This window comes from Myotis nattereri (genome assembly GCF_964212035.1).
Source record: "Myotis nattereri genome assembly, chromosome: 5".
Taxonomy (NCBI): Eukaryota; Metazoa; Chordata; class Mammalia; order Chiroptera; family Vespertilionidae; genus Myotis; species Myotis nattereri.
This window is the reverse complement of record NC_138080.1, coordinates 10725974-10870152: the sequence shown is the minus strand read 5'-3', so window position 1 is coordinate 10870152 and position 144179 is coordinate 10725974. Positions and strand designations below refer to the sequence as shown.

At 47.3% G+C, this 144179-nt stretch overlaps 2 protein-coding genes, 1 long non-coding RNA gene and 2 pseudogenes across 5 annotated transcripts; 2 read left to right on the top strand and 3 right to left on the bottom strand.

Annotated features, from left to right (window-relative positions):
* Positions 1–33244: 33244 nt before the first annotated feature.
* CCL25 (C-C motif chemokine ligand 25) lies at positions 33245–36277 on the bottom strand (the record flags this gene model as incomplete). The annotated part of the gene is made up of 5 exons (XM_081093460.1): positions 33245–33273; positions 33390–33509; positions 33815–33939; positions 34037–34154; positions 36205–36277. The coding sequence occupies 5 exons, from the start codon at positions 36275–36277 to the stop codon at positions 33245–33247; spliced, it is 465 nt and encodes a 154-aa protein (XP_080949586.1).
* An 8850-nt stretch (positions 36278–45127) lies between these two features.
* LOC308519330 (small ribosomal subunit protein uS5-like) lies at positions 45128–48819 on the bottom strand (annotated as a pseudogene). Its single transcript has 2 exons — positions 48761–48819; positions 45128–45881 (listed from the first exon to the last, which is right to left on the bottom strand). The product of its transcript is annotated as a small ribosomal subunit protein uS5-like (transcript).
* A 10204-nt stretch (positions 48820–59023) lies between these two features.
* Positions 59024–60211, top strand: LOC308519949 (26S proteasome regulatory subunit 4-like; annotated as a pseudogene). The gene has a single exon. The product of its transcript is annotated as a 26S proteasome regulatory subunit 4-like (transcript).
* Positions 60212–74010: 13799 nt separating this feature from the next.
* On the bottom strand, positions 74011–75792 carry LOC308519687. The gene is made up of 2 exons (XR_013996026.1): positions 75620–75792; positions 74011–74140 (listed from the first exon to the last, which is right to left on the bottom strand). It is a non-coding gene; the product is annotated as an uncharacterized lncRNA (long non-coding RNA).
* A 142-nt stretch (positions 75793–75934) lies between these two features.
* ELAVL1 (ELAV like RNA binding protein 1) lies at positions 75935–116007 on the top strand. Its single transcript, XM_081093307.1, has 6 exons — positions 75935–76102; positions 90771–90958; positions 103747–103850; positions 105449–105602; positions 111430–111655; positions 114510–116007. Exons 2-6 carry the CDS (start codon positions 90787–90789, stop codon positions 114832–114834), a joined length of 981 nt encoding a protein of 326 aa, XP_080949433.1. The 5' UTR covers positions 75935–76102; positions 90771–90786; the 3' UTR covers positions 114835–116007.
* The last annotated feature ends 28172 nt before the right edge of the window (positions 116008–144179 follow it).

The window sequence follows — 144179 nt, the reverse complement described above, 5'->3', positions numbered from 1 at the left end:
ATCCTGCATATCAAATATTTACATTACGATTCATAACAGTAGCAAAATTACAGTTATGAAGTAGCAACGAAAATAATTTTATGGTTAGGGGTCACCACAACACGAGGAACTGTCTTAAAGGGTCGCGGCATTAGGAGGGTTGAGGACCACTGCCCTAGAGCGTGGCGCTTGGCAGATTTGCAGTTGCTGATCTGTCAGCTGACTGCCCCAGGTCCAGTTCTATGTCCTGCTGTGGTTACTCCAAGGGCACAGACCCTGGCATCACCTAGATCTCAATCACCCAAGTGGCTCTGTAGAGGTGATTCATACTTTAGGCCCTGTGTCCAGGGCCCATGATACTTTTAAGGACCCATAAAGATGTTGTGAATTTAATTTAAGGTCAGAAGAAAAAAGTGAATAAAAATGAGTGAATATGTAATCATGAATCCAGTCTGAATTGTATTCATTTTTATACCAGTGCAATTCAGAATAGAATTACTACTTTTGTTTAAATGGAAGAGGGGGCACAGTGCCAAGGGTCCACTCAAGCAGCCCTGATGCTCTCCCAGGAAAACCCAGCCCCACCTGTCACCCTCACCCTGTGAAAAAGATTGGGTCTCATACTGCCCCTGCTCAAAAACCTCCTGCAGCCTCCCAGCATAATAAAACACAACTGCAAAAATCGTTACCACAGCCAACGAGGCCCCATCATCGTCCTGCTACTCGCCCCTTTGCCCTCTCTCCTCCAACCTCACTGGCCTTCCTGCTATTCATTCCTACCTCAGGGCCTTTGCACTTGCAGTTTCTGCTGCCTGGGACACTGTCTCCTAGTTCTTATCATAGCTGACTCCTTCTTGTCCTTTAGGTCTCAGTTCAAATACCATCTCCAAGAGGCCTCTTTGATGTCCCCAACTAAAGCAACCCCCTTTAGACACATCACTCCACTTTTGTATTTCCATACCACTGATTGAAATTCTTTTGTTTGTTTACCTGATTCTGGTTATCTACTGCTGTGTAATGCCATCCTCCAAAACAGCTTTCACAGTTTTGGGGGTTACTGGACTTGGCTGGGTGGACCCTTGATCATGGTTTTTCATGTGGTTCCAGTCAGGCTGGAATGGGAGCTATTGCAGACTTCACGGCTCCCCTGTCTAGCGGCTGATGCTGGCTGCCCTCTAGAAGCTCAGCTGGGCTGTCAACTGCAACATCTATGTGTGGCCACTCCATGTGGTTTGGGCTTCCTCCCATCACGGTGGCTGGTTCCAAGGGGGAGTGATCCGAGAGAGCCAGGAAGGAGCCGCACACCATTTAGGACCTATGTGCATTATGTCACTTCCACCACACCATATTGGTTAGGAGGTAGACACAAAGGTCTGCCTGGTCTAGACCTCAGCTCTCGTGCAGGGGTATCAAGTTCACACTGAAGAAGAGACAGTGGGACAAGGGGTAGTATTTCAGCTGTTTTTGCAGAATTCAATTTGCTCCATCCCCACTGCAGGATTCTCATTCAGGTTGCTCACTGCTGTGTCCCCAACAGTGCCTGGCACAGAGTAGGTAACCAACATACCAGGTGCTTCTATAAAACATTCCTGAAAAATCCTGTATTCTGAAAACTCACACTCTAAAAATAACAGGATATTATTCATATACTGATACACATTATAATATAAACAAAACTTAAATTATAGCAGAATATTAATTATCTCTCTATTTTATATATAGGCAAAGTGTCCCCTTGGGAGTTCAACCAACCAGGAGTTTGATCACTCGTTATGATGTGTGCTGACCACCAGGTGGCCCCAGCCAGCAGCCGGCAGCCACTAGGGACCCTACCCATGCACAAATTTCATGCACTGGGCCTCTAGTAACAAATATAATTGGGGGGAAACAGGGTTGAGGGCAGAACAACAAAACCTACTGCATTTTTTACCCAAAGCACTAACAAAACCTGTTGGCCTCCTGGTCAAACCCCTACCCCAGATAACTTCTCCTGGTATCTGTGCCATTCCCTCTTCTCCAGGCTCAAACTCAGAGCACCTGCCTCCTTCTTTGAGGTGAAGGCATTCACTCTAAGAGAGGTCATTTTTAACCCAATTCAAATCAGATCTAGCATGTGGGTATTTTCATTAATTTATTGCTTCAAACTATGGCAAAATATCTTTGCAGTGTCTTTTCACCTGAACTAGAAACTTCCTTAACCAAGATAGCAGAAGGTGTAGAGGTTGTTGAACATAGCCACAAAACCTAACCATGGAATCCAACACAAAACTCAGCCACAGAATCCAGCTGTGGAATCCAGGCATAAACCCAACCATGAATCACAGCCAGAGAAACTAGTCATAAAACTCAGCCACAGAACCCAATATGAAATCCAATCACAGCACCCAAGCGTGAAACTCAGCCACAGGACCCAGCCATGGAACCCAGACACAGGACCCAACCATGGAACCCAACCACAGAACTCAACACAAAACCAACCATAGAATCCAACCATGGAACCTAGCCACTATTTATCCTAAAGGAAGGGGGTTTTTTGTGGCTCTTCCTGTTTTTTCTTCTTAAGTAAGTTTGTTCATATACCATTAAGGCTTTCTCTTTAGCCTGGCCGGTGTGGTTCAGTGGTTGAGCATTGACCTATGAACCAGGAGGTCATGGTTCGATTCCAGATGAGGGCACATGCCTGGGTTTGGGCTCCATTCCCAGTAAGGGGGGTGCAGGAGGCAGCGAATCAATGATTCTCATCATTGATGTATCTCTCTATCTCTCCCTCTCCCTTTCTCTCTGAAATCAATAAAAAAAATTTTTAAGGGAAAAGCTTTAAATTTCCTCCTCCTCCTCCTCCTCCTCCTCCTCCTCCTCCTCCTCCTCCTCCTCTTCCTCCTCCTTCTTCTTCTTCACCTTCTCCTTCTCCTTCTCCTCCTTCTTCTTCTCCTTCTTCAAGCAAGAGCCCCCGCAAATTATGCAGCTGTCCTATATGGCATTATAAATTTATAGCTTGATACAGAACAGGGTTTTGGTGAAGATTAGCTACCATGACCACTGCCACTGTCAACACCACCATCATCATCACCACCATCATTATCATCATCATCATTACCATCATGACCACTGTCATCACCATCACCACCATTAGCACCAGCACCACTATCACCATCAGTATGAGTACCATCATCATAATCATCATCACCTCTCTGTCCACAACCTTTGTGCTCTTAATCTCCCACCTCCAGCTCCCTGACTGCACTGATCTCTCCCCATTGGCCAGTTCAACCTCAGGGCCTTCCATAACCCCTCTTCCCCACCACCTTTGACCCCTCTGCCCACCCCTTCCAGCCACACCTTACCTGCATGCTGCCAATGGTGCCTCTGCTCCTGCATTCATTCAGTCAACAATCCTATGCCTGTTCCAAGGGGCACAGTGCAAGTCAGCTGAGCCCTCAGCCCTCTCCCTCATCAGCTCCTCTCCCCTTTGCTCACCCCAGTGTTCTCCCCAAAACTTACTATGCTCTCACAGTCCTTCACCATCTCTTCCACTGCCCCAAAGCAAAAATGCTTCTTTAAGCTCGTATCCCTTCAGCTGCCCACAGGCTTCTTCCATTTTGCAGTTAACCCTGCGCTCATTTCCCAGTCAGAGATGACATTCTGCCTCCACATGTCACTGCCAGTCCATCTGTCTCAGTGGGAACCCCTCAGCTCCTACAGTCACAAGCCACTCTCGGCTGCCCTGACCTCTTATGGCATCTCAACATTGTCCACCTGTGAGAATAAACAAGCAATCTTTTCTGTCAAAGAACAGTTTAGGCAGCCACCATTTTGGTCCCCATGACTCGCAGCTCCCCTGGGGGCCACCATCTTGAAATGGCAAAGTCAACCACTTCCTTTGAATTAGCCAATCTCGAAAGACTGTGTGTCTGAGCTCCAATCAAGAATGAGGAACAGGTCACGTGCATCAGGATAAAAAAGCCGAGCAGATCGCCTGCTCAGTGTGAGTGTGCTTCCAGACCATGTTTGTGTGCACCCTTCTGCAGAAGTAAAAATGTTTGCCTTGCTGCCTGGCTTCTGAGTGTGCTTTGTGTTCTACCAGGACCCCTGAATTTGGGGGCTTGCCTTATTTCTAATACACCCATCCACATATGAATTGAGTATCACCCCAGATGCCACCTTCCCCCTCATGCCCTGTATCCATGGAACCCAACCACAGGACCCCGCCATGGAACCTAGTCACAGGACCCAACCACAGAACCCCACCATGGAACCCAGACATAGGACCTAGCCATGGAAACCAGACACAGGTTTACTATCCAGCTCTGATGGCGTTACCTCAGTATTTCTCAAAATCCCCCTCTTTGGGCCACCCCTACTGTTGCATGTCTTCATTTCATCAACAAATGATTATCGGTCCCTCCATTCACCAGGCCTTAGGCCAGTGATGGCGAACCTATGACATGCATGTCAGAGGTGACACACGAACTCATATTTTTTGGTTGATTTTTCTTTGTTAAATGGCATTTAAATATATAAAATAAATATAAAAAATGTAAGTCTTTGTTTTACTATGGTTGCAAATATCAAAAAGTTTCTATATGTGACATGGCACCAGAGTTAAGTTAGGGTTTTTCAAAATGCTGATCCGCCGAGCTCAAAAGGTTCGCCATCACTGCCTTAGGCCATGTTCTTGGGGCCAATGCAGTGGCCAGGACATACACAGTCTCTATCCCAGAGCTCACAGTCCCTGGGATCCAGACACTTGACATCTGTTTCTAGTTTTGAATCAGTTCTCTACCTGGGCCTCTTGGTTCAGCCTACCTCGATTCCCACCTGCCACCAGCAGCCAGATAAATGGTTTTTCTTCTTTTTTCTTTTCTTTTTTTAAAATATATTTTATTGATTTTTTACAGAGAGGAAGGGAGAAGGATAGAGAGTTAGAAACATCGATGAGAGAGAAACATCGATCAGCTGCCTCCTGCACACCCCCTATTGGGGATGTACCCGCAACTAAGGTACATGCCCTTGACCGAAATCGAACCCGGGACCTTTCAGTCCGCAGGCTGACGCTCTATCCACTGAGCCAAACCACTTAGGGCAAGATAAATGGTTCTGAAACAGACAGGATGGCATTGCATATCCTTGCTCAGAATCCTGAAGCTTCCCTGCCTGGCTGGCATGGCTCAGTGGTTGAGCATCATCGACCTATAAAACAGGAGGTCATGGTTCGATTCCTGCTCAGGGCACCTGCCTGAGTTTCGGGCTTGATCCCTGTAGGGGGTGTGCAGGAGGCAGCAGATTAATGATCCTCATCATTGATGTTTCTATCTCTCTCCCTCTCCCTCCCCCTTCCTTTCTGAAATCAATAGGAAAAAAAAAAAACATTAAAAAAAAAAATCCTGGGGCTTCCTTGTTCCCCTTAAGAGAGTTCACACATCTTGGCTGGAGACACAAAGCCCTTTGGGCTCTCTGGCCTAATGATGATGATGGTGGTGGTCTTAAGCACCAAGTACCACGCATGTAGACCCCCTGCTTCCCTAGCCCACTGACCCTCACCTGTCCCCAGGCTGGTGCCTCTGCTTCTGAATACTTCAAGGTCATATCCCCTCTTTGTCTTCCTGGTATTAGATGGGCAAAGATCAAAGTTTGAGAGACACACAGTCATTGCAGGTGTATCCCAGCCTGGAAACAACCTCACAGGAGGCCAAGTGTCTAGTTGTGAAATGCGCACGTCCTTGGGGTTGGCCATTCCATTTGGGGAGATGTATTCTGCAGACAAACTTGCACATGCAAATAAATTCATGTGAGTTGATTCCGGGCTGCATCATTTGTATGTCCATTGTGGGCTAGTTAAAGAAAAACAGTGGCCCTTCCACAAAGTGTATGGCTGCCAAATGGAAGGAAGCAGGTTAGGATGCTCTCATAAAAGCACCAACTGTGGTAGTCTTTCTCCTTTATGTGGATTAAAACGCTCATCACATTTAGATCTAGGAAATAGGTGCTGCAATTCTCATTTTAGGATGAGTAAGAACCAAGTCTGCATTGAAGAGTTAAATGACCTGCCTGGAGCTGCTGCAGATGGAAATGGGGTCCTTTTGTTTTAGGCAGAAGGGTGTGGGGAGAGCAGGGGATGGGGGGAGGGGGGAGAGACACCAGGTGTCTGGACCGGTGAGGTCAGACCAGACCTGGGTTCAGCAACACTGGTATTTGAGTTCTGGCTAAGAAATAGTTCAGAAAGTCAAAGATATGAAATGCGAAGAAGCAAAAAACACCCAACCGGAAAAGCAAAATGAAAAAAGAATCGGAAAATACGAAGATAGTGTAAGGACCCTCTGGGACAGCTTCAAACATACCAACATCTGAATTATAGGGGTGCCAGAAGATGAGAGAGAGCAAGATATTGAAAACCTATTTGAAGAAATAATGACAGAAAACTTCCCCCACCTGGTGAAAGAAATAGACTTACAGGTCCAGGAAGTGCAGAGAACCCCAAACAAAAGGAATCCAAAGAGGACCACACCAAGACACATCATAATTAAAATGCCAAGAGCAAAAGACAAAGAGAGAATGTTAAAAGTAGCAAAAGAAAGAAACTCAGTTACCTACAAGGGAATACCCATACGACTGTCAGCTGATTTCTCAACAGAAACTTTGCAGGCCAGAAAGGAGTGGCAAGAAATATTCAAAGTGATGAAGACCAAGAACCTACAACCAAGATTACTTTATCCAGCAAAGCTATCATTCAGAATTAAAGTTCAGATAAAGAGCTTCACAGATAAGGAAAAGCTAAAGGAGTTCATCACCAGCAAACCAGTATTATATGAAATGCTGAAGGTATCCTTTAAGAAGAGGAAGAGGAAGAAAAAGGTAAAGATACAAATTATGAACAACAAATACACATCTATCGACAAGTGAATTTAAGAATCAAGTGAATAAATAATCTGATGAACAGAATGAACTGGTGATTATAATAGAATCAGGGACACAGAAAGGGAATGGACTGACTATTCTTGGGGGGAAAGGGGTGTGGGAGATGCAGGAAGAGACTGGACAAAAATCATGCACCTATGGATGAGGACAGTGGGTGGGGAGTGAGGGCGGAGGGTGGGGCGGGAACTGGGAGGAGAGGAGTTATGGGGGGAAAAAAAGAGGAACAAATGTAATAATCTGAACAATAAAGATTTAATAAAAAAAATCAAAAATATATGTATATTTAAAAAAAAAAGAAATAGTTCAGAGCCAAGACTCCAACTCATTAGAGAAGATTTATTGGGCAGACAAAGAGAAAGTACACTTGAAGAGAAATGTCTAGCAGGCGAGCTGCCCTGGGGTGTGGGCTAGGGCTCCTTTTAACACCTCAGAGGGGGAATCAATTACTTTCTTCTTCAAACTGATGTATCATATCAGGGCCACCCAGTCATCTTCTGTCCTTGTACGGAAATTAGATGGGGCTTCCTCCAGCCCCCTTGTGTTCCTCTTAGGGTGGCAGTCTATTCCATGGTTTCACCACATGCCGGAGAATACGGCCTGCAGGGCTGGGGGCTTTCTAGGATGGAGTGGGGGCCTTAGGGGCAAGGTCCTGATTAACAATACTTATCTCCAGTACTTGCTCTACCAGTTTTTTCCATTGCTAGGTGTCCAGGACGTTCTGCCCTGGTGACCTTCTGTAACTGGCCCATTGTCCTTGCTATATGTAGGAGAGCGACTAGACGGGCCTCACCTGGGTGAGAGCCAGGGCCTTCAGGTTTGGCTCTCCTCCAGGCCACCCCAAATCCGAGCCCAACCTCAGGGCCCCGTCCCACTCAACTTCTCTCTGAAGATGCTGTCCCCTCAGCGCCTCGCTCCAAGCGTCGGTAACCCCACCCCCCCCCAAGTCTCAGCCCCTGCCCTGGCTTTGTGCTCCCTCCCCTTTCTCCAGCCCCCCCCCCCCAGAGCCCCAGGCCCCCCCTAGCTCCAGTCCCTCTCCCAGCCGGGATAGGCCCCGGAAACTTGGAGGTGCAAACGTGCCCTCCCCCAACTCCTGCCGCCGAGCTCCCCCGAGTGGCAGCTCTGGGAACGCGGTGGGCTTGGCCTCTAGATTAGGTTCCAGCTCCAGTCCCTGGCGCCCGCTGGTAGGGCCCCTAGAGAAGCCTGGGGGAGCCGGACGGGGAGGAACAGAGGGTTGATTCCCTGGTTTGCAGCCCGCTGCTGGGGCCCAGCCCCTTCCCTCTCTGAGTTGGGCACAGGTCTTGGGACACGCGCTGGCGGGAGGAGCACAGCACGGGCTGCACGCCGGGCTCAGACCCTCTGGAGCGGACGGAGCCCAGCTTGGTGCTCGGCCCTGCCCACAGGAGTACGGGGCCCGCGGGCTCCGGGGCACCCACCCCTCCACGCTTCCCGCCTGGGCCGCCTGCGCCAACCCTGCTCATTTATTTGATGCGGGACCCTGTCAGACCAGGCCTGAAACACCCTGGAGAAGGCATCTTGGAGTGCAGATGGGCCTGGACACCTTGGGAGCAAGAGGGGGTGCTCGCCCCCCGCCCCCCGCAGCCAAAGCTGACAAGGCTCTCTCTCCCTCCTCTGAGAACCTTGGGACCACTGGTTGGGCTCTTGTGTCATCACGAGGCCCAGAAAGGAGCAGCCACTGACAGTGCACACAGCGCACTCCCCACCCATTCGCCACCAGGTCCCATTCCTCTGTTTCTGGTCCTGAAAGCGGGACCTGAAGGCCTCCTGCCCCCAGGGCCACTACATCTGGCTTCTTTCCCCTCAGTGTTCAGGCTCCATCCCCCAGCCTTTGCCTACTCATCCTCTCCACCAGGAGTAGCCCTGTCCTCCTGGCCTTCCCCTCCTTTCAGGACCTGGAGAGAGCCAGCCGCCTCCTGGGGGAGGGTGCCCCTGATCTGCTTCTCCCTCCCTTCTGCCTGAGTTTCAGCCCCTGCTTAGCGCCTCGCTAACTGTATGATGGCCTTAGTTTGCTCATCTGTGAAGTGGGCACAAAAGCTGACCCTTCCTGTTGTGTGGAGGGGTGGGCTCTTCACTGGGAAGTTCCCACCTCTGCCTGGTGCCCCTACCCAGAAGGTCCAGCTGCCGCCCATAGACTTACCATCCCCTTGGCCCTCCCAGCCAGAATTCTCCATCCAACACCCATGTCTGCCCTTGTTCCTCCCACTGAAAGCCCTTCAAGGGCTCTCCATGTTCTTACTCTACACGTGGAAGCTCCATCACACAGCTGTACACTCTTGTAACACTGGCCTGCTAATCCCTCTTTCCTACACTCAGTGCTCCATGCCCTTCTCGTCTCGGTTCTCACTGTGAACGCCCTGGCCCAGCACCTTTCTCTTGGCGAACTATCTCTGAGCCATCACACCTCCTCCATGAAGCCTCCTCGGACTGTTCACCTCCTGGCACAGGGTTGGATCCCAACCTGGGCTCCTACAGGCCCCAGGTAGCTGTCCCCACTGTTCCTGGTTCTCCTGGTGCCCCAGGCCAAGGGCTTCTACTGGGTTAACTCTGTTTCCTGTCTACGGCCTCTGACACGTCATGGTTCTGGAGTGTCTGTGCCTTGCAGGGAGAGGAGCCGGTGCCCTCATCATGGCCTGGGGCCCCCAGCTCTGCTCCTGCTGGTCTGGGTGGCCCTCTCATGCATGATGGGTGTCCAGGGCCACTGGGATGGGCCATAGCGCCTGCAGGTTCTGGCTGTGTGCGCAGGCGTGGCAGCCCAGGCATCTTGCATGATACCCAGGATGCTGGGAGGCCCCAGTGTGCGGGGGGTGGGTTGGGATGTCCTTGGGTGGAAGGGGACAAGGCCCGGGGGACATCCAGCTGAGCACAGACTCACCAGCCATGCCGTGTTCTCTCCAAGGCTGAATGTGGTGGCTCCCGCTTCAACGCCTACTGCTGTCCTGGCTGGAAGGCGCTGCCCAGCAGGAACCAGAGTGTCATGTGTGAGTGCTGCTGACCTGGGTAGGTGGTGGCACAGGCAGGGGACACTGGTGCAGCTCTCCTACCTGCTGGCAAGTCCAGTCCTCTGTACATGTGGTCTTGGCCAAGGGTGTACCCAAGAAATGGCCTTTGGCGATGTCCTCAGGCTCCCAGGCCACCCTCCCAAGGGTGATTTGCTTTGGTTTACAACCTCCTTGTGTCTGTCTGCCTGTCTGTCTCTCTCTGTCTCTTTCCTTCTCATTCTTTCTCTCCCAGTCTCACCTCTCTCTTTCTCTGTCTCTCTCATTTTCAATCTCTCTCTCTCTCTCTCTCTCTCTCTCTATCTTTCTACTTCCCTCTCTGTCTCTCTCAGCCTGTCCCAGTCTCTAGAATTTGACTCCACCTTCTGGGAGTGCCCTGCTCCCCGTGTCTCCCCTCCCCTCACACACATACCTCCACCTCTACCCCTTAGTGGTTCTGGCCCAAAGAGCACCTCTCCCAAAGGCTCCAGCAGAAACCCAGAGCCTCGGCCTGGCACCGATGGGGTGGGGATAGCACAGGATTTGGGTTCTGACTGCCGTCCTCTCTGCCCTGCCATCCGTCTGTAGGCACACCTGTGGTGAGGGCTTCTGCTCCTGACCCAGGCTGGGAAGCTGGCTCCCAGCTACCTGGTGAGCCGAGGATAGTGGTGTGAGCCAAGGTAAGCGAGCAGGGGTGGTCCCTAGGGGTGGGAGGAGAAGGTTTGAGGCTTCTGGATGCCTCTGGGAGCCCAGACTGGTTTTGCTGAAGGATCAGAGCCAGTTGGGTATGCTGAGCCTGCTGCCTTGCATGTGTGTCTTGGGGGTCTGCCACCAGCTTACTGTGTCCCTCCTCCTCATTCTTAGGGTCAGGGTCCAGTGTGAGCTGCGTGAATGGGAGCAGATGCTGAAAGTAGTCCTGCCTGTGCCAGAGGGGCCACACCCACTGTGTGTGGGCAGCAGAGCGCCTCATGCACATCTGGACCTGGGACCCCAGAGGGTGGGTCTCTGCTGTCACCTGCCCACTGCCCATGATTACTCTTCTGGGGCCAGGGATTGAAGGGGACACATTCATTGTCATAGTCTTACCATTTGGGTCTGGGCTAGATCATGGGAATTCTCGGGTCAAGATAGGCTTGCTGGGGGCCCAGCTCCTTCCACAGCTGGGGGACCTCAGGCCACTCCCCACTCTCCCTCTGTAGCCCTCTGCAATCCGGCTGTCACAATGGGTGCCACTGCATTGGACTGAACCGCTGCGCTGGTGTGTATGGCCTCATGGGGCCTCAGTGTGAGAGAGGTACCAAGCTAGGTGTGCAGAAGGGGGCTCAGCAGAAGAAACGGGGCTTACTGGCAGCTCCTGAGACATGGCTAGGGCCTGGAGGATCCAGCTGGCCTCCATCCTTCCTCCCATGCTGCTGTGAAGGACAGAGAAATCCTCTATTCCATGAAGGGGAATAAGGGAGGGCCTGGAGGAAAGGACAAGTTCATGAGATGGACAAGCCAATGGATCCCTCGGGCATCACCTGTTGGGAGGCTGTTGCCACAACTAAGACAGTGGAAGCAAGGATGTTTTGTTAAAAGTTGGACATGGGGGCTCTAGCTGGTTTGGCTCAATGGATAGAGCATTGGCCTGTGGACTGAAGGCTCCAGGGTTTGATTCCAGTCAAGGGCACATGCTCGGGTTGCAGGTTCAATCCCCAGTAGAGGGCGTGCAGGAGGCAGCCAATCAATGATTCTCTTCATCATTGATGTTTCTATCTCTCCCTCTTCTTTCCTCTCTGAAATCAATACAAATAGATCTTTTTAAAATAAAAAGTAAATAAAAGCAGTCTTAAAAAAAATAGTTGGCCATGGGGGCTGAGAAGGGGGCTGGAGGCAAACACGAATCCCATGTCTGATCTGAAAACTGCGGGGGGGTGGGGGGGAGTGGTGCAGCTGAGTGGACGGTGGAGGTCCTGGGGGGAGAGAAGGGAGGGCAATTTAGGGGCACAGATTAAAAACGGAGCCCACGGGAGGCTGAGAAGGGGTAAGTGAATAGGCGTGGGTTGCTTTGGGGGTGCCTAGGCTGTTTTTCAGCTGCAGGAGCCATCAGAGTGCCCGGCATGGCCAATGAGCCCAGGACAGTGAAGATGGGCAGGGCCCTGGGACTTAACCCAGTCTGGAGGGGTTGTTGCTGAAGGAGGAGGCACATCTGTGGCTGCAGCTGAGGTGGAGAGGGTGTAGTGATGATTGGGAAGCTGGAGGGGCTGGGGCAGTGATGGCGAACCTATGAGACACGTGTCAGAGGTGGCACGAGAACTCATTTTTTTGGTTGATTTTTCTTTGCTAAATGGCATTTAAATATATAAAATAAATATCAAAAATATAAATCTTTGTTTTACTATGGTTGCAAATATCAAAAAAAATTTCTATATGTGACACGGCACCAGAGTTAAGTTAGGGTTTTTCAAAATGCTGACACGCCGAGCTCAAAAGGTTCGCCATCACTGGGCTGGGGGGTTACCAGGGTTTGAGGGTGGGCTTTTGGGAACTGGATTTGATCAGAAATGGAATTGGAATTCAGTGGAGAGGAGAGAGAGGAGAGGTCTGGTGTGGGTAGTAGACACTGAAGGCCCCAGAGAGAGGCAGGGCTGTAGGCCTAGCAGGTACAAGCGGGGTTCCAAGCTTCTGGATGAATCAGACGAGATTTTGGGAACAGTGCATTGGCTTAGGGCAGTGATGGCGAACCTTTTGAGCTCGGTGTGTCAGCATTTTGAAAAACCCTAACTTAACTCTGGTGCCGTGTCACATATAGAATTTTTTTTTTTTTTTTTTTTTTTTTTTTGGTGTCCTTGACCAGAATCGAACCCGGGACCCTTCAGTCCGCAGGCCGGCGCTCTATCCACTGAGCCAAACTGGTCAGGGCTCATATAGAAATTTTTTGATATTTGCAACCATAGTAAAACAAAGATGTATATTTTTGATATTTATTTTATATATTTAAATGCCATTTAACAAAGAAAAATCAACCAAAAAACTGAGTTCACGTGTCACCTCTGACACGCATGTCATAGGTTCGCCATCACTGGCTTAGGGAGTCAGGACCATCAGGGGCCTCTGTGAAGCCCCTCCTGCATACAGGGCCTGAGAGGGAGCTGGCTTTGGCTTTTCCTCTGGGAGGGGCTTGAGCCAGTGACAGCCCCTTGACTGGAACCATATAGAGGATAGAGCCAGGAAGTCCCATCTGGACCTATGCATGGTGGTGGGGGCAGTGATGGGACCACCTTCACCTGGGTGCAGGGGTCAGGGATGTGGTATTGTGGGTCCGGAGCATTCGGACAGACTCTGGGTACCTCCCAAAGTCTGGGAGATTTAGCAGGACCAGCCATGTGCTCAGGGACAAGACAGGCACTCCAACTGGGCATCCATGGGTCCTTGCACAGGCCAGACATGCCCTGGCTTTGTGGGCTTGGAGGTCCAAGCCTCTTTCTTGGAAGTTGGTTGGGGGATGTTTTGGGAGAAAGGGTTTAGAAGGGTGAATAGTAGTTCATCAGGTAAGGAAAGGGAACAGTGTGATTAAAGACATGGTCAGGAAAAAGCTTGGTGTGTTGGTGTAGGGAGGCTGGGAAGGTGGCTGCAGCAGTGGTCCAGGTGAGAGGTAGAAGCCTGAGCTGGGGCTGCAGGGAGGGAGATGCAGAAGGTTGGGGGCAGCCTGAGGCCAGCTGCCCGCATCCTTGTCCCAGAGATACCAGATGGGGCTGTGCTTTGGCCAAGTGGTTTCCGAAGAGTGCCAGCATCAGCTGCCAGGTCTTGTCTGCACCAAGGCACTCTGCTGTGCCATTGTGGGCCGTGCCGGGGGCCTCTCATGTGAGCTCTGCCCCGCACAGCCACACTCCTGCCCCTGTGGCTTCAGTACCAATATCTGTAAGGGGTCCTGCCAAGGTGAGTAAGATTAGCAAGAGGGGAAGGAGATCTTGGGAGCCAGGGCTGAGTGTGCTGGGGTTCTTGTCCCAGCATCAAGAAGAGTTCAGGGATCTGGAGAAGGCTGTGTGTAGATGTTAAATAAGAGCCCAGAGACTATTAGATGAGATATAATTTTGAAAGGCATTTGGGGGTCAGAGGAGCTTAGCTAAAAGAGCTAAGTTCTAAGGTCTTAAGTCTAAGGCCTTACGTTCTCAGGTCTTAGGTTCTCCTCGTCCCCAGGACCCCATGCTTTTTATTAACACCACTTGTCCTGAGGCGAGGCAGAGATATATACATAAACGGGTCAGGGTTTGGTACAGAGTCCATTGTCAGAATGGGAATTTGCCTATGGTTGTTCAGGTGTCTGGCCAGTAGGAGGCAATCACATGTAGATTAAGATGCCTTTTAGCTGTCTGGCAGCCAAGCAATAAGCCCTTTTCCGGTTTGGGGAAATGCCCTCAGCCATTCCCAGATGCAACCCTGCTGTCATGCTGGAATTGGTCTCCGGCATGAGTGGGAGCCCTTGCAGCCTTGGTTCCTGCCTCTGCTGGATCTCTCATCCCTTACCAGTGTGGATGAGTGCCGTCTCTCCCAGGTCTGAGCCAGGGGCAGCTGCATCAACACTTGGGCTCCTTTGAGTATCATTGCCTGACTGGACGCCAGCTCAGTGAGAATAGTGCCATGTGTGAAGGTGGGATGCGGAGAAGGGGACCTCCACTGTGCTCTGAGCCACTCAGGCTCCCCTGTGGGGAGGTGGAGGGAGTGGCCTAGGGCTGCTGAGGGCCAGGTCTCACCGATGTTTGTCTACACAGGTATGAATGAGTGTCTTGGTGTGCCAGACCTCTGTTCCGGAGGCGAGTGCACCAGCACAGGCGGGAACTACGCATGCACCTGTCCCTATGGTTTTAGCAGCAGCCTGGATGGCACCCGCTACTTGGGTGAGCCGGGGCCTAAGGGGCTGGAGGGAACCAAGGCAGGTAGAGACAAGCCCCTTGCTCTCTGCAATCCTCTGGCCTTGGACTCCTCTACTCCTCCAATCTCTATGTCCTGTCTTTTTTGGACCCTGGATTCCATCCCCTCTGGCATTCTGGCTCCCTACCTATTAGGCTTTGTGCTCTTGGGCCTTAGTCAGCAACCCCCCTTGGCCCTCCATCTCTATGTCCTTTAGCTCTCTGGTCCCCTATCTGGTCCTCTTCCCTCCCCCCTCCCCAGTGCCGCTCTCTACTTTCATCTCTATGCCCCTCTGATCCTCCAGCCTCCAACTGCCCTTCTGTCCTTCAATCTCTCTGGCCTTCTGTCTCTATGTCCCTCTTTCCATTTTCAAAAACTTTTTAAGAGCACCCCATCTTCCCCCACACAATGTTTGAGGTAGGGAAACTGAGGTCCAGAGAGGGGTTTGCGTGAGTCAACTCAATAAATCCAGAGCAGTAGCCCACACCAGCTCTCAACCTCCCAGCCAGGGTGGGATCTGGGCTTTGCCTCCCCTGGATGCCCGTCTTCCTATGCTCCTCTACAGGCAGCCTGCTAGGCAGGGGGCCTTGGCCTCTCAGTCCGTCCTGCTGTTTTGATGAGCTGGTCAGCACACCTTAGAAGCTTCTGGTGGCCAACAGGGTGGGCCAGGACTATGGATACTTGTAGTGGGGGATGGGCAGAATCCTGATCTGGGGAGGGAGGCAGGGCTTGGCACTTCCCCAGCACCCGAGGCCCCTGCAGCCTGGAATATTGTTTGGAGTTCTGTCAGTGTGCTGTGGCCAACCTCAGATCTTCTATTCCTCCTCTGGGGACCATCATGGCTGGCATGCAGGATACATTGGATCACGTCCCCTGGACTTAGGGGCTATCCCAGCTACCAAATAGCAGAACCTAGATTTGAACCAAGGTCAGGTTTGCCTCTGAACATGGCTTGGGGTTCAGTTCTGGGTTCCAACTACCACCTGAGCTGCTCACAATTCTGTGACCTTGGGCAAGTGACTTAACCTCTGTGCCTCAACTTCCTCCTCTGTAAAATGGGAATAATGTCAGTATCTACCACATGGAGTCATTGAGAAGATGAAATATAATTTGTGGAGTGATTTGCCCAGGGATGGATATAGTGAACTCTCAGTACACGTTTACAGAGATGGGAAAGCAGTGATGTTGGGGTTGTGACCACTTATCAGAGCCTGATCACAGTGGGTGCTTAATAAGCAGCGGCAGCATCTTTTTCATTAAAATTCTTATGTTCTATCTGTCTTCCCTACTTGAGTGGCAGCTGCTTGGTCAGACCCCTTGGGGTTCAGGGATCTGGGTTCCCATTCCCCGCTTCCTCTTTAGCCACTGTGTGACCCTGAATGAGTGTTGACCTGCCCTGTCTGGGCAGGCCCAGCCCCCCTTGAGGACCTGGGATGGTGCTGGAAGTGCACAGCTCCCACTCCCACACTACCCCTGGGAGGGTCACCAGGTGTCTGGGGTATAGCAGGGGAGGTGGAAAGATTGCCTGTTTTCTCAGCCTGGCCCAGGTCAGGGGCCCTCCCAGCTGGTGGAACTACCTCCCAAGATTTGTGGGGTTTGTGGGGGGCTTTTTTGGCCAATCCTCACTGGAGGCTACTTTTCTATTGATTTTAGAGAGAGCCACATCAATTGGTTGCCTCCCACACATGTCCCAACCATTAGACTTGCAAAGGTAGGTGCCCTGGACCGAATCCAACCCGGGACGCTTGAGGTCGAGGGCTGATCTCTAACCATTGAGCACCGGCCAGGGCCATTTGTGTTTTTATAAATTTTAATTTTATTAATTAATTTATTTTTAATTTCAATTATTTATTGTTTAAAGTACTACATATGTCTCCTTTTCCCCCCATTGATCTCTCCCAGCCAGCTCCTGCCCCCCAGCACATGCCCCCACACCCCTATTGTCTGTGTCCATTGGTTATGCTCATATGCATGCATACAAGTCCATTGGTTGATCTCTTACCCCCCCTACCCCACCCTCCCCTGTCTTCCCTCTGAGGTTTGATGGTCTGTAGATCTATTTTTGTTCATCAGTTTATGTTGTTCATTATATTCCATAAATGAGTGAGATGATGTAATATTTATCTTTCTCCAACTGGCTTATGTTGCTTAGCATCTATACTAATAAAAGGCTAATATGCTAATTAGACTGGACATTTTCTGGACAAAGCCACAGTGGCGGGAGCTGAGGCAGAGGCAGTTAGGGGCAATCGGGCAGGCAGGGGAGAGCTTTAGGGGGTGATCAGGCCAGCAGGGGAAGACAGTTGGGAACAGTCAGTCCAGCAGGGGAGCAGTTAGGGGGTAATCAGGCCGGCAGGGGATGGGGCCTAAACTGGCAGTCAGGCATCCCCTGGGGGGTCCCAGATTGGAGAGGGTGCAGGTTGGACTGAGGGACACTGCCCTCCCCCCCTGCCCTGCATGAATTTCGTGCACCGGGCCTCTAGTAATAAAATAAACTGATGAACAGAGTGGGTCCAGAGACATGGAAGCATGGAACAGAGTGAGAAATCTCAGAGGGAAGGCAGGGGAGGTGGGTGGGTGGGATGTAATCAACCAAAGACCTTGTATGCATATATGCATAACCTATGGACACAGACAATAGGGTGGTGAAGGCCTGGGGCAGGGGGGGCAGGGTGGTGGTGAGGGCAGGCTGGAGAAGGTCAATGGGGGGAAAAGGGGACATATGCAATACTTTCAACAATAAAGAATTATTAAAAATAAATAAAAAATAAAATAAAATACTGTTGAGAGCCCAGTCGGCACCCCAGAGTGCCTATAGGATGTTATTTACCCTGGCAGGTCTAATGTTTGCTGCACTATTGGGTCAAGAAGAGTGAGGGCAGACGGATATCACGATTTAGCCCAGTCAAATAAAAAATCCAATTGGTGTTTCAGCCTCTGCCACAGATGCCCCACAATTACCCTGAGACTTTTGGCAGACACACAAATCTGAAAACCACTTCTCGATTCTGTTTCTTGGCCAGGTCACAATTTAACTCCCCAGTATAAAAGAAATAAAGAAACAAATTGGCACTGGCCAGTGTGGCTCAGTTGGTTGGGCATCAGTCCTGTGTACCAAAGAGTTGCCGATTAGATTCTCAATCAGGGTGCATGCCTGGGATTCTGGCCTGATCCCTCGTAGGAGGCATGCAGGAGGCAGCCAAACGGTGTTTCCCTCTCACATAGATAGCTTCTCTCAATCTCCTTCTCCCTTCCTCTCTCTCTAAAAATCAGGGGGAAAGGGAACAAATTGAAAAGCTAACATGAACCAGAGCTGCTAAAAAGCATGTGGTTGATTAATTATATAATTATTAAACAGGAATCCATAGCCACCATCCAATCAGTCCAACTTCTCTGTACATTGAATGTTTTTCAAGAACCTATAGAGCCCCTAGCTGGTTTGGCTCAGTGGATAGAGCATCAGTCTGCCAATTGAAGGAACCTGGGTTTGGTTACAGTCAAGGGCACTTACTTTGGTTGCAGGCTCCATCCCTGCCCCTGCCCAGGGAGGGTGCGGAATGCAACCAATCGTTGTCTCTCTCTCACACTGATGTTTCTTTCTGTCTCTCCCCCTCCTTTCCATTCTCTCTAAAAGTCAATGGAAAAATATCCTCAGGTGAGGGTTAACAACAACAACAACAATAAGAACCCACAGTGTACAGTATGCAACAACAACAAAAAGGACCTACAGAGTATGGCAAAGAACATCATGCTATAAGTGCAACATCATGCTATAGGTGCATGGGGGTAAGCAAAGCATGGTTTTTCCTTTAAGGTCCTCATAAAGCTAGAAGAAAAATGTCTGATTTACAACTCCCCAGAGCACCGGAAAGATTATGATTAATGTTAGAAGGAAGGGACCTGGGCAGGAATGTAACCTGGGTCCATGAGCCTCCCCCACAAAATCAACTACAGCAGCAGCAGCAACAACAATGAAGAAGAAGAAAGAAGAAGAAGAAGAAGAAGAAGAAGAAGAAGAAGAAGAAGAAAAGAAAAGAAAAGAAAAGAAAAGAAAAGAAAAGAAAAGAAAAGAAAAGAAAAGAAAAGAAAAGAAAAGAAAAGAATTTAGGAGATGGCCAAGCTTCCTTCCTTCCTTCCTTCCTTCCTTCCTTCCTTCCTTCCTTCCTTCCTTTCTTTTTTGTAAATATGTTTTCATTGATTTTTTTAGAGAGAGAGGAAGGGAGAGGGAGAGGGAGATAGAAACATCAATGATGAGAGAAAATCATTGATCAACATATGCCTTGACTAGGAATCGAACTGTGACCAATGAGTCATACCGGCTGGGCAGAGATGATTGAGTTTTCCATCCACTGTTGGGCCATTGGGGCTGAACAAATGTCCCACCCTACTTACCCCTCCCCGCCACTCCAGTTAAAGGCACAGATTATGGCACCAGATACCTGGGTACAAATCCTAGCACTACTATTTACTGATTGAATAACCCTGGGCAAACGACTTACCTCCTCTGTACCTCAGTTTCCTTTTCTGTAAAGTGGGGTTAATAATAGGACCCATTTTAGGGCTGTTGCAAGGATCAAATGAGTTACTATTCTTGACACAAACTAGTAAACACCCTATAATATTATGTTTCTGATCCTTTTGTGTGTGTGTGTGTGTGTGTGTTGCGGCTGTATAAAGTGTTCCATAGATTCCAAACTGCGGACAATTTATGCCCCCCAGAGGATATTTGGCAAAGTCTGGAGAAATACTGGGGAGGGAGCTACTGGCATCTCATCAACAGAGGCCAGGTCTGCTGCTCAGCATCCTATGATAATGCACAGGATGGCCTGCACAGCAAATGATCCACCATCCAATGTCTACAGTGCTGAGAAACCCTGGTTTTGAGGGCAGTGAGGCAGGGTGTGGGCTGGAGCTCTGGCCCTAGCTTTTGGATACCCTAGTGACCGGCTCCTCTTGTTGCGGACATCAACAAATATACCCTTGACCCTGACATCTGTGCCAATGATGTGTGTGAGAACCTGCCAGGCAGCTACTGGTGCATCTGCCACCTGGGCTATGAAGCAGGCACTGCCAGTGGGGAGTGCACCAGTGTGTGTGCCCATGATGCTGGGCAGGTGGTGGGTGGGCCTCCCCACTGCACAGCCCTCACCAAGCTCTCTCGTCCCACCCTGCAGATGTGGATGAGTGTGACCTCAACAGCCTCCTGTATGACAACAGGTGGTGCCAGAACAGCCCTGGCTACAGCTGCTTCTGCCCCCAGGGTTTCAGCTTCTGGCTGGGCACAGAGACTTGCGAAGGTACAGGATCCCAGGCATGCTGCACAGGGCATATACATGCACAGACACGCACATGCATGCTGTGTGTATACACACTCATGCTCAAAGGCACAAGCATACCCACAGTCACCCACACATTTACACACTCAAAGACATATAAATATATTTACACCCAGTCTCATATACACTCATGGACATACACTCAAACACATATATACCCACATCTACACACTCACTTATTCTCATACTTTACACATTTGTATTCACAGCCACACACAGTTACACCTTCAAAGGCTGCACTATGTATGCATTCAGACACTCATATAGTCACACACGTGTGCATATAATTAAAGACTCATTTATACGTGAGGACTCGCTCAAAACACAGGCACATATCCATATTCACACAGACACTCCCACAGCTACACCCATTCATGTGCACATACTCAAAGACAGATGTGTACGTACACTTGCTCACACGTTCACACATTTAGGTTCACAGTAACACACACGTGTATTTACACAACCCTCCTACCCCCCCCCCCCCCGCCAGGAATATGTGCCCATCCTCACTCACAGTCATACTCATACACGTTTAAGCATGCACACCCATTGTTGCCCCCACATGCTTTGTGGTGACGACCTTGCTTGCCTGTCCCACAGGCCCCCAATATTCACAGAAATGTGTATGTGTGTGCACTCACGCACACACACACACACACACACACGTGTGCGCCTTTCGCCTGCCCCCACCTCTCCCCAAACTCTGTGCCTTCTTCTGCCCTTACAAAAAAACTTCCCACAGTGCCCACCTCACTTCCACCTCACCTCACTCTTGTTTTCTCTTGTGCCATGACCCCCTTGAAGGTCACCATTCCCCACTCTGTCTCTGCACTTTTCACACATGCACACAATCAGGACCCTGCATGCCAGCAAGCTTGCCTGGGTGCACAAGATTCAGTGCAAATACATGACTGCACTCTGCCCACATGCATATGCCTTGTCTGTTCAGCCACATGCATGGACCTGGGTGTACCCCCTGCTGCTGGACTTTGGCAGCCCCTGGAGAGGAGGGTGCTCTGCCGAGGTGGGACTCTCCTTCCTACAGCTTAGGACCTGATGGGGGCTGTCCTCACAGACATCGACAAGTGCCTGTCCAACTCGTGTGTGAATGGTGCGTGCTGGAACCTGGCTGGCTCGTAAACCTGTGAATGTGCCCCTGGCAGCCTGCTAAGGCCCTTGGGCACTGTGTGCATAGGTGAGAGGCCACAGTCCCACGAGTTCCAGGAACCTTTCCTTCTGACCCTGTATCCTACCAGGGTTGGGGGGAGTTTGGGCCTCTGTGGTCAGTGTGCAGGTGTGGACTCGGCAGGTCAGACAGGTGACCCTTCTGCAGGCAGCACCAAAGGCACCTGCTGGCTGGAAGTCCAGGATAGCTGCTGCAAGGTGAACCTTCATGGAGCCACTCTGTGGTCTGAGCGCTGTGCCACTCCAGGGGATGCCTGCGGGGACCTCTGCAAACACTGCAAGATGGGTAACACCCTGGGAACAGCCCTAGGGTGGGTTTCTGGAGGCCTCCCAGGTGTGGCCACTGGGCCTGCCTGGGTGTCCATTGAGAGAACTGATGTAGAACAGATGACTCGAGTTTGGGTGGAAAGAGTAACCCTGTCCACACTCTGGTTCTCCCATCCACAGACCCTGCCTGTGCCCATGGCTTTCCCCACATGAAGGGGCTCACCTGCGAAGGTAACTAACTTCCTGCCCCTCTGGGGTCACCCCCACCCTAGCCGCACGCGGGCAGCTGCATGTTATGAGGGCTGAAGTGTTTGAGATCAAGACAGACACCTGCTCCTTGGCACCCAGATCTTCCCTTTGATGTCCCTTTAATGAAGCTCATGGCAAATAGTAAAACCTTGTGAAATGACATCTGTGGGTTTGTTTATTGTTTTTCTTGACCAGAGAAGACTGACTTGGAGAACTGAGTGTGAAGCGCCCTCAGCATCCAGGGTTCACACACTCACCCTAAATGGCTCCCCATCAGCTTCAAAGGCTCTGAGATACTTTCCCCCTGAATGAGGATTCCTTAACTTTGCCCCATAGCAACACCTTGAGCCAGGCATTTCTTGGCCTCAGGCATCTGCTGGCCAGCAGATAGGGTTCTGCGTTCTATAGTTTTTTTCTCCTGTAGTCCCATCAACCCATTAATAGCCTTCTCGTCGGCACCCTGGGGCCCGGTCAGCTGTAATGCAGATGGCCTGGTGACCCTTCTCAACTGTGATTTCCTTCTGATCTGAGTTTCAGGTGGCAGCAGGTCTTTTCATTGACACCCAAAATGTGCAAGGAAAGAAAGTAACTGAGTAAAGGGAAACAGGGGTACCCTGTGCTGAATTCAGGGCCAGGTGAAATGGAGACGTCTGGTCAGGCGTAACCAGTAGCCTTGGACCAAGGCACTTGGGTGCAGGAGAAGTTAAGGGGCTCTGTATTTGTTGCAGCACTTCAGGATGTTTTATAGAAATTCTACAGGGCTCATCCTCAAATTGGCTTAAACATATGTCCCTGTTGTCAATAGAGAAATGTTGTCTTGATGAGTAGTCAGCAAACGTTTTCTAAAAAGAGCCAGAGAAGGAACATATTCAACTTTGTGGGCTACACAGTCTCTGTTGCAACTATTTCAGCTCTGCCATGTAGCCCCAAAGCAGCCACAGACAGTATGGAAACAAAGGGATGTGAACTGTGTGTCAATAAAACTTTATTTACATAAACAGGTGGCTGGCTACCCCAGGGCCACAGTTAGCTGGCCCATGTCTTAGACATTCATGTAATATCTGGTGTTGAGGAAGGTGTCTGCTGTCAGATTGTTCTTGGAGTTTTACAGATTAAGCACTCAGCCTCTGGAGTCAGGTGGCCTAATTTGAATTTGGCTTTACCTTTTACTAACTACCTGGCCTCAGACAAGCTATTTATCCTTCGGTGCCTCAGTTTTCTTGCCTGTAAAATGGGAATGAGAAGATTTCATCGTGGTGCACCCCTTTGTGGGCTTTGTGTACAGTCTTGTTGTAGTTAAGCCTTGATTGTTGTTGGTACCACTGGGAGGAATTGACCTCCAGGCCAATTGGCTATGAGAATCAGCTGTGTCTACAGTGGGAGAACTTCTGTGCTGGAGACACCCTTATGGGGCAAGACTTGCTTCAGTGGGGCTTTGGTGCTCACTGAGTCTGCCCCCTGAGTGTGTCCCTTATGGATCTGAGGCGTTGTAATCTGGATGGTCCCACTCTGACCACTGGGTACACAGGCTCTTGGATCTGTAAGGAGGTGCTAATTTAGCCTCTGCCTGAGGTTACCCAGCAGGAGCTACAAAGAGATCTGCAGATTCCTCTTCTTTGTTTGGGGTTTGGAGGTGCCCAGATGAGGCCCAGCTGTGAAGCAATGCAAGCTGCTGTGGGGCCTTGGGCATTCTTTTGGAGGTTCTGGGTCTCTCTGACCCAGCTGCAGTTTGTTAGGTAATTTTCAGATTGCAAAGGTCCAGGCCTTTCATATGCAAAAGCCTCTGCGCACAGCTTGGGTGGGGCGGGGTCTCAGGGAATCAACAGGGTGGAACAAACAGCTATAGCTGATCCTCAGTTCTGCCCTAAGAGGCCTCAGGTCTCAGTGTCCCACAGTAATCACTGCAAGCACCTCTGAGAGAAAGCCACCCTCGAGTTCCGACCGATGCCAGACAGTCCAGTTTCTCCCCATATGAGTCTGGGTCCCCAGAGACTCACCCAGAACTGGAGTTCAGAGCAGTCAGGAGCTTGAGACTCCCTCCCAATTGAAAGAGACAACCGCAATACCAGATATCAAGTTGTATTACAAAGCCACTGTTCTCAAAACTGCCTGGTACTGGCACAAGAATAGGCATATAGATCAATGGAATAGAATAGAGAGCCCAGAAATCAGCCCAAACCAATATGCTCAATTAATATTTGACAAAGGAGGCAAGAACATACAATGGAGCCAAGATAGTCTCTTCAATAAATGGTGTGGGAAAATTGGACAGATATATGCAAGAAAATGAAACTAGACCACCAACTTACACCATACACAAAAATAAACTCAAAATGGATAAAGGACTTAAATGTATGACAGGAAACCATAAAAATTCTAGAAGAATCCAAAGGCAACAAAATCTCAGACATATGCCGAAGCAATTTCTTCACTGATACAGCTCCTAGGGCACTTGAAACTAAAGAAAAAATGAACAAATGGGACTACATCAAAATAAAAAGCTTCTGCACAGCAAAAGAAACCATCAACAAAACAACAAGAAAACCCACTGTGTGGGAAAACATATTTGCCAATGTCATATCTGATAAGGGCCTAATCTCCAAAATTTATAGGGAACTCATACAACTTAACAAAAGGAAGATAAACAATCCAATCAAAAAATGGGCAAAGGACCTAAATAGACACCTTTCAAAAGAGGACATTCAGAAAGCCAAGAGACATATGAAAACATGCTCAAAGTCACTAATCATCCGAGAGATGCAAATCAAAACAACAATGAGGTACCATCTCACACCTGTCAGACTGGCTATCATCAACAAATCAACAAACGACAAGTGCTGGAGAGGATGTGGAGAAAAAGGAACACTTGTGCACTGCTGGTGGGAATGCAGACTGGTGCAGCCACTATGGAAGACAGTATGGAGTTTCCTCAGAAAACTGAAAATGGAACTCCCATTTGACCCTGTGATCCCACTTCTGGGAATATATCCCAAGAAACCAGAAACACCAATCAGAAAGGATATATGCACCCCTATGTTCATAGCAGCACAGTTCACCATAGCTAAGATCTGGAAACAGCCTAAGTGCCCATCAGTAGATGAATGGATTAGAAAACTGTGGTACATCTACACGATGGAATACTATGCTGCTCTAAAAAGGAAGGAACTCTTACCATTTGCAACGTCATGGATGGAACTGGAGAGCATTATGCTAAGTGAAATAAGCCAGTCAATGAAGGAAAAATACCACATGATCTCACTCATTCATGGATAATAGAGACCATTATAAACTTTTGAACAATAATAGATACAGAGGCAGAGCTGCCTCAAACAGATTGTCAAACTGCAGCAGGAAGGCCGGGGAGGGTTGGGGGGCAGGAGGTAGGGGGGTAAGAGATCAACTGAAGGACTTGTATGCATGCATATAAGCATAACCAATGGACATAAGACACTGGGGGATAGGGGAGGCTAGGGGACTGTCTAGGGCGGGGGAATAAAATGGACACATATGTAGTACCCTTTGTAATACTTTAAGCAATAAATAAATTAAAAAAAAAAAAAAAGAACCAAACCAGAACCTGGCTGGAGACCCTGACTAGAGAACCTGGCTAGGCTGCTGATTAACTGGAAAAAAAAAAAAAAGAAAAAAAAAGAAAGAAAAAAAGAAAGAAAAAGACAACCACGTCCTCAGTTGCCAGCCCTTTCCACGTGCCCCTCCGTACCTCTGCACTTTATTTCTGCACCTCCTCTGAGTCTCAGTGCGCTTTTCTCTTTCCTTCCAGTTGTAGAATTTCCATTCAGCCAGCCTTCCTGTGGTTCTGGATGATGTCTGTTCTCTTGGTTAGTTGTATTTTTGAAGTGGTTGTGCAAGGCAGCAATTTCAGGTGTTTACCTATGCCGCCATCTTGGTTTCTCCCCTTTATCTTTCTCTGTCTTAAAGACAGAGAAATAAATGTGCTGGGCTCTATTGCTGCCAATGTGGCTGTCAGCACTAGCTGGGGGCTGCCACTGTAGCCGCTCCCATGGTTTCCACCCAACCCTCTCAGTGGAGCCAGTATGATGGTGAGTGGTGGAGGCTGGGAGGAAGCCAGGCTGCCACCTGTCTGGAGAGGGCAAGTAGGAACCACCTCCCTGCAGGATATCATGCTAACTACAACTACCTAGAGGTCAGAAGGCACAGCCTAGAGTAGTATGTTCCTACTGCCAGGGAGTCTGGGCTGCAGAGCCAGCATGACAGAGTTCAAGTTCATTCTTAGGGAGTGGTGACCTGGAGGGCTCAACTGAGAAAGATTCTGAAATGGTGCCTGTGATCTCTGGGAAAGAGCGCTGTGATTAATTAGTGATGTCTCCTTTCTTGGCCTGTGATGCAGCTGTCCCCACTCTCCTCCCATCTTACCAGTACTGCCTTTTCTCCAGCTCCTTCCCCCCACCCCACCCCGCCCACCCTTTATGGTGTGTCTCTATCTGACCTCTGGCATTTGGCCCTGGGAACCACTCAGACCATCACCGCTGCTATCAATTCCTTTTTCTTAGTCTGTCTCCTCCTCTTTCTACTCATTCATTCCTTCAGCCATGGTTTTCCCAGGACCCACCTGGCACCAGGACCTCTGGATACAGACATGAGCTGAGCAACAGATCTCATCCCTGCCCTCTAGTCCAGTCTCACCAGGGAACCAGAGATTAATTAGGCCAGTGGTCCTCAACTGGGGACTGTTTTGTCCCTTGGGGCACATCTTAAAGACATTTATAGTTGTCACAACTAGGCAGTGAGTGTTTCTGGCATAAAGTGTGGGGGCGGCCAGAAATGCTACTCAACACCCTACTGTGCCCAGGACACCTCCCCCCCCCCCCCCATCCCAGCACACACACAAGAATGACCTGGTCACACATGTCAGCAATGCTAAAGGCAAAAGACCTTGCGAGGATTTCTGGAAAGTTTTGAGAAATGATTTTGAGGAGAATTATAGGGCTGGGGGCTTATGGGGAGGCTGATGGAGATTTTGACATTGGCCTTGGGCTCTGAAAGAGGAGCGGGAGTGAGAGGGAGAACGTTACTGGTGAAAAGCTTTTGGGGGTGTAAAGGCTGGCCCCTGCCCCCACGTCCTCTCTCCCTCCCCACCCTCAGATGAGAATGAATGTGTCCTGTTGCCCATGGCCTGTGGCAGTGCCTCCTGCCACAACACGCTGAGTGGCTTCCACTGTGTCTGTCACTCTGGCTTTGTCTTTGACCAGACCTTGGGGTGCTGCCAGGATGTGGATGAGTATGTGACACGGGGAACCCTGTAGCTACAGTTGCTACAGTACCCCTGGCGGCTTCCTGTGTGGCTGCCTCCCAGGCTACTTCCAGACTGGGCAAGGGTGAGGGATTTGAGTGGGATGTACCCAAACTCTCAAACCCTGGGGTGTCTGCACATGGGTAGGCCTGTGCACACATGTATATACACATGCACAGAGAATGGGCACAGAGCCCCAGCAGCAACTGTACATGTGTACACACAAGCTCACATGCACTGTGATATAATTGTCCTCATGGCACTCCTGCATGATTGCACATCCATAGGGATGGATGCACACTTCTTTGATAACATGTGCGCATGAGCACAGCTCACACCTATGCCCACAAGCCCAGGCACCCTTGTGCATTCATATATCCAACATGCATGTGTGCAAGTACACGTTGACATCCCAGCATGCATGCAGACTTGCACATGCACTCGCCCCTGGGTACATTCAGGTACATTCATATACTCTGAAGTGCATGCAGGCTCACATGTCTCCGCCCAGTTAAGCCAACGATGCATGTTCCCATGCGTGCACACACACACACACACACACGTGCATGCCTGGAGAGGTTCACACATAGCCACACTGACACATTTGCATGACACCACTTGCGCCCAGGGACAGTATGGCTACAGATGAATTATGGGGGTGGCAGGGGAGGCCTGCTGCCTCCACCTCCATCCTGGCGTAGGCACTGTGTCTTCAGCCTGAGCTTCAGCCCCAGATCTTAGAACACTCTGGATAAGGAGAGCTGCTCTCACCTAAGCCTGCTATGAGTGTAAGATCAAGGGCCTCCCCAGCCATAGCACAGCATGCACAGGGACCACCAGGTGCCATGGAGAATGCACTAGGTGTGGCAGTACAGTCAGTGGCGGGGACAGTCGGAGGATGTGCCAAAGGTGGAAACACCAGACTGTCCAGCTTGTCCCAGCGTTGTGGTACCTGCCTAGGCCTTCCTCCACTTCCTCAGCTCCTGGATTTCCCTTGGGCTCTCTGGGGTAAACAAGCCCCAAAAGCACCCCACTTCACTCCTGGTAATGAGTCAGGTACCTCCCACATAGACTCTGGCCAGGCGTGTTGCCCCTCATAATCTCTTCCATGGCACTTGGATGCCCCCCAACCTTATTTGCACCCCAGAACTTGTCACCCCTCACCTCTTTGCTGGCAAAACCTTCCCTCAGAGCTCCTCTGAATTTAGCACCAATGGGGCCCAGAGTAGCCAGCTTAATCCCTTTGTTCATTCATAGGCTAGTGGTCCTCCATCACTCCTCTCCTCTCCCCCTTCAGACCCTCCTCCTCTGTACCTCTTTCCTGCATCTTTGATGCTTGGGACTCTTGAGCCCACTCAGCTCTAGAAATCATCCCCATACTCTCAGGGACAGCAGAGCCCCTGTAGCTTTGTCCCTCTTGTCCTCTGGGGCCACTCCAGCCATAACCCCGATCCCAGCTTATGTAGAACAGTGATTTTTGTCCCTGAGGCCACTGCTGGCCAGCCTTGCCACCATCCCCCAAAGGATCTGAAGCTAAACATTTATTAAGTGCCTGCTGGATGCACACACTACTCCAAGCACTCTGCATTCATGGCCTCTCAATGTTTACAACAGTCTTGAGAGGTGGAGATGCCACTATCCCCATTTTACCAATGAGGAAACTGAGGCACAAAGAAGTTAGGTCACATTGCAGATCTGCTCACATTGCAGAACTTAACGGTGGCAGAGCAGGGGATTCCAGGGCAATATCACATGGCCTTTTCTTTACAAGCAGCCTTGGTCTTCACGACCAGGCATCCTAGGCCCCTCTGCAGTCACTACCCTCTGAGACCATCACTTTATGTTATTTCAAAAAATCATTGCGCACAGAGGCCATTACCCACATCTGGGACCAAACTTCTTCACTCCAAAGATTTTTCTGAACACTTACTGTGCACTGGGAACTGTAATGGAGCAACAGTAAACAGCAAAAAAAGGCTCTGCCCCCATGGGGCTGATACTCTAAAAATAGGGAGACAGATAAGGAACAAGTAAAACATTGTATTTTATAACACATGATAAATTATGGTACATGATAAATGCTGGGGAAACAATGAAGGCAGAACTAGGATAGGAATTGGATCTGAGGGGCTTTTAATATTAGATTAAATATGAGTGGATTATTTTGCCCTGTTTTTTCCCTTTTGTTTTTTTTTTTAACCTATTGCTGGAAAAAAAAAAGCAACTGTATATGTTATCCCATTGTTACCATTATTTTCTGTAAGCTTTGCAAGGGCAGGGCCATGTGTCTGTAGGGTTTGCCGCCGTGTCACCAGCCCTTGATCCTCTCAGAAGGGTGTTTGGGTTCTGTGACTTTGCCTGCAATACCCACAGACTGCCAGTAGGTGCTGGTAGGAGCACATGTCTGCAACACTTAATGGGAAGGACTGAAATCTCCAGAACTCAGGGGTTAGGAAACAGGAACAGCTTTCACTTTTAATGCAACAGCAAAACACCCCAGCAGCATATCAATTAGGCAAAACAAACACAGCATTGCCCAGATCAAAGGAGAAGAAAACAGTTAACCTCCTGTGTGATTGGATATGGCATTCAGCCCTGGTTAGTCTGCCATTGCGGCTGGCTGACTTACTCAGAGCCCTATCTGGCTGCCAGGACCAGGAACACACTCACAGGAGCTCAGATAAAGCAGAGTTTGTCATCTGCACACAGAGCGCTCTCAAAAAGCCCAGATGCAGAAAGTGCAGCGGGCCTCCAGGAACCGGAAAGCTATCTGGCAACTCCTCTCTAGTCCAGCCAGATCTTGTGTTTCTCTCACTGTGTTGGGTCTGGCATCCTCTCTTAGGCTGGCTTCTGCTACAAGGCCCTTGGTCATAATTCCAGCCACCCCATCCACCTTTGGGATCTGATGCTGTCTGAGTCTTATATAGGACTCTTAGGTCATATCCTCAATCCCCTCTGCCAGACTGGCAGGAATCTCACGAAAGCCCCTCTACTGAGATTCGGGGTCTGGAGTAAGTGTGTGAAATTGGTTGCCTACCTTCCCTCTTTGCTTTCCATCTGAGAACCAGCCTCTTATTTCATGCCTCCATCTATAGCCCATGCGCTGTCCATTGCCCTTGTGGATGGAGGGCTAGGACAGAGGCTGTTCTGTGTTTTCTTCCTCAGAGATTGGCTAAAATCTACCCTTGGCCATGACTCCATGGTCCCCTATTTACCGCATTCCTGTTCTGCCAGCCTCTAACCATCATCCACTTGGTTTTTTCTCCCCAGGTGAGCCTAGCCAGCTTTGCTGTGGAGATCCTGCTGACCTTGGACTTGAAGCTCTCATGCCTAGGCTGGGCCGAGCACATCCTGGAGCTGCAGCCAGTGATGGAGAGTTTACGAGGCCGGGTCCACTATGTTATTGTCCCCAGCAATAATCAGCTTCTTCCGCATGCATCACCTCTGTGGTCGCAGGTCCCTGCAGCTGCGGCGTCAGAGGCGAGAGCCTGCAACCTACCAGCTGGAGGTGGTGAGCATGGCAGGCCCCTGGTGCATTTGGGCAGAGGGACAGCCAGGGCCAAGGGTCCAGGCCTTGCGGCTGAAGGTTTGACTACAGCTACTATAGCCTGGTCCCAGGCCCCTCCTGCAGCCCCCTGTCCACACTCACAGCCTGGGCACCAGCCAGCCCCAGCCTCATTCCGTGGGTTCTGGGGAAAACTGATGAAACTCTGCTCGCTACACACTGCAGGGAGACCCTGGTGACGAGCTGGGGCCTTACTAAGGCCTCCATGCCTCCTCCTCTCCAGAGACAGGATATTTTGGAACTGTTGAGAATCCATCCCTGGTTGCAATGGCTGACCAGGTGGAACCCCGAAACTCAGGAAGAGTGACATGCTACGTTACTACCTCAGGCGAGATGAGTCTCTCCCCAGCAGTCTTTCCTGGAGACAGCTGGAAGCTGTGGCCTGCACCTCCACCTCCCACAGTAGGGTCAAGCAGGGCCCTGTGATTCACTGTATCTGGTCAATCTCAGGCTAAACTTCTGCACTGCACCAGAGGTGGGCATAGGGCTCATCCCTCCAAGCAGAAGGGCCCACAGGGCCCCAGCCAGAGCTGGTGTTACACAGTCATGTTCATGCCCCCTAAGGTTCCAAGGATGCTTTATATCAGAAGTGGAAAAACAATAGTTATTTTCGGGTTACGTCTGCCTCCTTAGCACGTTCTTGAGGTAAGTAGACACTGAAGGGCTACATGAAGAATCGGAGACCCTAGGAGGGCGGAAGCTATGGGGTGGGGGATGAGCTACAGTGCAGGGCTCTGAGCAGAAAGTATATAGGTGAGAGGTGAGTGGAGACACCTTCCACCTGGGGCTGGAGACACAGTCCTGGGGTACATATAGGCTCTGCCAATTCTCAGGCTTGTGTGTTTGGCATCAACTGAGCCTTCATGGGTTCACTCCATACTGATAAAAATGGCCTGGCTGTCGTGGCTCCATGGTTGAGCATCAACCTATGAACCAGGAGGTTGGGGTTTGATTCCCAGTCAGGGCACATGGCTGGGCAGCCTATCAATGATTCTCTCTCATCATTGATGTTTCTCTCTCTCTCTCTCTCTCTCTCTCTCTCTCTCTCTCTCCCTTCCTCTCTGAAATCAATAAAAATATATTTTTTAAAATATTGATGAAAATGGCTCACATTTCCAGACCACATACTACATATCAGACACCATTCTAAATATTTTCCAATTATTGACCCATTTGTTACTACAGCCTCATGGAATAGAGACTGCTATCCTCGTCCTTTCAATCATATTGCAGATTGAAAAGCTGAAGCTCAGGGAGGTCAAGCAACTTACTAAAGTGACTCCAGGTTGGAGGCAGCAGAACTGGGTTCAAAGTCAGACAGCTGTGCCACTACCTGCCTGGCCCTAGGTTGGGCCAGATCTACCGAGTTTGATGGCTGAGATTCTCATCCTGTTAACATGTAGTCAGTATGTGTGTGTCTAAAACACAGATAGGAATATATTTAGTCCCCACAAACTTGTATGAGGCAGGCAGTGCTATCACTACATTTTATAGGTGGGGTGGGGTGGGGGACTGAGGTTTAGAGAGTTTGTGGAATCTGCCTGGATCACAATAGCATAGTGAGGCCTGGATGTGACCCAGTTTCCTCCAAGTCTGGCTCCTGGCCCCAAACTACCTCTTCTCCTCTAAAGATGGTACATTTGCTTTCATTCAGAACATTCTTTGTCATGGATATGGGCTGCCTGAGGACAGCACATTTGGTTACATTGAGTTTGAGTGGTGACCTGGACCCTGAAATTTGCCCCTTCCTCCTCCTGCAGAGCAGTCACTGAACTCTGTCCTAGCTGGGGTCTGGTTCACCCAAACTATCAGGAGCTTCTGGGCAGCCATCCGCGCTTACAGAGCCTTCATCCATGAGCTGGTTATGACAACCTAGGGACCTGGGCAAAGCAAGGATGTGACCCCACTTTACAAACCAGGAAGGAGGCAGCAAGAGAGAGGAGCGGTTTGCTCAAGGTCACCAGCTGAACATGCACCCGGTCCTATATCTAGCAATCCAGTGCTCAGCCCCCCGGAGATGTCTGCTATCCTGGAGTGAGAGGGGATCATGTGGAATTCAGCACAGGTTGGGACTGGTACCCCATAATGAAACGTGACAGAGACAGGAATGATGTTCCACCAAAGGTTTATTTTTAAAAGCACAGCTCAAGAGGGTGTCCATGGATGGACTAGAGCTTTGCAAGGGCCCAGAGGGACATGGGCAGGTGTGGCCCCAGGGTAGGTGACAAAAGACTGCAAATGGGTGGTGATCCTTGATGACTGTCCATCAGAACCGTTGGCCAGGGCTGGCTCTGGTTCTCAAAGAAAACAAAGGGCTCCCTCCTACAGCTGCCTCAGGAGCAGGAGGTGGCGGGTGAGAGACCAGCGCAGACCTGGGCACAGCCTGGAGAGCTGGCTTGAAGGACAGAGCAATGGGGGGCTGCAAGGCAACAGTCACGGTGGAGAAACTCCAGCCCACCTTGAGCTGATTGATCCTGGAGACGTGCAGTCTCACAGTCCTGCAGGAGAGATTGGAGAGGCCTGGAGAGGACGGCAGGTGGCAGAGAGTGGAGTGGAGCTGAAGTTTCCTGGCTGGGTCAGTTGTGGACACCTAGGACACTCTCATGTGAACCTGTGGGGCTGACCACCGAACCAACCCTCCTTGGTCCTGCTGATGAGTCCTTGACCCAATCTGGCCTCATCATGAGCCCTCATCATGATGAGCCCAGAGATGGTAACATGATCCAAGTCCTTACCTGGATTAGCTATTGTTGGGAGGGAGGCATTCCTCTTGCTGCTTCCGATGCCACCTCTAAACAAGGAGTGTGGAACCCTGTAGGTTCCAGAGCTCAGCTTCTTCCCAATAGTGTGAGAGCCTGTCAGAAAGATGGAAATAGAAACAGATAATAGATTCATCAATACCCTTTGAACACCTGGATCCAGCCAAGCCTGAAGCCATTAGCTGGTCATTTGAACTGATGAGTTTCCCATTTGCTTGACTTTCCCATCTCTGGCAATTGAAAGTGTTTTGACTAAAAGAATTGCTCATTCACTCAGTCTCCCACTCCCCAGCAACTGGCTTTCTTTGGGGTGTGGGCAGCTGTCAGCGTACTAGGCTGAATCCCCTCCTTTGGGGGTTGAGAAGCTCAGTAGCCTGCAGCTGGGCTGGGGTCTCACCCACCTTGGAAGTTTCCCGAGGTGCCTTGGTGATGCTTTTTCCGATGATTCAGTAACCTCATCCCATTTTGTACCCACTTGGCCTTTGGGTTCCCACACACCATCTTATGTCTGCGAGGGAAGTGGAATCTGTGCAAGTGGGAGTGGAGTGCAAGGTTAATGTGTAAGTGGGAAGCAAAGTTATGTGTGAGCTCCCACCCACCGTAGCCCCCATTGTCCCACTCACATCACAGCGGGGAGGTTACAGCTCCCACTCACATCCTGGTGATGGTAACTATGGGCCCGCCGGAGCACAGTCTGCTTGATGTAGGGATGGTAAGCCAGGCAGCAGTCCTCAAAGACACCTGCAATCGCACAGTCACCCAGGCTCACTTTTCTTTTTTGTATTTTTATTTTTGTTGTTAATCCTCACCTGAGGATATTTTTTCCATTGATTTTTGGAGAGGGAGGAAGGGAGGAAGGGTGGGAGGAAGCAAGGAGAGAAACATCAAGTTGAGAGACATTGGTTGCTTTCCCGCATGTGCCTGCAACCCAGGTATGTGCCCTTGACCTGAAATTGGTTCACAGGCCATTGAGTGACACAGCCATGGCCAGGCTCAGTTTTCTATGTATCTGTGTGGCTGAATTTGCACTGGGTGTGCAGGCACAGCCACCGATGTAGGCGCCCTCAAACATATCATGACTGTCCCAGGCCCTATGGAGGCTGAGGGACAGCCCAGGTGATAAGGAAGCCATTAGGCTCACCTTTGGTCCTTGATATGGGGACAGCTGGCAGGGGTTGGAGAGGGCCTGAGACCCTGGGTAGGAAGGGCCCAGGACCTCAAAATGAATGGGAGACCAAGGCCATTTCTACTCCTGCTCTGGGACAGAGGGCAAGGAGGGCAGATGCAGTACCCTGAGGAGGGGCCAGGGGCCACCACTGCCTTCTGGGTCCCTCCTCCTAAATGAGTGGGCTGGCCTGCTGTTCCTGCTGTCCTGGTTCCTGCTCCAGACTGGCCTTTCCCCACCTAGGTCTACCTCAGGCACCTCCTCTCTGTTCCCATCAGAGTCACCTTTCTGAGTCACCTGACCAGAAACCGGGAGGTCTCTGTTCATTTACCCTTTAGTTGAATAAAAGCATTTAGAGTTCCTACTCAGGGCCAAATGCCTGGATAAACAGAAGGGAATTGGACCTAGTGTTGTCATCGGGGATGTCCTGGCCTAGCAGGAAGACCAGGAAATTGATCCATGCTGGGAGGGGGAAGTTCAGAAGAGGAGGCACTCAGAGGAGGAGGTGCTGGTGCCAGAGGGTCTGGAAGCAAAGGATGAATTGATGCAAAAGATGGGACAGAGGCCTTCAAGGGATCTGTCCCTCTACTGGCCCTTGGAGTGACCATGACTAAGCCCTGGCAGAGTGAAGCCAGAAGGAGGGGTAAAGGAGAGGGCAAGAATGGTCCCAGAGAGCAAGGGGCAGTGGAGTCAAGTGGATCCTGGGGCACAGTGTCGGGCAAGCAGTTCCTCAGGCTGGGGGCCAGGATCAAAGGGCCTGGGCTTGCCTGCCTGCTGGAGTAGACCGCTGACACCAGGGCAATGGAAACTAAGCCCAGCCCCGCTGGGGCAAAGGCTAAGATCTGCTGGGGGACGGGAGAGCCTAGTAAGGGGTGGGTGGGGCAGGCGGACCTCGACCCTGCCCTGCCAGCTGCTGGGGTTCAGTTGCCTCCCCTGGGCCCACTGCGATGGAGGGCACCGTGGCGGGGCTCCTCTCCTGGGGTATTGCATGCCCAGAACTGGCTTTTAGTCACCCAAATCCTCAAGTGCCTAATCTAGGGAGAGGAGGGGAGATATTTCCCAATAATCACAGTAATTACTGTTGGTGCCGCAGGCACCGGGCCAAGCGTTTTGCAGGCATTGGTCCGTTGGATCTTCATGGCCCCTCTCTCTACAGGGGGAATTTGGAGCCCCACTTTGCACATGAGGAAACTGAGGCCCATAAAGGCTGAGTAGTGACCCTCAGCCTGACCACCCAGTTAGCCCGGGTTGGGGGAAGCTGGGAAGAGGACCCTTTCCTGCTAGTCTCTGGGGCCCTACAGGGTGAGATCACTGCAGTGTGCCCCTGGTGACAAGGGGCTAGGCCACTATGGGAGCCACCCTCTGCTTCCCACATTCCCTGGGCTGACTGGAGTCCCTGCAGGAAAGACTTGGGTCATGGGCTTTGGTGGAGGCACCACAGGGACTGCACAGATGCCAGGAGTTTCTGCATGCCTGGGGATGGGGTAGCTGTCAGAGAATCTGATGGTGGAAATCAGCTCAGACTTTTAGAGGAGGGGATAGGCAAATGGGGGGGGGGGAGACAGAAGGATGGATGGGAAGGGGGGGAACTGGGGGGAGGAGAGTAGGTATGGCCCCAGACAGTACCTTGAGCTTGGACAGCAGGGGCCCAGGTGCCTATGAAGCAGGTCATTAGGCAGGCCAGGAGCCACAAGTTCATGGTGCAGATTTGTTCTCCTCCTCCTGATCCTTGAGGGATAACAGGGGAGGTGGGAGGGGGGTAAGGAGGACACCAAATGGACAGTAGCAGGCACTGGGATCACACCCCCCTCCCATCTCAAGCCAGGACCCTCTGCAAGGGAGGCAGGCAGCACAGGATCGGGCCAAGTGGTTCCTGGGAGATCAGCTGCTGGTCTCGGTTGCAGCGAGGGGACACTTACCAAAGCCTACGGGGCTCCTGGTGCCTCTGGAGTATGTGGCAAGCTCTCCTGCCCACTAGCCAGCAGGCGTTCTCACTTTATAGATGGAGCCCCACCCTGCACCACCTGTCCTCCACCCCCTTCCTCCTCCTCACCTGTTCTCCCACTCCACCTCCAGGCTTCTCTCTCCTGCCCCGCCCTCCTCTCTTCTCCTGTTTCTCTTTCTAGCTCCTTTCTCCGAGGTCAGGACACATATGGAGGGAGTTGGGGGCAACTGGGGATGAGAGGATCCAAATCAGGAAACAATGACTCCCTCAACTAACTACTCAGAGGTGGAACCGACAGAGGTTTGGCTTCCTTGGCAATAAGAGGCTGAAGATGCATGCAGATGGACAGCCCAGCCCTGCCAGGCCACTTGAAGGCTGGCTACCCTGTGACCCCCCCGCCACGACTTCCTTCCCTATCCCAGGCCTCTCAGCCAGCACCCTGCTTTCTCCCTGAAGGACCCTTTCTCCTCCTCCTATTCCCTCTCCTCTCAAACACCTGGGTGGCTTCTTGTGGACAGGTGTCAGGCTGCCTAGAGCCCAGGAAACAGACTTCACCTCTGCTCCCCACTCCCAAGCCAGCTGTTCTCTTGGGACCCTGACTTCACATGGCTTTTCTCTCCTTCCACACAATGGGGTGACGTATGTCACAGAAATGATCTGGTGTTGAGAACAGGAAAATCTATAGAAACAGAAAGTAAAATTAGTGGTTGCCATGGGCTGGGAGGAGGGGAGACTGAGTGACTGCCAACGGGTTGTTGGTGGTGTGTTGTTTTCTTTGTTTGTTCTGAAATTAGATAGTGGTGAGCATCCAGCGACGCTGAGAATACAGTAAACATTACAGAATGGGCCACTTGCAATGGGTGCAACATACATATGTGAATTTTATCGAATATTCTTGAAAATAATCTCAATAAAACTATTAACTACAACAAATAGGTGTTCTGGTTTTGGAAGAAAAGTCAGGACCCCATGTAGCCACACCACCAGGAGTAAATGCCACACTAGCAGTGTTACAGAAGCCCGGGAAAACCAAGCAATGCCTAAGAAATGGAGTTACACTGTTTTACTATGCCTGTGGTCTTAGTGGAGTCACCTCCAAAAAATATCTGAGCCGAAAACATGGAGGAAGCTTTACCTTTTTATATCTTTCCAGCCCTTTGTCTCCCAAATAAGAGTTTTTCCAGACCTTCTGCAGACTTTACAAAGAGCTCTGTGTAAGTTATTTTTGCAGGCAGCTTGTAATCTTGAGCACAGCGCAACTTAGTAGATAACTAACAGGCACCTGGTATGGGGGGCGGGGGGGGGGGGGGGGGGGTAGAAACAGCAGCAGAGCGGCTTGCAAGGCCAGACAGTTGAATTCATAGAACAAGACTATTTATGCAAAGTGGAAAATTCAAACAGCAGTTTTTACAAATAGAGGTTAATATATTATAGAGAGCATTAGCCTTTAGCCTTCTCAGTAGGCATCTCTTCTTTCCCTGGGTTCTATGGCCCAGCTGAAATAGGGATGCGGGTGGGGGAGGGAAAATGGGGTGCAGGTAGGGAAAAGGGAGCTCTGCAGAGCACTCACAACTGATCGCTTTTAACTTTTTTAAAAAAATGTTTTTATTGATTTTAGAGAGAAAAAGAAATAGAAACATCAATGAGAGAGAAACATCAACATGAGAGAGAAACATGAATTGGCTGCCTCCTGAATGCCCCCTGCCAGGGATCGAACCCGCAATCCGGGCATGTGCCCTGACAGGGAATCAACCCGATGACCTCTTGGTGCATGGGTCGATGCTTAACCACTGAGCCACAAGGCCTGGCTGCTTTTAACTTTTAGTTTCCGGCATTATTAGCTGTAGACCACTCTGGGTATTTATAACAGCCTGCACCCCTTTTTCATTTCTCCTGCTCCTCCGGAGCCCGTGGTGGGGCAGGTCCTCGCCCCTGCCCTAGCTGAGTCGAAGCTGGCTGGTTGGGGCTTGGCGTGGGGCGGGCCTTGATGAAGGCGCTGGACTAGAGAGCTTTCTGGGTGGGGCTTACACCTCAGGGCGGAGCCTACAGCCCTGCCCCGTCCCATCCCCGGTGCCGCAGTCCCGGGTGGGTGAGGCTGGGCCCCGCCGCGGCTCCCGCGTGGCTGCGGGCGTGGGGACGCGGCGTGGCGAGCCCGGGCCAGCCTCCGGCCCACTGCCCCTGCCTTCCCCGCTCGTGGGCAGCGGCCAAGGCGTGTAGTTTTCCAGACTTAGCCCAGGTCCCGGGCGAGCGATCCCTCTTCCCGCCCACTCTGTTCCAGCGCAGCCTTCCCAGGAGGGCGGAGAAGCTGAGGACCCAGAACGCCTATCACACAGGGATTTGCGCGTTCTTGGACGTGGCTCAGGACCCAGGTGTCTGGGCAGGAGACAAGATGTTCGGAAGCCCTGAATGAAAACCCCCAGTTCTAAGGACCACAGCTGCTGAATGTGAGGAGGACCACACATTCAGGTCAAGGCTCAACCGGGGGAGGAGAGGCCTCTTCCGTTGTACAGAGACCTTCTTCCTCATCAGGTGTGAAATGAGTGCAGCTGCGGTGACAAAAGCATCCTCCTGCTTCCTGGTCACCAGTTCTGACAATGGAAGCCGATGGGGGTGTCTCCAGCCTGGAGCTGAGCCAAACTCGGGGACTCATTACACCCCAGGGCCTGCAGGGTAGGCTGCAGTACAAGGGTGGTGGGCAGGGCCCCCTGTGAAAAGCACCCTAGTGGGTATACACAGGTGGCCCCACTGCAGAGCTGGGTGGGCAGTGGGTCTGTGAGGAGAAACACCAACTGCTCCCTTTGGAGTGAACGCCTCTTCAGGCTGAGTAATTCTTACTTCTCTGCTGGAGGATCTTCCCAGGGGCTCAACATTGGCCCACTTTATAGAGGAGGTGCTGGAGGGTCTAGGAGGCCAGTCATTTGCCTCTTTTTGGCCAGGAAAATTAACTTTTCATAAATACTTTGAAGGAACGGGGACAATCCCCTCGCTAATGGCAGAGAGCCATTGAGCAGAGGCCTAGGGGTCATCAGGAAAGATACTGGAGAAGTATCGCCAGCTGAAGTGGGGGTCCTTCTGCAGTTGCTTTTGCATATCAAATCCCCCTCATCCCCAGGTGCTGCCTACAGTGTTCTGAACTTCTGGTGCCTCAAGGTCCCACCAGTTCAGGTGGCCTCCGAGAGAAGCAGCTAGGGACCATTCTCTCTCCTCCTCCCCAGGTCATGCAGCTCTTGGGGAGACGGGTGTCCTGTCTGCTGGGCCTGGACTCCTGTTATGCCGAGTTGCCTCTTGCTCTGGTCCAGAGCCACAATGGTTGCCAAGCAACTAGAGGTAGGTTGGGAGGAGGGAAGGGAAGATGTCTTGCCAGCCTGACCTGACTTCCAGGGACTTGGTTTACAGATTGTTCTGTGTGTTCCCAATATGGTTGGCCCTGGTCCCTTCTGCAAGTCCAGCTTTGAGGGGCTTCCACCCCAGGCTAACCAGCTACCTTTGTGTTCCAGAGGGCAGCCACACTGATGGCCAGGGTGAGGGAACTCAGGCTACTGGCACTGGTCTCAGTCTTGGCCTCAGTTCTTATGCTTCTCCTGCTCTTACTGCATTTGTGGGGGCCAGGTGAGGCTGGGGCTGGGGTAGGGGTGGCTTCAGAAGGGAGAGTGGTGGGTCCTGAGGAGAGGATCTTATCCTATCCCAAGAACCTCTAGAAGCTGCTAAGCTCTATTCACCCCTTCCACACAATTTTTCTGGGTACCTCTTACATACCAGCCCCTGGGGCGATGGCAGTAAGGAAGCATATATGTCCCTAACATGAAAGATGACAAGGATGTCACTGATCCTCACTGGACACCTATGTTGGGGCCACTTGCTATCTCATTCATTCTTCACTGAGCAAGCAGCACTTTCTATATGCCAGGCACTGAGCTTGTTGCTGGGTCAAGCAGTGAAAAAGACAGACAGTCCCAGTGTAGAGCAGACAAGACAAGCAGCAAAACAACAAAGCAACAAACTAGGACTGAAGGGTCCTGGGTTCGATTCCAGCCAAGGGCACATGCCCAAGTTGTGGGCTTGATCATCAGTAGGGGGTGTGCAGGAGGCAGCCGATCAATAATTCTCTCTCATCATTGTTGTTTCTATCTCTCTTCCTCTCCCTTCCTCCCTGAAATCAATAAAAATATATTTAAAAAAACAAAAATGAAGCAAGATGCTGTGAGGTTAGAATCACTGCCTCTAATCCTGAGTAATAGGGAGATGCTAGGGATGAACTTCCCTCCCCTCCCCTCCCCTCTCCTCCCCTTCCCATCCCTTCCCTTCCCTTCTCAGGCGTAATTGGAAGCTGGCTGCAGATCGAGAGACAGGGCCAGCTTTTATTTTGTGTAATTGGCGGGGAGCTGAGGAAAGGGAGAAGAAAAACAGACCCACTTTAGACCTGCTAAGAGTGGGGAAACTATAGACATTCAAAGAGAAACACCCTAGGCCAAGGGCAGAATCCTGGATCTGCCCAAAAAGCCGTGGCCATTGGGGCATGGAATCACAGCCATGATCCACATTTTATGTTGGAGGGAGGTGCCCCCGCCAATCCCACCAAGCTGAATTTCTTTAAAGAGAGAGGTTTGAATTAACAATAACCCTAGAGCAGTGGTCGGCAAACCACGGCTCGCGAGCCACATGCGGCTCTTTGGCCTCTTGAGTGTGGCTCTTCCACAAAATACCACGTGCGGGTGCGCACATACAGTGCGATTGAAACTTCGTGGCCCATGCGCAGAAGTTGGTTTTCGGCCTGGGCGAGTCTATTTTGAAGAAGTGTGTTAGAAGAAGTGGGGGGTGTCGGTCTGGTGATGGGAGACACGGCGCAGGCGGGCCACGGGGATACGCAGCGCGCGGGGGAGGTACATTGTTTTGAGGAGCGTTCGCTGAGGTCGACCCCTTCCAACTCTCCCATCCACACTCATCTATCTGAAACAAGTATACAAGACGAGTGTGGATGGGAGAGTTGGAAGGGGTCGACCTCAGCAAACGTACCTCAATCAGATTGAGGACGTTTTTAGCAAAGGCCAGCTTAGGAGTACCCTAATTAAGTTAATAACAATGTACCTACCTATATAGTTTAAGTTTAAAAAATTTGGCTCTCAAAAGAAATTTCAATCGTTGTACTGTTGATATTGGCTCTGTTGACTAATGAGTTTGCTGACCACTGCCCTAGAGGATTGCTATTTATCCCCATGTTATAGGAAAAAAAACAATCAACTGAGGCCCAGAGAGGTTAAGTTGCCTGACCAAGTAAGTGGGGTCCAGATTCCAAGCTTAGGTCTGACTGCTTCATTCCATAGGTACATACTATTTTTTTTTCCACATGTACATGCTATTAAGTGCTGTATTAAACATGTCCTTTAAAAAATCTTAATAATGTAGCCCTGGCCAATGTGGTTCAGTTGGTTGGGTGTTGTCTGTGCACCCAAAGTTTGCCGATTTGATTCCAGGTCAGGGCACATGCCTGGGTTGCGGGCTTCATCCCCCATGGAGAGCATGCAGGAGGCAGCTGATCAATATTTCACTCTTGCATCAGTGTTTCTCTCTCTCTCCCCCCTTCCTCTCTCCCTAAAAATCAATTTCTTAAATTCTTTAAAATTTTTTTAATAATGTGTTTTGTTTAACCCTATCTATCATGTTGAAATTATAATACAGGGGTGGGTAAAAGTAGGCTATAGTTGTGAGTACGCAACACTTTTTTCTTGTATTATTATTATTAATTTATTTATTATGTATTACTAACCTACTTTTGCCCACCCCTGTATTATCATTTCAACATGTAACCAAATAAAAATGACTGAGATATTTTCCTTTTTGCATAGTAAGTCTTCAAAACGTGGTTTTTGGTACACCTGCAACTCATTTCAAGTGCCAAATAGCCACATGTGGCTGGTGTTCACCTTACTGAACAGTGCAGTTCTAGCCACAGATAATGGTCAGCTCATAATTTTTTGTTGTTCCTTTTTTATTGACTGTTTTTTAAAATATGGTTTTATTAATTTTAGAGAGAGGGAGAGGGAGGGAGACCCTTTGATGTGAGAAACATCAATAGTCTGCCTCATGCATGCACCATGAGCCTGCAACCTGGGCATGTGCCCCAACCAGGAGTCAACTGGTGATCCTTTCAGTATGAGGGACAACCAACTTTCAGTATGCTCAACCAACTGAGTCATACTTGCCACTGAAAGACTGTTTTTTATTATTTTTAAAAATATATTTTTATTGATTTCATAGAGGAAGGAGAGGGAGAGAGAGATAGAAACATGAGTGATGAGAGAGAATCATTGATTGACTGCCTCCTGCATAGCCCACACTGGGGATCAAGCCCACAACCTGGGCATGGGCCCTGATCAGGAATGTGCCCTGACCAGGAATCGAACCATGACCTCCTGCTTCATAGGCTGATGCTCAACCACTGAGCCACGCCAGCTGGGCAACTGTTTTTTTTTTGTTTGTTTGTTTGTTTGTTTGTTTTAGAGCAGTTTAATTTTCCCAGCAAAATTGAGGGGAAGGACAGTTTCCATATACCCCATCTCCTACACTTACACAGCCTTCCCCATTATCAACATCCCCACCAGAGGGTATATTTGTTGCCACTGATAAACCTACACTGACACATCATCATCACCCAGAGTCTATCGTTTACATTACAGGTGTTATTCATTCTGTGTACAGTACGTGTACCCATCGTTATTTCACTGCCCTATAAACTCTGTGCTCCAAGCATGTCTTTTTTAAAAATATATTTTTTATGGAATTCAAAGAGGGAGAAAGAGAGATAGAAACATCGATGAGAGAGAATCATTGATTGGCTGCCTCCTGCATGCCCCCTACCAGGGATCAAGCCTGAAATCCAGGCATGTGTCTTGACCTGGAATTGAACTGGTGACTTTTTGGTACATGGGACGACACTCAAACAACTGAGCCACATTGGCCAGAGCAGCAAAATGTCTTTTTAAGGGCAACCATCTCCTGATAGGTTGACTTCACCATACTTGCATCATAATAAAATACACACACACACACACACACACACACACACACACACTCTAGGGGCCCGGTGCACGAAATTTGTGCACTGGGGGGGGGGGTGTCCCTCAGCCCAGCCTGCCCCCTCTCACATACTGGGAGCCCTCAGGGGATGTCCTAGTGACGGCTTAGGCCCGCTCCTGCTCTCCTTGGGGAGCGGGCCTAAGCCGCAGTCTGGCCTCCCTTTGTGGGAGGTGACCGGGCTGATCAGAGGAAGGCACCAGCCCCATCACCCCGCTGCTGCAGCCACTGCCAGTCACCGCAGCCAGCAAGGTTTTTTCATCAACACGGACTCCAGTCCCTTCACCACAAAAGAATGACAACTTTATTTAGGCATTTTCAAGATGTGTCTTTCATATAATAATAATTTCTTTATTATTATTTTTTTATCCTCACCTGAGGATATGTTTCCATTGATTTTTAGAGAATGTGGAAGAGAAGGGGAAAGACAGAGAGAAACATCAAAGTGAGAGTAACACTTTGGTTGCCTCCTGCATGAGCCCTGACCTGGGTCCCAGCCAGGGAGAAGCCTGCAACCTAGGTACATGCCCTTCGTCAGAATTGAACCCAGACCCTGCCATCAGCAGGCCAAGGCATTATCCACTGAGTCAAACTGGCTAGGGCAGGATATGACATTTCTTAGCCCTCCAGCAGCGGACCTTCGTTTTTTTCACCAGGAGTGTGGTGAAAAACCCTAGATCACCTTTATTGGATTCTTATTACCCAAGTTACTAAGAATATTGCCAGTGGCATACAGGGAGCTTAGCCAATGAGCGGTCAGAAAAGGTGTTTCCTCTGTAGTTCACACCAATCGCCCAGTTTGCCCCCCAGGCCCAGGCCTGACACCTCTGGCCCAGGCTTTAGGCCTGGGCAGGGGACCCCCATATCCCCCAGATCACTGGCTCCGCCCTCACCCAGGCCTGATGCCTCGGCCAAGGCGTCGACCCCCATCACCCTCAGATCGCCTGATCGGCCCCTTGCCCAGGCCTGACACCTCTGCCAGAGGTGTCAGGCCTGGGCAGGGGACCCCCTCCTTCCCTCAATCACTGGCTCCGCCCCCGCCCAGGCATGATGCCTCTGGCCCAGGCGTCAGGCCTGGGCAGGGGACCCCCAGACCCCTCCAATTGCCGGCTCCACTCCCCACCCAGGCCTGACGCCTCTGCCAGAGGCGTCAACCTCCATTACCCTCCGATCGCTGAATCAGCCCCTTGCCCAGGCCTGACGCCCTCTGCCGTCAGGCCTGGGCAGGGGACCCCCATCTCCCTCCCGATCACCGGCTTCTGGGGCTTCTGGGGCCAGCCTGCGGCCCAACGGGCGGCAGGTAGGCGGCTTCTGGGGTCACACACGGGGGCCTGGATGGCGGCTCTCACGTTGGCGGCTGTGCTGTCCCGCCCGCAGTATGCAAATTAGCCGCCATCTTTGTTGGCGGTTAATTTGCATATCATGCTGATTAGCCAATGGGAGGCGTAGTGAAGGTATGGTCAGTTACCATGTTTGTCTATTATTAGATAGGATTTTAGCAGGCTTAATTCACTTTATTTTTCTTGTATAAAATTATGTGGTGGTCACAGCTGGAGCCTGGGCCCTCTGCACAGATACTCTGGTGTGGGTCTTTACAAGATGGTTAGTGAATTCCTGATAGGGAGACTTGGTGAACATAGTCTCCCTTTCCAGAGATCTGGGGTGAGATAGCTATAGGTCTTAGAGATGGCATCGAAGGTGGCCTTGGCAAAGTTGCCCAGGGTGGCAGTGCAGCCCCTGGCCAAGGTATAGCAGTCGTCAATACCAGCCATCATCAGCAACTTCTTAGGCATAGGGGCTGAGACAATGCCAGTACCCCTGGGGGCAGGGATGAGATGACAGCGGCTAGTCACCTTGCAGGAACAGTGTGGGGCTTGCCGATCTTGTTTCTCGGGAACAATAGAGAGCTTGGCCAGGATAATGGCGCCACAGATGGCAGTGGCTACTTCCTTTGAGCACTTAACACCCAAACCAACATGTCCATTGTAGTCCCCAGTGGCGACAAATGCCTTGAACCAGGTCCTCTAGCCAGCACGTGTCTGCTTTTGCACAGGCATAATCTTCAAGACCTCATCCTTGAGGGATGCCCCCAAGAAAAAGTCAGTGATCTCAGATTCCTTGATGGGCAAGGAGAATAGATAGATTTCCTCTAGGGATGTGATCGTCATGTCCTTGACCAGACAGCCCAGCTTGGTGATGGGGATCCACTCCTTGTCCTCGGCCTTGTCCTCGGCCTTGTCCTCGGCCTTGCTTCCATGAGCTCTGTGGCCTCAGCCCCTGGTCCAACCTGGCCGCGACCCCGGCCCCGCTTCACAATGGGGCTTGAAGCCAGTGTGTGTGTGGGGGGGGGGGGGGTGCGATATTCATAGGATGTTGCAAGACTGCATGGTCAGTGTTCTAGAGGAACATCTATACAGAGGCTGTGGGGTACAAAGGGCACCTCACCAGGTCTCTGGAGGGAACAACCACTGAAGACCTGAAAGACATGCAGGTGTCAGTCAGAGGCCAGATCAGCTGAGGATGTCCAGGGGACCTACAGAATGGCCGAGGTGGGATACTGAAAGATGGAAGGGGGACAGGTTACCCAGGGCCTCACATGTGGAACTAAGAAGGGTGACCTTTATCAAGGGCACTGGGGAGCTGCTGAAGGATTTAGCCAAGGGAGAGTAGTAGTCAGGTCTATGTTATAGCTCTGCCAAGGTCATGTGGAAGATGCACTGGAGGGCCATCAGCTCAGGCAAAAGAACATTCAACAATCAACAGTCTCTCTTCCCCGGAGGGCTACAGGGAAGTCCCTTTCCCAGTTCTTTTCCGGCCCTACATCAGCGAGAAATAATTCAGGAAATATTTACTGAGGTCTACTATATGCCAGGTTGAGTAGCCATTTTTATTTTTCTAACAAAGGGGTTATAGTAGCAACTGATGAACGCTGAGAAGACAGAAAACAGAGACCTAGAAGAGAGATAAAAAAATAACTAAGATTAGAAATCAAAGTGGGAACATAACTACCGTCCTTATAGAAATAAATAAAGGATTTTAAGAGAATATTATGAACAATTTTATGCTAACAAATCAGATAATCTATATGAAAGGGGCAAATTGCTAGAAACAAGTTATCAAAACTGACTGGAGAAGAAATAGAAAATCCGAAAAGACCTATGACACATAAGGAGATTGAAGCAGTAATCAAAAATCGTACAACAAAGAAAAGACCAGGATCAGATGGCTTCATTATCAAACATTTAAAGAAGAATTAATGCCAATTCTTCTCAAACTCTTCCAATAAAAATATAGAAGAGATGGAACACTTCTTAGCTCATTCTTTCTAGGAGGTCAGCATTATTCTGATACCAAAGCCAGACACTTACACACACACACACACACACACACACACTATTAGAGCTTATGAAATCAGCAGTTTTACTATATACGATCACACAAAAAATAGTTGCATTTCCATAAAACAGCAATGAGCAATCTAAAAAGGAAATTTAAAAACAATTCCATTTACAATAGCATCAAAAATAATAAAATACAGCCCTGGCCAATGTGGATCAGTTGGTTTAGCATCATCCCATGCACCAATAGGTGTCAGGCTCAATTCCAGGTCAGGGCACATACTCAAGTTGCAGGTTCAATCCCTGGTTGGGATATCTCTCTCTCCAACTCCTCTTCCTTCTCTTCCTCCTCCTCTTCCTCTTCCTCCTCCTTCTCCTTCCTCTCTTAAAAACAATTTAAAAATTTTAAATGATAATGATACATATGCATGCTAAATAACATGGTGCTAAACAATGAATGGGTTAACAATGAGATCAAGGAAGAAATAGAAAGATATCTTGAGAACACAACAATCCAAAATCTGTGGGACACAGAAAAAACATTCCTAAGAAGAAAATTCAGAGCATTACAGTTCTATCCCAAGAAACAAGAAAAAGCTCAAGTAAACAATCTAACTTTACACTGAAAGGAACTTGAAAAAGAACAAAAAAGTCCAAAGTGAGTAGAAGGAAGGATATAATAAAGATCAGAGCAGAAATAAATGAAAATGGAGTCTAAACACATACAAAAAAATCAATGAAACCAAGAGCTGTTTCTTTGCAAAAATAAACAAGATTGACAAACTTTCGACCAGACTCATCAAGAGAAAAAGAGAGAGGGCACATATAAATAAAATCAGAAATGAAAGAGGAGACGGAACTGATACAAAAAAATAAAATAAAATACAAAGTATTGTAAGAAAATATTACGAACAACTACATTCCAACAAATTGGACAATCTGGAAGAAATGGATAAATTCCTAGAAACATACAACCTTCCAAAACTAAATGAGGAAGAATCAGAGCATCTGAATACACAAATTACAACTAGATTGAAGCAATAATAAATTTTTTTTTAAAAAAACCTTCTACAAACAAAAGCCCTGCACCAGATGGCTTCACAGGTGAATTTTACCAAACTTAAAAGAACTAACACCTATTCTTCTCAAATGATTCCAAAAAATTCAAGAGGAGGAAAGACACCGAAGCTCATTTTATGAGTTCAGCATTATCCTAATTCCAAAACCAGACAAAGACACTACAAAGAAAGAAAATTATAGGCCAATATCCTTGATGAACATAGATGCTAAAATCCTCAACAAAATATTACCAAACTGAATCCAGCAATATATTAAAAAGATCACACACCATGATCAAGTGGGGTTTATTCTGGGGGTGCAAGGTTGGTACAATATCTGCAAAACAATAAACGTGATATATCACATAAACAAGTTGAGGGATAAAAACTACATGATCATTATCAATAGATGCAGAAAAAGCATTTGATAAAATCCAGCACATATTTATGATAAAAACTCTCAGCAATGTGGGACTAGAGCAGCGGTTCTCAACTTGTGGGTCGCGACCCCTTTGGGGGTCAAATGACTCTTTCACAGGGGTCGCCTAAATACATCCTGCATATCAGATGTTATGCCCAGATTTCAAGATCCCCAAGGAAACCACACCAGGGAACCAGCCAGTCCGATGCAAAAGCAGAGGGTCCTTTATTGAGCTAGCTAACTCGACTCCGCCTCCTGGCCTACGCAGTGACCAACTGGAAGCAGAGTGAAACCACCGTGAGAGAAACAGGGTTTTAATAGGGGGTGGAGTGAGGGGAGGGGAGCTGACTGTGGGGCCTGTCGATTGACCAGGCGCCAGTCGGGTCTTCTTACACAGGATGTGGTCATCTCTATGGCGCGCACGTCCCTTGATTGTCATTGGTTAGTTTAAAGAAATCCCGGGCGTGGCCAGCAGGGGCCTGGGCTTCCGGGAAGAAGGTACTCTCCTGAGCACATGGTGGCTGCCCCAACATGGAGGGTACAGGGCAAGATGGAGGGCATAGCCCTCGCCCTTTCATCAGATATTTACATTACGATTCATAACAGTAGCAAAATGACAGTTATGAAGTAGCAACGAAAATAATTTTATGGTTGGGGATCACCACAACATGAGGAACTGTATTAAAGGGTCGAGGCATTAGGAAGGTTGAGAACCACTGGACTAGAGGGAACATACCTCAATGTAATAAAGGCCATATATGACAGATCCACAGCCAACATCATACTCAATGGGCAAAAACTACAAGTGTCCCCCTTAAGACTAGGAATAAGACAGGGATGTCTGCTTTCACCACTCTTATTCAACATAGTACTGGGAGTCCTAGCTAGCCACAGCAATTGGACAAAAAGAAGAAATAAAAGGCATTCAAATTGGAAAGGAAGAAGTAAAAATGGTCATTATTTGCAGATGACATGATATTGTATATAGAGAACCCTAAAGAATCCACCAAAAACTACTAGAACTGATAAATGAATTCAGTCAAGTACAGAACACAAAATAAATATCCAGAAATCAGATGCACTTTTTTGAAAGAACTAACACCTATTCTTCTCAAACGATTCCAAAAAATTCAAGAGGAGGAAAGACACCGAAGCTCGAGGATATTTTTCCACTGATTTTCATAGAGAGTGGAAGACAGAGAGAAATACTGATGAGAGAGAAACACATAAATTGGTTGCCTTCTGCATGAGCCCTAACCAGGGCCCGATATGGGGAGGAGCCTGCAACCAAGGTACATGCCCTTAACTGAAATCGAACCCAGGACCCTTCAGTCCGCAGGCCAATGTTCTATCCACTGAGCCAAATCATCTAGGGCTCAGTTGCATTTTTACACACCAATAATGAACTATCAGAAAGAGAAACTAAAAAAAAAAAAAATACACAATCCCATTTACAATTGTTTCAAAAAGAATAAAATACCTAGGAATGAATTTAACCAATGATGTAAAAAAAAATGTTCTTAGAAAATTATAAGACACTGAAGAAAGAAACTGAGTAAGATAGAAATAAGTGGAAATATATACGGTGTTCATGGATAGGAAGAATTAACATTAAAATGTCCATACTATCCAAAGCAATCTACATAATCAACACAATTCATATCAAGGTACCAATGTTATATTTCACAGAACTAGAACAGATCTTTCAAAAATTTACATGTAACCACAAAAGACCCCAAATCGCAACAGCAGTCCTTTTTTAAAAATATATGTTTTTATTGATTTTAGAGAGAGAGGAAGGAAGAGGGATAGATAGAAACATCAATGAGAGAGAGAGGCATATCCTGTGCACCCTGCACTGAGGATAGAGCTTGCAACCAGGGCATGTGCCCTGACAGGGAATTGAACCAGGGACCTCTTGGTTCATGGGTAATGCTCAACGACTGAGCAACACTGGCCAGGCACCAACAGCAGTCTTGAGAAAGAAGAACAAAGTTGGAGGAATCATGCTGCCTGATATCAAACTATACTACAGGGACACAGTAATCAAAACAGCATGGTACTGGCATAAAAACAGACATATAGACCAAGGAACAGACTAGAGAGTCCAGAAATAAACCACGCCTTTACAGTCCATTAATATTAGATAAAGGAGGCAAGAACATACAATGGACTATAGACAGTCTCTTCAATAAATGGTGTGGGGGAAACTGGACAGATACATGCAAAAAAATGAAACTAGACTATCGTCTTACACTGCACACAAGAATAAACTCATAAAAATCCTAGAAGAAAATGCAGTAAAATCTCGGACATTTTCTGTAGCAGTATTTTCTGATATATCTCCTCAGGCCAGGGAAACAAAATAAAAAATGTAAAAATGGGACTCATAAACTAAAGAGTTTCTGCACAGCAAAGGAAATAATCAACGAAATTGAAAGACAACCCACTGAATGATACGTCTGATAAGGGGTTAATATCCAAAATTCATAAAGAACTTACAAAACACAACACCAAAAAACTCAAACAATGCAATTAAAAAATGGACAAAGGACATGAATAGACACTTCTCCAAAGAGGACATACAGATGGCCAATAGACAAATGAAAAGATGCCCACTAATCATTAAATACAAATCAAAACCACAGTTAGATGCTGAAAACAGTTTGGCTCAGTGGATAGAGCATCGGCCTGCAGACTGAAAGGTCCCAGGTTCGATTCCGGTCAAGGGCATGTACCTTGCTTGCAGGCACATCCCCAGTGGGAGATGTGCAGGAGGCAGCTGATCGATGTTTCTCTCTCATCGATGTTTCTAACTCTCTATCTCTCTCCCTTCCTCTCTGTGAAAAATCAATAAAATATATTAAAAAAAAAAACCACCACAATTAGATATCACATCACACCTGTCAGAATGGTTATCATCAATAAATTAACAAGCATTGGTGAGGATGTGGAGAAAAGGGAACCCTTTTGCAGTATTGGTGGGAATGCAGACTGGTGTAGCCACTGTGGGAAACAGTATGGAGTTACCTCAAAAAATTAACATGGAACTGCCTTATGACCCAGCGATTCCACCTGGGAATTTATCCAAAGAAACCTGAAACACTAATTTAAAAGAATATATGTATCCCTATGTTCATTGCAATGATATTTGCAATAACCAAGATCTGGAAGCAGCCCAGGTGTCCATCAGTAGATGAGTGGATACAAAAGCTGTGGTACATTTATACAATGGATACTGTTCTGCTGTAAAAAGGAAGAAAATTTTACCCTTTGCAACAGCATGGATGGACCTGGAGAACATTATGCTAAGTGAAATAAGACAGTCAAAGAAAGACAAGTACCATATGATTTCACTCATATGTGGAATTTATTGAACAAATTGAACTACCAAGCAAAATAGAGACAGACTCAGAGAGCAGGCAGACAGCGCTGGTGGTGGTGGGCTTGTTGGAGGGGTGGTGCGGGGGAGGGGATTGAGTAAAAAAGAAAAAAAAGAGAGAGAGAAATAGAACTCATAGACATGGACAACAATGTGGTGATTGGGAGGGTGGAGGTGGAAGAGGGTATAGCAGGGATAAATAGTGATGGAAAAAATAAAATAAGTTAAAAACAAAAAATAAAAAAAACAATAATAAAGTACATAGTAATAAATGTTAACTAAGGAAATGTAAAACTTACAGACTAAAAACTATAAAACATTGCTGGAAAGAATTCAAGAAAAGCTAAATAAATGGAAAGACAATCCATGTTAATAGATTGGAAGACTTAACATTGGTAAGACAGCAATACTGCCCTGGCTGGTGTGGTTCAGTTGGTTGAGCGTTGTTCCATGCACCAAAAGGTTGCCAGTTTGATTCCAGGTCAGGACACCTACCCAGGTTGTGGGTTTGAGACACCCAATCCATCTCTCTCTCTCTGTCTCTCTCTCTCTCTCCCTCCCTCCCCCTTCCTCTCTCTCAAATCAATAAAAACACATTTTTTTAAAAAAGATGGTAATACTCCCCAAAGTGATCTATAGATTGATTCAATGAAATTCCTATTAGAATACCAATTACCTTTTTTGCAGAAATGGAAATGCAGATCCTAAAATTCATATAAACTTACAGGGAACCCTCAATAGCCAATCAAACAGGAGCCCATGCTAACTAAGAGTGGGACCAGCCCTTTTCCTCCTTCAGAGCCAGTGAAGGCCTGCCCAGCCGGGCAGGGCTTTTGTCAGAAACAGCAGCTCCCTCTGGCTGCCACAATTGGATATGTCCTCCCTCAAAGCAGGCCCAGCCGGGCACTGTCCCTCACTCAGTCAGCCCGAGTCCTCAGGTCTCCACCTCACCAGATTCTTCTTCTTCACAGGATTATCAAGGTCAAATCCAAGGGTATTCAACTCTTTAAGAAATTCTGAAAAAAGAAAAAAAAAAAGGAAAAAGAAATTCTGTGCAGAATCTTTCATATCCCGCAACAGAAAACAAATGAAAATATAGTTGACCTTTGAATAACATAGGGGTTAGGGTGGAAACTCCCCTCCCCCGCTGATGCAGTAAAATATTTGCATATAGCCCTGGCCAGTGTTGCTCGGTGAAGAGAGCCTCAGCCCTTGAATCAAAGGGTCGTGGGTTTGATTCCCAGTCAAGGGCACATACCTGGGGTGCAGGTTTGTGTTAGGTCGGAGAGAGCCCAGGATCAGACACATGCAGACATATGATGAGACAATGGACTTCCCCTGGAATTTCTCACAGATGAATGTGCCAGACACAGATACCGGCTTCTTCTCCCTGAATCCACAAGGTCCCCCACACAGATACTGACTCATTCCTGAATACCTGGCTGACCCCTGAAGCTGAAACTTCCTCAACTGAATACCTCAGCTCATGTCCCCGCCCCTCACCCAACTGCAGTATAAAAAAAGCGCCCCCCTCCCTGTTGGTGTGAATCCACGTGCCCTGTCCTTGGGGTACGTGGGTCTCCCGGGGACGCAGAAATAAACCTTTTCCTTTCCTTTCTTTTCTGATTCACTGGACTCTCTATTTCTTGCGCCGCCTCCTGAGCCACCTAACCTAACAGTTTGATCTCCTTTGATCCCCATATGCAAGAGGCAGCCAATAGATGTGTCTCTCTCACATCACTGTTTCTCTCTTCCCTTCCTCCCTTCCCTCTCTCTAAAAAATATCCTCATGTGAGGATTAACAACAAAAATCTGCATGTAATTTTTGACTCCACCAAAATTTAACTGCAGTGACCCTTCAGTATCCACAGAGGATTGGTTCTAGGACACCCCTCAGATACCAAAATCCTCTCATGCTTAAGTCCCTTATATAAAATGGCACAGAACAATGTATACAGTTGGCTCTCTGCATCCATGGATTCCCCACTGTGGATCAAAAATACTGTTTTTAATGTGCAGTTGGTTGAATCAGCGAATGTGAAACCTAGGGATACGGAGGACCAATTGTATATTTATTGAACGAAAACCACATAAGTGGACCCACACATTTCAAACCCGTTGTTCAAGGGTAAACTGTAAATAGAGCTGTGTGGTTCAACCAGGACCTGGGGGCTTGAAAGCACTCCCATCTCATCATCCCCATCCACTCCAGATATGTGGAAACCCTTGGGCCTCTGAAAATACTTTGAAAACCGTCTGTTTAGAGAGAAAAGTAAAACCATAGAACTTGGATTTTTCTATTTTCTTCTTGAATCAGTTTTGGTAGTTTGTTTCTATGAATTAGTTAACTTCATATAGGTTATCTAATTTGTTGCCATACAATTGTTCATAGTTACTCTTATAAACCTTTGTATTTCTGTAAGGTACTGGTTTTTTCTTTCTCAGTCTAGGTAAAGCTGTCAATTTTATTAATCTTTTCAAAAAACCAACTGTTGGTTTTGTTGATGCTCTGTATTATTTTTCTATTCTCTATTCCACTTATTTCCACTAAAATTTTTATTATTTCCTTCTTGGTGCTAGCTTTAGGTTTAGCCTACTCTTCTTTGTTTAGTTCCTTAAGGTAGATCTTCCTTCTTTTTTAATGTAGGCATTTACAACTATAAATTTCTCTCTGAACACTACTTTTGCTGCATCCCATAGATTTTTATATGTTGTGTTTTTGTTTTTATTCATCTCAAAGTATTTTAAAATTTCCTTTTTGATTTCTTCTTTGACCCATACATCCATTGGTTATTTAAGAGTATGCTGTTTTCCAGTTTTCCCTCTGTGATTGATTTATAGCTTCATTCCATTTTGTTCAGAGAAGATACCTTACATGATTTCAATCTTTTGAAATCTATTGAGATTTGTTCTGTGGCCTAGCATGTGGTCTATACAGGGGAATGTATTATATGCATTTGAGAAAAATGTGTATTCTACTGTTATTGGGTAAATTTTTTTTTAATATCAGTTAAGTTAAGCAATATTGAAAGTGGAATATTGAAGTCTCCAACTATATTGTAGAACTGTCTATTTCTCTCTTCAATTATGCCAGTGTTTGATTTACATATTTTGGGGCTCTGTAGTTTATTTAGTACATATATGTTTATAATTAGTATATCCTCTAGATAGATTGACCCTTTATCCTTCATTGTTTCTTTTAACAACTTTTAACTTTAAATCTTTTTTTGTCTGATATTAGTATAGCTATTCCAGCTCTTTTTTTGGTTAATATTTGCATAGAATATATTTTCCTGCCAGGGGAGGGGAGCAGGGGATGGGTAGAGGTAGGCAAAGGTGGGGGGGGGAAATGGAGGACATCTGTAATAGTGTCAACAATAAAAAGATATTCTTTTCCCACTCTTTCGTTTCAAACTTTTTGGATCTAAAATGAGTCCCTTTTAGACCTGGAGAGTATCATGCTAAGTGAAATAAGTCAGTCAGAGAAAGACAAGTATCACATGATCTCACTCATATATGGAATCTAAGTAATAAAATAAACTGATTAATGGAGTCGATCCAGAGACATGGAAGCATGGAACAGAGTGCGGAATCTTGGAGGGAAGGCAGGGGAAGATGGGTGAGTGGGAGGTAATCAACCAAAGACCTTGTATGCATATATGCATAACCCATGGACACAGACAATAGGGTGGTGAAGGCCTAGGGTGGGGGGTTAGGGGTGAGCTGAAGGGGGTCAAATGGGGGAAAAAGCGGACATATGTAATACTTTCAATAATAAAGAATTATTAATAAAACTAGAGGCCCGGTGCACAAAAATTTGTGCACTCGGGCGGGGGGAATCCCTCAGCCCGGCCTGTGCCTTCTCACAGTCTGGGACCCCTCAGGGGATGACCACTTGCTGGCTTAGGCCTGCTCCCCAGGGAATTGGGCCTAAGATGGCAATCAGACATCCCTCTGGCAGCCCGGCAGCCCTCGGGGGATGTCCACTTGCCAGCGGGGAACAGGCAAAACTGCAGTCGGACATCCTTAGCACTGCTGAGGAGGCAGGAGGGGCGCCCACCACCACCGCTGTACTGGCAGCCATCAGCCTGGCTTGTGGCTGAGCAGAGCTCCTCCCATGTGAGAGTGCCCTGACCACCAGAGGGCAGCTCCCACATTAAGTGTCTGCCCCCTGGTGGTCAGTGTGTCATAGTGACCAGTCATTCCCAGTCTTTCTGCTGTTAGGGTCAGTTTGCATATTACCCTTTTACTATATAGAATAGAGGCCTGGTGCACGGGTGGGGGCCAGCTTGTTTGCCCTGAAGGGTGTTCCGGATCAGGGTGGGGGTCCCGCTTGGGTGCCTGGCCAGCCTGGATGACGGGCTGATGGCTGTTTGCAGCTGGTCACACCCCCTTCAGGGTGGGGGTCCCCACTGGGGTGCCCGGCCAGCCTGGGTGAGGGCCTGAGGGCTGTTTTCAGGCTGGAGGGCGACTGAAGCTCCCAGCCTCTCCTTTTTTTCTTTTTTTTTTATTCTGGGATTTATTTACCTTCTATAGCTGTCACTGGAGCTGAGAGCTGGCTCCAGCTCTGAGGGCTGAAAGCAGGTTTCTGGATCTGTTTGGCTTCTATAATTGAAACTCTGTTGCCATCACAGCAGCTCTAAGCTCTAAGGCCAAAGCTGGCTGAAAGCAGGTCTCTGGAGCCTGTTTAGCTTCTATAATTGAAACATTGTTTCTTAGAGTGTAGCTTAGAGCAGGCCGGCAGGCCAGAACGTTGGCTTCCTCCGTCACTGGAGCAAGCAAGCCTCCTGTTTGCTTCAGCTGCTTGGCTGCCGGCCGCCATCTTGGTTGGCAGTTAATTTGCATATCCTGCTGATTATTAGCCAATAGGAAGTGTGTCAGGGTATGATCAATTTGCATGTTTCTCTTTTATTAGATAGGATAAGTTCCTTTTAGACAGCATATAGTTGTCACATTTTTTATCCATTCTGTCAGTCTCTGCTTTAAACTTATTTGGAGAGCTTAATCCTTTTACACTTAAAGTAATTATGATAAGGAAAAACTTACTTCTTACTACTTGTTTTAAAGGAATATCTTATACCTTTATTGTTTCTCAATTTGTCCACTACCACCTTCTTTTGTGTTTACTTGATTTTTTTTTAAAATATATTTTATTGATTTTTCACAGAGAGGAAGGGAGAGAGACAGAGAGCCAGAAACATCGATGAGAGAGAAACATCGACCAGCTGCCTCCTGCACATCTCCCACTGGGGATGTGCCCGCAACCCAGGTACATGCCCTTGACTGGAATCGAACCTGGGACCCTTCAGTCCGCAGGCCAACGCTCTCTCTACTGAGCCAAACCGGTTTCGGCGTGTTTACTTGATTTTTAAAAAAATATATGTTTTTATTGATTTTAGAGAGAGGAAGGGAGAGGGATAGAGAGATAGAAACATCGATGAGAGAAACATCTATGGGTTGCCTCTTGCACATCCTCTACTAGGGATTGAGCTTGCAACCCGTGCATGTGCCCTCACTGGGAATCGAACCAGCAACCTCTTGGTTCATGGGTCGATGCTCAACTACTGAGCCACACTGGCCGGGCCGTTTGATTTTTTAGTGTACTATTTGATCCCCTTATTGTTTCCTTTTCTGTATATTTTTAGTTATTTTCTTACTGGTTACCTGTGGATTACAGTTAATATCTTCAATCTGTAACAATCTAGTTTGAATTAATACCTACTTAACTTCAATAGTATATAAACTCTGCTCATATACAGCTTCATTCCTTCTTCTTTGTGTTATCACAAATTACATCTTTATATGTTGTATTACCATTAAAATAGCTTTATAATTATTGTTCCATGCCTTGTCTTTTCAATCATATAGGGAAAAAAGAGGAGTTACAAACCAACAATACAATAATACTGTCTTTTATACTTACTTATGTAGTTACCTTTACCAGTGTTCTTTATTTCTTCATATGGCTTTGAGTTGCTATCTAGTATCCTTTCATTTCTCCTAAAAAAAGAAAGACACCTCTTAGCATTTCTTGTAGGGCAGGTCTACTAGCCACAAACTCTCTTAACTTTCGTTTATCTGAGAATATCTAAGCTTCATTTTTGCACATCTGTTTTACCAGATACAGAACTCCTGGTTGACTGTTTTTTTCTTTCAGCACTTTAAATATCATTCAGTGTTTGCTGGCCTCCATGATATCTGATAAAAAATTGGCTGTTAATCTTTTTGGAGATCTCTTGTTTGTGATGAGTTACTTCTCTCTTGCTGCTTTTAAGATTGTTTTTATCTTACAATCTGATTATAATGTTTCTTTGAGTTATCCTGCTTAGAGTTTGTTGAGCTTCTTGGATGTATAGACCCATGACTGTTATCTGGGAAATTTTCAGCTATTATTTTTTCAAATAGTTTTTCTCTTTGCCTCTTATTCCTCTGGGACTCCCATTACCTGTATGTTTTACACTTGATAGTATCCCAAAGGAGTCTCATGTTCTGGCATGTATCTTCATTGTTTTTCTTTTGACTTCTCCAATTGGATAATTTTAATTGACTTTACTGCAAGGTAAGCATATTTGAAATTGGCTAGTGTGGATAATTTTAGCAGACTCTGGGGCACAGGTGCTGTCCCTAATTGCCTGATACCTGGCCCTGGGGTGATTAGGGCAAGGGGATATTGCCTCCTGGAGTGTGAGAGCCTAATAAAGAAGGTGGTTGGAGTGTGAGTTCTAGAGTGTGAGCTCTGGATTGGTTGTTTGAAAAGCCCACTCCCAGGAGAGTCATTTGCTATCTCTAGGAATTAACTAGCCTTGTGAGGGGCCGTCAGTCCCAGATCAGCAAGGCCTCAAGATGTTGAAGAAACATAAAATACTGAAAGTAAAAAACATGATTGAGCAGCTGAGTCAAGATGGACCAACGTCACAGTGATGGTCATGGTCTTCGAGGTGGCAAGAAAGATGACAGGACAATAAAAACAAACACGAACCTCCTGCCCTGGCTGGTGTGGCTCAGTTGATTGGAGCACCGTCCTGTATACCAAGAAGTTGCAGATTTGATCCCCAGTTGGGGCACATATGGAAGTCAACCAATTGATGTTCTCTCTCTCTCTCTCTCTCTCTCTCTCTCTCTCTCTCTCTCTCTCTCTCCTTTCCCCTCTCTCTAAAATCAATAAGCATATCTTCCAGTGAAGATTTAAAAAATAATAACCTCCCGTACCAACTAGTAGGGTAAAAGAAGAAAACAAAGGGACCAGATGCTGCCAGCAAACTGCCACTGGTGATACCTCACATTCAGTGCTGGTTAAAATTATTTAAGTTAGAATTAAACACTATCTTCTCATGGAGGAAGAATTCATTAGAAATCAAGAGCAAAGGAAGCATTTAGAAGAAAAGCAAGAGGAGGAAAGAGCAAAGATAGATGATCTGAGGGGGACCCCAATGTCAGTTGGAACTTTAGAAGAGATCATAGATGACAATCACACCATACTGTCTACATCTGTGGGCTCAGAACACTACATTAACATTCTTCCATTTGTAGACAAGGATCTGCTGAAACCGGGCTGCTCTGTCTTGTTGAACCACAAGGTGCCTGCCATGATAGGGGTGCTGATGGATCACACAGATCCCTTGGTCACAGTGATGAAGGTGGAAAAGGCCCTTATGATGACATTTGGTTGGACAACCAAATCCAGGAAATTAAGAAATCTGGAACTTCCTTTCACTCACCCTGAATATTATGAAGAGATGGGGTTAAAGCCCCCTTCGGGGATCATTCTCTATGGTCCACCTGGCACAGGCAAAACCTTATTAGCCAAAGCAGTAGCAAACCAAATCTCAGCCACTTTCTTGAGTGAGGCTGCCTCTGAACTTATTTAGAACTTTCTAGGCAATGAGCCTAACTCATTTTGAAATTGTTTTGAGTTGCTGAATGCACCATCCACTGTTGTTTATTGATGAAATTGATGCCACTGGGACAAAAAGCTATGACTCAAATTCTAGTGGTGAGAGAGAAATTCAGCATACAGTGTTGGAATAGTTGGAACTGTTGGAGAGTTGGGTGGATTTGATTTAAGGGGAGATGTAAAAGTTTTCATGGCCACAAACCAAATAAAAACTTTTGATCCAGCACTTATCAGACCAGGCCATATTGACAGGAAGATCGAGTCCCCCCGCCCAATGAAAAGAACAAGAAGCGCATCTTTTAGATCTGAACAGGCAGAATGATGCTGGCTGATGAGGTAACACTGGACAACTTCATCATGGCTAAATACAACTTCTCTGGTGCTGACATCAAGGCAATCTGTACAAAAGCTGGTCTGATGGCCTTGAAAGACACAGAATGAAAGTAACAAATGAAGACTTCAAAAAAATCTAAAGAAAATGTTCTGTATAAAAAACAAGACTCCCTGAGGGGCTCTATCTCTAGCAAACCACAGTTGCCTTCAAGGAAATGGTTGGGAGCGCTTTGACCCCTTGGAGGTTGGAGAATAAGGGTGGGGAAGTTGCCCAGAGGAACCAACGTTACTGTTGATCATTAGTAAAATATCCTGTATACTATGTACCTTTCTCAGCATGATGTGTAAAATGCCCATCATGCAGTGCTCTCTTCTCATTAAAGTGTGCTCTTTCTAAAAACACACACACACACACACACACACACACACACAAAATTACAAAGACACAAACATGATTAATATGCTCATCAGCACTCTTCTCTCACCACGCACCTCTTTTCCCTGTTTCCACAGTCACCCCTTTTGGCAATGGATAAATGCCAAGAACAGCTCTCAAGTCTCCCCAACCCCAAGAAACCCAGCATCTCTGATCCCTTCTTGCCTTACTCCCCGCCCCTCTTTCCCTGTCACCTCCCACTCCTGAACTCCTGCACTGGCTCCAGATTGAAACCTAACAGCGGCCCGTCACCTCAGCCTCCCTAGCATTCCTTCCATTAGGCTCTCTCCTCCACTGTTTCAGAGATACAGCCCCTTTCTGTCCTGTTCCCTCTACACACACACTTTTCATCATCTGTGAGACAGGACATTTTTTCAAGGTTCAGTTCCTCATCCCTTTCTCTTGGATCAGGCAGAGACCACACAAAACCTCCTGTGGTATTTTAGCCACTGGTGAAAGGTTTGAAGGTGCTTCATATATTGTATCCATTTGACAGTGAATTTCTGCAACAAAAAACTCATTTTCCCTTTAACGTTGGCTATAAAAATCAAAGATATCTTCTCTTGGGGGAGGGAGGTAATTGGCCCAGGGCATGTTGAATGTGGGAAGCTTCAAAGTCATCTATGTGAAGCAACAATTGGGGCTTTTTGGTCTTTATAAGCATAACTTTAAAAAATTGCTTCTCGCCCTAACCAGTTTGGCTCAGTGGATAGAGCGTCGGCCTGTGGACTGAAAGGTCCCAGGTTCGATTCCGGTCAAGGGCATGTACCTGGGTTGCAGGCACATCCCCAGTAGGAGATGTGCAGGAGGCAGCTGATCGATGTTTCTCTCTCATCGATGTTTCTAACTCTCTATCCCTCTCCCTCCTCTCTGTAAAAAATCAATAAAATATTTAAAAAAAATTGCTTCTCTTTCTAAGCCTAGGAAGTCTGGTTCACTCAAATCCTGACCTCCAACCTTTATACATTGAGTCCTCCCCACCTAGTGGGGACAGACAGCACCGCTGTGCACCGTAGCTCATGCCAAGAGAGGCAAGTCCATCCTGACCACCTAGCAGCTCTCCCTGACTCAGTTTCAGAGTAGACACCTGTATGAATTCCCTGCATTTGCTGTAACAAATTACCACAACTTTAGTAGTTTAAAACATCACAAACTTATTATCTTACAGTCCCGGAGGGCATAAGTCCTATAATTGAGGTATTGGCAGTGCTATCTTCCTTCTGGAGGCTCTAAGCAGTGGTTCTCAACCTTCCTGATGCCACGACCCTTTAAAACAGTTCCTCATGTTGTGGTGACCCCCAACCATAAAATTATTTTCGTTGCTACTTCATAACTGTAATTTTGCTACTGTTATGAATCGTAATGTAAACGTCTGATATGCAGAATGTATTTTCAGGGGGCGCGACCCACAGGTTGAGAACCGCTGCAAGGGGCAATCCATGTCCATGCCTTTTCCGGCTTCTAGAGGCCATCAGCATGCCTTGGCTCACAGCCTTTTTCTCCATCTTCAAAGTGAACAGTGTAACATCTTCTAACTTCTTTCTCTGACTCTGCTTCCATCCTCACATCTCCTCTAACCTGAACCCTCCTGCCTCCATCTCATAAAGACTCTTGTGATAATACTGGGCCCACCTAGAAAATCCAGGAAAATATCCCCATCTCCACTGCCTTAACTTAACCACACCTGCAAGGTTATACTCCCAAGTTCTTGGGGTCAGAACATGGACACCTTGTGTGCGGGGGGGACATGCATTATTCAGCCTGCCACAGCACCAATGAGGCCACGTTCCTTATATGGGAGCCCTTTGGGAGGAGCAATGTGTGGGCTTGGTTCTGGAAGATGGCAGGTGGGGCTTTGGGTTAGGGGACAGAAAATGAATACCTGAATGGATGTGACCTGAAGGCTATTAACCTCAGCACAAGGACCAGTGAAAGGGAGAACCTGCTCTTTCCAGGCTCGGTTCTGCAAAGTGGGGGTTCTTCCATGGGTCACTTTTGCCCCCAGGGGACACCTGGCAAAGTGTGAAGACATATTTGGCTGTCATAGCTGGGGAGGGGTGGCCAGAGATGCTGCTAAATAACCTACAATGCATAATATTGTCCTCACCACAAAGAATCCTCCTGCCCAAAGGTCAGTGGCATTGAGAGTGAGAAGCCCTGCTTATAGTCACTTTCTGGCTGTCTCTCCAGACCCAGAGGGACTTCCCCACTCCTTCATGGAGGGTTTCTGCTCAGTGACCTTTAGCCTTTCTGCCCCCATTCTGCCTTTCTTGGCAAAAGCTGTTTCTAGTGACCCTTGGCCTGCCTTTGTGGAGGTTGATAGCTCCTACCTCTGGAGTGTGAAGGCTGGGCTGACATGGGCCTCATGAAGATGGATCTAAGAATAGTGTTTCCTCCCCACCACCCCTGCCCTGGGCCTGACCAGCTCTGACCTCTGTGTCCCTGCACTGGGCAGGTGAGTGAGGCAGATGGTGTGCTGACACCTGTTGAGACTGTGCCAATCACTGGGTGGGGAAAGTTTGGGGAACTCAAATTCACTGGGAAGCAGGTAGCAGGGCCCCTGACAGCAGGAGGACGTGATTGGGTTGGGGCATTCCCTTTCAGCTCATTCCCACAGTGCTCCTGTCAGTGGTGTCCCTGCAGTTAGATATGTTCTCCTTGGCCCAGGGCAGGAGTGGGGTGCCCACCTCACCCACAATGGAAGGTACCCCAGCCTGGGTGGCCTGACCCAGTGTGTGTAGTGGGGAACAGGGTAGGCTCTGTCAGGATGTGATAAATCCCAGCTAGTGTCCTACTGCTGTTGGTCCCTGCAAGAAGGTTCTGCTGCTTGTCTATTTGGTCAGCAAACTATTGACGCCTATAGGCTCCATGCTTTGCACTGGGGATGCAAAGATGGACAGGACCAGTTGTCCCCTCTAGGAACTCACTGCGACTGGGGAAAGCAGGGCTCATGATGGCTGACTGTTTAACCAAGAACCAGCCCCTGTATTGGGTGTGCCTCATCTCTCAGTAGGAGCAGAACAGCTACATTTCTGGAGGAAGCAATGGGGGTAAGGGTCGGAAAGAGGGCAGCAGGGATATGGGTAGAGAAAGCCCTGATGCAACTCAGAGAGGAGGGGGAAGGTGAACATGTGTCCAGTGGGACTTCCCTGGGGTAAGCCCAGGAAAAACCCTGCTCCTGGGAGTGGGCGGGCTGGTCTGGGGAGATGGCCTATCCTGACTACTACGGGCTCCTGAAGTGCTCCCTCACTGCCCCTGTGCTGGTTGTAGCTGCTTGGCTAGCCTCTGTGCATTTCCAGGAAGCCCCTCACTAAGTCCAAGCCCTTGGTGTATGGTACTGTCCTCCTGTTGGGGTCCAATGTCAGCCCTAGGTGCCAGAGAATGGGGTGTCCAAACCTCAGAACCCTGGCTCCCTGACCTATGGAAGGCCAGGCAGTACCCTCAGGTGGCCAGGGTCACCTGAGCTCCTCTACTCAGCCCTGCTGATACCCAGTGGGCTGCAGCAGAATCACATATTCCCCCAGTGTTATATGTGGGCTGCATTGTGTCCTCCCCAAATTTGTATGTTGAAGTCCTAAACCCTAGGACCTCAGAACATGACTGTACATTTTAGCTCGCAACTCAAAGCAAAAAATCAGCCAAGAGACGGCTCGTATCTTGAAAAACTCGTTAGTCGGGGCACTCGTAAGTCAAGGCTTCACTGTATTTAGAAATCGGGCCTTTAAGAGGTAGTCAAGTTAAAATTAGGTCATTAGGGTGGGCCCTGATCCAACCTGACTGGTGTTCTTATAATAAGGGGAAATTAGGACACACACACACACACACACACACACACACACAGAGGGAAGATCATGTGAGGACATGGAAAAGATGGCCAAGGAAGGGGGCCATAGAAGGAACCAACCCTGCCAACATCTTGATCTTGGACTTCTCACCTCCAGAACTGTGAGACTAAATTTCTGTTGTTCATAAGTCACCCAGTCTATGCTTTGCTATGGCAGCCCTAGTGAATTCATACACCCAGGACACACCTGAGTAAGACAGCAGCACATCTGGAAGTGGGAAGGTACAAAGATGAAGGCAAACCTTTCTCCACAGCCTTCATATTTTCTCTCCCCCATGTGTATCTGAAGCCATCACTTGAACTGCACTACTAAGGCATCACCTTCCCTCAAACTCAAGCATCTTAAGCCACTGGGCGCTGGTTAGGTGGGGGAGTGGAAATAACACCCACAGATGCCACCACAGACAAAAGACTCCCACCAGGCTGTGCCTTCCTTCTGAGTGGTCCATGTAAATCTCCTTTCCGCTCCCACCAACCCCTCCTCTCCCCCAGGCCCCCACCACCTCTTATCCAAATACTGCTGAGTCCTTTCTCCTGCCCATTGGCCCTAGGGCTGGGCCTTCCTCAGCACTGGCTGGCCCATCTCTTCCCTGTCTCTGTCCCCCCACACCTGTCCAGCCATAGGTGGAAGACCCTCAGAGGATAGGTACAACTCTATACCCTACACTTACCTCTTAAATCATGAGCACTTTAGCATCAAGGTTCCATGCATGAATTCTGCGTTCCATTGATCCTGGCCCTTTGCCCCTTTCTGCCCCTCTTCTAGGAGTGTGTGACCTTGGGCCCACTTGATCCTTCTATAAAATGAGGCTAATAGGACCCAACTTCCAGGCTCACCATGAAGATTAAACTGCATCCCCAGAGCTCAGCCTAGGGAGCTACTCTTACTCTATATGGTTAGGGGCCTCCTACTGTCATTTTTAGTGCATGAACAATTCACCAAGCCAGGTTCATCGCTGGGTGTTTGGATTGTTGCCAACCCAAGGGTACCTTATTAAAAATTGTAAGAAATGTCTTACTTTGGATAGACCTTCCCTGGGTGATGCAGGATAATTTTCAGTGGTATAACCACAAGGTCAGACTATGAGCCCTTTCATATGCTGGCAAGTATCTTCCACAGGGTCTTTCAGATGAATATGACCCCACCCCTGAGGAAAGCTGATGTTGGGGTCCTGGCAGCACTGCGATAATCTTCACCTTGACCAGCCCCTGCCCATGGCCTCACTGTTATAACTCTGTACAGACACTGATGTTTGTTGACTCTCTTCCCCATCCTGTGAAGTGTCTATATCTGATCTTTTCCCCTTTGGTTCTTATCAATTTGTGTGAGCTTTTAGTAGATAACAACTGACTTGTTCATCTCAGGAAATTCACAGCACATGATCAGAGTTTAGTATGCCTGGAGGCTCTGAGTAATGCTGCTGAGTGTGATTTTGGATCTTCAGTCTGGGAGGCTGGGAGGTTTGAGGGTTTTGTAATACAGGGAGTTATGGGAGTTGCCAGGATCAGGCAGAAGCTGGGAATGGGAACACCCATCCTTGGTGCTCCTATCCTAGCACATGGTGGGCAAGTGAGAGGCACCTCACAGGGAGAGCTAGCAAATCTGTAGGCCTCTGGCCTGTTTCCCATAGGATGCTGGACCAGGAGCAAGGCTGGAGAATTGTCACAGTAAATTGACCACCTGCCTTCAATAAGCATGAAACCTCTATCTCATTCATAAAGAAAATATTGGGGGAACAGTGATCAGCTATACTCAGTGAAAGAAGCCAGAAACAAAGGGCCACATATTGTAAGATCCCACTTCTATAAGGCAATCAGAAGAAACATATCCATGGAGTCAGAAAGATTCGAAATCCCCAGGGGCAAGCATGTGACCACTTATGAGCACGGGGTTTATTTTGGGGGTGATAAAAATGTTCTGGAATGATACAGTGCTGATGTTTGTACAACTTTGTAAATATACTAGAAACCACTGAATTTCTGCTTAAAACTTTTTTTGTTTGTTTGTTAATCCTCACCTGAGGATATTTTTTTCCATTGTTTTTCAGAGAGAGTGGAAAGGAGGGGTGAGGAGAGAGAGAAACAGTGATGTGAGAGAGACATCAATGTTGCCTCTGGCACATGCCCCGACTGGTGGTGGAGAGTGAACCTGCAGCCCAGGTACATGCCCTTGACTAGGAATTGAACCCAAGACCCTTCAGTCCACAGGCCGACTCTAACCACTGGGCAACCAGCTAGGGCTGAATTTCTGCTTTAAAATTTTTTTAAAGCATTGCAAAAAGCCCAACAAATACATGTAAAATATTTAGAGACAAAGCAGAAAAGAGAATGTGTATGGCATGAAAAAGAACAGTTGGATAAAAAAACAAATCTTTATTTTTTTAAAAGAAGGTAATTTTATTTTATTTTTATTTATTTATTTTAATATATTTTATTGATTTTTCACAGAGAGGAAGGGAGAGAGATAGAGAGTTAGAAACACTGATGAGAGAGAAACATTGATCAGCTGCCTCCTGCACATCTCCCACTGGGGATGTGCCCGCAACCCAGGTACATGCCCTTGACCGGAATCAAACCTGGGACCTTTCAGTCCGCAGGCCGACGCTCTATCCACTGAGCCAAACCGGTTTTGGCTAAAAAAACCCAAATCTTTAAAAAAAAGTGATACTGGCTACTATGAGTCACTGGTAGGAATGAGGAGGGTGACAAAGTGACAGACAACACCTGGAAGGGAAAGTGGTCACCAGCCATATTGCTCTGGGACAAAAGGAGCAACCAGGCTACTCTGTGGCCCTGGGAATCAGAGCTGTGAAGCCTCTTCTGATCTTTGACCCTGTGGGAGATAAAATGCCCACTGCTGTTCTTGCCAGAAAGATACTGGAATCAAAGGGTAATGGGTCAGATCCAGGAAGATAATTCTGGAAAACAAAACTTGCCAAACTCGTTCAGGCCAGTGCTCCATGTTATCTCACGAGGTGGTGTTCAGGTAGCCGTGATTCTAAGACAAGAAGCAGAGCCCTTCCCGCTCTCTGGGGCATTAACCACAGAACTTTCTTTATGGGCCTACTGATACAACGGTAATCCTGACGTGTTAGATGTTCTGCTCAGTGCCTGCTTTACTCATGTTCCCAAGGTGGTAGTGCCACATGCCTTTTGCAAACAAGCAAAACCTTGCAGAGATTCAAGAAAGTTATTAGCACAGCAGTTCCTGGAGGGCAGCCTTGCACTGCTGTGCCCCTCCAGAGCTGAGCTTTCTGGGTCAGAAATAGGAACCATAGGTGACCCCTGCCCTGAAGGAGTCACTACTTTTATAGCTCCAATTCTGAACTAATCAGGGGCATGAATTCCAAACTGTTGCTAACCTGAAAATAAACTCAGCTGCCTAAGAAAAAATAAAGCTTCCTGGTTTTCTATATGACTGACATACTTGGCACTTGAGGTGGAATCAGACTGAAGTAGGGTCCCCAAAACACTCGAGTGCCAGAAGATTCTTTTGGCTTGTTTGGGCCTGCCCAGCTTCTGTTCTCAGAATGAGGGTTCCACTTTGATGCCTCAGCTCTGTTAGGGACTTAAACCCATTTCTTATGTCCACAAAATAAACCCACCCACATATGAAGCCCCGTAAATGGTTCAGATATCATGGCTTTCCACCACATCAAATGTCAGCATGGCTACAGTCCTTGTTGGAGGCTCTAGAAGAGAATGTTTCCTTGCCTTTTCAAGCTTCTAGACCAGGGGTGGGCAAACTTTTTGACTCGAGGGCCACAATGGGTTCTTAAACTGGACCGGAGGGCCGGAACAAAAGCATGGATGGAGTGTTTGTGTGAACTAATATAAATTCAAAGTAAACATCATTTCATAAAAGGATACGGTCTTTTTTTTTTTTTTTTTTAGTTTTATTCATTTCAAACTGGCCGGATCTGGCCCGCGGGCCGTAGTTTGCCCACGTCTGTTCTAGACTGCCTGCCATCTGTGGCTGGTGGCGCTTTCCTCCATCGTCAAAGCCAGCAATGGCATTACTGACCTCTGCTTCCATTGTCACATCTCCTTCTCTGACTCTGACCTTCCTGCCTCAGTCTTATAAAAACCCTTGTGACCACTGGCCTCATGCAGGTAATCCAGGATAATCTCCCCATCTTGATACTTAACGTATCTGATCTGCAAAGTCCTTCTGCTAAGTAAGGTAACATAATCACAGGTTCCGAGAGATTAGGACATGGACATCTTTGGGCTGCTGTTATTCTGCCCACCACAGGAGGACCAGCCTACACTTTCTGAAAAGGGCTAGTCATTGTGGAGCTGCCCTCTTAAACTGGTCCCCATAAGCTGTAACTTCCGTGGGGGCAGATACACAACTGGCATGGTCACTATTGTATCCACAGGGCCGAACACCTGAACTGGGTGTGTTGTGGGCAATTAAAAAGGATTGATGACCTAAAAGAAACAACAAGCACTCCTAGTGCTCACATCTTAGTTTCCAACACCATCTATATTATAAAAGGCCTGTGGCCCTAATGCCTTAATGACCAAAGACCAGTGCAGGTGGATGGGGTGTGAGCGGGTGGGTGAGGCCACACGATTTCGCACACTGGGCTTCTAGTTGTCTAATAAAAGGAACCAGTCTCAAAGAAATGGCTGACTTTAAGACTGGGGAGGAAATATATGAGACGAGCCTGATATCTTATAGTACCATAGAAAAGGAAGTGCTCCAAAGAAAACAAAATGAAAAAAGCCAAAATACATAGATGGGGGGGTGGGGGGTGTCAAAGGGCCACAGGAGCCAACTGGAAGAGATCCCAATGGCTAAAGTCAGAACAATTTGAGCAATAAAAGAAATAAAGAAATAAAGTTAAAACCCAGAGTATAAAATATGCAGGAGGCCATAGAGATATAATTAAATGACTAGATAAACTTATAAATGGGGGAGAAAAGAGAAACCTCCCATGCAGAATTCTAAATAATTTAAGCAGTTTTCCATCCTTAAGGAGGAGGAATATAACTCTCTGCTCTTCAAATGTGGGCACATAGTGACTTCCTTCCAAAGTATGGGGGGGGTGGGGGGAGGGCGTTGCAATGAAGCCAGGTGTTCAAGGCCAACATCAACAGACATAGATAATGTGCCCTTGACAGGATGTGATGGGATAACCACTTTACCTCTGTGGTCTTCCTCCCCTAAACCCATCATCCCAGTCTTATCATGAGGAAAACATCAGACAAATTCCAATAGAGGGACATCCTACAAAATATCTGACCAGTTCTTAAAACCGCCAAGGTGATCAAAAACACGGAAAGTCTGAGAATCTGCCACAACCAAGAGAAGCCTAAAGAGACAGGACAGCCCTAGCCGGTCCAGTCAAGGGCACAGACCTTGGTTGCTGGCTCCTCTCCAGCCCAGGCCCTGGTCAGGGTTCATGCAGGAGGCAACCAATCAACGTGGTTCTCTCACATCAATGTTTCTCTCTCTCTCTCTCTCTCTCTCTCTCTCTCTCGCTCTCGCTCTCGCTCTCCCCCACCCTCCCTAAAAATCAATGGAAAAATATCCTTGGGTGATACAAAAGAGAGAAGGGGGCAGGGAGAAGAGATCAACCAAAGAACTTATATGCATACTAGAGGCCCAGTGCATGAATTCGTGCATGGGTGAGGTCCGGCCCGTGGTCCCGATCAGGCAGGGTGGGCCAGGGGGAGGGGACACAGGAGGTTGGCCAGCCAGCCCCGCCCCCAATTGGGGTGATGAACTCCTTTAGCTTTTTCTTGTCTGTGAAGCTCTTTATGTGGCCTTCAATTCTAAATGAGCTTTGCTGGGTAGAGAAGGGCGTGGCAAGAAATATTCAAAGAGCAAGGACCCGCAACCAGGGTGACCTTCCTTTTGAAAGGACACAGCTTCTCCAGGGGCGAGGGTTCGGTCTCCATGAAACCCGGGTCAGTCTTTGCATTGGGCAAGTGGAATTGCTGAGGCCTATTTGAGAGTCACCAAAGCTGAGAGCGTGATCTCAGAACTTTTAAAAACACATTTGTGAGGGGATGTCATGGGTTCTCTCTCATCAAAAAGCCCACATGTGTCTGTGCTACACTAACAGGGTTCCTTTAACTCTGAAGCCTCCATCCGTAAGCCCACCCCCCTCCAGGAGCTGGCGGGAGGTTGAAAGTGGCCGCGTGGTGCCCGGCGACCTAGCAGGTGCCAGTGGAGGATTTGACAGCTTCGGCAGGGGCTTCAGAGCTTGTTGCTATTTTGTTTTATTTTTTATCTCCTTTTCCCTTTAAACCTCTCCATACTGTGTACGTTCGAGAGAGGAGCAGCCTTTGCAGCCTCCTTGGCAGAGAGCACACCTTCGATCTGGGTTCACACGCAGCCGGACAGAGTCCTGTTTGGAAACAAGTGTGAGTCTTGCATTATTTGTGCTATTACTGATAAAGAGGTGTTTAGATTCTGGCACATAAATGTTTCCTGCTTATCCATAAGGGCAAGAAGCCGAGTGCAGCCACAGGCACAGCCACAGTTCTTCACTCACTCACAGGCCTCCATCCAAGGGCAACGATGCAGGCGCTTTGCACACAGAAGGGGCCGGGGAGCAGGGCCGGGGAGCAGAGTCGGGCAGCAAACGCAGAACACGGCCATCTGCAGCCCTGCTTTTCCCAGACCTTCTGTCTTAGTCCCGATCGGCCTGCTCTGGGTCTGTAGTGTCTTATTCTTGAGGCAGATTCAGGCATCTGCGGGACATGATGTTTATCACACAGTTTCTCCGTGTGGGTGGTCAGCACGGGGGTCCTGAATCAGGCTACCTCAGCATTGTGGTGGTGGTGGGGGGACAGCATGAAGGTGTGAACACAATCCATGCAGACTCCTCACTGAGCGCCTTCCGTATACCTTCTATATACCTGGCGGGCGTCTCCCCTCAGAAGGGGTGCCAATAGCTCAATCGCGTGTTCCCTGTGCCCGCGACCAGCAGGTGGCGGAGGGGGGCCTGAACGGGGGTGAGGCCAGCAGATGGGAGGGGCCGCGGGAGGTTAGGGGGGGCTGCAGGAGGTTGGGGGATGCCAATCAGGGCTGGATCAGACTGGTTGGCTGCTGCAATGAACGTCATGGCCACCAGTAGTTCCAGTTGTTCTGGTCGTTCCACCTTAATGGTCGCTGGGCTTTTATATAGACTAGAGACCTGGTGCATGAAATTCTTGCACTGGGAGGGGGCCCCTCAGTCTGGCCTACGTCCTCTAACAGTCTGGTACCCCTTGCTCCTTACTGCCCGCCTGCTTGCTGCTCCTTAGCACTGCCGCAGAGGCGGGAGAGACTCCTGCCACCACCGCTGTGCTCACCAGCTATGAGCCCGGCTTCTGGCTGAGCAGCGCTCCCCCTGTGGGAGCGCACTGACTATCAGGGGGCAGCTCCTGCATTGAGTGTCTACCCCCTGGTGGTCAGTGTGCATCATAGCAATTGGTCGTTCTGTCATAATGGTTGCTTAGGCTTTTATTATATACTAGAGGCCCGGTGCACAAAAATTTGTGCACTCGGGGAGGAGGAGGGGTCCCTCAGCCCGGCCTGTGCCCTCTCGCAGTCTGGGACCCCTCGGGAGATAATGACCTGCTGGCTTAGGCCTGCTCCTGGGTGGCAGAGGGCAGGCCCAATCCCTAGGTGCAGCCCCTGGTCGGGCTCAGAGCAGGGCCGATTGAGGAGTTGAGGCGCTGCCCCCTGTCATGCACAGAGCAGGGAGATTGGGAGGTGGTGATGCCACCCTCAGTCACGATCAGGGTAGGGCCGATTCGGGGGTTGGGGCACCATCCCCTGTCACACTCAAGGCAGGGTCGATGGGGAGGTTGCAGCGCCACCCTCGGTCATGCACAGAGCAGGGCCCATCAGGGGGTTGGGGCACTGCCCCCCTGTCACTCACAGAGCAGGGCCCATCAGGGGGGTTGGGGCTCTGTACCCTGTCACGCACAGAGCAGGGCCAATCAGAGGGTTGGGGTGCTGCCCCCGTCACACACAGAGCAGGGCCCATCAGGGGGTTGGGGCGCCGCCACTCTCACACTCAGGGCAGGGCCGATGGGGAGGTTATGGCTCTACCCCGTCACACACAGAGCAGGTCCCGTGGGGGGGGTGGGGGTTGGGGAGCTACCCCCTATCAGGCACAGAGCAGGGTTGATCAGGGGGTTGGGGCACCTTCCCCTGTCACGAACAGAGCAGGGTGGATAGGGAGGTTGTGGCCCCGCCCTCTGTCACACACAGAACCACAGGGCGATCAGGGCATTTGGGCGCTGCCCCCTGTCACGCTGATCCCGGTGCCGGGAGGCCTCATGGCTCCACTGATCCCGGTGCTGGGAGGCATATTACCCTTTAACTATATAGGGTAGAGGCCTGGTGCACAGGTGGGGCCGGCTGGTTTGCCCTGAAGGGTGTCCTGGATCAGGGTGGGGGTCCCCACTGGGGTGCCTGGCCAGCCTGAGTGAGGGGATGATGGCTGTTTGCAGCTGGTCACACACCCTTCAGGGTGGGGGTCCCCACTGGGGTGCCTGGCCAGTCTGGATGAGGAGCTGAAGGCTGTTTTCAGGCTGGGGGTGACTGAAGCTCCCAACCGCTCCTTTTTTTCTTTCTTTTTTTTTTTTTTTATTCTGGGCCAGCTTTAGCTTTGAGGCTTGGCTCCAGCTCTTAGGCCTCAGGGGCTGAAAGTAGGTTTCTGGCCTTTGCTTACAATGTTGCGAATCTGCTGGCTGAAGTCCGGTGGTATTTGTTACAGAGTTTCTTAAACTGCAGGCTCAGAGGCCTGCAGAGGCAGGCAGGGAACGTTGGAGTCCTCCGTCACTGAAGCAAGCAAGCCTCATGTTAGTTTCAAGCTGCCTGGCTGCCGGCCACCATCTTGGCTGACAGTTAATTTGCATATCTCGCTGATTAGCCGATGAAAAGGGTAGCGGTCGTACACCAATTACCATGTTTCTCTTTTATTAGTGTAGACTAGTACCGTGGTCGGCAAACTGCGGCTCGCGAGCCACATGTGGCTCTTTGGCCCCTTGAATGTGGCTCTTCCTAAGCCTTAGGAGTACCCTAATTAAGTTAATAACAATGTACCTACCTATATAGTTTAAGTTTAAAAAATTTGGCTCTCAAAAGAAATGTCAATTGTTGTACTGTTGATATTTGGCTCTGTTGACTAATTAGTTTGCCGACCACTGTACTAGTAGATATGCATAAGCCATGGACACAGACAATAGTAGGGTAAAGGCCTGGGGAGGGGATGGGAATGGGGAAGAAGGAAGGGTCAATGAGGGAAAAATGGGACATCTATAATACTTTAATAAAGATAAAATTTTTTAAAATTCTCATCACAAGAACTAGGTGTGGTGATGGATGTTAGTATGTTAGTTAAATTCATTGTGGTGACTATTTAGCAATATGTAGATATATCAAATCATTATGTTGCACAGCTAAAACTAATATAATGTTATATGTCAAGTATTTTTTTTAAAAAGAGAAAGATGAAAGAGGGGAAAATAACTAAATGTAATATGATATCCTGGATGGGATTCTGGAAGAGAAAAAGAATATTATGTAAAAACAAAGGAAATTAAATTAACTATGAACTTTGGTTGATAATGCTGTATCAATTTTGGTTCATTAGTTATAACAAATGTATCATACTAATAAGAGATGTAATAGGGGAAACTGGGTGTGGGGAAAATGGTAGCTCTGTACTTTCTTTGTAATAGTTCCATAAATCTAAAACTGTTCTAAAAGATAGTTTATTAATACCAACAATAAAGTATAGATGAATAAATGAAGGACTTCATTCTTCATGGTGACAATGATCATTGCTCCCTTCTCACAGAGATGTTTCAAGAATTATACGGGAGAACCTGCAAAAGCATTTAGCACACAGTACATTCTCAATTCAGAGCACTTACCACCATTCTCATAAATCTATGTCATCTGCTATGGAAGCCATTGGCCCTATTGTGATTATTTAAATTTCAATTAAGTAAAAATTAAATATATTAAAAATTCAGTTCTTTTTTTTTTTTTTTAACATGCCCTTAACTGGAATTGGACCTGGGACCTTTTAGTCTGCAGGCCAATGCTCTGTCCACTGAGCCAAATCAGTCAGGGCAAAAATTTGTAACCAGCTACATGTCAAATGCCCAAAAACCACATGGAGCTAGTAGCTACTAAATTCGTGCTGATAAAACACATCCCCATCAGCATAGAAAGTTCTACTGGACCAACACTGCACTAAACAATAAATACCATAGTTCTTTGTTCAGTCTTTTCAACTCCTTCCAGTCCTTGTGCAAATGCCATCTTCTCAACCATCCTGACCACCATCTTTCAAATTGCTACCCCCACATTTCCCCTGCCCTTCCCCAATTTATTTTTCTCTTTACCACTTTTCACCACTTGATGTGGAACCCCCTTGATTTCTTTTCTGCCTCCCCTATATAGCACTGCAAGGTCAAACACAGTAGCACTGGCAACATGTGGCTGTTGAGCCTTTAAAAAGTAGCCAATCCAACTGTAAATGGGCTGTGAGTGTTCAAAGAATGTGTGAAGGGGAAAAAAAGTAAAAGATCTCATAACCTTTTTTTTAATCCTTACCTGAGAATATTTTTTCCATTCATTTTTAGAGAGAGAAGGGAAGAAAAGAAAGAGGGAGAGAAAGAAATAATCAATGCGAGAGAAGACACATCAATTGGTGGCCTCCTGCATGCGCCCGGACTGAGGCGGGGGATGAACCTGCAACCCCAGGTACGTGCCCTTGACCAGGAATCGAACCCCCGATCCTTTGGTGGGCAGGCTGACGCTCTAACCACTGAACCACAGTGGCCAGGCATCATAACTTTTTATATCGGTTACACGTTAAAAATAACATTTTGGACATAAATTGGGTTAAATAAAACACATTATTAAAATTAACATCACTTGTTTCATTTTACTTTTTCCCTTTAACATGGCTACTAGAAAATTTAAATTATGCATGTGGCCAACATTTGTAACTTGCTTACATTTATTTCTACTGGAAAGCGCTGGTCTAAAATGTGAGCCCAGTAAGGGCAGATATTTTTGTCTATTCAGTGCCTGGCATATAGTAGATGCTCAATAACATTTTAATGAATGAATGTTGGGCTGAGCTAATGGGAACCCAAGAGCTATAATAGTCAACACTGTTGAAATGCTGACACGTCCATGTCCCGCCTCCACACCACACCAGATAAGGAAACTGAGGCCCATCGAGATGATGACATCAGGCCTTGTCCAACCGCGCGTAGTGCGGAAACGTCGGGGCCAGGATTCGAACACGGGTTCTGTCCCCACAGCCCAGACGCGCTGACCGTTCCTACCTCATAGGGCGGTGGACGCCGGGGACATGACAGACAGGGGCGGGCACACAACATGCGCTCCACAAGGTGCGTGGCTCTTCCACCGCCGCCTTCAGTTGGCCTCGGTGATCCGGACACCACCTGGACCACACCGCAGCCATCGCTGGCCACCCGGGTCTCACCTGCCATCTAGCCCTTCGTAGGCAGCGCCAGACGGAAATCCCTCCTCCACCGCGCGCCTCAGGACGCCGCGACAGCCACGCTGGCCAATGAGTAGCGCGCCGTGGCGAACGCCGGCCAATGGGTGCGCGCGCCGAGGGGGCGTGTCCGGGCCGCGGGCCGGAGCGAGTCGTGCGCGCCGAGGAGGAGCTGCCGCCGCCTCCGTCGCCGTAGCCGCTGCCGGTGCCGCCGCCACCGCTAGCGAGGCCGAGCGGAGCCGTTAGCGCCGCGCCGCCGCCCCTCGCCCACCTCGGAGCAGCCCTGGGCCCGCCCGCCCGTGTCCAGGTGAGGCTGGGGCCTTCGGTGGTGCTGGACTAGGTAGGCCGCGGCAGGCCAGAGCTCGCCTCGCCGGGCCGCGGGCGTCCGCAGGCCTGCACCGGCCGAGGCCCAGGCCGCGCAGAGCCGGTCGAAGACGCGCGCGTCCGCGGCTGGCGGGCGGGTGCTGGCCGGTGAGGGCGCGGGCGACAGGCCCCGGACCGGATTCCTCGGCCGCCGCGAGGAGCGGGCGAAGGGGACCCAGCGTGGGCACGCGCCTGCCGGGCGGGCTCCACGACTCGGGCCTGGGCAGTCTTGGAAGCCAGGGATCCGGGGGCAGGAGATCGAAGCCAGAGGCGAGGTAGTGGGGTCAGCGCCTTCAGCACCCAGAGGTTACGGCCCACGGGCTCCGTCCCTGGAAATCCCGCAGGTTCTTTTGTGGTCGTTGTCAGATGACCGCGGCTAACCTGAGGTCCTTTGAGAAGTGTGCAAACCCTTCAGTACGAATGGGAGCCCTAGAAAAGTGTATGTTTTTTGAACGCCATCTCTAACAAGGCTCTTTAGGGGGCGGGGGACATTTGGATTTGTAAAGTGTGTGTGTGTGTGTGTGTGTGTGTGTGTGTGTGTGTGTGTGTGTTGAAAAGACAAACTGCAGGCAGTTGAACAATGGGGGATGGATACTCTTCCTTTCTTTTTTGGAGTCCTTTCTGCGAGGCTCATTTAAAACCTACTCTGTGCACAGCAGGTGGGGAAGAACTGCTCGCGCTGCCGCAGGGGCGAGAGTAGAACCCCTTTACCCAAAGTGTCCATGTGGGATCCAGATGGCCAGTGCTCCAGAAGTGGGAAGGTGGGGAGGATGATGACACAGGAGAAGGGTTCTCAGCCTTGGCATTACTAACATTTTGGGCCTGATCATTCTTGGTTTCGGCTGTCCTGTGCATTGTAGAATGTTGAATAGCATTCCTGGCCTCTACCCACTAGATGCGGACACCCCCCCCTTGTGAATATAAAAAATGTCTCACATTGCCAAAAATCTGTCTCTCTCTCTCTCTCTCTCTCTCTCTCTCACTCACACACACACACACACACACACACACACACACACACACAGACTCACACACTCACTCATTCACTCACTCACGTGTGAGAGCCGCCACTGGACTAAATAATCTTACACTAAAGATTCCTCCAGCCCTATCTCTGACACCTTGAGATCTAAGGCCCCAAAGACCTTCAACAAACTCATCTGTGGGGGGGCCTTAAATTTTCTTATGTGTAAACTAGGATTGACAGCAATATTGCTGTGCAGACTTAAGAGTGTGGGAAGCCCCTAGCATTGTGCATGGCCTGTGAATGGCCGGCACTGAATAACTGATGTTATAAAGTGTCAACAGTTTTTATTGAGGATTTATTTTATGCTTGACACTTAACAGACATTTATCTCTAGCCCTTGAGGTAGGTACTGTTACAGTGTTCATTTTATTTTATTTATTTGTTTGTTTCATTATTTTTAGTCCTCACCCGAGGATATTTTTCCATTTATTTTTAGAGAGAGTGGAAGAGAGAGGGAAAGACAGAGAGAAATGTCTATGTGAGAGAAACACACTGATTGGTTGCCTCCTGAACGTGCCCCCAACCAGGGCCCAGGCAGGAGAGGAGCATGCAACCGAGGTACATGCTCTTAACTGGAATAGAATCTGGGACCCTTTGATCCGCAGGCCGATGTTCTATCCACTGAGCCAAACTGGCTAGGGCTACAATGTTAATTTTAAGGACAAAGAAACTGAGGCTTCGATGGGTCACTTGATATGACCAGCATCACACCATAAAGTGGCTGGAGCAGGATTTGAACTCAGACCCTCTTACTCAGAGTCCTTATTGCTCTTAACCACAGGGTTCTACTGCTCTTATCATTTCAAAAGTCCAAGAGACCCCCTGAGGAATTCCATTCAGTTGCCATTTAGCATCTCTGTGTGCAAAGCCATATGCTGAGATCTATTATAAAACTCTGCAACTTCAAGATCCTGAAATATATGAACATCTCAAAATGTGGACATAAATGTTTATGTTGAAACACTGGTTTTGACGGGGCAGAATTATGAAAATAGCATCTTCCTAATGCTTGCTTTGTTGCTTCCCTTAATCCCTGCCTCCCATTTTGTTTGTTTGTTAATCCTCACCCAAGGATATTTTTTCCATTGATTTTTAGAGAGTGGAAGAAGGGAGAGAGAAAAACAGAGAAACATCGATGTGAAAGAGACACACTGATTAGTTGCCTCCAGCACCTGTCCCAACTGGGGCCAGGGATGCAACCCAGGTACATGCCCTTGATTGGGAATCAAATCTGAGACCCTTTGGCACGCAGATTGATGCTCTAACCACTGAGCCATGCCGGCCAGGGCTGCCTCCCATTTTTTATCCTTTTTCCTCACTCTAGCAAGAGTTGTCGTAAACAGCCCTAGTCGGTATGGCTCAGTGGAGTCTTGGGTTCAATTCTGGTCAAGGGCACATACCTCAGTTACAGGCTCCTCCCCAGCCCAGGCCCTGGTCAGGGCTCATGCAGGAGACAACCAATCATTGTGTTTCTCTCACATTGATATTTCTGTCTGTCTTTCCCTTTTCCACTCTCTCTAAAAATCAATGGAAAAATATCCTTGGGTGAGGATTTAAAAAAAAAAGTTGTCGTAAACACAGATCTGATCATGTCACTCCTGATTTAAAGTCTTTGGGCAGATAAAAAAAAAACAAATTAATTTTTTAAACCTCTTTAGGTGGCTTAAACGCTAAAGTTTGGGATTCCAGATCTTGCATATTCTAACCCTTCCTTTGTGATTTCACCTGCACAAACTCCAACCCTCTCTCTGCCTGTTGCCCCACTGCCTGGAATGCTGTTCTCCTCTTGCTGTGTGGCCCAGACCAGAGCTCATTCACCACTTGAAGCCTCTGACTGCCTGCCAGAATCAACTGTTCCTAGTTTGTGTCCTCCCTATCCATTCAATATATTGAATCAAATTACCAGTAAATGGTGAATGGTGAGAGGTGCAGTTACTGTCTTCTCCCCTAGGTGGCAATATGAAGCAGCCAGGCCGACCTCTGGCTTTGGGTCAGGGAAAGATGGGAGGAAGCCAGCCTAGGAAGGGAATTGAGTCTTGCTTCCCTCCTTTAACCAACTCTCCCTGCTGTGTCCCAGGGACTGAGCAAGGCTCTGGGGAAGCAGTGGTGGTTATATCCTGTGCGTAGATCGTTTGGCCCACTCTGGCTAGTGCATTGATGGTTGTAAATGGTTGCTGTGAAAGCACCAAAGAGGACACTGTAACCAATGACAGAGTGTTTCCTGAAGAAGGTAAATTTGTGCTGGGGAGGAATTATCCAGGTAAAGATCTGGGGAAGGTCTTTGCAGGATGCAGGAACAGTATTGGCAAGGGTACAGAGGTGGAAACATTTAGGTTTCTTCAGGGAACCACATGGGGTCTGGTACTTCAGGGGCAAGAAAGGTGAAGTGAGTAGTGGCCAAAGAACTCACGTGGCTGGTGTGCAGAGGCTTTGGGTGTTGTCCTGTAGCCGCCAGCGTGGCTATTAGGCAGTTTTAGTCTACAAAGTAAGGGAGTCAGATCTGTACAGAGGTGGAAGAGTTGGAGGGGGATAATGCTGAAGGTCAGCAACCCAGTGAGAAAGTGATTCCTTTCCCTTCGATAAGGAAAATTGGGAATATGACCCTGGAATGTAGTAATATGACCCTGGAATGTAGTAATAGGTAAACAAGAGGGGGTGGGTTTGAGATGTGATTAGGAGCTAAAAGATACAGAACTCAGTGGGTATTTAGATGTGGGACATGAGCAAGAGATGAATGATTCCGGGTCTCTGCCTGAGTGACCAGTAGATGAACAGAGGAAAAGAGAGAAAGTGGGAGTAGCTGTTTAGAATGTGGACATCAAAGGGAAAGCCAATCACTCAGGTAGAATGCGTGTGTGTGCATGGGTACACAGACAGTGAAACAAAGGTAGCAGAAAGCAGTCTCTTTGTTCCTAGGTGTTGGGGGGATTCACTTAGATGATCATTGTCCATCCCCACTCAACCTAGAGAGCCTCCATGTACTGGTATATTGGCCAAGTTCATGATCACACTTTTATAGCCTGAAAACATGAAGCATAACTGTCCAATGTCACAGGGAATGGGGAGAAGTGGAAGAATTTGCCTCCTCAAGAAACTTAGAACCTGCCCTGCCCAGTTTGGCTCAGTGGATAGAGCATCAGCCTGTGGACTGAAGGGTCCAGCTTCAATTCCAGTCAAGGGCACGTGCTCAGGTTGTGGGCTCGATCCCCAGAAGCGAGTGTGCAGGAGGCAGCCGATCAATAATTCTCTCTTATCGGTGTTCCTATCTCTCCTTCTCCCTCACTCTGTGAAATAAAAATATATTTTAAAAAAAACACACAGAACAACAACAACTTAACAACCTGAGCTAGGGAAAGTAGAGTGTGTGAAATTCAACAACGAAAAGTTGAAGCAGCACGTCATGACAGTATTGAGAAAGTGTGGAAAGAAATGATTGCCTTTTTTTGGTTTTAGGTTTTGATGAAAGCATTGGTGTCCAAACTGTGACTTGTGATTAGAGAGTTGTTGGCAGGAGTTTCCAAGTGCAGCCAGAGGACTGAGTGAATAAGAAAGGAGAGTACAAGGAGGTTCAGAAGCCCAAGTGGACTGGTTTGGGCAGGCAGAGGTTCAGAAGGCGAGCTTGGAGATAAATCTGGAAAAGCATGCCAAGGTCTGGTGATAGAGGCACAGTCGAGGTGATCTTGGAATATTGCTTTTCTAGGGAAGAGATAAGGATGGATTGACTGGTCAAGAGGCTTTTGCAGTACTGAGGTGGCCTGGTAATGGCCTGAACTTGAAGGTTAGCGTTGCACCTGATCTGCTTATGTCCCAGGCATCTCAGCCTGGCAGATACAGATTTGCCATGACTTAGCTGGTGCCACCCCAGCCAGGCGACTTTCCCCTCTATGAGCTGTGGGAAGAGTAGAGTAAGAAAACATGTACTGTGTCCACTTAAGCCTTTATCTCGCATACCAGTTTTAATTGGGTCAGGAGATACATTCAGGGTTTTGGGGGTTTTTTTTCCTTTTCTGGCACCAGAGTATTTCCTGGGGGATCTTATATTCCTAAGACTTTTACCCTGAAGAACTCCGAATTTTACAGCAGGAATAATTGATTCCAGGTCTCTCTACATGATATATGAAGTATCGAGATTGAGCCTGCAGATATATTTGATTGTTCTAGTTTTCTTCTTTTATATATATATATATATATATATATATTTATTGATTTTTTACAGAGAGGAAGGGAGAGAGATAGAAAGCCAGAAACATCGATGAGAGAGAAACATCGATCAGCTGCCTCCTGCACATCTCCCACTGGGGATATGCCCGCAACCCAGGTACATGCCCCCGACCGGAATCGAACCTGGGACCCTTCAGTCCACAGGCCGACGCTGTATCCACTGAGCCAAACTGGTTTCCGCTCTAGTTTTCTTAAGTAGCTTAGAAAGTCTGTTCTGTAACCATAAAATGAGACAGATTCTAAGGGGTGCCCAGCAGAAACCAGTCTTACTGCTTTATGTATGTACCACCTATGTATATTTTGATGTCATTTCTATACATATCTCTCCCTTATACATGCAGTAGGTATACTACTGATGTGAACAACATTGCTGAAGTCACACAGACAACCAAGACTGTTTAAAGTACTCAGTGGGGCTGAAAACCCTCAGATCATCTCAAGAGAACATCTTCTGGATACATTCAGTTTATGGAAATGTTTTTAAATCAGCAGAAGTCATTTTGATAAACTCAAAATCTATTTTTTGTTCCTTGCAATTGACTTTGATGCTGTGGGATAGGACAGTACTTATTGATAATCCTAAAAAAGATACTGAATGTGTTAACAAGCTTTCAGGACAATTGCCAGCTGCCCTTCTTTAATATAAAAGAATGCACCAAATGTACATGATTCCTGGGTGAATTGAGACCCAGTGTCTGTCCCACCTCTGCTACTGTGTGTACCTGTGTGATGGACCTATAGTTTGCTAAGTACCCTGGGTTTGCTTGGCGATCCTTAGGTGATAGTGATGTAGCCTGGCCCCCAAGACTTTCACCAGTGATATAAGTGAAAAACAATATAAGTCAGAGTGATTCATGCAGTGATAAAGGTTTACACCAGTGGTATATGGGCACAGAACAAGAGCAACCTATTGTCCTGGGGGATTTTTTTTAAAGATAAATGAGGAGATGATGGAGAGGTATACAGTCCGCAAAGGGAGCAGCTATGATAGAGACATGGGGCTATGAAGGTCTGTGATATCCTGGGGGAGAAGCTAATGAGGGAAGTAAGGACTGGAGCCACAGGCCAGCCCCAAGATGAAGGGCCTTATGTTTCATCCTTGCTCTGTGACAAGCTTGAGACCTGACTCTGCCACTTTGTAACAGTGTGATGCCTGACCACAAGCAATGAAATCTCTGAGCCTCGGTGAGTGTTGACACCATGGAGGGGAAGGGCTAGCTTGGTGAGGCTGAACGTGCTGACTTGGAGGGGTCTCCAGGACATCTGCATGGAGAGACACACTAAGTGAGAAGAGACAGGGTCAGGTGAGCTGAGACAGCCAGAGATGGTCACAACTTGGAAGTCATTGATTGTCAGGTTGAAATGAAGGCCGGTTGTGGTTGGAGATTGTGGGGACAGAAGCTGGTTTGGAACAGGTTAGGGGAAGGGACCCAGAGAGCAGGATGGAGTGGCCACAAAGCACCAAGGAATTGTGCCAGCCGCGGGCAAACTATGGCCCGCGGGCCGGATCCGGCTCGTTTGAAATGAATAAAACTAAAAAAATAGAAGACCATTCCCTTTTATGTAATGATGTTTACTTTGAATTTATATTAGTTCACACAAACACTCCATCCATGCTTTAGTTCCGGCCCTCCGGTCCAGTTTAAGAACCCATTGTGGCCCTCGAGTCAAAAGTTTGCCCACCCCTGAATTGTACTCTTGGGATTTTAGTGTCTACCTTGTTGCCAATTGACCAAGAACTGGGCCTGGTGGGAGCTGCTCAGTCCCAACTGGGCATCAGAAAGAGCTAGCATGCTGGGGAACAGGGCTGCAAAGCAGAGTGCGCTTTTATACATATATATATATATATATATATATATATATATATATGTTTCATTTTTATATATTTATATATAAATTTATATATATTTCATTTTTATATATTTATATATAAATTTATTTATATATATTTATTTATATTTTAATAAAACACACACAGTGGGGATTTACATATTTATTTATTTATTTATTTATTTATTTTTAATCTATTTCAGAGGGGAAGGGAGAGGGGAGCAAGATAGAAACATCCATGATGAGAGAGAAACATTGATTGGCTGCCTCCTGCATGCCCCCTACTGGGGATCGAGCCTGCAACCCGGGCATGTGCCCTTGACTGAAATCGAACCAAGGACCCTTCAGTCCACAGGCCAACTCTCTATCTACTAAGCCAAACCAAGCAGGGCAGAAGATGCACTTTTTAAACCTTGAAATTTTATTTTTAATTCACTCTCTTTGGTGTAGTTTTTTGAGTTTTGACAAATGGAGAGTCAAGTGACTACCACCATGATCAAGATATCAAAAGTTCCGTCATCTTGCCCTGACCGGTTTGGCTCAGAGGATAAAGCATCGGCCTGCGAGCTGAAGGGTCCCAGGTTCAATTCTGGTCAAGGGCATGTACCTTGGTTGTGGGCACAACCCCAATGGTATGTGCAGGAGGCAGCTGATCGATGTGTCTCTCTCATCGATGTTTGTAACTCTCTATCCCTCTCCCTTCCTCTCTATAAAAAAATCAATAAAATATATTTTTTAAAAAGTTCCGTCATCCAAGAAACAAAAACACAGTTGACAATGAGGGGGTCAGGTGTACCAACCACTTGTGCAATCAAATCCTCGTGTAACTAAAGTGGGCCCTACGTATACGTGGATTTCCAACTGTGGATCAAAAATACTTATTCCTCAGTGTTCCCCCTGTGTAGTCAACTCTTCTTCTGCTTTCTGCCCCTGGCAGCCACTGATCTAACACCCTGATTTTGCCTTTTCCAGAATGAAATCATGTACGTGTCTCAAAATCGTACAGCAAAAACACTCAGCAAAATGTTTTTGAGATACATACAAGTTACATGAATTAGTAGCACCTTTTTATTGCTGAGCAGTATTCCATTGTGTGGTAGTTTATCCACTAACAGCTTGAAGGACATTTGGGTTCCAGTTTTTTGGGTTTTTTTTGTTGGTTTTTTTTGTGGTTTTTTTTTTTTTAAATATATTTTATTGATTTTTCACAGAGAGGAAGGGAGAGAGATAGAGAGTTAGAAACATCGATCAGCTGCCTCCTGCACATCTCCCACTGGGGATGTGCCCGCAACCCAGGTACATGCCCTTGACCGGAATCGAACCCGGGACCCTTCAGTCCGCAGGCCGACGCTCCATCCACTGAGCCAAACCGGTTTTGGCTGGGTTCCAGTTTTTGGTGGTTATGAATAAAGCTGCTATAAACACTTGTGTATAGGTTTTTATATGTACACTAGAGGCCCAGTGCACAAATTCATGCACGGGTAGGGTCCAGCCAGACCAGCCCAAATCGGGGCGGATCGATGCTGGGCCTGTCAGGAGGAGGATATGGCGGGAGGTTGGCCAGTGGGCCCTGCTCCTGATTGGGGCGGGGGGGGGGGCGATTGGGGGCCAGCAGCCTCAAGGAGGGGCCATGGATGGTTGGCCAACCGGCCCTGCCCCTGATGGGAGTGGGGAGGCTGGCTGTGGGAAGGGGCTGCAGGCCGATCAGGGTGGTGGGGGCCCATCGGGGGTGGGGCCAGGTGGGAGGAGGGGCTGCAGGAGGTTGGCCAGCTGGCCCTGTCCCCTATTGGGGCGGTAGGGGCCCATTGGGGGCAGGGCGGCCAGGAGGAGGGACTGCAGGAGGTTGGCTGGCCCCACCCCCTATTGGGGTGGCGGGGCCATCAGGAGCGGGCCAGGGTGGGAGGGGCTGCAGGCTGATCAGGATGGTGGGGGGCTGGTCAGGGGAAGGGGCTGCATGAGGTTGGCCAGCTGGCCCTACCCCCTATTGGGGTGAGGTGGGATCAGAGGTAGGGCCAGCGGGGGAGGGGCCTTGGGAGGTTGGCCGGAAGCCCCAACCCCGGATCCTGGCGGTTCGCTGGCCACAGTGGGCATCATAGCAACCGACTGGTCATTCTGGTCATTCCAGCGGTCCAGTCATTGGCTTTTTATATATATATAGATCACTTTCATTTCTCTTGTATGAAGACTAGGAATAGGAACTGCTAGTCTGTTTTCCAAAGTGGCTGTAGCATTTTTACATTTCCACCAGCAATGTATGAAAGTTTTGGCTTCTCCACATCTTCACCAGAAGTTGATATTGTCTGTTTTGTTGTTTGCTTGCTTTTGTGTGTGTGTGTTTTATTAAAATACTAGAGGCCTGATGCACAAAAATTTGTGCACTCGGGGGTGAGGGGGGTCCCTCAGCCTGGCCTGTGCCCTCTCGCAGTCTGGGACCCCTCGGGAGATAACGACCTGCTGGCTTAGGCCTGCTCCCGGGTGGCAGAGGGCAGGCCCAGTCCCTAGGTGAAGCCCCTGGTTGGGCTCAGAGCAGGATCGATTGGTGAGTTGGGGCACCGCCGCCTGTCATGCACAGAGCAGGGTGATCGGGAAGTTGTGATGCCACCCTCAGTCATGCTCAGGGTAGGGCCGATTGGGGGGTTGGAGCACCATCCCCTGTCACACTCAAGGCAGGGTCGATGGGGAGGTTGCGGCGCCACCCCCTGTCATGCACAGAGCAGGGCCAATCAGGGGATTGGGGCATTTCCCCCTGTCACTCACAGAGCAGGGCCCATCAGGGGGGTTGGGGCTCTGTACCCTGTCACGCACAGAGCAGGGCCAATCACGGGGTTAGGGTGCAGCCCCCTGTCACGCACAGAGCAGGGCCCATCAGGGGGTTGGGGCGCCGCCCTCTATCACCCACAGAGCAGGGCCAATCAGGGGGTTGGGGTGCCGCCACTCTCACACTCAGGGCAGGGCCGATGGGGAGGTTATGGCTCTACCCCATCACACACAGAGCAGGGCCCGTGGTGGGGGGGGGGGGGGGGTTGGGGCACCGCACCCTGTCACACACAGAGCAGGGCCGATCAGGGGGTTGGGGCGCCGCACCCTGTCACACACAGAGCCACAGGGCGATCAGGGCGTTTGGGCGCTGCCCCCTGTCACGCTGATCCCGGTGCTGGGAGGCATATTACCCTTTTACTATATAGGGTAGAGGCCTGGTGCACAGGTGGGGCCGGCTGGTTTGCCCTGAAGGGTGTCCTGGATCAGGGTGGGGGTCCCCACTGGGGTGCCTGGCCAGCCTGAGTGAGGGGATGATGGCTGTTTGCAGCTGGTCACACACCCTTCAGGGTGGGGGTCCCCACTGGGGTGCCTGGCCAGTCTGGATGAGGAGCTGAAGGCTGTTTTCAGGCTGGGGGTGACTGAAGCTCCCAACCGCTCATTTTTTTCTTTCTTTCTTTTTTTTATTCTGGGCCAGCTTTAGCTTTGAGGCTTGGCTCCAGCTCTTAGGCCTCCGGGGCTGAAAGTAGGTTTCTGGCCTTTGCTTACAATGTTGCGATCCTGCTGGCTGAAGCCCGGCAGGTTTCTGGGGTTTTGTTTAGCTTCTATGTTTCTTACATAGTTGCTTGAAGCTCAGAGGCCTGCAGTGGCAGGCAGGAAACGTTGGAGTCCTCCGTCACTGAAGCAAGCAAGCCTCATGTTAGTTTCAAGCTGCCTGGCTGCCGGCCGCCATCTTGGCTGGCAGTTAATTTGCATATTGCCCTGATTAGCCAATGGGAAGGGTAGCGGTCGTACGCCAATTACCATGTTTCTCTTTATTATTAGATAGGATAGTTGACATACAATATTATATTAGTTTCAGGGATAGTTTGCTTTTGTTTTATTTTGTTTTAGCCTTTCTAAATGGGTAATAGTATCTTGATTCTCACCCTAAATGCAGAGAGGTTTTAATTTGCATTTCCCTAATTAATGACATTGAGCATCTTTTCACATGTTTATTTGCCATCCATATATCTTCTCTTGCCATTTTTTAAATTGGGTTGTTAAGTTTGGACAGTTTTAAAAAATACATGTTCTAGATACAAGTACTTTTGCAAATATGTGATTTGCAAATATTTTCTTCCAGCCTATGGATTGTAATTTTCCTAGCAGCGTCTTTTCACAGAGCAAAAGTTTTAACATTTGGTAGTATCCAGTTTCAATTTCCAGTTTATCAATTTCCAGTTTCAATCCAGTTTATCAATTTCTTCTATATGGATTGGGCTTTTGGTGTGGTGTCTAAGAAATCTTTGCCTCATCCAATGTCACAAAGATTTTCTCCTAGAAATGTTCTGTTTTTACATTTTGGAATAGAGGTCAGCACACTTTTTCTGTAAAGAGAGCCAGATGGTAAATATTTTCAGCTTTGTCACAATTACTCAACTACGTAACTATAGGGCAAAAGCAGCCCAGACAATACATAAACAAATTAGAGTAGCTGTGTGCCAATAAAACTTTATTTATAAAAACAGGCAGTGGGTCAAATTTGGCCCCCAGGTCATAGTTTGCCGACCACTGTTTTAGAAAGTTAACTTTTACCAGGGGTAGAAAATACACCACACCTCTCTGGATAATGAGAATGAGTAATTATTGTTCATCCATGAAGGCAGGCTGAAGGAGAAGGCAGAAAAGTAGATGCCTAACACAAAACAAGAGTGAAGAGAGGGAGTGATAAAGAAAAAAGAGGAAAGAAGAAAAATATTACAATCCCATTTGGAGCAAACTTCAGTGTGTTTTTTATCTTTATCTTTAAAAAAAAAATTTTTTTTCAGAGTGCATTTTAATTTCTTAGAGTTTACCCTTGCACTTTGGTTCAGGTTTCAGCAGATGTTTTTGTTTGCTTTTGAGCTAATGATCTCAAAGTCTCCTGCTCACAGACAGTTTAACGGGTTTGTGGAGTTTTTCATAATTAAACCTGTTAATGCTGGTGGTCCTGTGCTTTTTACTGAATGTTGGTATTATCTAACCATTCCCCAATAATGCATATTTAAATTATATTCAGTGTTTTACTTTTACCAGCCAGGGGGTTATGTGTTCTTATGCATGTTTCCCTACACATGTGTGTTTATTTCCCTAGAACAGACTCCTACAGTTCTGAGTTGGAGGGTAGTATTCACATAAAAAATCTTGGTAGGCACTACCAAGTTATCCTTTAAAAAGGTGGTACCATGTCACACTCATATCAACAGTCTATAAGGGTATTTCCCCTTTATCTTTAAACTGGATTTATTCCCTCTAACAAGCAAAAGGTAGCATCTCTTATTTCACATCTCCTTCATTATTCTCGAACTTGAGCTTCTTTCCATAGTTTCCTAGCCATTTGAATTGCTGGCATCTATTAGTTGCAGTGAATATCCTTTGATCACTTGTCTGTTAGTGATATATATATATATATATTTTTTTTTTAATTAATTTGTAGATGTTCTAAATGGACTTTTCTCAGCCACGGCAGTATTGACATTTGGGGGCTGGATAGATCTTGGTAGGGACTGTCCTGTGCCTTGTGGAATGTTCAGCAGCATCCCTGGCCTCTGCCCACTAAATGCCAGTGGCACGTGCACACACACACCCCACCCCCCAGTTGTGATAATCAAAATTGTCTCCAGACATTGCCCAATATCCCCTGGGGGCAGAAGCACCCAGGTGAGAACCACCAATCTAAGTAATATAATAGGTAGCAAATACAGTTGACCCTTGAACAACATGGGGATTAAAGGTGCTGATACCCTATGTTAGGGGTCCTCAAACTACGGCCCGCAGGCCACATGCAGATACAAATGTTGTATTTGTTCCCGTTTTGTTTTTTTACTTCAAAATAAGATATGTGCAGTGTGCATAGGAATTTGTTCATAGGTTTTTTTTTAAACTATAGTCCGGCCCTCTACCGGTCTGAGGGACAGTGAACTGGCCCCCTGTTTTAAAAGTTTGAGGATCCCTGCCCTATGTAATCAAAAATCCACCTTATAGCCCTAGCTGGTTTGGCTCAGTAGATAAAGCTTAAGCCTGCAGACTAAAGGGTCCCAGGTTCGATTCCAGCCAAGGGCACATGCCTGGGTTGCAGGCTTGATCCCCAGTAGGTGGCGTGCAGGAGGCAGCCAATCAATGATTCTTTCTCATCGTTGATGTTTCTATCTCTCCCTCTCCCTCCCTCTCTGAAATCAATAAATATGTATATATTCTTTTTTTTTTTTAATCTACCTTATAAAAATGCAGTTGGCCCTGACCGGTTTGTCTCAGTGGATAGAGTGTCGGCCTGCGGACTGAAGGGTCCCAGGTTCAATTCCAGTCAAGGGCATGTACCTTGGTTGTGGGCACATCCCCAGTAAGGGGTGTGTAGGAGGCAGCTGATCAACGTTTCTCTCCCATCGATATTTCTAACTCTCTATCCCTCTCCCTTCCTCTCTGTAAAAAATCAATAAAATATATTTTTAAAAAAGTGCAGTTGACCTATGAACAGCAGATTGGAACTATGTGGGTCCATTAAAGGCATTCCAAAGCCTGCATGCTTTCAATTCTGTGTTACGGTCAGCTGTATTTTCTCCCAGTCTCCTGCTTGTCTGTTTCTGATGCCTTTTGGCATGCAAAGTTTTGAACCTTATGAAGTCTAACGTTCTAATCTCTTTTTTTGGCTTTTGATGCCAAACTACTTTATAAAGAGCAGGGAACAGAACATTTGCAAATAAGTAAAAGAAATGCTGGGAGATTGGACTAATGTTGCACATTGTATATGGAACTTAAATGATGGTGCTGAAATTGTATGTGTCTTTTTTGAAGCCCTCTTAGTAAGTAGAAATGGTTGAACTTGGAATTGTTTTGTTTTAACAGACTTTTTTAGAGTAGTTTTAGGTTTACAGAAAGATTGCAAAGAAAGTACAAAGTGAGTTTCCATATACCTCTCCTCGAACACAAAGTTTCCCCCATTATTAGCATCTCACATTAGTATGAACCATTACTGATACATATTATCTGAAGCCCGTAGTTGCTTCAGGGTTCCCTCTTGGTGGTGTACATTCCATGGGTTTGGACAAATGTGGAAAGACATGTATCCACCATTATAGTATCACACAGAATAGCTTCACTGCCCTAAAAAATCCTCTGTGCTTCATCTATTCATCCCTCTCTCAAAATTCCAGCAACCTCTCATCTTTTTATTGTCTCCATTGTTTTACCTTTTCCACAGTGTTGTATAATTGGAATCATATAATATGTAGCCTTTCAAGCTGTTTTCTTTCACTTAGCGGTGTGCATTTAAGGTTCCTCCATGTCTCTATGGCTTCATAGCTCATTTCTTTTTATTCCTGAATAATACTCCCTTGTGTAGATGTTTTTTTCTCCATTTACCTACTGAAGGACACCGTGGTTTCTCCCAGTTTGGGGGCTGCTGTAAACATCCATGTGCAGGTTTTTGTGTGAACATATGTTGAAGAGAAAACTAAGTGCTAATGCAGTCATTAGTTTTGTTTCACATTCTGCAATATGAACATTAGGAATTTACTTGATTTTTTTTTTTCCCCTGCAGATTTTTAAAAAATACAATGTCTAATGGTTATGAAGACCACATGGCCGAAGACTGCAGGGATGACATCGGGAGAACAAATTTAATAGTCAACTACCTCCCTCAGAACATGACCCAGGATGAGTTGCGAAGTCTGTTCAGCAGTATTGGTGAAGTCGAGTCTGCAAAACTTATTCGGGATAAAGTTGCAGGTAAAGAAACCAAGACGTTTTTGTAGAGGGAGTGCTTTTGGTTGTCCTGTTAAGCACTGTCTTTTTTACCTGTGACTCTGCAGCATTCCTCAGTGTAGAAGAGCTGCAGCCTTGCAATGATACTTTTAAAGTTTCATTTTTATCTCAGACTCTACTCTGCCACCGCCGTGGTATAAGATTGGATATATGTTCCCAAAAGAGGTAAAAATCAACATTAGACAGAGAGCATGTCCAAAATAAGATGGTGGAAGGGGAGGAAAAATGAGGAGACACCAGAAACTAGGTCTGCTCTTAAGAGCTGGAAGGTGCCAAAGAAGGACAGCCTGGCCTGCTGTGGGCTCAACTATGGAAGGGACTCTGACCAGCGCCCTGCTCTAGGCAGGCCCATTCATCTTCCCAGGCTCCCACTCAGTGGGTCAGGCCCACTGAGTCCCCAATGAGTGGCTCCTCATTAGGTTTGGGTGACCTTGACTGTTGTCACTCCATCAACCTGAACATCTGAAACACACTGAACTTGACCTCTGTGTGGGAATGGGAGCATGGCAGTGGTTCAACAGGCTGTATGTGAGGTTGGTTGGCTGGTTCAAAGCCCTGCTCTCCACTCCCTCAAAGTATGACTTGTAAGCCTCAGTGTCTCCATTCATAATATGGGTATGGTGGTGCCTACCTCCTGATGTTACCTACCTCATAAGGGTTTGAGGAAGGCCCAGTAGTACCTGGTAAGGTTGTCATTCTGAGAGCATGGTTTCAAGGACTCTGGAGAAAAATATGGAAAGACCAGGTACTAGGATTCTTTTCTCCCCAGGGAAGAACACTGTTTTAGAGAGCTCTCCCCCTCTTTGTCCTCTTCTTCTTCCTCTTCTTCTCCCTCCTTCCTCTTCTCCTCCTCTCTTCCTCATCCTCCATATCTTTCTCCCCCACCTTTTCCTCTTTCTCCTTTCCCCTCTCTTCTTCCTCCTCTTCATCCTTCTTCTCCTCCCCCTCCCCTTCCTCCTCTCTGCTCTGGTGAGCTGAGGAATGGACAGTCTTCCCAGGATGGCTTTGGCTGCCACCTGGGTTGTGGGACCATGTATGATTCCCTACACTGAAATTAATTTTAAAGTAAAACAGCCCTGGCCAGTGTGGTTCAGTTGATTGGACATTGTCCCATGCACCAAAAGGGTGCTGGTTCAATACCCAGGTTGTGGGCTCAATCCCCAAAGTGGAGCGTACAGGAGGCAGCTGATCGATGTTCCACTTTCTCTTTCTCTCCCCTTTTCTCTAAGTTTTAATAAAAAAATATATTTTTTAAAGTAAAACAGTATTTTTATTATAGAATACAATAATATTTAAATTTACATGACAGTAGCCTAGCCAAAGTGGCTCAGTTGGTTGAGCGTCCTCCTGTGCACCAAAAAGTTACTGGTTTGATTCTTAGGGCACATACCTGGGTTGCAGGTTCAATCTCCCCAGAGAGGGCATTTATGGAAGGCAACCAATCGATGTATTCTCTGATACATCAATGTTTCTCCTTCTCCCCCTTCCCCTTCCTCTCTCTAAGCATGTCCTTGGGTGAGGACTTAAAAAATTTTTTTTTTCATAACAGTAGAGTAAGATATTGAACCACATGTACCCATTGTCAACTCTCAGCATTTGCGAGAGATGGGACGATGCCCATGACTGGATAACTCCTGGAGAGGCTGGCTGACCCGTATAAGGAATTGGTTTGTCAGAGGAGGGCTTGGAACTCAAAGTATTTTTAATTAATTAATTTATTTTTAAAATATATTTTTATTGATTTCAGAGAGGATGGGAGAGGGAGAGAGTTAGAAACATCAATGATGAGAGAGAATCATTGATCGCCTGCCTCCTGTACTCCCCCTACTGGGGATTGAGCCCACAACCCAGGCACATGCCCTGACTGGGAATGGAACCGTGATCTGGTTCATGGGTTGACGCTTAATCACTGAGCCACACCGGCCAGCAGTCTCTGCTCTTTTAAAAAATCCTTGCTAGCCCTGGCCAGTGTGGCTCAGTTGGTTAGAGCAGCAGTCGCCATTGGTGGTCCGTGAGATCTGAAAGGTTGGCAACCGCTGGGTTAGAGTGTGTCCCATAAAGGGTCACAGGTTCAATTCCCAGACAGGACACATACCCAGGTTGCAGGTTTGATCCCTGGTTGGGATGAATAGGAAGCAACCAATCAATGTTTCTCTCCCTCTCCCCCTGCCTGCCTCTCTAGAATCAATGAAAAACATATCCTTGGGTGAGGAGTAAAAAAAAAATCCTTGCTAAAATTCGCCAACTTCCTGTAGCTCAGGTTTTCTCAACTTGAGCACTATCACTATTGGGGACTGGATAATTCTTGGGGTGGGGCATCCTGTGTGTTGTAGGATGTTGAACAGCATCCCTGATCTTCACCCACTAGATACCAGTGGCAGTTTCAGAATTGTGATAACCAAAAAAATGTCCCCAGGCATTGCCAAATATTTCGGAGGGGGTAGAATCACTTACAATTGAAAACCACTATTCTAGCTATTGTTCTTCTCCTGTTCACAGACACAGCGAATTACTGTCTCCTCTTCCTTCTAGAAGCCTCTTCCCTTGGCTTCTGTGAACCACCACCCTGGTTCTCTTCCAACCCTGAGGCCTTGCTCTGCCTCCCTTGCAGCCCCTTCTGAGCTACTAACTTCAGCAGTCCTCAGGGTTACTCCCAAGCCTCTTCTTTATAAGTCTGTATGGTGGTAAGTGGATGCACCTGCAGCTTAGCTCCCCCTTTAGTTTGCCACTTCTCTTTCACAAAGCTCCTCTAAGCTTCAGACCCCTCAACTGCTCAAATTCAGTGTTTTTCAAATTGAACTTGACTTTCCTGCAAGCCAAGGAAAGTGCACCACCCATTGTAACCGATGGCACCACTGTCCACTCATTGGCTCTGCTCAGAAATATAAACATGACCTTTGACATGTATCCCTGACTTTTCCCTTTGGATGCTTCCATCTCTTTTCTTCCATCTCCCCTGCCTTCATACTAGACCAGGCCACATCATCCTCTGCCTACATTAGTGCTCTTGCCTCTTAACTGGTCACCCATGCTCCCTCCAGACCATTCCCACTGCAGCAAAGGAATCTCTTTAACACTCCATATCTTACTCTGTCACTCAGTTTCTTTAAAACCCCTCCCATTTCCTTTAGGATGCTTTCCCTGGCCCAACCCGGTCAGTTTTAGATGCCTCACTTCTGGGTTCCCGTAACATCGGGGCAGACCTGCAACATGGGTTTCCACACTACACTGAAGTTGGAACTTTATTGTCTATTAGGTCCATATAGTTCTTGGAAGCAGGGACCCTATTCATCTCTGTATCCCTGGAGGTAGTCATAGTCTGTTGAAGGAATGAATAAATAAAAGGGTCTGGAGATTGGAGGAGAATGCGTATCAGCATGGACATTCATTCACCCTGCAAATATTTATTGAGTGCTGACCATGGGCCAGGCCCTGATGACAGGAGGAATGAGGGACGGGGTGGTCACTGGGATCCAAGAATGTTTCACTTGGTGACCTCAATATTCAAAATATTTCTGGCCAGCCAGGCTCCAGCCCCACATGGGGACATGCATTTGTTGTTGCTTGTTCCATCCACAGTCACCAGCTAGCCTTACTGTGCAGCCCTGCCCTGCTCTCTATTCTGGTGTTTGGTCCTTCTGCAGATGCCATATGGTCCATGGGGGACCAGGAACCAGCCTCTATCCTCCTGGACTGTTTGTCATACTGGCCACTTGGTCTTCAGCCTCTAGTTCAGTTTTGCTCAGCTTCTGTCTTATTGCTGTGCACCTCTGGTCAGGATAAAGCCCTTACCCCTGCCTGCAGCTCACAAGTCTCCCGGGGACCTCTCCCCTCATCCCAGCCACTGCACCCCACACACACTTTCCTCTCGGATTGGAATGAGCTACTTGTCATTCCCTAGACATGCCCACAATTGCACACTTGTGATTTCATAAATTGCACAGTGTGATTTCACACTGTTCCCTCAGCAGGAATGTTCTTACATATCTAGTCAGCCTGATCACTTTTTTTCTCTTTAATGCAAAATAATCTTTGTTCCTTATAGAAAAAGATTTCACGTGAGATAAGAAAAGTTTAAATTACCCATAATCTCACAATAGTGATTCATGTCCTTCTCAACCTGTGGGTCACGACCCCTTTGGGGGTCGAACGACCCTTTCACAGGGGTTGCCTAAGACCATCAGAAAACATATAAAATTGCATATTGTTTTTGTGATTAATCACTATGCTTTAATTATGTTCAATTTGTAACAATGAAAATACATCCTGCATATCAGATATTTACAATACAATTCATAACAGTAGCAAAATTACAGTTATGAAGTAGCAACGAAAATAATTTTATGGTTGGGGGTCACGACAACATGAGGAACTATATTAAAGGGTTGCGGCATTAGGAAGGTTGAAAACCACTGTTCTAGACTTATTTCTTTATTCCTTGTTGTAAGCAATTGTGTTCTTTTACAAAATGGGCTTGCACCACCCAAACTATGTGGAAACTTTTCTTCTGAATTTGTGGAGATTTTTCTCTGCCATTGAACATAGCTATCTCCTCATCATAATGGTTACATAGTATTCTGCTGTATGGAGGTTCTGAGTTTATACAACAGGTTACTGTAGCTGTTTTTCTCTATTAACCTCACTGAGATAAATATCCTGGCACAAATCTTTGCTCTCTGGTTATTTCCATAGGAAGTCTTTTTAGAAGTGAACCAACAGATGGGATAGTGTATATAGTCGTCCCCCTTGTCTGTGGTTTTGCTTTCCATGGTTTCAGTTACCCATGGTCAACCACTGTCCAAAAATATTAAATGGAAAATTTTGGAAATAATAAGTTTCAGATTGCACATTGTCCTGAGTAGCGTGATGAAATCTCTTATCCCCCTGTGTCCCACCGGGAATGTGACATTCCTTTGTCTAGCATCTCCACGACACATGTGCTCCTTGCCAGTGAGTGACTTAGTAGCCGTGGCGGTTATCAGATCAGCTGTTGTGGTATCTCAGTGCTTGTGTTCAGTTGACCCTATTTTACTTCATAATGGTCCTAAAGCATAAGAGTAGTGATGCTGGCAGCTCGGACATGCCAAAAAGGAGCCGTAAATGCTTCCTTTAAGTGAAGGGTATGTATGTATAAAAAGAAACATAATATATGTAGGGTTCAGTGCTGTGCTGGGTTTCCAGCATCCACTGGGGGTCTTGGAGGTAATACCCTGAGGATAAGGGAGGATTACTGTACTTTCTAAAACCCCTTGACCCATATTGCCAGCTTGCCCTCCAGTTTACACTCCCTTCCCCCACCAGCCCTTCCACCCCCTGATGTGGCAGGGTTTCTCATCTTTGCCAGCCAGCCTAAGTGAAGAATGGCATCTAATCCTGGTGTTAATTTGCATTTCTAGGAAAATTTATCTGTTTTCCTATACTTACTGGCTGTTTGTACTCTTATAAAATACCTTTCTTATCCTTTGACTGCTTTCTTTCTTTGGGGGCATTTGTTGTTTATTTATTGCCTCCTTAGTTCACTCATCTCCCCAAGACCCAGTCTCTCCTTTAGTGAAGTCTTCCTTTGAGCCCCCATGGAAGTTTTAAGGAGGACTTGACTGCTCCTGCACTCTGATGTTGCAGGGAAGGCCTCGTCCACAGGGCGCTCACCTACCTCAGCCATGGACTCCAGGTCAATTTGAGAAACACTAGGGGATTAAAATAAATCTGGCTGCTCTTGTCTGCAAATAGAAGATGAAATGCTCTGTAATTATCTATTAGTTTTAACCCTTGCCCAAAGAGAGAGGAAGTATGTTTGGAAATGGAAAAGCACTTGCCCAAGGTAGTCTGACAGGGCATGAAGAGTGCTCCATGAGGAGGCAAGTAGGCTTGCTTTTCTACAGGCAGTGGCTTTTGGAGTACTGGATCCTGACCAGCAGAAGAACATGGTGTCAAGGAAGAGAGGGTTGGGCACGGACCCCAGCCTCTGGCCCCACCCAGATGCACTGAATCAGCCAGACTTGGTATTTGAACATCTGACATTTAACCTTCCTGGAGGGAGAGCAATGCTAGGGCCATGGCAAATCTGAAAACCAGAGCTGAGCCCAAGCTGGCTTGGCTCAGTGGTTAGAGTGTCAGCCCAAGTACTGAAAGATCTTGAGTTTGCTTCCAGTCAGGAGCACATACCTGGGTTGCAGGCTTGTTCCTCAGCCTGGTCTAGGCTCGTGTGGGAGGCAGCTAATCAATGTGTCTCTCACATTGATGTTTCTCTCTGTTTCTCCCCCTGCTCCCTTCCACTGTCTCTGAAGGATCAATGGAAAAAAAGTATTCTCTGGTGAGAATTAACAAACAAAAAAAGAAAGCCAGAACTCAGAAGCACTGGGCCTGTTGGTGGCCCTTTTCCTACAACATGGGAAGTGAGAGATGGGAGGAGTGCTGAACTCTGGGACATCCTTTGACCTCAGACCCAAGGTTTATTTATGCTTTATCCCTGTCCCTTCTCCCTCTTCTCTTTCTTTCCCTCATCTTCTGCCCCCCTCCCCTGTCCACCACATCTCCCCTCCAGGACTCTGGTGGCCCTCATCCCCAGCCCAAAGTCCAGGCAGGCCCTGTTCTTCTCAAGCCCTAAGCACCCTATGTAGGATCCTTGCCCTACCCAAGCTCTGACACTGAGCATCCCTGCTCCTCCAGCCAGACCTCAGAATTCTCTCACTTGGGGCTGGTCTTCCATCATCCTGAAGGGCAAATAGGCCTTGATGGCACTGAGTCTAGCAGGCTCACTGTCTCTATGAGGAGGAGAATCATCTGTAAGGAGCTGAGAAGCATAGATTCCCATGCCTGCCTGACATCCCGGGTCCCCGGACTCTGAAGGCTTCTAGGGAGCTGCACCATTACCTGCATGACTTGTGGACCCTATTAGAGAAACAGTAACTTAGAGACTGCTTTGGGAAGTGAGGGTCTTCCACCAGGTGCCTGGGATTCCTCTGTATAACCATGAGAAATCCTGCTCTCTGGGGCTCCACACCTGCACTTCAAGCATCAGCTCTCAACCTGTGCGTGTTGGAATCCTACTGAAGCCACCCCACTCCTGCTCCACTCCACTCCCATTCCAATTTCATTGCTCTGCGATATGGCTTGGGTAGTGATCATCTTTTAGAAGCTTCCCTGGTGATTCTAATGAGAAGCCAAAGATGAAAGTGATTGGTTCATGGTGAAGGTAAGAGTGGAGGTTGGTGCTCAGCACTGTGTTAAGCACTTTGCTCTACAGCAGTGATGGCGAACCTTTTGAGCTCAGCGTGTCAGCATTTTGAAAAACCCCAACTTAACTCTGGTGCCGTGTCACATAGAAATTTTTTGATATTTGCAACCATAGTAAAACAAAGATTTATATTTTTGAGATTTTATATATTTAAATGCCATTTAACAAAGAAAAATCAACCGAAAAAATGAGTTCGCGTGTCATAGGTTCGCCATCACTGCTCTACAGCATCATCAATTGGGTGAAAGCCAGGGACTCCCATTTGTTCCTCCACCGCCTTTCTTCTTGCTGCACACAGGTGCCCACCACAGAGGGTAGAACAGATTGAGGGGACAGAGCCAGCCCTGGGGATGGGTATGCAGAGATCCCTCCCCACCTGGCCCCAGAAGGCTCAGCCCATCCCAGGAGTGCTGGCACTTTAGGCTCCTCTGAAGCTCTCTCCGGCATCAGCCTATCTGCAGGTCTTCTCTGTGGGTCTTCCTTCTGCTGCCCCCTCTCTGGTGCATACTGCTCAAGCTCACAGACACCACAGAATCCTAGCTTGACCTACTGCATCTGCTTTCCAACCAGCAGCCACCTCTGGTCCATTCCCTCATTTCCTGGAACATACTCATTGTCTCTACCTCAGAGACTTGGAACTTGCTCTTCTGTCTGGAATGCTTGTCCTCAGCTATCCAGAGGTCTTGCTTCAGATATCACCTCCTCAAAGGGTGCTCCTGTCCACCCTGTCTACTGAGGGCCCATCCTGTCAGCCTCTCACCACCAGAAAGATTCTCCTCCTAGCACCTATGCAGTGGTTTGTTTCTTGCTGGTTTGTTGTCCAATTTGCCCACTGGGATATGAGTTTTTTAAAGGTAGAAGCTTCCTCCTTTCTGATCATCATCAAAACCCCACCCCACCCAGCCAACCTGGCCTGGAATCTGGCACATACCAGGTGCTCAGTTATTATTGGTGGACTCATTCAGGAAAACTGGAGTGGGTGTAGGAACAGGAAAGGGAGGCAGTGGCCATCTAAGGCTGTGCAACTTCCTAGGTGACATTAGAAAGTACAGGCACACAGGTGGTCAGAGAGGTCACCCAGGAAGACTGATGGAGATAAAGGACCAAAGGCAGAGCCTTGGGGACCATCTTGATGAAATTGGCAGAGGAAGAACCCGAAGAGGGACAGCTGGAGAGAAAGAAAACTTGGCACTGTTGTCACATCCTGGAGGAGGTGGCACTTCAAGCTGAGAGCTCAGGGAGCTGGGTCCTGAAACTGTCCATGGGCAGCACCCAAGGGCCATGGACAGCCTTGGTAAGGGTAGTGCTTGCAGTCAGCAGTGACCACTCTAGGGAGCCAGCCAGGGCCACCAAGCACTGAGGTGGGGCAAGGCCCGTGTTTATATGCTGAGAGGAGCCGCTGTAGTTGAAGACACAGGAACAGGGCCTGGGTGAGTCTTCACTGGTGTTTGGTTTCTCCAGCATTGCTTAGACCACTTGAGGCACCAGTAGGGAAGAAGACTGGTGATACTGGGTGGAATTGGCCTTGTGGGAGGAGCAGAAAGACAAGGAAACCGGTGTGCAGGTGCTGCTGATCAGGGAGGAGTGGAGGAGCCTGTCCAAGGCTGTGTCAGAAAGGACAGACTCTTGGCCTGGCTACAGTGAGAGACTGACAGAGTGAGGTTGAAGAGCAAGCGTTTGGGCATAAAAATTCCAGGCAGGCTGGAGTTTGGTTGGGAATCTACCACAGACCTCCTCTGCATCCTCAGCTCTCACATTTGTGGTCTGGAATGTTTGCAGGGACCCTAAGTCCCTGATCTGGAGCTGATTGTAGTTTTCTAAGTTGTGCTATGACTCTCCTGCTAGATGGGCCTGGACCCCACAGCCCTCCTCTCCAGGGTCCTCACTGTTCAGGCTCAGGAGCTGAGTCTCTGAGGTCCATGGGGTTTTGTTAAAAATATGGGTCTGGAGGGTCAGATTTTGTTTTTGTTTCTTTAAAAAGGAAAGCGGCTGTATAAATAATTTATATAGCTACTCTACCCTGGAGGAGGCAGAGTGGAATTCCACAAGGTATTCCCTAAGTGTGGGCTGTGCCATGACTTCCTTCCAAAGCCTATTGTTTGGGGTTGGGGGATGACCTTACAATGGAGAAGAATCCTGCCAAACGGACTGCTCTGCCGGGAGATGAAGGTCAACATCATCTGTGATAAGTCACTTTGACAGCATGCGCCCCTGATGTCATGAGAAGGACATTCATTGCACTATGTGATCTTCCTCCCCAAAACCCATCATGCCAACCTAACCATGAGAAAAAGCATCTGACAAGCCCAGATTGAGAGGGATTCTACAACGTTCCTGACCAGCCCTCCTCAAAACTGTCAAGGTCATCACAAGCAAGGAAGGTCTGAGAAATTGTCTCAGCCAAGAGGAGCCTAAGGAGACATGATAACTAAATGTTACGGGGGATTCCGAATGGCATCCTGGAACAGAAAAGAACATTAGGGAAAGACAAATACTATGGAAATCAAATATGGACTGCAGTTAATAATAATGTATCGTCTGGCCGGTTTGGCTCAGTGGATAGAGTATCAGCCTGCCGACTGAAGGGTCGCGGGTTTGATTCTGGTCAAGGGCACATGCCAGGGTTGCAGGCTCGATCCCCATAGGGGGCATGCAGGAGGCAACTGATAGTGATTCTCTCTCATCATTGATGGTTCTTTTTTTTTTTTTTTTTTTTTTTTAATTTATCGCTTAAAGTATTACAAAGGGTATTACATATGTGTCCATTTTATCCCCCCGCCCTAGACAGTCCCCTAGCCTCCCCTATCCCCCAATGTCTTATGTCCACTGGTTATGCTTATATGCATGCATACAAGTCCTTCAGTTGATCTCTTACCCCCCTACCTCCTGCCCCCCCAACCCTCCCCGGCCTTCCCGCTGCAGTTTGACAATCTGTTTGAGGCAGCTCTGCCTCTGTATTATTGTTCAAAAGTTTATAATGGTCTCTATTATCCGTGAATGAGTGAGATCATGTGGTATTTTTCCTTCATTGACTGGCTTATTTCACTTAGCATAATGCTCTCCAGTTCCATCCATGACATTGCAAATGGTAAGAGTTCCTTCCTTTTTACAGCAGCATAGTATTCCATCGTGTAGATGTACCACAGTTTTCTAATCCATTCATCTACTGATGGGCACTTAGGCTGTTTCCAGATCTTAGCTATGGTGAATTGTGCTGCTATGAACATAGGGGTGCATATATCCTTTCTGATTGGTGTTTCTGGTTTCTTGGGATATATTCCTATAAGTGGGATCACAGGGTCAAATGGGAGTTCCATTTTCAGTTTTTTAAGGAAACTCCATACTGTCTTCCATAGTGGCTGCACCATTCTGGATTTCCACCAGCAGTGCACAAGTGTTCCTTTTTCTCCACAATCATTGATGGTTCTATCGCTCTTTCTCCCTCTCCATCCTCACTCTCTGAAATCAATACAAATATAGTTTTTAAAAAATAATGTATCACTGCTGGTTTATTACTTGTAAACAAGTGTTCTATCCATTCTACTATAAGTTACTAATGGGAAACTGGGTGTGGGGTATATGGGAATTCTACGTTATCTTTGTAATTTTTCTTTAAATTTAAAAAAATAATTTTTTTTTTTAAGTGGCAAAACTGAGTTAAGCTGTCCTCTGGGTTCCAAGTCTCATTATCACAGAAATGGGCCTGGGTTCCTGTAGCATCTCAGGTTGAGTCAGCATAGCTGCAATGTGGATCTCCATCTCTGTGTGGCTCAGGGCGTGGTTGTATTTTTCATTTATTAATTTTTTTAATCCTCACTTGAGGACATGCTTAGAAAGAGGAAGGGAGGGAGGGTAAGAAAAAGAAACATCGATCAGTTTCTTTTTAAAATATATATATTTTTATTTATTTTAGAGAGGAAGGGAAAGGGAGAAACAGAAACATCAATGATGAGACAGAATCATTGATCGGCTGCCTTCTGCACATTCCACGCTGGGGATTGAGTCCACAATCCAGGCATATGCCCTGACCGGGAATCAAACTGTGACCTCCTGGTTCATAGGTCGATGCTCAACCATTGAGCCATGCTGACCGGGTGATCAGTTGCCTTCTGTATATTCCCCAACTGGGAATCAAACCCACAACCTAGGTAGGTACCCTGAACGGGAATCAAACCCATAACCTTTTGGTGCACAGGATGATGTTCAATCAACTGAGCCACTCCGGCCAGTCGGGCACCCTGGTTGTATTTTTTACCTGCTCATTGTAACCCTCTGCCAACTGGAGGAATGGAACAAAACTCAATGAAGGTGGTCCTTGGTCTTACACACAGCTCCATTTTTGCTCAGGGCAGTGCCTGTGTGTAGTGGGTGCCCCCTAATGTGGCATGTGCATGGGTCAGATGTGGGCACATTGGTGGTTCTCTTCCTTGCGTATCCTCCTGCTCCCCCTGTTGTGAAGGTGTAAGGCTCCTTCCACCTCTGACCCTCAGCCTTTGCTCCTCTCTGGCTTCCTGGGAACCCACAGAGCCTCGCCTTCTATGCTGAGGCCCTTGTGGGTATCCAATTGGTGGCCACTCCCACTTGTAAAAGTTTCATAAAGAGCTGGAACATGTTACCTGTAACCTTGGATCTCTTTGGAAGGAACTCAGGTTCTTGGGGCCCTGCAAGCTTGGCCAAGGCTGTGAAGGCGGTACAGGGGCTGCCCAGCAGGGCTGGGACTTCTCTAAGTGCTGCCTTCTCCCTGTGCTTCCCACTGGGGTGCAGATTTGGGAAAGTAAGAGAACTGACACTGGGTGGCACCAGAGCCCAGCAAGCTTTCCCTGCTTTGGGGTATGAAGTGGTAGAGAAATGCCTGTCTACCTATCTGCTGCCTGTAACCGTCCTTCTCCCCTTCTCAGACCCAGGCCCCTCAGAACCCCACAGAGTAGTGATCACTAGTGGGACCAGTCATTGTCATTGCTTTAGTGATGGTTTCCCCAGGATGTAGTCAGTAGCACAGTTTTTCTTTTTAAATAACTTTTTTAAATCCAGAAGTAACATTTGTTCTTTGCAGAAAATGTATAAGTTTGCCAAAGAAGTATACCAAATAAACCATTAATATAGCCGGGCGGGCCAGCGTGGCTCAGTGGTTAAGCATCAACCTATGAACCAGGAGGTAATGGTTCGATTCCTGGTCAGGACACATGCCCGGGTTGTGGGCTTGATCCCTGGTGGGGGTTGCACAGGAAGCAGCCAGTCGATGATTATCTCTCATCATGGATGTTTCTGTCTATCTCTCCCCTTTCCCTTCCTCTCTGAAATCAATAAAATATATATTAAAAAACAGTTATAAATAAACCATTAATATAAATTATAAACACATTTCCTACAGACCCTGGCTCTTAAGGTTCCTGTGTTTTTTGTCTTTTCTCTGATCTTATTCTTTTGAGCCCAGCCAGACATAGGAGGGCATAGTCCTTTTCATCCTCTTGGTCTCTCTTGGTTGGTTTACCAGTGTGCACATGTTCTCCCACAGGACACAGCTTGGGCTATGGCTTTGTGAACTATGTGACTGCAAAGGACGCGGAGAAAGCAATAAACACACTGAATGGCCTGCGGCTCCAGTCCAAAACCATTAAGGTAAAGAGTGGTGAGCAACACCTCATTCATTCCTGTCCTGGGCTGGAATCTGTGCCAAACCTGACTTACCTCACCATCACTGTCAAGGGCACCATTAGCATCTCAGAAACCTGGTTCTTCCAGGGCCTCTGGGGAGCCTCCTGACTGCCCCAAATTGAGGTATTGGCATCTCACATGTGTGTTGAGTGGTGACTATTCCAGGCCTCATGCCGTGGCTCATGGCATCCTCGCCCCACCAGTAAAAGGAGGTTCCCCATGAAGAGCATGTAGAGAGGGGAGCCCCCTTCTCGGCCCAGGCCTCCCCTGCCTGTCTCATGTCTGGCTGTGACATTCCTATTCTTGTGCGCCCCCATTTTCATGCCCTGCTTTCCCCACTCCTGGCATACTGTAGTGGCACAGCATTGTCACCCTTCCAGCCCCATCACAGCCACTTCATTCGACATTCACTTAGCACATGTTTATTGAACACCTACTATGTTGAACAAATCAGACAAACATGCTCTCATAGAGCTGGGAGGGGAGTGTTCTTGGCACATAGAACTACACTCCTGTCCTTCCTAGCAGGACTGAGCATTCTGGTAAGAACACACCTGTTGTCCATGCCCTCATGCTGCCCAGTGGCACAAGAGTTTATACTTGAAATTAAAAAAAAAAAAAGAGTTCATATTTGCTCCTGTGTTATGGTTTCAGGCTCCTCGTCACATCAGTTTTGTGACCCTCAGAAAGTTCTGCACATTCCCCACCTTCTGGAGCACACGGTTCTCTTGTTTCCTCCCCTTCCGTCTCTGTCTCTCAGCCTCCTCACTCAGTTCTGACTCTGTTGTGTGTGACTGAGTCCCATTTCCCTAGATTGCCCCTTTGTGGGCAGAAGCCTTCCTCCAAGCTGCCCTTTTCCAGTAAGACCTTGGTCCCTCCTTGTGGCCTGCAGCGTCCACACAGCTGTCACTTTTTCTTCAGTAACCTTTTCTTTGAAGAAAGGATCAAAGACCTTACCATCAGCCCCTGCAGCCTCTCACCACCTCTAGTACATACATGCCATTTTCTCTAAGCCATTACAAAAGTTCCTTTTAGGCTTTCTTCAAGTTTGCAAAACATAAGCCCAAAATGCCTAGAGTCATTTAATATTGAACAGTTGTGTGTGGAACTCAGGGCTCCCCTAGCACTCACGTACCCATCTGGGCTCCTGTGGTGAGCTTGCCTATTGGCAGGTGAATGTTGCATTCCCAGCAGCACCCAGCTTTCTTGCCCACCACTCCTCATAGGCAGGTCTTGTTCCCAGCCCAGCTCATCATCGAGAGAGGGATAAGGCCTTGGTAAGTGCACAGGTAACAGGGTTCAGTCCCTGCTCTGTCACCAACAAATTGGGGATCTTCAGTTACTTACTTTAGAAAACAGGAATAATGTTCCCTTCATTGAAATGTGAAAATGCTGCCAGCTATCAGCTCATTGCCTGGTCAGTGGGGAGCTGCCTCAGGTGATGAGTGTTTGCGTGTTCTCCCACCATAGATTGGCTTTTTCTCACCCCAAAATTTAACACCCTTCCTTGATGCTTTGGCCACACACCTGTCCTAACCCCCGAAAGTGGTTTTATTTTCAAGGTGTCATATGCTCGCCCAAGCTCAGAGGTCATCAAAGACGCTAACTTGTACATCAGCGGGCTCCCCAGGACCATGACCCAGAAGGATGTGGAGGACATGTTCTCTCGATTTGGGCGAATCATCAACTCCCGAGTCCTAGTGGACCAGACGACAGGTACGGAGGTGGCCTGGGATGCACGGTGAGGTTTTCCTCTAGGCCAGGGGCTGGATTTTCTAGGGAAGACAGATCATGTTTGATTTTAAATGTCATTAGTTGTTACACCAATGAAAACAGAATCAAAATGAGATGACATTGGCATTTGTTCTGTGAGACTGGGGAGATAAAGTGGCATGAAAGAGCCCCTGAGTCAGGCTGGCATTTTATGGTGAAAACACCAAGACATTGGGGCACCAAGACATACCTTCCCTTAGGCACCCAAATGTCCCAGCCTGGCCTGTGGATGGGTTACAAAGATTTGCTGCTATTCTTATTGCAGGCATACAATGTGTGATGTGACCATCTTTACTCTTGGTCCAGGCCTTTCTGTCCCAAAGCTACAAGGGTGACTGTTTCTGATGATTTAGATGCCCCGCCCACAGAACTCAGCAGTGAATTTTCTCGCTCATTATCCCGGCCCCTCTCAGGTCATCTCAGTTCAGGACATTAGCTGCTTGGGCTCTGGGCGTTGCTGAATCAGCCTTGGGCAGACAGACTGGCAGGAAGCTGGGTTCTGGCCCTGACTGTGGCGCTCATTCCCCGCTGGCCTGGGACCTGGGATCAGGCTATCCCTCGCCAACTCCTATGCATGCCTCCAGCTGGGGAGCAGAGAGCTTGGGCCATGCCTTCTTTTTGACCCCTCAGAACTGTTCCTGCCAGGAGTGGGAATCTGCTGACAAACTAAAAAGGACGCTTCTTGCCTCCGGAGCTCAGTGAAGCCAGTAGAATTGTCTCCATTTGATTTTTATGTTCTTCCTACACAGAGTATTCACCACGCCCTTGGCTGTGGTATTAAAACTAATATTGGGTAATTAGGGCACAGGAAGTCATAGCTCTGAGATGACCTCCCCTTTGCAGAGCAAACCCTGGAGAGCAGGTAGGTGGGGTCACACACATTTTTTCACGTTCCCCCCAAGCTGTGTGCTTTGGGGCATCTGGCCTTGTCCCCTGCTCTCCTTTCTCTAGCCCCAACTGTGGAAGCTGAGATTGGTGCCTGCTGGAGCCTGGCCTTGAGAGGAGTGGGCAGCTTGATTGACCCAGGGGCCTGAGGAGGAGAAGTGGCTTGTGGAGTATAGTCTGCAGGCTCAGGTCACTGGCGTTTCATGGGAGCTCTGGGTATACCCCTAGTCTGGCACAGACACCAGGTTATGCTGGAGTGACCCCATCTGACCCTTTGCTGGAGGGTAGGGGGTGGGCATAGGGTGAGGATGCCATTTATTTGGGACAAAACCCCCTGGCCTGTACTAGATTAGTTTCCTAAAGCCCCCATTGAGAGAAAACAATGCAGTCAGCTGGTCAGTGCATGTATTTATTCCCAGCTCCACCTGCATAGGAGTGTCTGAATGGGCTGCCTGGGGACCCACCTTCCTGCTTCCATGGCCCTCCTTTTCTAGATTGCACAATGACTGCTTTGCCTCAGCTGATCTCTGTCCAGCACTGCTGAATGGGGCCTTGCTCTCTGGAGCCCAGCGACCTTGAGAACATACCCCTGGCCATGTAGCGTTTGTTTCACTTCTGTAGATAGCTCCCTCAGCCCTTTGCTGGGGATTTTGCCTCCTTTCTGTCTGCAAGGCTTTTATCTCCTAGTGTTGGGGGCCCCTCAGGGTTGCCCCCAGGCTCAGCTGTGACCTTAGGGTGGTGTACTAGACCCTCACTCTCCCTCAGGCCTCCCTGCCAGCTACTTCAAGGAAGGAACTGGGGCCCCCACCCCACACCTTTTCTGTTACGGTGTCCTTGCAAGAGGACAGGAGGGAAGGGAGAGATGAGGGGCTCCTGGACTCCCTCTCCCAGCCCTGCTTCCTGACCTGGGGCTAGAATTAGCAAAAATGTGAGTCCCCAGGGGCTGAGGGCTCCCTTCTTCCCCTTGCTCTAGTGGAGGCTACCCACCCAGGGCCCCTCTACTGGGATCCCATGGAGCCCACAAGGAAATGAGGCAGAGAACGGCATGGCAGACAGGTTTGACTTCATGTGATATGCTTTTTAGTGTTGAAGAAATAGGAAGCTCTCTTAAGAAACCTTTGCATCCTGAACTAACAGAACTTAATTTTTTAATTTTTCTTTGCTTCTTTATCCATTTTAATTGTAAACTTTATAATTTACTCATTTGGAGATTGTGCCATTTATTGGTCTCTGCTCTTAATTCTAAAAAACACTAGTAGAAAAGAAGGATCTCTTACCCTTTGAGACAGCATGGAGGGACCTGGCGAGTATTATGCTAAGTGAAATAAGCCAGTCAGAGAAAGACAAGTATCACATGATCTCACTCATATGTGGGATATAATGATCAAAATAAACTGATGAACAAAATAGATCCAGAGACATAGCATAGAACAGACTGTGGAATCTCAGAGGGAAGGTGGGGGTGGGGGGAGTGATCAACCAAAGAACTTGCATGCATATGTGCATAACCCATGGACACAGACAATAGGGTGGTAAAAGCCGGGGTCAGGGGTGGGAGCAGGTTGGAAGGGGCAGTGAAGGAAAAGGGGGGGACATATGAAATACTTTTAACAATAAAGATTTAATTACATTTTTAAAAAATCTATCTAATAATGAGGTGGTATGCAAATTGACCATCACTCCAACACACAAGCTGGCCGCCCCCATGTGGACACAAGATGGCCAGCAGGAGAGGGCAGTTGGGAGGGACCAGTCCTGAAAGGGAGGGCACTTGGAGGCGATCAGGCCTGCAGGAGAGGGCAGTTAGGGGTGACCAGGCCTGCAGGGGGGGGGGCAGTTAGGGGTGACCAGCCCTGCAGGGGAGGGCTGTTAGGGGCAATTGGGCCATCAGGGGAACAGTTAGGCGTCGATCAGGCTGGCAGGGGAGTGGTTAGGGGGTGATCAGGCAGGCAGGCGAGCAGTTGGGAGCCAATAGTCCTGGATTGTGAGAGGGACCCCAGATTGGAGAGGGTGTAGGCTGGGCTGAGGGACACACACACACACACACACACACACTGTGCATGAATATCATGCACCAGGCCTCTAGTACATAAAATAAAAAACACTAGAGGGAATTTTTTTTGAAGATAGCTCTATTTTTTCCCTCTAGTGTAGATTTATCACATTGAAGTGTAGATTTATCACATTAGTGAATTAACGCTTTCTTGCACTAAATAACATTTTCTTTCTCGGGTTTTGTTCATTGCATCGGGAAATTTTCATTTGAAAGTCATTTTACAAAATCAAACAGGAAATCCCACTTGCATACACACTCTCTCTGCTTGATCTTAAGGTCTTTATAAATAGAATAAAACCATCTCCCAGAAAGCAGCTTCCTATAGGAGCCTGCCAGCTCAGCATTATTTATCTAAAGTTAGATTTTGTTCAGGTTTCCATCTGTCTGAGCTATTATTCATGCCTTTTAAGAGTGAATAAAAACAATACTTTTAAGTGTTCTTTTGAACTGAAATAAAAAAATAAGCTCAGGTTCTAGATTTTTCTGGGGCATACATGTGATTGCTAGGTCTGATCTCACTAATTCAGTGAGTGTCTCTGGCTGTGTGAATTTTAAAGAGTCATGAAGCCAACGTGGGGGCAGCTTTCAGGCCGCTAGGAGCTTCTGTATGATCTCCCAGGGCACTGTGCAGGGGAAAGGGGTAAGCTAGGACAGGGAGCTTCCTAGTTGGAGTGTTGTGTGCTTTAAGACCCAGCATGGGTTGTCCACAATATGTTACAGTTGTAAACAAAGAATCCTTGGCCTGAGGGTCCCTGACTATTCATTGTGTGCTTCAGTGGGGCCCACAGTATCACATCCAAGTCAGGCCTCAACATGGGATTCTAGATACAGGTGTCAACCATGCCTTGCAGTGACACTTGTCATCTGATGTGCCTGAGTCTCTCTGTGCCCCTCCAGGGCCTCAGGACCAGCCAGGGAGACTCATGCCCCATGCCCACCATGGGGGAGGCAGTTGGTAGGAGGGACCCTGTGGGAAATGGTAAGGAAAGGTACTGGAACATGGGAGCTGAATGGGGGGACATCTGGTGTGTTCAGTTAGCTGGTGGCCCTGTGAATGGCAGGCAATATGAGAGTGTCTAGGATAGGGCTATTGACCACAGCCATCCCACCAGTTACACCTGTGACTCCAGCCCAGCAGTGTCACCCTCAGACTGGCCCTTGCTGTCACCTCTCCACTACACTTGAACCTTCACTGTGTATGTTTTGTTTTGTTTTTGACAATGTTTCTTCTCAGGAGAAGGAGCCAGGCTCTTCTGTGACTCCAAATTCCCTCACCCCAGCCCCACCCCATTCCTTGAGTTCTTCAAGGGCCAAGATCTCCTCATCATCCCCCCAGACCCAGAATGTGGATAGACAGGGTTTGGGGGCAGCTGAACCCTCTGCTATCTGGTTTGCTCAGGTCTCACACTCATGCCAACTGACCAGACACTGCCTATAGCAGTTGGGCCTTAGATCTCAGGCAGCCTGGTCCTGTATCGTGTTCCTGCTCTGTTGAGGGACTCAGCTTACCTACAGGGGCCTCAGTCTAGGTAGCAAGAGAAGATACCCACCTCGAGGCAGATGGAGGCCACGACAGGGTCCCTGGCCCATCCCATGCAGGGAGAGATGAGGGGCTCCTGGGAACAAGACCAGGTATGGAGTAGGCCTAAGGCAGGGTCTCTTAACCTACCAGGCGGTCTGGGGGGGACTGTCAGCACTGTTGTGTGTGCCTGGTCAGTTTAGGGGGAAAGAGTGAGTGGCATCACTTGATTCTGAGGGCAGATTGGGGTCCACAGGAGGTCCCAGGACTTTCAAGTAGTGAATGAGCTGATGGCAGCAGGAAAGTGCTGTTAGGGTGAGGTTTAGTTACTGGGACTCCGCGCCCTTCAGCGATGAAGGAGAAGGCTGAGCTGGGCACCTAGTAACCAGGGGTTCTGTTGGGCCCACTAGAAAGGCAGCAGGCTGCAAAAGCCTGTCCGGGCTATGCAGCCAGGTTGCTCCTTATTCACAATAGGCCCTCAGAGGCACCACTGCTCCTCAGGCACATTGGGAGGATAGGGCAGGCATGGAAGGGGGGGGGAGGGGGGAGGCGGGTCCAGAGCCCAGGGAGACTTCTCAGACCCAGCCCTGCCAATCGGTTGCCTTCCCACCCCAGCCCATCCAGCACCCACACCACAGTGGGTACCTGGTGTCAAAATAGTGATGGGAGGTAGGGGGTGTGATTGCTTCTAATGTGGCTGTCTGTCACCAAAATATCTTTTGGCACTGAGTAACTCAGAAGAAAGTCTAAAACCTTAATATTTTATTCGTCATTGTTGGGTTTTTTTAATTCTTTTTTTTTTTAGATAATCATAGAACTATTTTTAATTGGATTATAAATGCCCCTTCATTCTTTTTTCTTTTTTTTATCCTCACCCAAGGACATACTTAGAAAGAGGAAGAGAGGAGGAAAGAGAGGGAGGGAGCGAGGGAGGGACATCGATCAGCTGCTTTCCATATATATTTTGATGAGGGCTCGAACTCGCAACCCAGGTATGTGTTCTCACCAGGAATTGAACCGGCAACATTGCTGTGCACAGGACCATGCTCAACCAACTGAACCACTCCGGCTGTGTTGTCCCTTTATTCTTAATTTAAACATGTTTAGCATTTCCGAATTCACTTCACACAGAATAATGAAACCTTGACCCAGGTGGCTTGAGCATATTTAGGTTTAATTTTTGTCTATCTCATTAAGTAAGCATCCAATTTGAAGCGCAGTAGACTGACTTGCTTGATTTTTGTTTTTCAGTTTTAAAAAATCCTTGCATTTTTTCCCCCTAACTCCATTTTTGTTGGTTTGTTAAAAAGGTTTGTCCAGAGGGGTTGCGTTTATCCGGTTTGACAAACGGTCGGAAGCAGAAGAGGCAATTACCAGTTTCAATGGTCATAAACCCCCAGGTTCCTCTGAACCCATTACAGTGAAGTTCGCAGCCAATCCCAACCAGAACAAAAATGTGGCGCTGCTCTCCCAGCTGTACCACTCGCCAGCTAGACGGTTTGGAGGCCCCGTGCATCACCAGGCACAGAGATTCAGGTGGGTCAGGAGGGCAGCGCTCTCATCTACCTACCCAGTCTCTTCCCATCATGGCTGGCAGTGCTTTGAAGGCTGTTAGAGCCTCACTTGCTGGGTAACCACATACAGTGGGAAGCACTGGGCATGCCAGGCTGCTCACATCAGAAGGTTGTACTCAGAATCATTTCATGTCTCCATGTCCCACCTCCATTATAAAAGTGTCTGTATGAAAGCCATCTCTTTCCAATTGAGTGTTGTCTTTAATTAGAATTAAAAAGATGATGCCAGTTCCAAACAGGTACTGAGAGAGCGGGTGATAGCACTCCAGTATATAGTTTCTAGAGAGATGAGAGTATAGCTGTGAGTTTAAAAGATCATTCCAAAAAAACCATGTATATATAACACATAGACACAGACAATTATGTGGTAATAGCCAGAGGGAAAGGGGGATGGGAGCTAGGTGTAGGTGGGCAACGAGGGGGAAATGAGGAAGGAAAGAGACATTGCTTGGGACGATGGGCGCATGGATGCAGTGTGTAGATGATCTTTTATTGAGTTGTACACTTGAAACCTGTATGGTTTTGTGAACCAGTGTCACCCCAATAAATTCAATTTTTTTTAAAAAAAAGAAAATACTCTAAAAATATGCATCATTCAACTCCGTAAGAAAAGGATGCAGCTGTAGGTATGTTCAGTGAGAGCTGTTCTCCTTCCTGAGTTTTTAAACAGGTTTTAGACATTTAGTCATTAGGCCTAAGGCAACCCTTTCTCATATACCTGTGGAGTTATTTTGATATCTAAATACTAAATGCCTTCTGTTGAAAAGCCTTGTCCAAAGTTCTCAACCATGTCAGGTTCTAAAGCTGGCTCTCCCAGTTACTACACAAAGGCAGGGGAAGTGCCTTCAGACAGAAGCAAGGAGGGAAGTAAATCCAGTGTGGAAGTCAGATAACATAGATCACCTCACTACTGATCAGGATGAGTGGATGGCAGTGTTCACTGAGTTATGGTAACTGGAAAACCAGGGACGGCTGGAGGAGGAGAAGGGGGCCTTGCTCACAGCAACAAGAAGTAGAAAAGAAAGTGGAGACCAGAGGAGCCAAACAGCTGGTTAGGCGGGGAAAGGAACATGATGGCCAGAGGAACAAAGCAAAAAGATGGAAGGAAGTAGTGAGTGGGAGAGACAGGAGGAAAGATTTACCACCAGAAGGCAGACTAAGATAAGAATAAGAGAAAGACCCGGAAGAGAAGAAAGTGCCTCTGTTGTTACTACATTGGGGAAAGGAGGGTCAGCTCTCCTTTTGTGCCATAAGAGAAAGGAGTTAGGGGTGAGTTTCCTGACTGTCAGGATGAAAGAAACCAGCTCCAATTGGCAGGAGAAAAACCTTAACAATAATTCATAAGAATGAGAATTATGTCAATAAAAGGCAATAAAGTATTTCTTCAGATTATTTGTAGTATAATAGCTACATAAGAAGGTTAACTATAATAAGTCATGTCCATATTGGGTACCTATAAAACTTGGAGAAAAGTAGGTCCTTTTAAGGGGTCCTTTTAAAAGTGGGAATCCCTTTCCAGTTCTCATTGAGAACCAGCTGGGTGCCTTTTCTCACCCCCATTTCAATGCTGTTGTGGTCTCACTGTCATCCCAACAGACTCAAGATCACTGACAAGCCACAAGTCATGTAACCAACTCAGGTGTTCTGATGTAGGCTGTTTAAAATTATTCTTGAGAAGTCAAAGCCATGGCCAATAATGTGTCTGGATTCTTCTATACCTGTGTTGAATACAATCCTTGGATCAGTGGCCTATACCTCGGGGCCTGGTCACCCTGCCTGGGGTCATGTCTGTCGAGAAAGTGAATTTGTTTAATGGCTCCTTGAAGGCACCCACCTACCTCTCTGTCAGCCCCACAGCCTGAAGCCCGATTTTATTTTGGAAATATAATACTTCTCCATTTGCATGGTGTGGCTTCACGGATATTGTATCACAGTCAGATCTTTTTAAATTGACCTGAAACCATGACTTTTTAATTTGTGAACCATCTAGAGGGCCACATGGCTTCAGTTACAACTTTATTATATCCCTTAATCCTTTTTGCAATGGCTACACATTGGTAGAAGGCTTAGTTTTGATGTAATTAAAAGTGTCACTTTTAATTACATCAAAATGTTCCACATTTTTGGTACAGTTCAGTGACCCTGCAGTATGGCCTCTGGCCCTTTTGGGATGTTATGAGCCAGCAACGGGAGGTTACCCAGAGCTTTGGGAAGGAGTTCCCTTGTGCCGGCAGTGGCCCTTCACCGGAGCATGTGTAACCTGGACACCGCTTGGTTGTGGATCCTTAGAGATGGCAGGTCATGACCAGGGGAAGGTACAAAATTTAGAAAAAGAAGAAAAAAGTACAGGCCTCCCCAAAAGACATACATGCAGTATGAGGAAAGTGTTTCCTCCAGGGCAATTTGAGGGTGTAAGAGCACCTCAGAGGATGTGGAGAGGCTTCCATCATTTAAAATGTGAGAAGCACAGAAATGGCGAACAGGAACCACACACACAGTGGGAAGAGTGGAGGAAGTGGTTGGTCAGCCACTAACAGACCATCATTCTGAGTGAAATCAGTTGAGGCTCTGAACTTCCACAGGCAACAAGTGTCTCAGGGGCAACTCCCTTCCTCTGCCACCATATTGAATTCCTCTCAGTTAAAAAAAAAATCTTGCTTGAGACTGGTGGGGCGTGGCAGCCTTGAGAACTCCACCCCTGGCTGATGGGAGAGGGAAGGGCCTGAGCCAATCCCGCCTGTTCCCCCAATAGTGTTGGCATGCTCGCCAACACTGACCTTGACCTTGACCTGAATGCTGTGCTCTCTGTTTGCTAGGTTCTCCCCTATGGGTGTAGATCACATGAGTGGGCTTTCTGGTGTCAATGTCCCAGGAAACGCGTCTTCAGGCTGGTGCATCTTCATCTACAACCTTGGTCAAGATGCCGATGAGGGAATCCTCTGGCAGATGTTTGGCCCCTTTGGCGCAGTCACCAATGTGAAAGTGATTCGCGACTTCAACACCAACAAGTGCAAAGGCTTTGGTTTTGTGACCATGACAAACTATGAAGAAGCCGCGATGGCCATAGCAAGTCTGAACGGCTACCGCCTGGGGGACAAAATCTTACAGGTTTCCTTCAAAACCAACAAGTCCCACAAATAACTCACTCATGCTTTTTTGTACGGAATAGATAATTCAGAGTGAAGAAGTTGAAACTTTTTTGTTAGTGTACAACTCATTTTGCGCCAATTTTCACAAGTGTTTGTCTTAGTCTAAATGAGAAGTGAAAAGGTTTTTATACTCTGAGATGCAACCAACATGTTCAAATGTTTGAAATCCCACAATGTTAGACCAACTTTAAGTTTCTTAAGTTATTTCCTTTAAAATATATATTAAACAGAAATCTAAGTAGACTGCATTGACTAACCAGTCCCTCGGGATGGTGGTGAAACTGAAGCATGCTTTAACTTCTAAGACTGTCTAACACCCACTTCATTCGGTGTCTCCACAAACTGGATAAAAAAAATGACCTTTTAATTTTCGTTTTTAAACTAAAGATGTTAGACAGATGCTGAGTGTGCGTTTTCTCAACTGCTTCAACATTTTAAGCAGTTTCTGCTTTGGTTGACATGAAATTGCTTCCCCAAGCAGGTCCCATTGCCACCTTCTGGTCACTCAGTCCTGGGTTCTGCCAAGTAGTCCTGACAGTGGCCGAGGGCCACCACTGGGGACAGGGCCACAAGCTGGGTCAGGCCCTCTAAAGGAGGACACAATGTTTTCTAAGCCCAGACGTCAGTGGGAACGGACCAAAGAGTTTCAGGGAAACTCCATATATTCCTGAATCAGATCTAAGCCCCAGGCACTCCTGAAGATGTGTAGCTACTCTGACATTCTGAGTTCCTATCCACACATTGCATGCACAGTGCCCCACACATCAGATATTGTTGTTCTAGCCATTTCTCCAGTTTCCAAAAGCATTTAACATAGCTCGAATGCATAAGATAGTTCTATTTTTAATAACATGAACATTTGAGCATTATATTTCTCATATCCCTTGTGAGTGCTAGACTTTTTTCTACTTTAGTCGGATTTTGTTTTGAAACTTTGCTTTCATATGAACACTCAGCAGGAAAGTACTTACTTCTTGCCAATTATCTATTAACGAAAAAAAGAAAACCTTTGATTTGTAGTTTTAAAGATTAACCCTCAAAAAAGTTCTCTTCATTATTGCTTTGACATTTTGGGTTGTTCTGTTAATTTTCTTTTGCTTTTTTGTGTTTTTTGTTTGTTTTTACTTTTGCATTTAAGACCATTAAATTTGATTTTGTTTTGCTCAAATTTTGTTTTGTTTTTTATTTTACCTTTTCTTTCTTTTTGGCTAGGCAAGATACAGACGGCCCAGCATTCAGGGAGGATATATAAGAGCTTAAGGAACAAATACTTGCCTCAAGACAAAGCATTTACAAATCTGTCGTATAGTAATGTGCAGTCACAGATGGTGTGTTTTTAAAATGGGGAGCCAGTAGGGAGAATCTGACAGGGCCTGCGAAGTAGCCAGGACTAGATCTCCGGGCAATTCCTAAGGAGCATGATCCGATTTTTATAAATATCTTGTGTACAGTGAGAATAAAAAACAGAATAACTTAGTACCAGCAGTTTTTAACTTTGACACAAGACTAAACGTAATAATAGGCTGTTTTTTAGTTATTGAGATCATGGAATTGCAGCATTATTTATCTATTAGTCTATTTATTTATTTACGTGGGGGAGGGGAAAGGCCGATGGGCACAGCCTTCTCCAAAAAAAAGATCAGTGTTCTGAGAAGCCCATGAAAAACTTTTGAGGCTATTACTCTCGTACTTTCGTGAGGGACTACCAGCTGCTTGCATTATTCTCCCAAATTTAAGATGTTGCCATGTTCTTTTCCCATACAAGGCCAAGTTCATACCTTGAGGCCTTGTCTCATAAATTGCCATGGAGGGCCTCCTCCCTCCAGCAGAATTTCCCAGATCCTAAGTCAAAGCCAGCTTGCGTGCCTCCTAGAACCCCAAACATAGAGATTGTCCCCGCTCTGTTGCCCCAGAGTGTTCTTCACCCTGGGACTGGCATGTTTTTCTGGAAAAATAAGCTGTTCAGATGGTGCAACCTTGGGCCAACATTTTCTCAGAGATAAGATTCCCAATTCTAAAACCAACCCTTAAATCTCTTTGACACACATTCCTGTCAGCCCTCACTCGTGCTCATTTTATTACAAGGATAATATAAATGCAAACGAGAGGATGGTGGGCTGGCACCCAGCACCGCAACTTCTTTCCTCCCCTCCCTTTTATTTTAACCAGATTGATTGTTCTGATGTTAGGTCAGATGAAGAGGAGATGTAGAGTACATATGAGCCTTTGAAGGTTGAGTTTCTCAGGTCATTAAATTCTCCTGTTACATGGTCACCTCACCCCTCTTTGAATAGCCTAACTAAAAACCCCAATGTGTTTCTTTGGGAGTTTTGATGTACAGGTGTGTGGAACGATTCTATTTTTGACATATTCCTCCTGAAAAGCAATTGTCACTCCCATCCAGGTACCAGATGCTGGCCCCGTGTCTATAAAGTTCGTTACATCTCTAGGCTTGTTTGCAAAAGGAAGATTTATTTTTTAAAAGTCACAATCCAAAAGAAACCATTTTTCAAAATTTACATTTTTATTTATATTTGTATTTTGCAAAATGAGTGATCTTATTTGGGAATTTTGATGGGAAAAATAAGAGTAGATAAAGTTAATTTATCACAAGTTTGGTTTGGTACATAAATACCAAAGAAGCCTTGGTTGAATTCTCTTTTGTCCTGTGTAACTACCCTAACAATTGTTTGCTAAACAGCTCCCAACTTGTGGACCTGGTTCCAGTTGAGTTCTCTTATTTTTAACCCTTGACTTCTGGAGCTTTTCAGTGGAATATGCTAGGCCATGATCTTCTGCGCCACTATGCCTCTTACCAGCAGGTAGGGCTGGGTTGGTCTGTCATCTTTGTTCAGAAGGTGAGTTTTTCCCTTGCCAAAGGCAGCTGACTTAACCTTGGAGAGTCTGCACTTGGTGTTAATGCTAGAAACCCAGCATCCGGGGTCTGCACCAGGCTGCTGCAGGAGTTGGTGCCTCTGAGCTGGCAACTGAGCAGTCCCTACTGGATCAGACAAGTAGAAGAATCCTATGAAAGTTATTGGCAATAACTTACTCTGGTTGGCCTCCAAACTAGGGCCATTGTAGGGCCATTGACTGACCTGAGTCCACTGTTGGGCTTGAAAATCAAAGTTAGCATCAGCCAGCTAGCTGTTCCATTTTACATCTGATGCAGCCTGATTTTTTTCTCTCTACTTATTGCAGCCTTCCTGTGTTGGATAAAAAAGAATAAGAATAAGCTGCCCCACCCTCAACCCCTCCCCCAGTCCTCCACCAGAAATTCTTCCCATCTTCCCAAGACCTAAGGCACCTACTTCCCTCCCATTCATCAGATTTCCAGGCCAGCCACCAACTAAGGTTGCAAGTGCTTTGTGTTGAGTGGCATTGATAATTGACCCTTTCTTAAAATAGCAGTAGAACTTGAATCCCAGATCTTCAGCGGGGTTCAAGGTTCTAAACCTTTTGATTTGCCTCTGACTTCTAATGATTGTATTGTATATTTTCCCACAACCTTTTGGTGACATAGTTCAGTTTTCTGCTTGGTTGTTTTTAAAAAAAGAAAATTTACTTGTAAGTCACCACCAGGACCTATGTTAGGCTAACCAGTGGTCTGAGCAGTGATTTTGAGAGGACTATATTTCATTTCCCCCTACCCCCAGAAGAGAAAGCTTGTCCATTGGTTGGGACCACCTCGTTACCATGTAATGTTCTGTTTATAGTGACTTGCTCTGGGGGAGGGGGACTTTCCTGACCGGTCCCCTTGTTGTACAGTAGATGAGTAGACATTTTGTATATTAGTGTTTTAAGTTACTGATTTGTTTTATATAAAATAATTTATTTTTCAGATACCATTTTTCATTTTAACTTTGTTTTTACATGGGTTTGTTTTCAATAAAGTATGACACTGCTGTCCAAAGTCAACAATAAAATGAATCCCATTGTGTTATTTTGAGGATGCTTATGTAACTAGCTTATTATTATTATTATTATTATTATTATTACTATTAATTTTCAAGGGGGAAAAAAGCCCTCAGTTTTCCATCTTCCTATTTCCCTTTTTATCCTTGTGAATAAATGTTCTTTAGTGTTTTAAGAGGAAAAAGCAAACCTAGATTTTGATAATACAGAAGATTTCAGATTAATAAAGAAGCTTTGAAAGAAGACCATTTTTCAAAATTTTAGTGAAGTATGAATATTTTTTGTCAATGGCTTTCTCAAAGAGAATGAAACTTTTGCACCATTTTCAGAGTTTTTATAGAGATGCCAAATTGATATATTTACATGTAATGGAAACATGAAAAAGTTTTATTAAACAATTGTTCATAGCTGTGTAGACATTTTAATTCAGTTTCCAAAGCTCTCAAAGCGTATTTTTGGAGTACGGAGTGATAACAGTTTGGGATATGATTCCAAACATTTGATTGTCCAAATACTTAGTTCTTTGCACAGGTATCAGGTTTGTGTTAAACACTGTATGTGAACTATGACTGGAATTCTGTGATATTTTGGTAATAAATGAAGTGGGATCCTTGAGATGTGGTGGTGTAGGGTGATGGTGTGTAACTTATAAGCAGTGAACACTGCCAAAGCGCCAGCTGGGGTTGCAGGTGACTTCCTCCTAGTTATACTTGGGCTGCCCTCTTGTATACAAGCTCTCCCTATAAGCCAGGGATGGCCTTGACCCATGTGAGGAGGTCGGACAGCCAGCTTGGGGTATTGAGGGAAAGGCACCAGGATGTGCTCTGTGACCGGATCTCCCACAACCCTCTGCTATACAGATTTTGCCCCCTCCCCTGGACATGCAAGCCAGTTCCCTCCCCTCAGAGACTCAGAGGCCCCTCTTCTCCAGGTTCATTGATCTTGGGCTTTCTGCGTTGTCCCTGAGCGTTTCCTGCCCGTCTGCTCCTCACTTCTGAGCCCTGTGGCCATTCTAAGTGTCCTGACATTAATCTCCTTGGTGACGGGAAAGCAAATTCTGACTGAGAGGCAGGATGGAGCACAAGGATCTTAGGTTTGAATCCTGGCTTGGCCCTCTCCCCAGTGTGCATTGGGGGCAAGACACTGACTTTGCAAGCTTCAGTGTCCCCATCTGTGAAATGGGATCCATAACACTCACCCCATAGGATTCTTAGAAAAGAGAAATAGATCAAATAGGTACTGCACTTACCACAGCTGTTCTGAATCCAGAAAGCATCAGAATTGAGGTTGGTGTCAGCAGAGAAGAGCAAGCCCCTATGCTGCCCAACAGCCAGTGGGCTCCACTGCAACCTACAGATGGGCCTCTTCTAAAGTCTCTGATTTTTCGTGTGTGTGTGTTTGTGTGTGTGTGTGCGTGTGTGTGTGTGTGTCTTGGAGTTCTGTGTTCATCTTCTTCTTTTCTAGATGTGGCTAAACAGTCCCATCACTTCTGAAAATACCTCAGAATATCCAGCCCCTGTCTGCCATAGGAAGGCATCTGGGGAAGAAGGAGCACACTCCAGCAGGAGGTGGTTCAGGGTGTCCCCTGCATGCTCAGACCAGAGGCCAGTGCAGGGCCTCCAGCAGGGCTCCTTGAGTGGACTGTTGCAGGCGTCTGCACTGTGCACTGGCGAGAAGGGACCTGGGTGTCAGCCCTTCCCAGTGCATCAGAGAGTAGAGCTTCTTGGCCTGGAGTGCATCCTCCCCCAGGGGCCCTGTTTAAAAGCATCTTCACCATCAGCAGGTGTGGGGTAAGCCTGAGATTGTGCATTCCTAACAAGCCCAGGTGATGCTCACACTCCAGGAACCCACTTTGAGAAGCAAGAGGTTTAAGAAGGTGCCTTAAGTGGGGGTATGTTTTAACAAAATCTTGCTGGCCCCATCTCCACTCCGGTGCCAAGAAAGCTGATTCCCTCTCACCCAGAATTCAGAGCCCTGTGAGGCCGAACCCATGTGCAAGGCAGGAGAGTTCTTGCCACCAGACTGACTGCCCAGCACAGGCTGTTTTCATGTTCAAGGCTCTGACGGCCTAACATCTACATCCCTATGTCCTTAGGTTTTTTTTTATTGGTTTAACTTCAGTAACTTCTTAGCACAATTTAAGAGGATTTCCAGAAGAGCAGGGAGAAAATCATAGTCACCAGTGTTTTCCCAGAGAACCTGTTTGTGTTTAGTAATAAACAGGACCAAGTTGCAATGTGAGTGTTTACTGGGGTGGTGGAGGGAGGAGGGGCACGGTGAACATATCCCTTGTCCTCGTAGCCTGGTGCCCCCAATGAGCAGGACAGTAGTGGTGGCGTGGGATTGCCATCCTCTGACAAGTGGCAGCCTGGACGTCCCACCCCATCAGCTCCAGGAAGCCACACAGAAGTCCTGCAGCAGAACTAAAGTTAGCCAGGGAGCATCTGTTCCAAGTCAGGGGCTGCTTTGCCCACCTGCCTCATCTGGCGATGGTTAGTACATTTTATCGCACACAGGGGTCCAAGGGAACAGACCAAAGACCCCTTACCCCATGTGTGGGTACTGCTGAGGAGGGGGTGGGGAAGCAGGGTGTCCCAGGGGCTGGCATTGTCAGGGTTTAACAGGAGAGAGTTAAAGGAGCTAGAGATAGTGGTGGGAAAGGTGCTGTTAGCTGTGAGCTGTGCTTTGCTCTTTACAAAGTACTTTTCTCACATTACAGGTGTGTCAGCCCTATGAGGAATGTGTCACTGTTACTGTTGTTCATATACCCACTTTACAAATGATATGCCAAAGCTTAGTCCGCTGGAAAACAGGCTACTTAGTGCTGTTGCTTTTACCCCAGGTATAGAACATCCTGGGTTTGGGCTCCCTTTTAGTTTTGTGCCTCTGAACTGCACATTTTGGGGTTCAGTTTGTGATGGAAAGTTTGGATGCAGAGGAGGTTTGGTGGATCCTGCAGGTGTGACCAAACAGGGATGAGAAGGGGCTCAGGTGCCTGAAGGTACATGCCATGGCCAGGAGCTGACCCCAAGTTCTCCCTGGGTCTTCACGCCATCCCAGAGCAATTGAGGCCACCTCTTCAGTAGTTAGCCAGCTCCTACCCGCTGGGACCTCCTGGGACAGTGTCCTCTGAAGGCGTCTCATAACCTGCCAGCAGAACTGGCACAGAATGTGCAGGGCCTCTTGTTCAGAAAGCATTAAGAACGCCATGGCCAGTGTGGCTCAGTGTTGAGCATTGACCTATGAATCAAGAGGTTACTGCTCGATTCTTGGTCAGGGCACATGTCAGGGTTGGCAGGCTCCATCCCCAGTACAGGGCGTACAGGAGGCAGCCAGTCAATGATTCTCTCTCATCATTGATGTTTCTATCTCCCTCTCCCTTTCTCTCTGAAATCAGTAAAAATACTAAAAGTAAAAAAAAAAAAAAAAAAAAAAAAAGAATGCCATGGCCAGTGTGGCTCAGTTGGTTGAGCGTTGTTCCATGCACCAAAAGGTCGTCAGTTCAGTTGCCCATTAGGGTACGTGCCCAGGTTGAAGGCTCAACCCCCAGTACAGATACAGAGTGTGCAGGAAGCAGCCCATTGACTTTTTTCCTCTCAAAAAAAAATCAATAAAAACATACACACACACATTCTGAGTGGCCAGATTATTATGACCACCTGATGTTTGTAGGCAAATTAGCTATAATTTCACGCTGAAGTTGCTAGAGGACCAGACCCATTATAAATAGGGAAGCAGGTTGTTTACCACAACAGAAGTTATTTTTTCTGACGATATGGGTAAACAATGCGATTTAACAGCCTTTGAACGTGGGATATATATATATATATATATATATATATATATATATACACACACACACACACACACATACATACACACACATACATACACTGAGTGGCCAGATTATTATGACCACCCCATCAGTACTTCGTTGGGCCACCTTTTGCCTTCAATACTGTGGCGATTCTTCTTGGCATTGACTCCACAAGATGTTGAAAGGTGATGCGAGGAATCTGACACCATGCCTGATGAATAGCGCCAACCAGTTCTGTGAGATTTGATGGTTGTGGAACCAGCTTCCTGATGGCTCTTTTAACTTCGTCCCACAAATGCTTAATTGGATTAAGATCTGGTGATTGTGGGGGCCACCTAAGTAAGGTAAAGTCTCTCTCATGTTCTTGAAACCACTCCTGCACAATATGAGCACCGTGGCATGGCGCATTGTCTTGTTGGAAGAAGCCCTCTCCATTGGGATACGCCATCAACATGAGAGGATGAACTTGATCAGCAACGATACTTGGGTATGTTGTGCTATTCAGACATTGTTCCACACGAATTAAAGGGCCTAAATCATGCCAGGAAAACATGCCCCAAAACATTGCACTGCCCCCACCAGCTTGAAGGGTTGTACTCATGCATGTGGGGTGCATGCTTTCATGCTGTTTCCGCCAAATTCTCACTCTGCCATCTGCATGATGCAACTGGAAATGTGATTCATCGGACCACATGACTTTTTTCCAATGCTTGACTGTCCAATCCTTGTGTTACTGTGCAAATTGGAGACGTTTTATCTTGGTAACTGCAGACAGCAAAGGTGTTCGAACAGGCCTTCAGCTTCCATATCCCATATGGTGCAGTTTATGGCTAATTTGCCTATAAACATCAGGTGGTCATAATAATCTGGCCACTCTCTCTATATATATATATTCGCTTTAAAGAAAAGCATTAAGAATTTCAAAACAGCAACACCAGAGCATTAAGCTGAGCACAGGGCCCTCTGAGTGTGGAATCCTATGTGCCTGCATGGGTAGCATGCCCACAACACCAGCTCTGCCTGCCACCTGTCTCTATTCAGAAGTTTTCAAGTTGTCTTGGGGCTTCTTGGAGACTATGGAATTTTTAAATTTACCTTTTACCTTTATTCCAAGGACTATATTCTGTCCAGTTGGTTTTCTCAAGTTGAAGGAGTTGATGCAGGGCCTAAAAACTCAGTGTGGCAGCATCTGGGGCCTGGGTGTCAGAGGAAACTGCAGCTTAGAGGGCCACTGCTGAGGGGAGGGGGTGGCCGGACTGGGATAGACCGCTGAAAGGTCCTTTTCAGTTGGAGGAATCCAGAACAAGAGATGGGGGTGGGGACAGAACAGCAGGGAGCTGTTCTGGTGGCACAGGCATAAAGACCCTTTTCTCTCCCTGTCAGGTGAAGCCCCATGGAGAGGCCTTGCTGGGCAACAGTGTAAAACACCCACCCCAGGCCAACACCAAAGAGATGGCCACTGGAAAGGGCATACGGTATGGGGAGAGTGAGGCCCCAGAAACAGTCTGTGCAGGGACTGGAGCCCCAAAACCACCAGGGGCCCCTCAGAAGAGACTTTGGAGTTGAGGGGTGGAGTCCAGAGCATATAGCCCCAGCTAAAGCAGTTGTTGTTTTTAAGATATCAAGGAATCCCAGCCTCGTTCTTTTCTTTTCTTTTTTTTTTTTTTTTTTTGAGAGAGAGAGAGAAAACATCTATTTGTTGTTCTGCTTATTTATTCATTTATTGGTTGACTCTTGTATGTCCCCTAACTGGGGATCAAATCCACAACCTTGGGGTATCTGGACGAAGCTCTAACCCACTGAACTATCTAGCCAGGGCCCAAGCCAGTTTTTACTTACAAATAAATGTAAGTTTTCTCCTGCATGCAAGTAAATAAAATGTCTGTATCCCAGGAAAACAGGAACATTGAGTGATGGGGATGGTCTGCCTTGACACAGAATATATGGCAACCAGGAAATTCACATGGGGACCCCTCAGAGAGTCAGAGTGCCTACATGCAGGCCACAGGCTTTCTAAAAAGAGCCATGGATGCTGGAACCAGAATCTCAGGGCAGATGCTCTGAAGGCAGGTGTATATGTGCAGGCCTTTCCCAGGGAGGGAGGCAGCGGAATATGTGTCTCTCAAAGATGTACAAATCCCCCCAACAGGCTGGGCTGAGGAATGCAGTGGGAGGCCTTGAAAGCCAAGGTCACACCAGAGGTGAAGGGGAACTAGTCTTCATTTCTTTGGATGCCAGACCCTTGTCAGTGCTGTTGTCCCTGCTGGGAGTGGCTTTGCACCTTGATCATTCCCTCTGCTTAAATTTCACCCACTGGCTGCCATCTCTCATTGGTTGTGTGGACTGGGCTGGGGCCAGGAGGGGGGGGCAATGAGATTTAAAGGGTTTTTACAGGGTATCTGGTAATGGTATGTGTCCTGCTGGAGAAGACAGGGGTGGGGGTGATGAGCAAAATGACAACAGTGCAACTATTTAAAGTTGATAATTAAAAATGAATAAATAAGGGAAACTTAGAAAGGGATGTGTCAAAGATGGAGGGTAGCAAGGTCTGCGCATTGCATGGAGAGTGAAGATAAAATAAGGTGGACGATAAAATAAGTTGTGAAGGCACCTGGGGCCCAGACCCTCAGAAAAATAAGCATAAACCTTTGTAAATAGGCTTTCTGATTTTATTTTGGTAAATTTTTATTTATTTATTTTTTAAATTAAATCTTTATTGTTCATATTATTACATTTGTTCCTCTTTTTCCCCCCCCATAACTCCCCTCCTGTCAGTTCCCACCCCACCCTCCGCCCTCACTCCCCACCCACTGTCCTCATCCATAGGTGCACGATTTTTGTCCAGTCTCTTCCCGCATCCCCCACACCCCTTTCCCCCCCAAGAATAGGCAGCCCATTCCCTTTCTATGTCCCTGATTCTATTATAATCACCAGTTCACTATGTTCATCAGATGATTTATTCACTTGATTCTTAGATTCACTTGTTGATAGATGCATATTTGTTGTTCATAATTTGTATCTTTACCTTTTTCTTCTTCTTCCTCTTCTTAAAGGATACCTTTCAGCATTTCATATAATCCTGGTTTGGTGGTGATGAACTCCTTTAGCTTTTCCTTATCTGTGAAGCTCTTTATCTGACCTTCAATTCTGAATGATAGCTTGCTGGATAAAGTAATCTTAGTTGTAGGTTCTTGGTATTCATCACTTTGAATATTTCTTGCCACTCCCTTCTGGCCTGCAAAGTTTCTGTTGAGAAATCAGCTGACAGTCGTATGGGTATTCCCTTGTAGGTAACTGGGTTTCTTTCTCCTGCTGCTTTTAAGATTCTCTCTTTGTCTTTTGCTCTTGGCATTTTAATTATGATGTGTCTTGGTGTGGTCCTCTTTGGATTCCATATATATATATATATATATATATATATATATATATATATATTATTATTGATTTTTTACAGATAGGAAAAGAGAGGGATAGAGAGTCAGAAACATCAATAAGAGAGAAACATCGATCAGCTGCCTCTTGCACACCCCCTACTGGGGATGTGCCCGCAACCCAGGTACATGCCCTTGACCAGAATTGAACCTGGGACCCTTGAGTCCGCAGGCTGACGCTCTATCCACTGAGCCAAGCCGGTTAGGGCAGGATTCCTTTTGTTTGGGGTTCTCTGCGCTTCCTGGACTTGTAAGTCTATTTCTTTCACCAGATAGGGGAAGTTTTCTGTCATTATTTCTTCAAATATGTTTTCAATATCTTGCTCTCTCTCTTCTTCTGGCACCCCTATAATTCGGATGTTGGTACGCTTGAAGCTGTCCCAGAGGTTCCTTACACTATCTTCGTATTTTCGGATTCTTTTTTCATTTTGCTTTTCGGGTTGGGTGTTTTTTGCTTCTTCGCATTTCAAATCTTTGACTTGACTCTTACACTCCTCTGGTCTGCTGTTGGGAGTCTGTATAATATTCTTTATTTCAGTCAGTGTATGCTTAATTTCTAGTTGGTCCTTTATCACAACATCGAGGGTTTCATTAGATTTCTTGAGGATCTCACGATATTTATCAGCGGTCTCACCAGTCTTTTCGAGGGCCTTACTAAATTTATCGGTGGCTTCTAGACAGTTCTTGAGAGACCTTGAGAGACCTTAAAAGTGTGGTTTTGAACTCTATATCCAGCATTTTGTTTTCCTCCATTTCTGTCATTTGTGTCCTGTTTCTTTGTCTCCGCATTTTTTATGCTTTCTTGGTGCACCCCCTAGTGGTCTTTGTGCACAGTCTTGTTGTAGTTAAGCCTTGATTGTTGTAGGTAGCACTGGGGGGGATTTGACCTCCAGGACAACTGGCTGTGAGAATCAGCTGTGTCTGCAGTGGGAGAACTTCTGTCCTCTAGGGAGGTGCTAATTTAGCCTTTGCCTGAGGCTATCCAGCAAATGCCTCTGTGCAGGGCTTGGGCAGGGCGGGTCCCAGGGGATCAAAAGGGCAGGCCGAGCGAGCAGTTATGGCTGCTCTCAGTCCCGTCCCCAGAGGCTCTGCTTCTCAGTGTCCCAGCCACCTCTGCAAGCCCCTCGGAGAGAAAGCTGCCCTCAAGTTTCGACCGATGCCAGACAGTCCCACTTCTCCCGTTTGAGTCTGGGTCCCCAGAGACTCACCCAGAACTGGAGCCCAGAGCCTGAGACTTCCTCCCGATTGAAAAAGACAACCGCGCCCTCAGCCGCCAGCCCGCTCCGCATGCACCTCCGCACCTTTGTATTTTACTTCCACACCGCACCTCCTCTGAGTCTCGGTATGCTTTTCTATTTCCTTCTAATTGTAGAATTTCCCCCTCAGCCAGCCTTCCTGTGGTTCTGGGTGATGTCCGTTCCGTCTTTTTGTTGTATTTTTGAAGTGGTTGTGCGAGGCAGCAATCTCCGGTGTTTATCTATGCCGCCATCTTGGTTTCCTCATATTTTGGTAAATTTTTAAATCCTAAAACATTTCACTCATCTGCTTCTGTGACTTAGGAAATAAAAGTGCAGTGTTGTTGTTTTTTGTTGTTTTTTTTTAATATATTTTATTGATTTTTTACAGAGAGGAAGGGAGAGGGATAGAGAGTTAGAAACATCGATGAGAGAGAAACATCGATCAGCTGCCTCCTGCACACTCCCCACTGGGGATGTGGCTGCAACCAAGGTACATGCCCTTGACCGGAATCGAACCTGGGACCCTTGAGTCCGCAGGCCAATGCTCTATCCACTGAGCCAAACTGGTTAGGGCAAAAAGTGCAGTGGTTTGCAAGTTATTTTTAAACCCTTCAGTTTAAGACTGCCGTCTTAAACATTTTTAATTTAAAGAGATGATGTGTATAAAGCACCCCCTTCCCTCTCAGCACCCTTTTCAAGCCCTTTAAGCCCCCCTTCCCCCTCCTTCATGCAGGTTATATATAGCCTTAAAATCCGACAGACTGGAAGGTGTGGGCAGCATGTCAAGGAGGACAATGGAGGCAGGGAACAGGGGGAAGGAGGAGGCCAAGACCTCCCAAGTCACTCCTAGGTGTGCTCCAAGCAGGCAAGTAGAAGGATATATGTGTACACTGTTTGATTTAGTGTGATAGAAGCCAGCAGGTCGGGCTACATACTTTGTGAGGCCTGGTGCAAAGATAAAATGTTCAAAATTAAGAATTTCAGATAAGCAAAATGTGGTCCATTCATACAATGGAATATTATTCAGCCTTAGAAAAGAAGGAAATTCTGACAGTGCTACAACTGGATGAATCTTGAGAACATTATGCTCAGTGAAATAAGCAGTTACAAAAGGATAAATATTGTATGATTCCACTTACATGAGGTTCCTAGAGGAGTCAGATCCATAGAGACAGAAGTAGATGGTGGGTGCCAGGGACTGAGGGAGGGGGAAGAGAAGTAAGTGTTTAATGGGGACAGAGTTTCAGTTTGGGAAGATGAGGAAGTTCTGGAGATGATGGCGGTGATGGTTGCACAACAATGTGAATGTACTTAATGCCCCTGAACTGTTTAGTTAAAAATGGTAAATGTTATGTGTATTTTACCACAATTAAAAATAAAGTTTAAAAAAATTATTAAGAATTTCAAGACAGCCCTGGCCGCTGTGGCTTGGTTGGACGCTGTCCCATATACCCGGAGGTTGTCGGTTCGATTCCCAGTCAAGGGCACACGCCCAGTTGTAGGCTCGATCCCTAGTTGGGGGCATGTAAGAGGCAGCCAATGGATGTTGCACTCTCACATCCATGTTTTTCCTCTCTCTTTCTCTCCCTTCCTCTCTCTAAGCATGTCCTCAGGTAAGGTAGGTAGAAATAAATAAATAGATAGATAGATGAATTTTCTGTTATGTGAATTTCATCTCAATTAAAAAACAAAAATCATGCCATGGCTGAGTAGCTCTGTTGGTTAGAGCATTGTCCTGACACACCAAGGTTGTGGGTTTGATCCCTGGTCAAGTCACATACAAGAATCAATCAATGGCCCTGGCCGGTTTGGCTCAGTGGATAAAGTGTTGGCCTGCGGACTGAAGTATCCTGGGTTTGATTCCAGTCAACGGCATGTACCTCGGTTGCAGGCTTCTCCCCAGCCCAGGCCTTGTTCAGGGCGCATGCAGTAGGCAACCAATTGATGTGTTTCTCTTACATCGATGTTTCTCTCTGTCTTCCCCTCTCTCTTCCATTCTCCCTAAAAATCAATGGAAAAATATCCTCAGGTGAGGATAAAAAAAAAAAAATCAACCAATGAATGCATAAATAAATGGAACAACAAAATTGATGTCTCTCTCTCTGTCTTTCCCTCCCTCCCTCCTTTCCTCTCTCCCTCTAAAGTTAATCTTTTAAAAATTTAAAAAACAAAAGTCATCTTAGGGGCTTAACTGCCAAAAGTTTGACATGCACAATAGACCAGTTGGCCGAGTCTTGAGTGCTCAGTGTTTATGATATCTCCCTTCCGCACTCAGTCTTGCCAAGTGGGCCAGCTTACATGGGAATGTTGAATGTCTGTACTCTTTCAACAGAAAGTCTATGTATTAGTTTGCCAGGGTGACGTCAACAATGGAAATTTAGGATCTCACAGTTCTGGTTGCCTCACTGAGATTTCTGCCTTCATCTGCAGATGACATCTTCCCTCTGTGGATGTCTATGTCCAAATTTCCCCTTTTTATAAGAACACCACTCATATTGGATTTAAGGCCCTCCCTACTCCAATGTGACTTTTTAAACTAATTACATCTGCAGTGAATCTATTCCTCAATAGGCTCACATTCTGAGGCACTGGGGGTTAGGACGATCTATATGTATAAAACCCTAATATGCAAATAGACCAAACGGCTGAACAACCAAACAACCAGTCGCTATGACATGCGCTGACCACCAGGGGGCGCACATGGAACATGGCGGGCATCAGCAGCAGGTGGCAGAGCACAGAGCATGGCGGGCATTGGCCATGGCAGGATGGTGGAGCAGGTGAGCGGGGGCACCGGTCACTGTTATTGGAGCGAGCCTCAGGTGGTACTGAAAATTCTTTGCTCCCATGTGCCCCAGTCCCACCGGGCGCTCACACCCGCTGCCAGCACCAGAGTTGCTGTTTGCATCTGCTGCCGGTGCCTGGCACCGGCCTCAATCACTTGGTGCTGCCAGCAGGTGCGAGTGGCGGCTGCCAGCCCCAACCACCCCTCAGAGCTTGTCCACCTCCCCCTGCTCCTGAGGGGCAATCGGGGATGGCAGCTACCACTTGCACCCGCTGCTGGCGACAGCCCCGCTTGCACCCACTGCCAGTGCCAGCGCCACTTGCACCTGCAACCAGTGCCAGAGCCACTGCTCGCACCTGCTGCCAGCACCTGGCACCAGTCCCAATCACTTAACACTTTCAGCAGGGGCGAGCAGCAGTTGCTGGCCCCGATCGCCCCTGAGGGCTTCTCCACCTCCCCCTGCTCCTGAGGGGTGATCAGAGCAGCAACTGCCACTCGCACCCACTGATGGCGCCAGCCCCACTCCCACCCACTGCTGGTGCAGGCCCCAATCACTCCGTGCCATCAGCAGCTGTGAGTGGGGCTTCTGGTAGACAGGGGGCCACGGCGGGAAGGGCTGGGCAGGGGCACAGAGAATGGGCCTAGACCTGCCCCTGTGCCCACTGCAGCCTTGTGGCCCACGGTTCCTTTCAAGGTGCATGAATTCGTGCACTGAACCCCTAGTAACATATAAATTTTTGAGAACTCAAATCAACCCATAATAATCTCCTGTGTGCCAGCTCTGAGAGTAGCCAAAATGACACCATCTCTCTCCTCATACTGCTACCCACTCAAGGTTGTCTACAATAAGAGAGGCACAGGCTTCAAGCATAAGTGTTTAGAAAGTTATAAAGCAATTTGGCATTGTCTCTACATCCAAGTCCATTCTCAATTGACTCATCTCCTTGCCCAGGGTCTAAACCAATCAGGCTGTTGTCTGAGTTATTTGGTGTATAAACTCTGTATTACTTCTCAACAGGTTAGAATTTTTTTTGAATAAGTCTTTATTGTTCAGATTATTACAGTTTTTCCTCTTTTCTCTCCCCCTCCCCCCATAGCTCTCCTTCACCCGGTTTCCACCCCACCCCATGCCCTTATTCCTCCCCCCCCCCATTGTCCTCGTCCATAGGTGTAAGATTTTTGTCCAATTTCTTCCTGTACCCCCACACCCTCTTCTCCCCCCCCAAAAAAAAATTGTCAGGCCACTCCCTTTCTATGCCCCTGATTCTATTATATTCACCAGTTTATTCTGTTCGTCAGATTTTTTATTCACTTGATTTTTAGATTCACTTGTTGATAGAAATGTATTTATTGTCACTTTGTTATTTATAATTTTTATCTTTACCTTTTCCTTCCTCTTCTTAGAGAATACCCTTCAGCATTTCATATAATACTAGTTTGGTGGTGATGAACTCCTTTAGCTTTTTCTTGTCTGTGAAGCTCTTTATCTGACCTTCAGTTCTGAATGATAGCTTTGCTGAGTAGAGTAATCTTGGTTGTAGGTTCTTGCTATTCATCACTTTCAATATTTCTTGCCACTCTCTTCTGGCCTGCATGATTTCTGTTGAGAAATCAGCTGACAGTTGTATGGGTACTCCCTTGTAGGTAACTGACTGTTTTTCTCTTGCTGATTTTAAGATTTTCTCTTTGTCTTTTGCCCTTGGCATTTTAATTATGATGTGTCTTGGTGTGGTCCTCTTTGGATTCCTCTTGTTTGGGGTTCTCTGTGTTTCTTGGACTTATAAGTCTATTTTTTTCACCAGGTAGGGGAAGTTTTCTGTCATTATTTCTTCAAATATGTTTTCAATATCTTGCTCTCTCTCTTCTTCTGGCACCCCCATAATTCGGATGTTGGTATGTTGTCCCAGAGGCTCCTTACACTATCTTCATATTTTTGGATTCTTTTTTCTTTTTGTCTTTCCAGTTGGGTGTTTTTTGCTTCTTCGTATTTCAAATCTTTGACTTGATTTTTGGGATCCTCTCATCTGCTGTTGGATCTCTGTATATTATTCTTTATTTCAGTCAGTGTATGCTTAATTTCTGCTTGGTCCTTTTTCATATCCTTGAGGGTCTCACTATATTTCTCAGAGGTTTCTAAAAGATTCTTGAGTAACCTTATAACTGTGGTTTTGAATTCTATATCCAGTAGTTTGCTTTCATCCATTTCTTTCATTTGTGACTTGTTTCTTTGTCTCTGCATTTTGGCTGCTTCCTTGTTTGTTTCTATGTACTGGGTAGCTGCTAAGTCTCCTTGAGTTGATAGAGTGGACTTGTGTGGTTAGTGTCCTATAGGGCCCAGTGGCTCAGCCTCCCCAGTCACCTGAGTGGATGTTCTTGGTGCACCCCTTTGTGGGATGTTTTCACAGTCTTGTTGTAGTTAACCCTTGATTGCTGTTGGTATCACTGGGAGGAATTGATCTCCAGGTCAAATGGCTGTGGTGACCAGCTGTGTCTACACTGGAAGATCTGTTGCGCAGCAGACACCCTTATGGGGCAGGACTTGCTTCAGTAGGGCTTTGGTGCTCACTGAGTCTTCCGCTTGAGTGTGTCTCTTATGGATGTGAAGAGTTGTAATCTGTTATTATCTCCAAGGAGGTGTAAGGTCAGCCACTGTCTGGGGCTGCCCAGCAGGAGCTACAGAGACATCTGTAGATTCCTCCTCTTTGTATGGGGTTTGGAAGTGCCCAGAGGAGGCCCAGCTGTGAAGCAAGGCTGCTGCTGCTGCCAGGTAGTGGACCTTCTTTTGGAACCTCTGGAGCTCTCTGACCCAGCTGCAGTTTATTTTAGGCAAAAGGACAGGCCATTCATATGCAAAAGCCGATGCCCACAGCTTGGGTGGGGTTGTAAATTGGGTGGGGGTGGCATCTCTGGGAATCACCAGGGCGGAGCAAACAGCAATTGCTTCCGTGAACCGGAGAACTCCCTGGTTCTCCACGTCCTGCGCACCCATGCAGGAACAATGAATGCTGCGAGCACCTCTAAGAGTAAGCCACCCTCACATTCCTGTCCCAATGCCAGACAGTCCAGTTTCTCCCCGTATATGTCTGGGTCCCCCAGAGTCTTGCCCAAAACTGGAACTCAGAGCAAGTGGGAGCTTATGTCTCCCTCCCAGTTTAAAGAACGGCACATCCAGGTACCAGCACTTTCCGCGCCTCCGCTCCTCTTACCGGTCTCAATGAGCTTTCTTCACCTCTCTAGTTGTAGAATTACCACTCAGCCAGCTTTCCCGTGGTTCTGAGTGGTAGTTGTTCTGTTGTTTAGTTGTAATTTTGATGTGGTTGTGGGAGGCAGCAAGTATAGGTGATTACCTATGCCGCCATCTTGGTTTCTCCCTAGAATTTTTTTTTTTATTGATTGATTTTTTTTTTTTTAGAGAGAGGAGAAAGGAAAGAGAGAGAAACATCTGTTTGATTTCCACTTATTTATGCATTCATTGGTTGATTTTTGTATGTGCCCTGACCAGAGATTGAACTCACAACTTAGGGTATTGGGATGACGCTTTTTTAAAAAATATATTTTATTGATTTTTTTATAGAGAGGAAGGGAGAATAATAGAGTCAGAAACATCGATGGGAGAGAAACATTGATCAGCTGCCTCCTGCACACCTTCTACTGGGGATGTGCCTGCAACCAAGGTACATGCCCTTGACCGGAATCGAACCTGAGACCCTTGAGTCCACAGGCCGATGCTCTATCCACTGAGCCAAACCGGTTAGGGCTGGGATGATGCTTTAACAAATTGAACTACCTAGCCAGGCCACCAGATTCGAAATTTTAAAAAGAAGCAAAACCTAAAACCTGATCCTTCACTACAAACTGTTAGAGAAGGTCTTGTGGAAAAGTTAGATGTCCATTAATAACTGAATGTACCAGCCAGGAGGACAAGCCAGAGACAGAGCCCTAGCAGTGTGGCACTATTGGCCTGAACCCCAAGCTGAGTCTTGACAATTCCCTCAACCCCTCCATTCCAGACAAGGCTCAAAGGCAGAGGGCATGAAAGAGATACAAGGTGGTTCCTCAACCTCCTACCTGATTTGTATCTTAGAATCTGCCATTTCCCACTGGGATGGTGACTTCCAGCCCCCAGTCCTGTTCCAGCTTTCTTGTCTGAGCCTTGGCAATGCTGCTCCTTCTCTTTGCTCGTTAATCATATCTTTTATTTTCTATATTCTGATGCTTTGATATCTGGGGTCTTGCTGCCCAGTTCCTAGAGACATGCCAAGTAGCAGGCCTTTCATGTGCAGACCAACCAATTCAGAGCTGATCCTCCCAACCACCTCTATCATCAGACTCACACACCATTCCTTGGCCTTGATCACCCCAGGGCCAGGTGCTAGACAACCAGAGACAGAACCTGTGCCCCAGAGCATGCTGAAACTATTCACATGAGCCAGGCTTCCCCTCTCTCTGGTTTCCTATCCACCCAGCTCTCCTCCCTCATGCTGCCTATGTATGTCCCTCCAGAAATACACTGTCATTCAAGTAAATCTACTGGTCTATATCATAAAGGGAGTGAGGCCTTCAGATCTGTGTTTAAAGCCCACCCAGATGCTAAGAGGAGAAAGGCTTTCTGTACATAGAGCTTCATGCATTTCAGAAATGAAATTATTGGCTTGGCCCTCGCCAAGTAGCTCAATTGATTAGAGCATCATCTCGATAACCAATGTTGCGGGTTTGATCCCTCGTAAGGGCACATACAAGAAGCAATCAATGAATGCATAAATAAGTGGAACAAAAAAAAAATGATGTTTCTCTCCCTTCTCTCTCTAAAATCAATTTTTGTTTTTAACAGCTTTATTTAAAATCAATTAAATTTTTTAAAAGAAATTGTTGCCCTGGCCAGTTGGCTCAGTAGATAGAGTGACGGCCCTTGGACTGAAGGGTTCTGGGTTCAATTCTGGTTAAGGGCATGTACCTTGATTGCAGACTCAATCCCCTGCCCCAGTCTGGGCATGTGTGTCAGGCAATCAATCTATGTGTCTTTCTCACATTGATGTTTCTCTCTCTGTGTTTCTCCCCCTCCCTTTCACTCTCTCTAAAAAAATCAATGGAAAAAAATATACTTGGGTAAGGATTAACCAAAAAAAGAAAGAAATTAGAAAGAAAGAAGGAAAGAAAGAAAGAGAGAGAGAGAGAGAGAGAGAGAGAGAGAGAGAGAGAGAGAGAAAGAGAGAAAGAAAGAAAGAAAGAAAGAAAGAAAGAAAGAAAGAAAGAAGAAAGAGAGAGAGAAAGAAAGAAGTTAATTGTTGGTTTATTTCACTTAGCAAATGTTTTCAGGTTCATCCATGTTGTAACATGTATCAGAACTTCGTTCCCAAGGGCTTCCAGTCAAGATGGCAGTGTAGGTAAACACGGTACTCAAATACTCTCACAACCACATCAAAAATACAACTAATCTTCAGAATAACCATCAGTCAAAACCTCTTGAAATCTAGATGAATGGGAGTCCTACAACTAGGGAATTGAAGAAGCCACATTCAGACTTGTAGGAGGGGTAGAGGCATGGCACAGGCTGGTCCCACACCCACATGTAGACATTTTTAATCAAGAGGGATACCTTGGCTGTGGAGGTCCCCCCTGAGGAGCAAATGGTCCCACCTCGATACCAGACCCTTTAGCCCAGGATTTCAGTGCTGGGAAGAGAAAGCCCATAACCGTGGGTGCTGGGGTCCAGCCCCAGCGGGTCCAGGGGTCCCCAAAGGTGTGGACGGAGTCGGCGAAGAAGGAATGACACGGAGACAGCGTTAAGTTGATCAGCAGCCTAGCCAGGTTCCTCTAGCCAGGATCTCCAGCCAAGTTCTGGTCTCGATCTCCAGCGAAGTTCTGCTTAGGATCTCCAGCCAGGTTCTGTGTCCATGTTCTCTTGTTAGGTTCTCCAGGTTCTCCAGCCAGGTTCTGTAGCCATGTTCCCTCGCTAGGTTCTCCAGCCAGGTTCTGTCGCCAGGTTCTAGTCAGGTTCTCTTGCCATGTTCTATCCAGGTTCTGTAGCCAGGTTCTGTCTCTAGGTTCTTCAGCCAGGTTTTCTCGCTAGGTTCTGTCTCTAGGTTCTGTGGCCAGTTTCTGTCCAGGATCTTTTGCCATGTTCTCTCCAGCGAAGTTCTTCTGTCTCTAGGTTCTGTGTAGGTTCTGTCTTCTAAGTTCTGTCTTCTAAGTTCTGTGTTCTTCTTTCTGTGTTCTTCTAAGATCTGTCTTGTTACATCTGCATTTATACCAGTTGATTCCAATCCTATCAATCTCTATACCAAAGGTTAGGGCGTTTCTTATCTCCATTCCAGGGAGTAAAGATTATGTAGCTTAAGCATGATTGTTCATAGTTAAAGTGATTAATTACCCGCCTGGCACTTAGTTAAGAGGTTTTATTCCCTCCCTAACTTCAGGGGAACATCCCTACCTGGGGAAACAACCTTTCTCAGAGACCTTGGTTAAAACACATAGTGCCAAGAAGGTGAGCAAACATATTAAGAACAGTATGCCATATATGCCAGGTCCCTTGAAACAGCAAGCATGGACCGGCTCCCGGCACGTGGGCTGTAAAAACCAGGGTGGATTGAGGCTGAAAGAGATGGAGGGCTGGTAGGGTTGCAGCCAGTTCCTCTTAAAGGGCCCACACATGGACTTACTCGAACTCACTCCCGCTGAGCTCCAGCTTGAGGCAACAGCCTGAAAGGAACCTGGGACATTTGGGGAGGAACTAACTTGTCTTGCATCAGGGCAAGAGCTGGGAGGCAGCTTTTTCCTAGACAAAAGTGCTGGGAGAGGCCATTGTTCCTTTGCTGAGCTCTTCCCCACAGAGAGACAACAAGTGGGTGCCATATCTAAGTCTCCATCAACCTGACTCACACTGTTTTCCCCACCCTGGTGATTCCCTGAGACCTAGCCCCACCCAACTTTCGGGCTCATCTAAGTCCCCAGTGGCTTTTCCATACAACTGGCCTCTATTGCCTCTGGGTTTTCCTAAAGTATCTCAAACAAGCAGCATCTGGCTTTAGCATGCCTTATACCTCTCCATAAGTGGCCCCAGACCCAGCACTAGCAGCAGCCCGCCTTGGTTCACATTTGGCTTCTCCTGGCACCTCCAAGCCCAACGCAAGTGGCAGTCATCTTCAGATATCTCTGTAGCTTGTGCTAGGTGACCCCAGGGAGGCTGGCTTTACATCTCCCAGGAGGCCCCAGAGCCAGTGCACCCAGTGGACAGCTTCAGACCATGTCAGATTACAACCCTACCACCTCCACCAGTAACACACTCAAGGGCTGGACTCAATGAGCACAAAAAAACCCACTGAATCAAATCCTGTTCCATAGGGTCAACCCCTGCACAGCAGCTCTTCCACTGTAGTCGCAACTGGTCTTCACAGCCAATTGGCCTGGGGGCCAACCCCTCCCAATGATGCCAACAGCAGTCAAGGCTCATCTATAAGAGGACAGTGCACACAGCCTACACAGGGGCACACCTGGAGCGCCCAGCTCAGGTGACTGGGGAGGCTGTACCACTGGTGCTACAGAATACCTATTACACTAAGGCCACTCTACCAAGACCAGGAGACATAGCAGCTCTACCTAATACATAGAAACAAACACATGTTAGCAGCCAAATTACGGAGGTAAATAAACATATTCCAAATGAAAAATGAGGAGAAATCTCCAGGAAAAGAACTAGATAAAATGGAAGCAAACAAACTACCAGATGCAGAGTTCAAAACAATGGTTATAAGGATGCTCACTGAACTTAGTGAGAACTTCAACAGCCCGAAAAAGGACAGGAACCATAAAAAAGAACCAGTATAAAATGAAGGATACACTAAATGAAATAATTTACAAGGAATCAAAAGTAGAGTCCTAGCCAGTTTGGCTCAGTGGATACAGTTTGGCTCAGCATCGGCCTATGGACTGAAGGGTTTCTGGTTCAATTCCAGTCAAGGGCACATGCCTGGGTTGTGGGCTTGATCCCCAGCAGGGGGATGCAGGAGGCAGCTGATCAATAATTCTCTCTCATCATTGATGTTTCCCTTTCCCTTCCTCTCTGAAATCAATAAAAAAAAATATATTTTAAAAATAAAGTAGACTAGACCAGCGGTCGCCAACCTTTCAAACCTCACAGACCATCAGTCATCCGTGGACCACCAGTTGGTGACCGTTGCCCAAAGATTTCCTTAAACCAGTGGTTACCAACCTTTCGGACCTCATGGACCACCAGTGCTCTGTGCACCACCAGTTGGCGACCGCTGGAATAGAGGACCATGAATCAAATAAGCTATTTGGAACATAAGGAAGCAAAAAATACCTAACCAGAACAGCAAAAAGAAAAAAGAATCCAAAAACATGAATATAGTGTAAGTAGTCCTTGGGACAACTTCAAGCATGCCAACATTCGCATCATGAAGGTGCCTGAAAGAGAAGAGAGGAAGCAAGAAAATGCAAACCTATTTGAAAAACAGCAATGAGGTATCATCTCACACCTATCAGAATGGCTGTCATCAACAAATCAACAAATGCCAAGTGCTGGTGAGGATGCAGGGGAAAAGGAATCCTCTTGCACTGCTGTTGAATGCAGACTGGTGCATCCAATGTGGAAAACAGTATGGAGTTTCCTCAAAAAATTAAAAATGTAACTTCCATTTGACCCAGTAATCCCACTTCTAGGAATATATCCCAAGAAACCAGAAACACCAATCAGAAAGGATATATGCACCCCTATGTTCATAGCAGCACAATTTACAATAGCTAAGATTTGGAAACAGCCTAAATGCCTGTCATCAGATGAGTGGATTAGAAAACTGTGGTACAGTTACACAATGGAATACTACGCTGTTGTGAAAAAGAAGGAATTCTTACCATTTGCAACAGCATGGATGGAACTGGAGAGCATTATGCTAAGTGAAATAAGCCAGTCAGAGAAAGATAAATATCACATGATCTCACTCATTTGTGGAATATAATGAATAACATAAACTGATGAACAAAAATAGAACCAGAGATATAGAAGCATTGAACAGACTGTCCAACCTATGAGGGAAGGCAGGGGAGTGAGTGAGTAAGAGATCAACCAAAGGATTTGTATGCATGCATATAAGCCTAACCAATGGACACAGACAGTAGGGGGTTGAGGGCATGTGCTGTGGGGTGGGAGTGGCCAAGGAGAGATCAATGGGGGGAAAAGGAGACTCGTGTAATATTTTAAATAATAACGAATTGAATTTTTTAAAAAAGAAACCTATTTGAAAAAATAATGACAGAAAACTTCCCTTGCCTGGTGAAAGAAATAGACATACAAATCCAGGAAGCACGGAGAGTCTCAAATAAGATGAACCCAAGAGGCTCACACTAAGACACATCATAATTAAAATGCCAAAGGTTAAAGACAAAGAGAGTCTAGTGGGTGTGGCTTAGCAGTTGAGCATTGGCCCAGGAACCAAGAGGTTGCCGGTTTGATTCCCAGTCAGGCATATACCCAGGTTGTAGACTCCATCCCCAGTAAGGGCATGCAGGAGGCAATCAATGATTGTCATTATTGATGTTTCTTTCTCTCCCTCCCTCTCCCTTCCTCTCCGAGATCAATAAGAAAATATTATGACAAAATGACGGAGTAGGTGGAAGTTCAAAGACACACTCCTAGGACCAAACTGGAATTATAATTAAAATACAAAAACACCCTGAATAATTAACTGAAGACTAGCTGGAGAGAACCCTGGTATCCAAGGATGGAAAGTAGAGACCTCATAGAGACTGGTAGGAAGAGTGGAGTTACAAAAGGCTGGGCTCCCATAGATAGCTGCTGAAGTTCTGGAGAGATATTTCAGCTGTGGGGGGTTGCCACTGAGAACTCTGGGGTCTAATCCTCAAGCTGGTCCCCCCAGCAGAGAGCACCAGAACTGAGAAAGGTCCCCACATAATATATGGCTTGAAAAAACAGCAGGGTTGCTGTTTGCTAGGGAGAGACAGCTGGAAATGCAGGCACCCCCTTAAAGGGCTAACACACAATATTTTGAGTGCAGCCACTCACCTTGGGCTCTGGCAGAGGGAGGGCAAAGTGGACTGGAGCTGTGTAAGAGTAAGCAAGGGTTGGGGGACTTGGGATTAGAGGTCAGAAGGCAGACCTTGGGTTCTTGTGCTGAGTCATACCCTCATGCTGCAGAGGTCATCATTCTCAGGCAAACCTTTGCTATCCAGGCAGTTTTTGCCTTGGGGGAAGACAGTTGACCCACCCTATTGGAAAATCCACCTGACGATGATTGCTTAAGGCTACTCCAGACAGAATCCAATCAGTCTGCATGCAGAGGAGGGTATCTGGAGCCTTTGAGTCTTCGCCTGATCTAATTAGTCAGAAAAAGCAGTTTGGGTCACTGCAGACACCATCTCAGATGCTCAGTAAGACAAAAGCCAGCATGACTCCAAGTGCCTGCAGCTGACACCTGAAGGACCAGCTCCATAGGGGAATGGAGTACAACTGAGAACAGGGACAATTGGTGCGAGCTTCAAGGCAGACCCAGCCTCTGGGCTAAGGAATCCCCAACCACTGGACTTTAGGGGATTCAATTTCTCAGGCCTCAGTCAGGTTGCCCAGGGCCAGAAAGGGACTCACATTCACTGCACTAGAGAAGCTCCCAGGAGGCCCATGATAGACACACCAAAGGACCAGATTTACCAATATCCGAACAAAATTGAGCAAACTCTACAAATGGTGGACCCAAAGCAACTGTATAACAGCTGTTATGAGGTCATTGGGGTTGAGCCTCACTCATAGTAAGTTGGAGGGACGAACCCTCCCATGAATGGGACATCAACAATCAAGTCCCAAGTACAACAGGAGAGTCCAAACAACACACACAAGGGGCATTCCTAGAGCATCCAGCTCAAGTGAACAAGGAGACTACACCACTGGACCCTTCAAGACACTTTCTACATAAGGCCATACCACAAATACTGGGAGGCATAGCAGTTCTATCTAATACATAGAAGCAAATACAAAGAGACTGCTAAAATGGGGAGACAAAGAAACAACCCCAAATGAAAGAAAAGAAGGAATCTCCAGAAAAAGAACTAAATGAGGTAGAAGCAAGCAACCTATCAGACATAGACTTCAAAGCAATGGTAATAAAGATGCTTAAAGAACTTAGTGCAAATTACAACAGCATGAAAAGAGAAATAGAGGCCATAAACAAAGAACCAGCCAGAAATGAAGAATGATATATCTGATATCAAGAGCACACTGGAAGTTGTTAAAAGTAGATTGGATGAAACAGAGGATTGAATCAGTGATTTGGAAGACAAAGTAGAAATAAATACCCAATTAGAGCAGCAAATAGAAAAAAAGAATTAAAAAACAGGAAATAGCTTAAAGGACCTCTGGGACAACATGAAACATAACAACATCCACATTATAGGAATACCAGAAGGGGAAGAGAGTGAGCAAGAAACAGCAAACCTGTTTAAAGAAATAATTACAGCCGAAACCGGTTTGGCTCAGTGGATAGAGCGTCGGCCTGCGGACTGAAAGGTCCTGGGTTAGATTCCGGTCAAGGGCATGTACCTGGGTTGCGGGTACATCCCCAGTGGGAGATGTGCAAGAGGCAGCTGGTCGATGTTTCTCTCTCATCGATGTTTCTAACTCTCTATCTCTCTCTCTTCCTCTCTGTGAAAAATCAATAAAATATATTAAAAAAAAAAAAGAAATAATTACAGAAAATTTCCCAACCTGGGGAAGGATAATATCACAGAAGTTCAGGAGACAAAAGAGAGTCCCAATCAAGATGAACTCAAAGAGACCGACACCTAGACACATCATAATTAAAATGGCAAATATTGCCCAACCAACGTGGCTCAGTGGTTGAGCATCAACCTATGAACCAGTAGGTCACAGTTCAATCCCTGGTCAGGGCACATGCCCAGGTTGTGGGCTCAGTCCACAGTAGGGGGCATGCAGGAAGCAGCCGATCAATGATTCTCTCTCCTCGTTGATGTCTCTATCTCTTTCTGCCTTCCTCCCTGGAATCAATAAAAATATATTTTAAAAATAAATAAATAAAAAGGCAAATGTTAAAGACAATGGAAGACTCTTAAAGGCAACAAGAAAGAGACAGAATATTACCTACAAAGGAGTTCCCATTTGAACTTCAGCTGACTTTTCAATAGAAACATTTTAGTCCAGAAGGGAGTGGCATGAAGTACTCAAGGTAATGAAAAGCAAAGGCCTAAATCCAAGACTACTGTATCCAGTGAGACTATCATTTAACATTGAAGGTGAACGACAACCAAGATGGTGGCATAGGTAAACATCCAAACTTGCGGCCTCGCACAACCACATTAAAACTACAACTAAAAGACAAAACGAATATCATCCAGAACCACAGTAAGGCTGGCTCTGTGGAAATTCTACAACTAGAAGGAAAAGAGAAAAGTGCATTGAGTCCGGTAGGAGGTACAGAGATGCGGAAGTGTGGAAGTACAGAGGCACGCGCAAAAGGTACTGGCAGCTGGGTATGCTGTTGTCTTTTTCAATCAGGTGGGAGATACAAGCTCCCGACTGCTCTGAACTCCAGTTCCAGGTGAGAATTTGGGGACTCAGACTCATACTGAAAGAAACTGGACTGTCTAGCATCGGGCCGGAATGTGAGGGCGGCTTTCTCGCAGAGGGGCTTGCAGTGTTCACTGGTCCTGCATGTGGCGTGGGACACAGACCCTGGGACTGCTCCAAGGCAGAGCAGGCTGGCAGCCATTGCTGTTTGCTCCACCCTGGTGATTCCCTGAGACCCCACCCCACCCAATTTACAACCCCACCCAAGCTGTGCTCCGAGGCTTTTGCATACGAATGGCCCAGCCTTTGCATACAAATGGCTTGGCTTTTTTCTACCTAAAAACCTGTCAAACTGTAGCTGGGTTAGAGAACCCCAGAGCTTCCAAAAGAAGACCCAAGGCTCATTAGCAGCCTGGATTACTTTACAGCTGAGCCGCATCTGCACACCTCCAAACCCCAAACAAAGAGGAGGAATCTGAAGATCTCTCTGTAGCTCCTGCTGGATGGCCTCAGGCAGTGTTTGACTTTGTACCTCCTTGGAAATCCAAGAGCCAGTCTACCCAGTAGTCAGAGTGAGACCATCCAGATTACACCTCTTCACATCCATAAGAGTCACACTCAGGGGGCAGACTCAGTGAGCGCCAAAGCCCCACTGAAGCAAGTCCTGCTCCATAAGGTGTCTCCAGCACAGAAGTTCTCCTATTATAGACACAACTGGTCCTCACAGCCAACTGACCTGAAGGTCAATTACTCCCAGTGATACCAACAGCAATCAAGGTTTAACTAAAACAAGACTGTGCACACAGCCCACAAAGGGATGCACCAAGAGTGTCCACCTCAGGTAATTAGGGAGGCTGAGCCACTGGGCCCTATAGGACACCTATCACACAGAGTCACTCTATCAACACAGGGAAGAAGCCAAAATGCAGAGACAAATTAACAGGTCACAAATGACAGAAATGGAGGAAAGCAAACTACTGGATATAGAGTTCAAAACCACACTTATAAGGGTACTCAAGAATCCTCTAGAAACCTCCAAGAAATATAGTGAGACCCTCAAGGATATGAAAAAGGACCAAGCAGAAATTAAGCATACACTGGCTGAAATAAAGAATAATATACAGAGATCCAACAGCAGATGAGAGGATCCCAAGAATCAAGCCAAAGATTTGAAATACGAAGAAGCAAAAAACACCCAACTGGAAAAACAAAAAGGAAAAAGAATCCAAAAATATGAAGATAGTGTAAGGAGCCTCTGGGACAATTTCAAGCATACCAACATCTGAATTATGGGGGTGCCAGAAGAAGAGAGAGAGCAAGATATTGAAAACATATTTGAAGAAATAATGACAGAAAACTTCCCCTACCTGGTGAAATAAATAGACTTACAAGTCCAGGAAGCACAGAGAACCCCAAACAAAAGGAATCCAAAGAAGACCACACTAGGACACATCATAATTAAAATGCCAAGAGCAAAAGACAAAGAGAATCTTAAAAGCAGCAAGAGAAAGACAGTTAATTACCTGCAAGGGAGTACCCATACGACTGTCAGCTGATTTCTCAGCAGAAACTATGCAGGCCAGAAGGGAGTGGCAAGAAAT

Coding starts and splice junctions, on each gene's coding strand:
- ELAVL1 (XM_081093307.1), top strand. CDS start 90,787: ATGTCTAATGGTTATGAAGACCACATGGCCGAAGACTGCAGGGATGAC. Junction 105,603..111,429: donor CCTAGTGGACCAGACGACAG/GTACGGAGGTGG, acceptor TTTGTTAAAAAG/GTTTGTCCAGAGGGGTTGCG. Junction 111,656..114,509: donor CACCAGGCACAGAGATTCAG/GTGGGTCAGGAG, acceptor TCTGTTTGCTAG/GTTCTCCCCTATGGGTGTAG.